At 33.0% G+C, this 144179-nt stretch overlaps 7 protein-coding genes, 2 long non-coding RNA genes and 1 pseudogene across 26 annotated transcripts; 2 read left to right on the top strand and 8 right to left on the bottom strand.

The window, feature by feature from the left end:
• Positions 1-26390: 26390 nt before the first annotated feature.
• On the bottom strand, positions 26391-32701 carry LOC121114369 (uncharacterized). The gene is made up of 12 exons (XM_071886849.1): positions 32639-32701; positions 32401-32509; positions 32154-32345; positions 31657-31884; positions 31566-31586; positions 31328-31498; positions 31052-31267; positions 30186-30356; positions 28340-28579; positions 28116-28251; positions 28002-28053; positions 26391-26598 (listed from the first exon to the last, which is right to left on the bottom strand). Exons 1-12 carry the CDS (start codon positions 32699-32701, stop codon positions 26569-26571), a joined length of 1629 nt encoding a protein of 542 aa, XP_071742950.1. The 3' UTR covers positions 26391-26568.
• A 1570-nt stretch (positions 32702-34271) lies between these two features.
• LOC121114643 (C-type mannose receptor 2) lies at positions 34272-39866 on the bottom strand. The gene is made up of 5 exons (XM_071887167.1): positions 39602-39866; positions 38899-39072; positions 38630-38830; positions 37535-37675; positions 34272-35188 (listed from the first exon to the last, which is right to left on the bottom strand). The coding sequence occupies exons 1-5, from the start codon at positions 39849-39851 to the stop codon at positions 35130-35132; spliced, it is 825 nt and encodes a 274-aa protein (XP_071743268.1). The 5' UTR covers positions 39852-39866; the 3' UTR covers positions 34272-35129.
• Positions 39867-41287: 1421 nt separating this feature from the next.
• LOC139904941 (uncharacterized) lies at positions 41288-42579 on the bottom strand. The gene is made up of 2 exons (XR_011779282.1): positions 41950-42579; positions 41288-41898 (listed from the first exon to the last, which is right to left on the bottom strand). It is a non-coding gene; the product is annotated as an uncharacterized lncRNA (long non-coding RNA).
• A 34797-nt stretch (positions 42580-77376) lies between these two features.
• LOC139904940 (uncharacterized) lies at positions 77377-78895 on the bottom strand. Its single transcript, XR_011779281.1, has 3 exons — positions 78345-78895; positions 78153-78292; positions 77377-78090 (listed from the first exon to the last, which is right to left on the bottom strand). It is a non-coding gene; the product is annotated as an uncharacterized lncRNA (long non-coding RNA).
• A 3365-nt stretch (positions 78896-82260) lies between these two features.
• LOC121114642 (protein zyg-11 homolog B) lies at positions 82261-87831 on the bottom strand. Of its 10 annotated transcripts, none has more exons than XM_071887164.1 (9): positions 87764-87831; positions 86798-87085; positions 86611-86729; positions 86088-86536; positions 85002-85625; positions 84585-84921; positions 84240-84517; positions 83956-84187; positions 82261-82789 (listed from the first exon to the last, which is right to left on the bottom strand). In XM_071887164.1, the coding sequence occupies exons 2-9, from the start codon at positions 87038-87040 to the stop codon at positions 82729-82731; spliced, it is 2343 nt and encodes a 780-aa protein (XP_071743265.1). In that variant the 5' UTR covers positions 87041-87085; positions 87764-87831; the 3' UTR covers positions 82261-82728. The 10 variants fall into 10 exon arrangements, 9 of the variants coding, with proteins under 9 accessions (XP_071743265.1, XP_040564606.1, XP_040564609.1 ...); XM_040708672.2 differs by lacking the exon at positions 87764-87831 and adding an exon at positions 87569-87750; XM_040708675.2 differs by lacking the exon at positions 87764-87831 and having other exon boundaries at positions 83950-84187; positions 86798-87137.
• Positions 87832-102731: 14900 nt separating this feature from the next.
• LOC121114640 (neprilysin-2) lies at positions 102732-113563 on the bottom strand. 3 transcript variants are annotated; one of them, XR_011779279.1, is made up of 9 exons: positions 113333-113507; positions 107423-107690; positions 106967-107338; positions 106664-106903; positions 106028-106600; positions 104487-104706; positions 104381-104431; positions 103140-103322; positions 102732-103082 (listed from the first exon to the last, which is right to left on the bottom strand). XR_011779279.1 is itself a non-coding variant. In XM_071887163.1 (8 exons), exons 2-8 carry the CDS (start codon positions 107684-107686, stop codon positions 102814-102816), a joined length of 2121 nt encoding a protein of 706 aa, XP_071743264.1. In that variant the 5' UTR covers positions 107687-107690; positions 113329-113563; the 3' UTR covers positions 102732-102813. The 3 variants fall into 3 exon arrangements, 2 of the variants coding, with proteins under 2 accessions (XP_071743264.1, XP_040564604.1); XM_071887163.1 differs by lacking the exon at positions 104381-104431 and having other exon boundaries at positions 113329-113563; XM_040708670.2 differs by lacking the exon at positions 104381-104431 and having other exon boundaries at positions 113333-113563.
• Positions 112214-112898, top strand: LOC121114641 (uncharacterized; annotated as a pseudogene).
• An 11010-nt stretch (positions 113564-124573) lies between the features above and the next one.
• Positions 124574-129620, bottom strand: Arfip (ADP ribosylation factor interacting protein arfaptin). 7 transcript variants are annotated; one of them, XM_040708664.2, is made up of 7 exons: positions 129416-129620; positions 129195-129331; positions 129010-129115; positions 128776-128907; positions 128037-128323; positions 127589-127975; positions 124574-125980 (listed from the first exon to the last, which is right to left on the bottom strand). In XM_040708664.2, the coding sequence occupies exons 2-7, from the start codon at positions 129225-129227 to the stop codon at positions 125828-125830; spliced, it is 1098 nt and encodes a 365-aa protein (XP_040564598.1). In that variant the 5' UTR covers positions 129228-129331; positions 129416-129620; the 3' UTR covers positions 124574-125827. The 7 variants fall into 7 exon arrangements, with proteins under 7 accessions (XP_040564598.1, XP_040564600.1, XP_040564601.1 ...); XM_040708666.2 differs by having other exon boundaries at positions 129401-129436; XM_040708667.2 differs by lacking the exon at positions 129416-129620 and having other exon boundaries at positions 124574-124703; positions 125821-125980; positions 129195-129413.
• A 635-nt stretch (positions 129621-130255) lies between these two features.
• Positions 130256-132912, top strand: LOC121114636 (uncharacterized). The gene is made up of 2 exons (XM_040708663.2): positions 130256-130679; positions 130749-132912. The coding sequence occupies exons 1-2, from the start codon at positions 130433-130435 to the stop codon at positions 132317-132319; spliced, it is 1818 nt and encodes a 605-aa protein (XP_040564597.1). The 5' UTR covers positions 130256-130432; the 3' UTR covers positions 132320-132912.
• A 7851-nt stretch (positions 132913-140763) lies between these two features.
• Positions 140764-141676, bottom strand: LOC121114635 (uncharacterized). Its single transcript, XM_040708662.2, has 3 exons — positions 141545-141676; positions 141130-141470; positions 140764-141073 (listed from the first exon to the last, which is right to left on the bottom strand). The coding sequence occupies exons 2-3, from the start codon at positions 141460-141462 to the stop codon at positions 140849-140851; spliced, it is 558 nt and encodes a 185-aa protein (XP_040564596.1). The 5' UTR covers positions 141463-141470; positions 141545-141676; the 3' UTR covers positions 140764-140848.
• Positions 141677-144179: the final 2503 nt, after the last annotated feature.

The following is a 144179-nucleotide window of genomic DNA, read 5'->3' as shown; positions in this document are numbered from 1 at the left end:
GCTCAACATAACCTTTTTCAAAGAAAAAAGCTAGATACCTGATGTAATGGAGGTATATGGCTAAAAGTTATTATTATACGTTCTACCTATCATTAATTATTTTCTTCATTCTTATACAGGGAGCGGGGATCAAATTCTCGCCAAAATATTTTTCTACAAAAAACAACACAAAATATACATTTTATAACTATTTTATTGAAAATCAAAACTATGAACAGCATATAGGTATAGAGTAGCCATTCATTCGATATAATCATCGTTGGCATCAATACGGCTTCTGAACTGGCCGTAGGCTCTTCTGACCATCTCATTGTCCATGTTGCCGAATACCTCCTTGATGGAGTCCATCAGGCTGGCCTTGGTGCTATGGGGATGTCTGTAAGTATGTCTCTCGACATAGCCCCGGACAAAATATTCCAAAGGATTAAGGTCGGGAGAGTTAGCAGGCCACAAATCCTTGGTTACGACGTCATAACAGTTCTCGGTTAACCACTGCATGGAGATTTTGGACACATGGCAGGGTGCTGAGTCCTGTTGCCACACCCAGGGCCCGTCTCCGGCCCCCTTGGATCCAGGGCAGAACCACCTTCTCCATAACATCATGTAGACCTCTGTACTGACCTTTAGACCCGCTTCAAACATGTGGGGAGGCATAACATGACCTTCATTGCTGACTACCCCGAACACCATGACCATTGCAGGGAACTTGGTCTTCATTACCTTCCTCACATGGCTGGTGCAGGTGGCTATCCACCTGTTCTTCTGGTTGTTGACCTTCTGATCTTGAGAGAAATTATTTTCATCAGAGAAAAACCACAGCATCCCTAGCTGCTTTGGGTGCTTGAGCTTGTTGAGCAATTTTGTTGACTTCATCAGCCTGTTGTCCTTTGCCTTCTGGGTCAAGATCTGGCCCACCTGCATCTTGTAGCTCCTGCACCTTAAATCCTCAGATACACAGTCCCTTATTGTTTTCTCATGGCATTCCGATCCCTCGCCATGGCCTTCATGGACCTGGTAGGGTCATCCTCAACCATCTTCTTCACCTTGTCGACAAAGTCGGTGTCCCTGACATTCCTGTCGGCGCCCTCCTCTTTGGGTGCCCTCTTTATGGCGGCATCAACATCCCAGGTGTCCTCTAGCTTCTTACAGATACGCTGAACAGTCCGTAAATTCACTCATCAGGTTGAAGCAATCGTTGAATTGGAGATTTCACCTCCATTATTAACCAGTGCCATGACTACAGCGGGCCTCGAGAGGCTCCTCGTTCCACTTATAGCTCTTTATCTCCTCATATGATGACGGCATGATGCTAACTGAACTACGTATCGTCAGCTGACGATAATAGCTTTCTTATTTAGTAACCGGTTTTTTATTTGATAATGTCGTCTTCAAGTTATCAAGGTTAAAAGTAGGCGACAATCTGATCCCCGCTCCCTGTATGATTAAATTCTAGCTAGAAGTGAAGAAAATAAAAAGATACTGGGATTGAAAGACAGACTAATCGATCCTAAGGACCATTGAATGGTAAAGAAGACTGATGAGGGGGATACTGATTAGGAAATCAGTTCTAGGACCAGTCCAATCGATGTACAATACATACAGGCCACAATTTTGAAAAAAAACAAACACCTAGAATAACGTCTCACACAGTTAAATGTGTTGTATAAATCATATCTGTACAACTCATAAGTTAAGAGCAGGGGGAAGATATTTTCACAAATTGAAACTGTACAAAATTATTTGAAAACAACTACATTTCGGTCTCCGGTCTGGAACGAAATATCGGTCTAGAAAGAATCACTTAAGACCGAATTGGGAAAGAAAATCGGTCTAGGACCGTGTCTCAACACTACGGCCTATATACATATTTGTAAGGCTTCAAAAATACATGAGTCTAGACAGACGTGAATCTTACTAAAATTTTGTCAAATTTTTGTAAAAGACACCGTTTTTTGTTTAAAAAAAATAATGAATATATGCTGTCAAAATGTGTGCTTTCCTTTTGTCACAATTCGACATTGATAATATTCACCAATGTCAATTATTCCCGTTTTTGATGGGGTCCTTGTTGGAAATTTTAAACGTGAAATAAATTAAAAAAATGTCAAGAAATGTTATATGGGTATGTACATAAATTATTGAAAAAGGGTAAAGAAGGGTATTCTATAATAAAGTACAACATGATTTTTTTTTTTTTCTACAAAAAAAAAGAAGTTATTTGAAAATAAAGGCCAATCAAATCTTAATAAGGAAAGAAAAAAAAGTATTTCGCATATTTATCTTTTCCCTTGGACCCCCCCTCACTCTAAAACCAGTCCTGTGTGTCTGTTTTAAGTTCCTATTTCTCAACAGTAGTATAACTTAATTTTTGTCTCAAGGGGACTGGACTTTTACTACAATTTCACACAGCGTTACCTCACTACCATCAAAATTTATTAACTTTGGTGATAAGTTGAATTTGAATTAGCTTCGGTTAAGCTTGTAAAAAGTTCCTAATAAGTAATGTTAATTAATTGCCTTTTTCCCTATTTCATTTTTGGAGGAAATGATGCAAAAACAATCAATGTAACTAATTAGTTCAAAGGGGGGGGGGGCTCATACTGGGTGCGGTGAAAAAATATTTCCATCTAATCAGCAAGATATAAGACACTTTGTTTATCCAAAAAAACCTTAGACCCAAACTGACTTCCATTTCCCAAACTTTCACTTACTATAAAAAAGATCCAAAGGATTTTCTAGATCTTAAAAACCTTATTACTTAATCCTGGTTATAACAAAGAAAAAATGTTTCTATATCGATCATAAACTTAATAATAAGTAAATAAAGGATAAGTTGCGAGCTACAATTTCGGTAATGACGTGTCTATGTTATTATAATAGTCACTCTAATAATAACACACAATTATACTCAAATTGTAATAGCGTTGGGTTATTCATTGTTTCGGCAATTCGTGACAAGTATCCATGAAATTTTTGTTTCAGATCTGGATCTGAAAGTTCGGGTAACCGAAATTTAAGCAAGTATTTAGGTCTAAAGATTGGAACCGATCCAGATCCGAGAAAATATGGATCCGTCTTATCTGTGATCTTGAGTCGTTCAAAAAGTGAGTAACGGTAAGAGTTGGGTTAGGCGGTTTACCTTGAAAGGATGAATTAACTTTTTCACATAGCATTGCTTTATACATATTTCAATTTTCAATTCCTAAGGTAAGTATATAAAACTCAGATAATAATTTGACAGTTCAAGACCATTTGATCTCATATGAGCCAAAATAGTAAAATAATAGAAAATATCTTATTGTCAGGGTCGCAAGTGTTTCTTTTATATGAATAAGGCAGTTGAAATGGATTAAATGCCCATTTTTTTACTCTTTTTCCTTTTTAGTGTTTTCACAACTTGCTTTTTTGGAATAAATAGTAGAAATTGTCTTCCATTCAATAAACTTCTTTTGACTAGAAACTAAATTAATTTAAAAGACGATCAATAAAAAAGCTCTGAGATAGGGACAATGGATCACTACTTTCCAAAATATTATTTTTTTTTTGCTGGGAAGAGCTTAAAGGAACATTAACATTATACAAATGTTAACATATACCAGTCGGCAAAATACCCCGACAATGTGCAAAATGCCCAGGCAATCTTCAAATTTTCAATAGAGTGGTCAATGGTAATTTTAACTTCATCTACATTGTCAAACGAAATGATTGTGGGTAATTTGATACTTAAACAATTCATTGCAAGCAATTTGATCAATAAGATTTGATTAAGCTACAATTTCATTCACAAGCAATTTGATCATTAAAGATTTGATTTTGATACAATTTCATTGTAAGTAATTTTATTCTCAAGTTTATTTTGATTGAAATTTATTTTGTATTCACACAATCAAACTATTATTGTATAAGAAGTTGTTACAAGAGACTCAATTCTATTTTGCAAAATATACCTCGGACAACAGGTTATGCAGGAGGACAGCTTGACCCTAAGGGGGATCAAAATCTATCACCACTTACATTACAATGAGTATCAAGGACCTGTTTTAATATGTTATTATACACCCTTGACTACGGGATGTGCAAGTGAACCACTGGTCCAAAAAGGTGGAACATTATCGACCACCCTGAGCATTAAGAACCCCTTTGGATATCTTATAATACACCCCACCTACAGGTTACGCAAGTGAACCGCTTGTTCACAAGGAGGATCAAAACCTATCGCCGCCACTATCCTGAGTATCAAGGGCCCCATAAAATATCCTATGATACACTCTCGCCCATGTGTTTTACAAGTGAACCGCTGGTCCAAAAGATGGATCATTACTGAGCGCCACCCCTTCATTGAGTATCAAGAACCTTCGTTATTCTCACAACTCAAGGGATTGAACTTTTTGGAGTATTATATTTAGTGGGCTCTGTAAAAGTATGTGTAATTTTGGTGTTGTTTTATGACCGTCATGTGGATCCTCTGTAACTGGAGGGTTCAATTGTTTTTTAACAATAAAATGTGACCCAAAAAGGTAAGCATTTTGAATGAAGGGGGTAAAATGTGGGTATATCAGGACGCTATTAGAGCAACAAATAAGGATCTAATAAAATTTTACATTAGAATTGTTGATTCTTGTTTTATAATATTTGAGCTACACACTGGAATATATTATCTATATTTTATTAGTTTCTTCAAAATAGATATAAACAAAAAACTTACTTTTCAACATCAAATGTAAAAATTTTAAACATACATACCTAATATTACCTAATTTTTTTACCAATAAATTTTTACTTAATATATGCTAAATTTAAACACATTCTTATCCCTATTATTGCATTTGCTATTACAGAATTGTCTCTTTTTTTGTAGATGGACTTATTTGTTTGGAGTCTTTGTAATTGCTAAAAGCCTAGCCCACTTCCATCAGAGAGAATTGATGCGGTGAGTCGCAATGTAACTTCCATCTCTCTGGGAACATCATGAACAGTGAGGAATGACTCATTGCAAGGCGTAAATTCCTTTCTTACATTGAGATGTTTTAAGACATCAATTCTTGCCCCTAATCTATCATATCTGTTCTCTGTTACATAGATTGCAACAACCAAGACGTAGGGGGGATCTGTTTTTCCATGGTCGATATTTGGTACTTGGACTTTGACGCACTGCTCTACCTCAGTATTCCTAAATACTGCCTTGTGGAGAGTTGCATCATCCTGTTTGCTTGTGATTAGCCCCTCTCTGTTGCACTTGACTGTCCTGAGGAGATTGTGAATATGAGCACTTTGGATATGTCTAATCATCTTCATTTTCCCCCATGGGAACGATCATTTAAGGGCGCGAATGGAACTATTTTGTTCTCCGGATAAAGATTTTTGAGAGAATACCCATTTCTTGTCATCAACCGGACCTCTCCTTATGCCCTCAACTTCGGGCCTTTCCTGGTCTATATTTTCACATACTTCTAATAGATGCTACTTTTTGGATAAATGTAAACCCTCAAGACCAACCTTTATCAGATGGCCATACATTTGTTGGTATGAAGTTTGCCCAGTACCAAAGTGAAAGTAGTGATTCTTGGCATACTGAACAAACCACGGTCCACTAGCCAACTTAATTTTCTTGTTGCCACATCATAAGGATGTCTTGAATGTCGCCATTTGCTCTCTCATATGATTCCAGAGATTGTGAGTGGTAGGAATTTCCGTGCACATGCACAATCCATGGATTGAGGTCTATTATAGACTATTAGAAGGGGTACATAATACTCAGTGAAGCGGTGGTGGTTGTTTATGCCCCATCTTTTGGACCAGTTGTTCACTTTTGCAACCCATTGGGTGGGATGAATTATAAGATAATAAAAGGGGTCCTTGATGCTCAGGGAGGCGGCGGGTCATACTCCACCTTTTGGACCAGTGTTTCACTTGAACAACCTGTGGGGTTGGGTGTATTATAGGGTATTAGAAAGGGCATTTGATACTGATGATAGCAGTGGTGATAGATTTTGGTCACCCTTGTGGACAGGCTGTTTACCAGCGTAAACTGTGGGCTGGGGTGTATTATAATTTAGTGATAGTGGTGGCGATAGGTTTTGATCAATCCTAAGGACCAGTTGACCACTTGCACAACCTGTTTGCTCAGGTATATTTTGCAAAATAAAATGGAGTCTCTATTCACAATTTCTTATCACACTAATGTTTGATTGTCTGAATACTTTATAAATTTCAATGAATATGCACTAGATCAGGGATGCCTGACTTTTTAATATAATGGGCCACATTACCACTTGAAATATTTGAATGGCCCGCAAAACTTATTAAGTTAAATTTCTTGAAAAATGGGTATATAAAACAAAACTATATAATACAATCTTTTTTTAACTTTAGACAAAATCTAATTTTTCAAGGTCAACGGCTTAAACAAGCTAATTTGGCAACCTTTTAAAATCTCAGAAAATATGAAATACCGTGAAATATTTTTTAATGCTGGTACGTATTATGAGCGGTCTACGCCTTTTGATGTTATTGCAATAATATTGTTAAAAAATATTGTAGTTTATATCACGGAATTCAAGACTCATGACTGTGTCTAGAATTCTGCGGTACACTGGGTCCCTTCCTCTTCGTATTTTTATTATTATTTGGTATGTGTTATACAGGGTCGACGCGATATTTTGACATCTTTCAAAAAATTTACAAACCAATGCTTAAAATCTTTAATAATTTATTAAATCAAAAAATTAAAGGTGTGCCTTTTGGCTTCTAATTCTAATCAAAGTAGATACCCTCAGTAGCGATGACCTTCTCCAATCTGGAACTGAATCTGTTACAGGCGCGCTCAACCTGGTCCTTGGGCAACTTGTTCAAAATAACAATGATGCACTTCTTTAACTCGACCACCGTGTCGCAATAGGTTCGGTTGGTGTCCTGTTCAACTGCGCCACAATGGTAGAAGTAACAGGGATGGTAGTAGGGGCTATTGGGATGCCAGATGTTGGGGCTGACGTAGTTGTCGAAGTTCTTTGGCAGCCATATCTGGAGTCATCGGCTAAAAAAAAAGAAGGCAAATGGCCCTGATGGCCTTCACTGTGTTTCTCGCCATACAGGCAGTATAAGGAAATTGTAAAAGTTGCATTTTCTTAATCTTAAAAGGATTTTTTTAATTAAAAGATTTTTCATTCTAATTACCGACTATTAATTGTTATTATCATTCTATTTATATCTATCACAATCATACATTTATCATGTATATTTGATTAATACAACTGTAGGCATTTGAGCGTTATAATGCTCCACATAATACTTATATATTTGAATAATTTGTATTGAAATAGCCAAAAATGACAGCATTCATATACAGATCGTCAATAGAATATTCAAAAAATATATTTAACAAATATTTTTTTAAATCAATTAAAAAAACCTCACAAATCTATTTGTGTAAAATTACTGAATTCTCAAAAGAAACTTATCTGATCTTTTCATTTCAAAGACAAAGATTTTTGAACTGAATATATATGATCGAACTGGGCGTTAGCAGTATTATATTTTGAAGGTGGAAGGGTTCAGAGGTTCTGGAATGACCTTTTTTTAGAAAAGAAATCCGCAGGGGGAGCTACATATATATATATTACCTTTTAAAAATTGTATAATCAAAGTGAAAGTATTAAAAAAAATCAGAAGCTATAAAGCTCATCTTTGAATTCTATAAATTTAAATAGCGTTACAGCATCATTTTAAATAGTGTTTAGCTTATTATAAATTGTTCATAAATATTTACAGGATCTCCAATCATTGGGACTAGTTGGATTATATTAGTTAATTGAAAACTGAAAATTTGAAGGTTCCTATGACAAATGACCTTTTCTGGTGACTTAATCTGCTTCAGTCTTAAATTTTCGTGCTCTTTTGAAGTCAAAATATGAAAACAATACAAATACAGTATGAGTATTCAAAGCAATATTGATATTGTTTGTGGATGGGCGCAAGAAATACAAGATTTCGTTTATAGCTGAACAGTTGAAGCTAGCATTAATGGATTCAAATCATTGTCGATAATTATCTATTATGATATCAGAGTACTTTATTTGCTAAAAAATTTCAAACCCTATATGACATCAGTAAGCTTATGCTGATAGTAATAACTCTTCCACGAAAACCTCAGCGTGATTGATATCGTAATTATATGTTCAGTTGTTGTGATGTGTATATTCTTTAAATATAATGTAAATAAAAAAACTCGTGTCCAATTCATCCTCGAATCAGTAAGGCCCATTCCAAGTAATGGAGCATCATTTCGGTATTTTTCATACTCCTCTCATAAAATCCTTACAAAATGATGGGGATACCCTCCACCACACTAAAAGAAATACATATACTATTTCGGAGAAAATTTTTACATCTTGAATACCATATGGCGACAATGAAGTAGATACTTATCTGCCTCGTAATTTAGGGGCGAACAAGGACTCTTGAAGACTTGCTGTTGTCCAAAAACATACTTCTTTAATTTTTAAGTGTCACAAACATATAATCCCTGACATTATTATAATTCTAAAGCATCACTACATTAATAAACAATTACCCTTGAGTAATTTGAAGAGCCCCTTTGTGAAAAAGACCCGAGACTAGTGAGGATATGATCCGTTAACACACTTAATGAAGTCCTGTAATCTTTCTTTTTTCCTCGCAGCCTCCATAAATTTGTCTGTGTGGTCTTGCCAAGAAATGTTGTCCCTGATAGTCGATGTGGTAACTTTGAAGGGGTCCTCGTCTTTGCTCCTTGATAGATTGAATGAGTATTGTTGGAGTTGATTCTTCAGCATCACCAATAGAGGATCAACCCCTCTAGAATGTTGAGTCCAAGCCCTGCATCGTTCGTTACCCAAATATAAACAACTTCAAGGACACCGTCAACCAGCTCTGGGATCCCATATCTGAGGACTACATCTGCAATGGGTGCAAGGCCTTCCGTGGCCACCTGGAAGTCATCATTGCTACCAAGGGGGGAACATGGATGATTAGGGTAGACAATATTAGTTATTTTTATTTTATATCACATACGCTATCACAACTGATTATTGAAATTCATCTTGATACAGTTCTAGATTGAAAGTGTAAAGATTTTTTCCCTGCACTCGGTGTATATATATATATTTTAATTAAACAGTAATATTGTGAAATGTTCAAGGTACAATATACAAAATAGGGATTTTTTCACAATTATTCAAAATTTGTCAGTCATTGTTTTTTACGCAAAGGCATATTTTAAGTCTATACCACCTAAACATTTCTATAAAAAAGTTATAAATGGAAAAGTCTACTATATAGTGATATTCAAGGGATACCAAAAAAAAAAATCAAAACTGTAATATAGCTATATATAAAATATAAAATGAATATCTTTATTTTATTTTATATATATATTTGAAAAAAGGGGTAAGGCTGAAGCCCTAAAAAAAGGTGCTAGCGACGCTAGTAGAGATCTCTATCAGCAAATATGTCGTATCTCAAAGTAGATATATTTTTTATTTTCGCTGATATATCGACAATTCTCACATTCCTAACATTTACCCATCCATACAATAAAACGTACTTCTTAATACCTCGTCTTGAATCGAGCCAAGATCATCCTTTCCAAAAATATCTTGCATTCAATTACAATATCAATTTTGCGGTTTTAATGTAAAAGAGACCTATTTTTGGATAGTTATATGAATTTCTTGAAAATAAAACTATATAGAATCAATCATTAAGGTTAAATCCTTATGAAGAAACTTGAAAGATTGAACTCACCATTGTACTTTATTTTTGAATCTGGGAAAAGTGGTATCCCGTCGACTTGATGGACATAATTCAATGATAGGACTTGAACTTTCAATCTTTTTCTGAAAAGAATAAAAAAACTTACTTTTTCTTAAGGAAAAGACCCCAGGAAGAATCAAAAGTATCATTGTCAGCTTGAATCTCTGAGGTTTTAACCGGACTGTGCCAACAATTGGGTATAATTAGATATTTCAAAAATTAATTAAAGAATTATATGAAACGTAGAGAGAATTTGATGATTTCAATAGATTGATCCTAATAGACTAGATTAGAGTGATAAATAAATACTTCAACTAACTGTAGGTCGTAGGTATTTAAATTCTATTACGACATATGTTTCTTAAAATCAAGAAACTTATATTATCTATTTATTGCATCATAACTTAGAAGAACTATCTTTATTGAACATTATTTACTCCTTATTCTGTAAGAAATATATATTCACGTCTGATAAGCATTACGGTTGAATGATAAATCTATTAGTGGATAGAATCGTTTGCTAAAGAGTTTGCATTAACTCAAGAAATAATGAAATTTATAATTCATTAGTCAGTAAGAAAAAAAAACACCTACATTTTGACTAACATTCATATAATGTAATTACATAAATGTCTATGTTCGGTAGAGGGCTGTGTATTTTTCTTGAGAATAAATTAGAAATAAAAATATTAATTGCCAGATTTCTTAGTATTTTAATAATAATTATGCTCTAAAAAATTTAAGAAGTAATTTCGAAACAAAAATACATAACATTAATCATCTACAAAATTTTATTCTATCCATACTTTTGATTGAGGTTTCGTGGATCCTAAGAGTGGAAAACCAGGCAAAGTGAAGCCTGCAGACATCACGGAGACCTTTAAGGTCAACACTGCGATGAGTAGGGTTATATCATTAAAATAAAAGACAAAAAGAGTTTTGTTTCAGAAGTGTTTAGAAATTTCAATTCTGCTAGAGGGAAACGTGAACCAAATTTGGTAACATTTTGTATTTGTGTTTTACTTACCTAGCTGCAGTACATAAATTAGTTTCTGCTGATTCTGACAAGTATTTCCAATTTCGGGGCAACTTCATCACCCTAATGTTCAGCCTTTTTAAAGTTTGATGAATCTACTACTGATGTGACAAACTTTGGATAACTTTTTGTGTGTGTTCCTTATTATAAAAATTAAAAAATTTAAGAAGGTTTCTTATTCTGTAAGCCTCTGCTAACTTCAACTACTGCAAATGATATTTATGATGTTATAGCCGTTTTTTTCAAAGAAAATTCTATCGAATGAGCTAAATTGTACGGAGTTTGTACGTAGGGGTTACCTCGAATAATCAACTGTACATATGGCTTCCAATCATTAGTTAAAAAAGTGATTCTAGAAGTAATTGAGAATAACTGCATGATTCATAGACAAGTATTAGTTCCCAAGACAGTACCTGAGCATTTAAAAAAAGTGCTTAATTGAGTGATAGAAGTAGTAAATGTCGTTAAATCAAGGTCACTTGAACAAAGGTACACCAAGCCTTTCAAGAACCTTAATATGGAAGAAGAAGCAATCAACCTGAAAATAATTAACTTGACTACTTGGTCACCACAGGAGTGAGTGGTTTCGTTGGCAATATCCTCAATATATACCAGCAAGTCAAATTTTCTGGTTAGAAGCTATTTTCCATTCATTTTATTTTTATGATCCAGTGAGACTTCTTTCATCTATGGTGGAGGTTATCATTGCATTTTCTAAAAATTGCACATAAAATAATAGCACATTTTTGAAATTAACATAACATTTTGCATATTGATAGGTTTGGCATAAGCCTCAAGGCGTCAGTTTGGCTCATTGCTCTTGCAATGAGAGGAGAAAATGACAAACATAGCAAATACTCTCATGATAATATATGCTTGCAGATCAAATGACTCCTCTTCCTGCAGGTCTAAACACAACAATCGTAAGATATATGGACTCAAAGGACTTGAAAACTATAACATATTTTATATTTTGTTGTATGTAAGGGGATTTTCCCATTTTTTTAACAACTTTTAAATCTTTCATACGTTTTTCAATAACTGGAGAAAACTCAATTTTTTTATTAATTTATTCTTTGTTATATTAAATTTTATGCATTTCGCTGATTATATAATAATAATAATAAAAAAAAATAAAAACGGTGCATCAAAGTTTTGTGTAAAGATTTGGATTCAATGCATGAAACACTATTGTTTCAAACAGCTTTAAGGAGGCTCTCGAAAGGAAAGCCGTTGAAGATATTTTTTGAATTGAGACGAAAGCTGCAAATAAATCTCGCTTATCAAAATGCGAGTGAATAAGAATTATTGTTTACGAATGAAATGACGTTGTAGAAATCGCATACCTGGTCGACATTTTTGAGAAATTGATTTAATATTACAGAATTACAGGGTAAAGAAATTACAATAATATCTTTGTCTAAAAAAACATCGTCTTTCCCAAAACTAGATCACCAAACTAAATTAATTATTTTTTCCTACACTTATCCATTTTTTTTTGAAGAAGTAGCAAATGAATATAACGGCGATGGCTTGATACAAAAACCTTTGGAAAATCTTACTTTAAAAATAAGAAGTTATTTTCCCGATAAAAGTCGTAATTTTTTTAACCTTACAATCACTAATTTCAATACCAATGTATATAAATAACCCTCAAGCAAAAGAAGAAGAGTTCAACAATAAGATATTTTCTTGAAAAAATAAATAAATAAAATTTCATATACTACATTTTTTGAAAAAAAACTCAAAAAATCTAGTTATTCATACAAAATTACATTTTTCGGAAAAAAAATGCAAATATTATATTTTTGTAAAATAATTTAAAATTTTCAATGCTATTCACAAAAAAAATTCGAAAATCAAAAGGTATTCAAAAAAAATTAATATTAAATTTTTGGAAATAAATTTTAAAAATCCGTTGTTGTTGAAAAAAAATAAAAATTTTTGGAAATAAATTTCAAAATCCATAACTTTTGAACCAAAATAAAATTTTTGGAAATAAAAATTGTAAATATTAAATTTTTTCAAATTGTAAATATAAATTTTTTTTCAAATTGTAAATATTAAATTTTTTCAAATTGTAAATATTAAATTTTTTCAAATTATAAATATTAAATTTTTTGGGGAAAATTTCTAAAATAACATTGAATATATTACATTTTTTGCAAAAAAATTTAAAAATCCAACGCTCTTCACAAAAACTTTCAAAAATTAAATTTCATATACTAATATTTTTTAAATAAATTTCAAAAATCCATAGCTATTGGCAAGAAATTAAATATTTTAGAATAAAAATTGCAAATATTAAATTTTTTGACCAAAAAAATCTAGTAAAAAGCAAAAATTTCTTCATTTTGGAAGTGGGTATATAGTTCCTTTAGTCCACCTTCTGCATAAGCACTTGTTTACTCGTCAATTCCTAATTAATAAAAAGTTAAACATTAAAAAATGTAAATAATTTTCTAATTTGTTTAAGTAATTCCTTTATACATCCTCTTAATACGGAATCGTTCACAAAAGAGTATCGGAATCTGAATTGACTGAAATTTTGGTACCAATCCATCCCTACTACTTACTGAACAAATAAATAATTTTCAATTCAACTGTTTGGCAGTTTGTTGTACCAAAAAATTAATATGTTTATAAGACATTTTAAGATTTGGGTAGTTTCCTGATTATAAAACAGTGGTTATATTTGAAAAGTGTGAAAGCACTCATATGGGGACTGAACGTATTATTAAGTTATACAATTAATACTGAGTTATAAATAAAAAATGGAATATAGCCTCAATCAGACACCTGAACATGACGGATTATAAATTGCCTCCTTTGCAAGGTAATTTATTTCCTATAAAAGTAGACTAACACATTAAATAACATTAAGGCTCAATAATAAGTTATTCTTCAAAATACTTGGTCTTGTACTTAAATACATTCATTTTAATTACTTTTAGATTGGACAGTTGTTTAAAATTACAAAAAATATGTTAGTAAAGAATAAAGTTATTTAAAATGCACTATAGAATTAAGAGTCGTCAAAAGAAAACATTACTATGAAATGTAATATAATTTAAAATTCCTGCCAGTCCATATATCTCACGGATTGTTGTGTTGAGACCTGAAGGAAGAGGAGTCATTTTTGATCTGCAAGCATATATTATCATGAGAGTATTTGCTATGTTTGTCATTTTATCCTCTCATCGTAAGAGCAATGAGCCAATCTGACGCCTTGAGGTTCATGCCAAACCTATCAGTAATGATAACCTCCACCATAGATAAAAGAAGTCTCAGTAGATCACAAAAATAAAATGAATTGAACACAGCTTTTAACCAGAAAATTTGACTTGCTGGTATATATCGAGGATGTCGCCAATCTGTACGGAAATCACTGCTGTGTCAACGAAGCAACGGGGTTTGAGTCATGTATTTTCAGGTGGATTGCTTCTTATTCCATATTAAGGTTCTTCCAACACTTTGCCATAAAAAAACTTGCTATTATTTTTTTTTTCCTTTCCACTGAACCAATTCCTATAAAGAAGGGGATTAAATAGTCTTTTTGTAGGATATTATCAGCACGAGTTACATATACTTATTATCTGTAATAACTGGTGTTGTAAATCTTAAGCTCGTTGGGTATGTAAAAAAAGAATACCAAAAAATGACATGGTAACTCTGAGAATTTGAAGAATGCCTTGGAGGTGAGCAAATTAGATGTTATGGCGATTTTTTTAAATTAGCTTTTGAGGAACAGGAAACAAATATAGGCAAGAATTACTCCGCTTTGAATCTTCAATTCTACTGTGTGCTAAATGGGCCTACAGTACACTCATAACTTCTCAAAAAATCCTGTGTGTTAATCTCTTTAATTCATGAACTCATGCACTTTATATTAAATTTGTACATTGCCAGTGTGATACAGTCGTATCTGAGTTCCAAATAGTTAAGGCCTTCTATGGATATGGGAAAGGGGTTTTAGGCACCAGACAGTGTAAATACAAGAAGGAAGGGATGGGGTAGATTATGGATCCATGTCTGCTACTAAGCTTGTCAGTGGCCCACAAAACTTTTTCTCTTTGATATCACTATAAAAAAAAGACGAATTAATATTTATCAATGATTTTTTATTATTTGAAAGCCTCAACATTCCAGTTAATAATGGAACATCACTTTATTCATATGGCTGCTGTAACTAGCCTTACAGTAGCCCATTCTGTCGATCCCAATTTTTCAATACATTTTCCACTGTGTGAGCTTCAATAGTTGCAATGGCGACTCCAATTTCGTGTTTTAAATCGTCAATCGTCTCTAGATGGTTGGCTTAACATTTATCCTTGACAGTTCCCCACAAAAAATAGTCCAACGGAGTCAAATTGCAGCTACGAGGTGGCCAGTTGACGTTGCCGTTTCGGCTTATGATACGGTTGTCGAAGACAGTGTGCAAAAGATCCACTATAACGTTGGCTCTGTGGCACGTAGCGTCATCCTGTTGGAATCCAATGTCGTCGATGTCTTCCTATTCCATTTGGGAAACAAAAAAATCTTCCAACATGTGCTCACCATTGACCGTAGCGGCAGCTCCTTGCTCGTTTTTTTGCACTCGGCAACAGCAGCAATTTTTCTGATTGAGCGCACTGGACGAACACGGGAAGGCATTGTTTTATCTATTAACGAACCAGGTTCGCGCACACGCTTCACAAATTTATCCACAAACTGCCTGGAAGGCGCTTTATTTCGACCGACGTAATTTTCTTGCAGTTTCGTTTGAAGACTCTCCATTTTGGAAATAAGTCTTCAGTATTTCCCAATTTTCTTCGAGCGTAAACTTAATTATTTCGTAGACCAGAGACCTTTTACAAAATATTAGACACAATGAGAATGTTACTACAGCTTTCAGACGTCAAAAAATGGTATGTCAAAATGCAAGCGCTAGATGGGCCACCCGTTATATGATAACTATAATATTTCTGAAGCCGGGGTTTCCCAAACTTCACTATGCAAAGCTCCCCCCCTACACTAATACAAAGAAAACTGAGGCAATACAAGTTATACAAGTTTTCGGCTCCCCTGCTAGTGTACTATACAAAGGTAGCTGAAGCCCTGTAAGTATCGAATATTATTTCCTGGTGCTGAATTTTCTAGCGATGCCCCTTTTTTAAGTGCCTGTTACCAAAATGATCATGTATAAAAAAGAACTGAGAGCGATAAAGATAAACAGAGACTGAAACTGTCGAAATGAAAGAACCGAGATCGGGAACACTAGCAGCGCTGAACTTGAACCGGGCACTACCTTGGTCACAGATAATAATTCCTCCTGAGCACGTTGTCCACTGAGCTACGATTCTCTATATGTATAAATTAATCTTTATAGTTATATTGATTGGTTTTTTGCTCTGATAAGTTGGCAGCTGTAGTTTTTTTTTACTCATTACTTGTCCTTATATGCATTGCCTTGTCTTTGGTATATACGAATATATATATAATGGTTCTGAGAGAATTGCCCATCAGTTACTAAAACATCATTTACTAATAAATTTTGAACTTTAAGATTTAAATAGCTAAAATATATTCTTCTAATTCTTAGCATATCTTATATATTCGAAAAGAAACATAATCCATCTTCCTCCTCTGTTTTTGCTGCCTAGCAACAGTTTTTGGTCTTTTCTAGCTCTATCTACTTTTAAAAATATGAAGTGAAGGAAGATTTTATTAGTCAGTGGGTTTGTCTTGGATGAATTAAATCTGTTCAATAATGTTTTAGGTAGTAATACCGTGGGAGATTGCATTTGCCAGTTAATTCTTCTTGGATTGCTCCAATTCAAATGAACACTTATGAGCATTCTATTGAATAATTGGATATTACGCAGGATACTAATTTATGTTGGAGGTACAGTAATTTTAAAGTTGCTATGTAGTTGCTGCATGTATTAATTGTAGGGGAGGATTAAGGTAGTCATGGGCCCCTATGCAACTTTTTCTCATGTTCTCCCAGAAAAAATTAATTTAACACTCATTTACTATAACAACCTTTATTTGTAATACAAATACTACAGAAAGCCATTTAAAACACATCAGAACATAAAGAACCAAGACACATCTGCTGCTCCAGCAGGAGAGGCCAAATTGCACAAATCAAGCTGTGGGGCAGAGTGATACAATTGCAAGAAAAAACATAACAAGTAAATAGTAAAATAACTAGTAAATCAGTTTTCTAAGAATAACACTCTAAATGCTCATCAAAGACAGGGGATTGAGTATGTTTTGGCCCATGGTGGATCTCAGTATATTCTTCACAAGTCCAAATTTTGAAAAGGAACGCTCCCCAGTGGCATGGGTAACAGCTAAAGTCAAAAAGAGTCTCAGTTCTACATCAACATTCGGAAAACTGACTGTAGTCTCTGTCCTCTTATATGACTCAGCAGTGATCTAGCTGTCTCTGAACTGTCCAATTTCATCCACAAAATCTTCTTCTAAATCACCAGAATGTTTCTACTGGAGATCAGCTGCTCCTGAACAGAGGTTTTGTGTGGAGATAGATGGAATGTTGTTCAGAAATCCACATTTGTGCTGAACGTGTGTCTAAAAGTGATACCTCCGATCCATTTCAGCGAGGAGACGATTTATGGCAGCAATGAACATTATCGCTCTGAACCTGTCATGGCCCGACTGCTAACAGTCCGATTCTGTTGCCTCATCTGCTTGTTTTTTCTTCTTCTGTATCTGTGTGGGTCTGCTGTATATTGCTTGGACACGATCGGAGACATGTTTTTTGCTTCATTCTTAACTCCGACTAAATTAAGTGAGTGTGGAGCGCACGGTACCCATTCCGCCAAAGGGTTAATCTGTTGAATGCGTGACTGAAGTCTACTGTAAGTACCGGAAATTTCGTAGCATTGACCTCTGCAGTTATTTATATCAATACCCATGTACTTTTAATCACCAAGGACAGACCGGCAGAGTGACTCTCCTGAGTGACTTTGAATAGGCAGAAACTAAGCAAAACGCTCCTCAATCCTGCCATCGGGTGACACATATCTCATAATGAATGTCAGCTGATCCATGTGGGTCACATCTGGCGTGGAATAGACACTTATTGAAAAGTTTATTGCCACTTTTATTTGCCTGATTATCTATGCGTGGCCCTGCTCCCCCATCAGCTCAATAAACTCCAAACATGTTGTTGAAGACAAATAGGAAGCTAATCCCTTACGAGCATCGCTATATTTTTCAATATGGACTTTAAGAAATGGGTCAAACTCAGTAATGATTTTCCCAGGAAATTCCCGTTATGAGGTTGACCAAAAATTTCAAAGTGTCCTATGAATGGTAGTCCTCGCTACCCCAAAAACTTAACCACCGCAATCACGCTCTTGAAAACTTTCGTGCAGTTTTCAAACTCACTCTCAAATTGTTTCTTTACTTCAGTATCAATACATACAGCATCATCACAGCGTGTAACATAGGCTACCATAGCCTTTTTGTGGCTCTTCGATCCTTCATTTTCAGCAAGGCGCGCGGTTGCGTTTTTCCAGTCACTATAGCTAGTCGTGAAAGCTGACTGAAAATTACTGTCACTCAATAATTTGCATGCAAACCAAATACACATCCTTTTGAGGGGGAATATGGCAACCATTCCCTTTCCACACTTTCGCTATTTTCCAGTTTTCTTGTAATGAAAGTTTTAGAAAAGTACCTTTTTTGGTGTTTGTGTTGTCTTTCAGATGCAGCCACATCTGCATCTCTATTCTGATATGTTTGAGGTCCCATTTTAGTCCAGTATTTCCTCATATCTTCATCAATTGTCTCCCAGTACACATGGTTCGGACTCCAAGTTACGTTAGCAGGAAATTCTGCCGTCTTGTGTGCTCTCTGCAGCAACTGGTGAAATAATTACGGAGGGATTGGTGGAGGCTAGCACATCATAGACACCTGAAGCACAACACGCTGTGTCTGCCAATTCTGTTCTCGACCCCTTGGTCTTGCACTCGAGCACTGTTGGACACTCCTCATTTGTAAACAAAGACAAGGACGAGGCACGGTGGTTGCAGTCAGCGTCATCTGCCTCCACATCATCTTGACTCTGACAACTACCCGACTTAAAATACCCTGTTACCTTTGGAACCTTCATTAATTGTTGTCCCTTTTTTCTATCTCCCGCTGCTTTTTACGTTTCTGAGTGTCACTGAGTTTCTTGTCGGACATTTTGGCACTGTGAAAATGACAGGTGTTAGGATTAAAGTCTCTCTCAATAAACAAGGATCACAAATATAAAATGGAAAGTAATTGATTACTTACACACTGATGCGCAAACACATGGTTGTTCTTGATTACATTGTATATTTTGAATGAATAAAAAAGGGGGAAACAAAGGAATAATTAAAGTACAACGTGTACTTAAAAACCCTCGTGCGGGAGGTAGGGGAACCCAAAGGTAAAAACTTGTGGCTATGCTTGTAGCCAGATTCCAACAACAGGAGACAGCATTGTGAAGGAAGAATGATAAATCAAATCAATGAGCTGATCAGATAGAAGGGATCCATGTTTGCCGAATCAGTGCTTTTTTGCTTGCTTTTCACTCCATGGAGGAATAAAGATCCATTCTTTTTATACCTTTACATTTCAAAAAAATAGTCTGACCTATTTTAGGGCCCCTTTACGTGTGGGCCCCTAGGCTGCAGCCTAGGAAAGCCTGTGCATTAATCTGCGATTGATTAAGTAATCTTAATCATGGCAAGTTAGGAGTAGGTTAGTTTATTGACATGGTTTAATTTATAAAGGTTATTATAATAAACTTTTTGTTGTGATTAAAAAAACCTCCTGAAAAAATAAAAAAAATTATTAGTCATAAATTTGGCTTATCTACATACTGAGAAGATTGTTACGTAGCCACTGATTTTTGGTATATTTGCCATTTGTTGGGTTTTCTTCAAAGCATGCGTAACTGTGGGAGTATTGTCGTACACAATAACCTATTTAGGAGTAATTCGGACCAACATAACCTTTTTTTATCAAACCCAGGAGGCTACCCAAAAAAATGTTCTTTGGTTTTTAAATTATTGTTCTGGAATAAATACTTTCACATTCGATTCAAATAGTCAAACATAAGTTATGAATAGCATTTGAATTTGAATTTTTAATTCATTTGACCACCACCATTTTGTGTCCAAATGCAGCCCCGCCCCATGCGTCCGTGGAACAGGCAGGCTCACAAAGGGTGATTCAAAACGAGCGGTGTTTGGATTGTAGAAATAAAACACATAAAATATTATATTATGGTCAAAACTTTATTATGATCCGAAAAAACAATCCTTTACAATTATTTCTAGATAAATCCCCTTCATATATTGACCACAACTGGCCTTGAAATGGTTCATTCTTTCACGCCAATTTTCGATGATGCGATCGAGCATTGTGACTGGAATCTCAGAAATAAATCGCTCAATATTTTTTTCCAATGCTTCAATCGTCGCTGGTTTATCCACATAGACTTTTGCTTTTACGTAGCCCCAAAGAAAAAAGTCCAAAGGTGTGATATCACACGATCTTGGCGGTCAATTCACCGGGCCAAAACGTGAAATTAATTGCTCACCAAAATGATGTCCCAATAAGTCCATTGTTACGCGCGCTGTGTGGCAAGTGGCACCGTTTTGTTTGAACTAAATATCGTGGAGACCATGTGCTTCAATTTGTGGTACCAAAAAGTCTGTAACCATGGCGAAAAAACGTTCACCGTTGACGGTAACGTATTGGCCGGCTGCTTCTACGCTGCAGGCTCTACCTGGCCTACCAGACGACGGGACATCCCAGCATGTTGCTGCCCCTTCAAGTTTTTCAATTCTTCTGCGAATTGTGGATTCTGAAGGTCACTGATTTTCATAGTACAATTGAACAATTTGTACACGTTGTTGTGGCGTATATCTTTCCATGAAGAATTGTAAAACATTGCTGAGTAAAAATGACGTATGAATTTGACACAACTCGCGCACGCCTGTCAAAAAATCCCTACTGCAAAAAACCGCCCGTTTTGAATCACCCTCTACTAGTAATTTATTTTTAAATATTGTTTATGGTACTTATATACTAAAAATGAGGCTTTTATAAGAAAATAATACCTTTATGTAATAAGTAGGTACATAAAGTTTAATAATCGATCAAATAGAATAAATCAAATTAGTAAAAGCAATAGGTATATTTCCGAAATAGAGGAAAAACAAATTTGTAAAAACGTAATCGAATTTAAGGAAAATTTGAGGTTTATTCGAATTACCTTCAAAAGTACAGTTAGACGGTCTTCAAATTTACCACAAAAGCAAATATAATAATGGATTCTAGTTTAGATGAATTATAATTATTCAACTTGAAATGTTTAGTAAATGACGAGCAAATTTTCCCGAAAAGGGATTTGTCCAATATAAGCAATTTTTTGTGCACGGTATGAAATAATAAGTACGTATATATTAGTAATGGGACGATTATTTGTAAATCGGAAAATTGGCTGTTCTTCAAGGAAACAGCATCAGGAAAATAATGTTTAATTTGTGATTCCAATTCTTATTTATTACTGGTATTGAACTATTTTTTCTTTTCTAAGCTATAAAAAAAATTTCTAAAAAATTTAATTTTTTGTTAGTAAATGTGCATTTTTTAAACTTTTCTCCAAAAAATTTAATATTTGATTTATTTTTTTTCCAAAATCTTCTATTCGAAATTTAATTTTTGGAATTTTTTTCTAAAAAAAATAATATATTAGTTATGAACAGCTGTGGATTTTTGATTTTTTTTTTGGAAAAATTTATTTTTTGTGAATAGTTGTGGATTTTGAATTTTTTTCCAAAAAATTAAACTTTCAAAACAGCAGTGGATTTTTGAATTTTTTTGAGAATAGCAACAAGATTTTTAATTCCTTTTTAAAAAAATTTAAGTTCTTATGAATTTATGAATAAAAATTTAAACATCAAATTGTAGAATTGAAAAATTTTAAATATCAAATTGCATATGTGAAATTTTTTTCCAAAATATTAAACTTTTCAGATTTAAAAATTAAATTTTCACATTTATTTTCCAAAATTCTACCCTATTTTTCCTATAAATTGTTTTAAAAATAATTTATAAATATGACTTGAAATATAATTTTTTCCTTTTCTTTTCAATAATTCTATTTTACATATGAAAAACCTAAAAATGTTTTATCTAATATATTTTTCAATTTAAAAAACTCTCTTTGCAATAAAATTACAGAAGATTAGCTAATTATATTTATAGGGAATTTTCATAATACGTATATATTTAATATTATGGATTAGGAATGTGCTTTTGGGGGTTACGTATGCATTTTGTAAATTGCACATACTCATAGTATGTATCTGCATATACACATATTAAACTAATTTAATTGTTATATAATTAATATATGTATTTATTTCATTTAATTTAATTTCTTCTAATTAATATTATTAAGAACAATTGTATTACGAATAGATAGATTAGTATTATTCACAATACATTTGCTGCAAAGGGTATTAATCCTTTCATTTAGATATAATAATATTGAAATTAAGGCAAGATTTGAAGCCTTTTTAGCTCCCCACGCACTTTTCTTCATTTGTTTTCTTAGAAAGGAGGGCCAAGGAAATCAATAGTGCAGTAATGATGTCATTTAAGAGCTGAAACTTTAAGCCTTTGATATAAGTGTCGTTTGCTTCATATACCTCGAGATAAAGAATCGGGATCTCTCAGGAGGGATGATTTGGATGTGATAATCACCGGAACGATGGATGAAGGCAAAAGTATATAAGGGTTCTGTATGAAAGTCTCTTACCCTCGGTAAATAAACTTATCCAAATGGAGGATATATTTTTTAGCTGAACCATGTTTTTGACAAAGAGTATTGTACACCATCATTCCCAAATTTGAATCCCTTCGATTACTACTTTTGGCAAATATTCGAGAAGAAGGCTTGTCAAGTCCACCATCCCAAGATTTACACATTCGATGATTCCATTGAGCATGAATGCGGATTAACTATTCGAGAAAAAATTTGTGGAGGTTGCTCGAGATTAGAAAAAGGAGTGGTTGTCTGAGATTCAAATTTTGAGTAATTACTCCTCATTAATACATGTAAACAACATCTTAATAAAAGAGTACGATATTTTCATTTAATATCCTATTTATACAAGTGGGTCACTCTGTAAGATGTAGGATTTTTGCTAAAGTTCCTTCCCTCACAAAACACAAAATCCCGAGCTTTCAACTGAGCAGGAATATCAGAGTCTTAAGGCACCGACTACTGTAGCTAAAGACTACATTCCTACTCAGTTGAAAGCGTGTGACTTTGTGGGGACAAGTTTGGCTGTCAAAAATACAATCAGAAACTTTGTTGGGCTTATAGAAGACAATAAAGATGAAATGGAGAACGGAATCCATGAACGGAAAAAAGGGGAACGGGTCCACGTCTGCCTGAAATAATTATTCTTTATAAATAAACTATCATCTTTATCTGTATGTAGTTTGATTGGATAAAATATTATACGTAGATGAACACTTTTTAAAACTACAGAGGGAAAAAAAGCTGCTGGAGGTTATTATTATTATTATTTTTTTTTGGTACACTCAATTTGTCCAACACATCAAAATCAACCCAATTACCGGTTTTTTCATCCTCATATTGATCTTTCAGAAATACTTTGAAGAAATATCAAGTCCTTTTGCTATAAAACTCTGAGTGATTTTCCTTCGCAGTTGTCATTATTTTTTTAAATTCCTGAGTAGTAAACATCATTTCCTAAATAGATTCAATTATAGTCAAAACGTAATTGAACATTCGTGTGTGCTCATACAAGATGGAGTGTAAGACTGAGGATTTGTTGCAGAGTTAAAATTGTAAGCCCTTGTTGGACTCAGGGTAGAATTGAGGATTAGTATCGGTATTTATTCTAGCAAATGTCCTTGTGTATAACCTTTTCTCCTTCCTTCTTTGTTGAATGAAAAGTCATGAGCATAATTCTTTCAAATTTTAAGGGTTATCATGTTGATTCTTGATTTCTTTTCTTTAACATGCCCATTTGAACCTGGAGGTTCATCACTGAATATGTTTTATATTTCAAATAACAATAGGGGTGAGTAATATAAAATTAGTTGAATTTTTTTTAAGCCATTTCCCTAATAATATTAATGATATTACAAAAAGATAGGCGGCAAACGATAGATTCTTTGTTAGAGAGAGATGTGATCACAACAATGATTTGATAAAGAATAAATAAATAAGAAAAAAGAGCACACGCAACAACCTTTTTTCCTTTCCATATTTTTTAAACAGTTATTTATCCATACTCCTTCCTCAGTTTTTGTCATAGTGGCAAGATGAGCCGAGCTCATTTGCCTAATAAACGTGAACCATATCTTATAAAAGGGAATGGAATTATAAAGAAGCATATTGAGAAAGTGGGAGTAAAACTTATTGTATTACTGAATTGGATAATAGGTAACATCAGCTGATAGTTATATGATTTTGGGGTTAGGAAATGAAATACTGCTATTAAAGAGGATAAATTCCTATACTTTACATAGTATTAGTAGACTGGAAATATTATAATTATATTTAAATACATATGTATCTATTTCTTTGTTGCTTGGATATTTACTTTACTTGAATTGTCTATCTTGATACTATACATACATATCAACAAGGTCTTTCGAAATCAACGTTTCCCTTGCACCTATATCTGAGAATGCTCTCGTAAAGAATGGTCGACCTACTTTAGGATTTACTTGTATCGTAAGACGGGGAGTGGAATGCTTAATAGATGACAGACTATTAGTAATGATGAAAGCCGTTTCTATAAAGTCAGTTGAGATTAGTATCTTGAATGACCATTCCGGCCATCTACACAAACTAAAGAAATACAGCCTGTTCTTGAACATTTTGTATAGGTGCTGTTTTGGAATTTGCCCACGGAACAATGATGATTGTATCTTCCGCAACTAAAAAAATCGATCATGTTAGTCCCTTCCTGCCATCAAATGTATTCGAAGACCGGGTGCAGACTCCCATGCAGTGGCTACATTTACAAGAATATATTTCTGTTTTCCTTTATCGTGGTTTGAGTATCATTCTCCCACGGTGTACATGAACTTTATAGCTGGATCGACAGAGTTGAGGCTTCTATATTACTCACTGTTTTTTCAAGTTCTCAACTAGATTATTTGCATCTCTAAGACATTGGTGCATACTAAGGTACTAAGGATGAGTCACAGTTCCCCGGTTTTTCTAGCCACAATTGGCAAATGTCGATATTTCTCTTTACGGCCATATTTGAAACCCCGATTTGAATTTTTTGTTGGCATAGACATTTTGAGAAATGTAAATAGGTTAGAATGGAATCGAATGGCAGTCGAAAAACTATGGAATATATATGTTTTATTCAATTCCGACTGCCGACTGCCCCTTGCAAAGTTCTTACGAGGACTTTGTGTTTGTAACTAACTTCATTCATGTGCAATACATATAAAATGATATTATAATAATAATTCTATTCCGCAAAAAGGACTATACTACTTCTAACATAAGTTACTAATGAACATACAGATACAAATCATTAAATTTCTAATACCTGCATTCCATTTAATAATATTCTTTTGACCAAAAACTGCATTAATTTAAGACAACAATAAAAAAGAAAGCCCTATAAAAGTGACAATGGGTAATTAATTTCCAAAACTATTTTTGCTGGGAATGAGATACTTTGACATATTCTATTTTCATGATGTGGCACCATAAAAACCTTTTTTTATAATGTGGGGCAATCAGGCTGAAGAAGTAGTTGCAGGGTGGCCGTGGTTTTATTCTCAAGGCAAGATTCTAAAGTTTTCTTGTGTATACTATCAATTAATAGCTTTCGTGCGTTGAAGTAGTGAGAAACGTGTGTTTACCGTTAAAAATAAATATTGTCAAAAGCTGGTCTGACAGAATACTTTATGATATAAAACGAATATTTATTTAGCATCTGAGTTTTTATTGGTACTATTAATGAAATCAGTTCATCTTTACAATTTCTAATGCACAAAAACAATTTTTCAGATAATTTCCATGATTTGAAATTCTGCAAAATTCTTTGAATGTGAATAACTTCACAGGTAATAATTTAAAAATTGTTGCTATCTGATTTGGCGTCATGCAAGAATTTTAAATTAGTGAAATTTGACCAAATTGGGTAATTGGAATTGTATTTATTCCAGAAAAAGAAACATTTTTAATACCTTTGTACAATCCGCAATACCTAATTGTTTAAGCAATAATTCATCCTCAACTATTTAATAAAATATATTGTTTATTAAAGTTTGCACGGTTTACATATTATAATTGTTCCTCTAAAACCTGTCAATAAAAAGTAAAAATGAAAAATCAACTTGTATTCATATACCCAAGTTCGGTGTATGGACAATCTGTGTCGTCAACACAACACTCTGATATGATTTTTAAAACTATATAAAACAAAAAATTTAATGTATACTATCAAAATCTAACAAAAATAAAACTTGTACTAATTGATAAAACTTGTTTTATAAACCGTTATTAAAAAGAAAGCTTTATTACCACAAAAATTATTAACAGGTTAAAAAAATTTCATGAGTGATGGCTTGATCTTATCAAATTTATAATACAACAAATTTAGCTTCCACAAAATTCTATTTGAATATTGAACATGCAAATAAAAATGTCGCAACTAAATCCATCCAACAATAGCCCTCTAATGACCCAATGTAAGGTTGGAAGTATCCTATATTAAGTAAAAGAAACATAATAATTATCATGGACTTCAATGCACATTAGAGGTCTCGTCTTTGGGCAAAAACATTTTCTGACTGCACTAAGCTCTTTACTCCTAAAGGGCCTCAATAAAACGCCAGAGCTTTAAAATTATAATTAAAGCTATATATAAAGATAATAAGAAATACTAAATATTTGTACGTTTAAAATAATAATATCAGTTGGCAACCTGATTATTCTAGACAAGGTGAATGTTGTTCTATTTTTCTTATTTGTGTTAATGTTATATTAACTACTTGATAGGTTAAAGTTTGTCTGTGGAGGACACATTTTAACAAAGGACCGTGTGTTGCTAAAGCTCAGGGTGGCAAACTAAAAAAAAAGGAGAGATCCTATCCATAATATTAATTCAAAGTTGTCTGTCTATTTGTCAAGTTTAACGACACCTAATAATTTTGAGCATTGTTGGGTATCTCGCTAGATAACATATAAGTGCATTCAGCGTGTAGAAATTTTTCATATTCAAAGTATAAAAAGTTTAAAGCATTTTTATGGTTTGGGAAGGCTTAGACCCAAAAAATTTCAACAGTGTTATATAATCTATCTAGATATATTTAATAGAGTTTGTGTATGTGTCCACACCGTTGGACCTAGGAGGTTGAAACATTGCATGGGCCCCTCTTTTGAACCTAGTAAGACTTTTTCCATACCCATAATACAAATATGTTTTTTTTGAAGGTCAAGAAGACTAAATGGGGTGTTAACTTATAAATATAAAAAAACCTGGTGTCTCAATAAACAACTATACGAACAACTATGTTTTTATTAATTTATTCTAACTCAAAAAGTGATGGGGAAAAAAAAAAAAAAAATCGGCGAAAATAAATGAACTTTCTAGAAATTTGTCTGGAGACTCATTTGCATATAAATTTGAGACGCAAAAAAATGATGTTTAAATGAAATATATATAATTTGTCTGAATCATTTTTCATCGAACGTTTTTTTTAAGAAGAAATGCTACAAAATGTTGTATTTTGGACATATTTGACCATTTTAACAAATACTTTTTACAATATTAGCAGCAAAAATCAACCAGTTATACGGGTGGGTCTTTTTGCTTTAGGAAATTATTCTTCTTAACATTTTTGTTTTTTGCAAGTACGGCAAAAATCATCTTTGAAAGCTTGTGCTCCTCCTTGCAACTTCAATAAATGCTATTAACTACTTTTTTAGCTACCCCCCCCAGGAGCTTGCAACGCGCCACTGAGCAGCACCATGTCGAAAATGGCATTAATAAAAGGCAATTTTCCAAATAACGTATATCTTCTATACGAATAGAGTAAACTGCAGTTAAAAAGCTTTATCCAAAAATAGGAAACTCTAACGGCATATGCGATTGTATATAATATTCACAAAGGTGACTCCGATGTGTACATCCGGTGTTGTTCCCAATGGAGGTTCTGGTCTAAATGAAAAGTTGATTTTATTTGGGAATACATATCATATGTAAGTGGTCGGAATACTTACGTGAACTCATCATTGTAGTAAACACTACAATAAAGTATTTTTGATTTAACATATAAACTTATGAGAATACACCTGCATTTTACATACTCATCTTTGTAATGAAGCTCTGGAGGACTTGGTGGAAGCTGTGGATAATCTAAATATTCAAAAAATATATAAAAAACAGTATCAAATAAGTAAGTAAGAGTAATGTGAACAGATTCTGTTTATACCCAGGTACTCACTTGGTGCTACCTGACAAAAAAATTGGAGCTTTGCTTCACATTTCCAAGGTTCGTATGCGTAGGTAAGGCGGCCATTCCATGAGTTCACTCCAAAACATTTTTTAATATCATCATGAAAACCTGACTTAACCAGAACTGGTGTACTCAATTCAGGGTCATACTCATCTCCGTTATCCCACTGTAATATGGACTTATCCCCTTTGGTAAGACCAATATAAAAGTCTTCTGGGTGGGCCATGTCTAATGAGAATCATTAATGTTCAATTTAAACGTGGGCCAATATATCGGAAAAATATGAAACATCTGCATCGTATCAAATTCGGTCAAAAATCCTTAATATTTACTCCAATATTATGCAATCAGTCAAAATATAAGGTTGATATATTATTAAGATTTCTCAAGTGTTTTTGCTATTTAATTATTATTTTGTCTTTTGTCATGGAAGAGCTGCAAATGCTGGGAAACAAAACAAGCCATGTGTGACATTTAAATGCATTTATAATACCATAGGGAGTATTTAGATTTTGTATGTAATTATTTGAAAAAAAATAGGCAAATGCTGTAACCGAAAAAATGTTGAATGGTACTTCATATTTTAGTAGTAAAAAATAAGGATGATCTTTTGACAAAAAATAAAATCGGCCTTACTAAAAAAAAATATTTTAAAAATAGAAAGAAATATTACTCACATTCTGGATAAAAATGTCATTTGAAATATAAGTCGGAAAAAACAGGATGTCAATCAGAAAGTTTATACAAAATTAAAATAAAAAAACCTTTCAAAAAATCTTACCAACAATGCAATTAGATGCAGGGGGCATCTAACCATTTGCAAAATATCAGGAAATAATTTTTAAATAAATCAGATTGGACAATAATTGGTTGGGCGGAGAAAAAATCTTTACACTTCTTTTTTGCTATATAAATCAAGGTTTCTGTGAATGCAGTAAAATTGTTCTGGTAAAATACTATAAAAAAACTAGATTCTCCTAAGTAGTGTTGTGTAGCTCCTTATTTAGGACCAATGTCCGGTTTAGTCTCATTCAGTCCAGTCCCACTTGTCAGTCCTTAAAGAAGGTTAAATCGATCCCTTGGGACGTCAATGACAGTGGTTTTCCTCCTACAAATATCTTATTTTGCTCATTAAATCATTGATATTTTATGAAAAAAATTCAATGATCGATAGTTAAGGACCGGTCCCAAGGACAAATGGTCCTAAGACTAGACTGGACTCTACGGAATATATAAGGATCGACACAACACTAATCCTAAGTATCTTAGAAGCCAATAAAATGTGATCTGAACGTGACCAACGAATTTAGGTCTGTGCACTTTTGGACGCTGGTAAGAAACCAACAGAGGAGAAGTTGTTACCATGGCTCATAGAAGTGGCGTTCCAGCAGGATGGTGGGCCTTCACACACGTCCAAAATGGCCCAGAAGAAGTTGTATCTCTTGCCAAAGAAATGTGCCCCCCCCCCTACTCACCAGATACAAACCCATTGAACTTCACTTTTTGTGTGTATGTTGAATCCAAAGCCTGCACCGTCCGTCACCCAAACAACCTCAAGGACACGGTCATCCAGCCATAGCATGCCCTGTGTCCTTCTGTGACCGCCTGGAAGGCCATCATTGATGCTAAGGTGGCTACATCGATTATTAGGGTAGCCAACATTTCATATTAGTTTTTATTTTATTTATTGACATACATTATTAATACTGGTTGCTGAAATGCATCTTGATAAAGTTGTAGATTGAAAGTGTAAAGGTTTTTTCGCCGCACCCGGTATTGTCTTTATCTAATTCTATTATCATTCATATCATGGATATTGTGTCACACTACTCACCAAATAGGAGAAAGTTCATTCTCTTATCTGTTACTACTACCATGTGGGATCCCTTTTTTGGGCTCATGGATCTGCATCGATTTTTGGCATGGTAGAAATCCAGTTTCTCTTTTGAATAAAATAGACAAGTGTCCGTTGCCTCAAAATAGAAAAAGCCAAAGGGACAGTATGCTACAGTAAAAGAGATTAAACAAAGGATTATCATGTCAAAAAGAGCCTTGACTCTATCTGTTTATTTATTGATTACGGGAGTACTCAATATTGCTAGGAGTTATTAGGGGTCGACAGCCAGACAAACTTTGCTCTATTAATATATAAAATATACAATCCCCTTTCTTCTATTTTTTTTTCCATCTATGGCCTCCACTCATATAAAGCATTATTATTTTTTTTTCTTGGGAGGGGGGTTGAAATATTCACATAAAATTAAATTTTTAAATTTTTTGAAAAATTAAAGTTTTCAAAAAAAATTCAAAAAACAAAATTAAATTTTAACATGAAACTTTTTAAAAAAAATTAATATGCAGAAAAATTAAATTTTTAGAAAAAAAAATTTGATAAATAAAATTTTTTCGGAAAAAATTTCTAAAATCCATATCTATTCACAGAAAATTAATTTTTTGGGGAAAAAAAATTATAAAAACCTTGTTATTCATATAAATTAAATTTGTGAAAAATATTTGAAAAATGAATTTTTTTGCAAAGAAATTTATGAAAACTTAGTTAAATTTCAATTATTGAAAAAAAAATTAAAATATTAAATTTTCTAGTAAAAACCAAAGTTCCTTGTATTTTTTTTTTGGGGGGCTAAAGACCCTTTATCCCTCTCCCTGCGGACGCCCCGATATAATTATGCATTTCAGTACCTGGTATGGTCTCACATAGAAATAACTTGCTTTCTTTACAATCCCCACGAACTCGGTTCAGATTTTTTGATGCAAGTACACAATCTGGATCCTGATTATTTTCGTCTGAGATCCTGTAGGCCAAATCCTCATAATCTTTTCCGTTCTCCCATACATACTCACCCCTAGTCTTCAGGTCCGAAAGTCCAATAAAAAACTCCTTCGACCCCAACTTATCTAGACTCAAAAGCTTTCATTTACTAACAAATCCTAACAAGATCTGGGAGTATGCCTCACTGGAAACTATTTTGATGAGATCCTCCTTGTTGACGGAGGCGAGTGAGGAGCCGCGGATTGGGTTTCTACTTTTACAATATTTTCTAGCTTCTTCATATGTTCTGTTTTGTTCTGAGATATGGTAGCAGGTATTTGACTCTTGGAAATACAAGTAATCAGGCAAGCAAAAATCTGGGGAAAAAACCTTTTTTTGTCTTTCTTTGTATAATAAATACAAAGAGTTTAAGAAATAGTTTACCTTGATGTTCCACAATTAATGCTGTTTTCAAGAAAAGAGGAGTGGAAAAACAATAATTAGTTGGGGTTTTTTTCATGAACAAGGGACTCACATGGTTCAGTTTCACAGCCATAATACTTTGTTTCTTTGCACTGATCTAATCCATAATTTTTGACATTGTAGAAGACACAATCATAGTTATCATTCCAATGCGAAACTTGATTCTTGTCATATGGATCTCCAAGGTCCCACTCTGGGTAGCCCTCATGAGACAAGTCATTGAGTCCAAAATATCTAGGACTTGGATATTGGTCTGAAAAAGAAAAGAAGAAATACCCTTTTTATCGAGTGACGTCAGTCTTGTGGCTTAACTTAACCCTCTATAAGAGCCTGAACAGAGGTATCTGTAATAGAGGCTAAACGGGAATTAAATTTGGAGGGTGCTGTATATGGACAGGAATTTCTTGCATCTGTATAATTCAAATAATCCTTGGAGAAATAGAAGCAAGAGCTGACATTTGGAAATTTGATATAATTAGCCGGACAAATGATCTCTGTGGATGATATTTTTTATTTTACAGAATCCTGGGAAAAATGTAAAAGAATTACTTGGTTCGTATTCACAAACATAGGCGTGATTGTCATCACATTTGGTCACGTCATGCCCATTATTGCCATAAATTCCACAATCCAGGTCGTTTTCCCATTGGAGCCCATCAGTATGTCCGTCACTCTCCCAAACAAATTCATCTCTCTTAACCAAATCATTACCACCCACAAAAACAGGGTAGTCCACTGATCCTATTGAATAAAAGTGTTACTACACTTACCACACATGAGTATGCTCAATATTCACTTTCAATGTAGGATTTTACATTCCCATTTGCCACATTGACCAATGCAGAACTTGCATGGGGGACATTACTTGCACAATCGTCTCGAGCTTCAAAATATGTTCTCAAGTCCTTCGAGAAGAAGTAGCAAATATCTAATGCCGTATTGAGACTATAATTCCTCGGGCAGTGCTCTGAAAAATCCCTCCCCAAAAATGTATCATGTAATGGATATAAAAGGCGGTTTTACAAGGGGCTTACGTGGCTTTTGTTCACAACTGTAGGCATGTCTTTCATTACAATCTCTAAGCTCAAACTGCCCATTCTGATGGACTGTGCAATTTTGATCATTGTATATGACCCATTCATTCAAAAATGTTACATCAACGTGTTCTAATCATAATAATATAAAACAGTTAATTAAAAGAATGAACAATATTGAAACTTTTTTTGTGTTCTTGGATCCTGTTTGCTTTCACCTCGAAAAATATGAAAATGTCTTTGATAAATCAAAAATTTCTAGGTTTGTGGCCTACAGAGTGTATTTTTGAAGTATTTCCTTTGCAACATTTACTTGATTAAATGAAGCCATAAATTTATTTTATAGATACATGCTTCCACATTTAAAAAAAATAACAACTTATTAGTATTTCTGTATCTCTTTTTAATTGGGAGAAAATGCTGGTTGAGCTTAAAAAAATGACAAAAAATTGACTCTTTCTTTAAGAGTCTAATAAATTCTTCATTTTTGATCACAATGTAAAATTCATATTTTATCGTAAAATTAAACTTCATAGTAAAGAAGATCAATTAGCAGATTTCATGCTTGAAAAAATGTGTCGATATATTTATTAAGCTATTATTGTTTATTCATAGTAAATGAAACATTTCGGTAATAAATGTCATTTTCATGGCTATTGTGGTAACGGGAATCAGCAACAAAATATTTCAAACCCAGGGCAAACAATTTGTCGACTAATATTATCAACTTCGTTTATAATTCGGATTATCATTTCATTTTGATGTTCTACTAATATTCATCCAATACATTAATTATTACCGTACGCGGACAACTGCCTGTGGAAAAATTGCCCTCGAGAAAATTACCGTGAAGGAAGATTGCCTGTATTTTACTCAAACTTCATGATGAATAACAACGCCCTATAAATTCACTTAATAGTATTTAGGACAAATATCTAAACATATATGATTGATCCATACTTCAGGAGAGTACTTTCAAATTGAGGTAATATTATCGCAGTTTATGAGGGATAAATTGCTCAAGGCCCCTTAAAATATGTTTGAATACTCTCCGCCTTCGGATTAGCCAGTGTCCCGGGGGTAGTGTGAGATTGTTAAAAACCCCTGGCAATTCATCCAATACATCCAAGGAATCCAAGGGCTTGGAAAACTATTTTTTGGTATTCTTGGATGTCTTGGATGAAGTGGTGGTGGTTTTTAGCAAGCAATCCCACACTATCCTGTAGCCAACCCGAGGATGGAGGGGATTCAACCATATTTTAAGAGAGTCTAAGCTATTTATCCCATCTCCCCCTTCCTTACCACTCTTCTTTATCACCTTTTTTTTAAAAATTGGAATGAATTCAAATAATTGCAAGGTAAATTATATTGCAAGTATATTACTCACACTTGAAGGTACTCCCATGGAGAATGGAACAAACAAATATATTTAGATATTCGTTATAAATAACATTAAGCCAATTTATAATGTCTTATTATTCATCTTGAAGTTTGAACAAAACACGGGCAATTTTCTCTAATTTTTCTACATAGCAATTTTCTCCAGGGCAATCTTCCCGAGTGTAGTTTTCCAAGTACTATTATTACCTATAAAAGAACCATAGATCCCATATTATAAAACGCCCTCTACATAGCAACATAACAAAATATATTTAATGAAAGTATCTACATACATCAGTTTACCAATTGAATTCATTTAGTAAAACCTTAAGTACTTTTAAAGTTCTATTCTTAATTAAGTTTTAATTATAGACTTTATCATTCTCATCATGTTGAGATTTTTATCCACTCACTCACAACAAAAATGAAGAAAAAATACTCATAGTATCTAGCCTATTTTTGTTGCCAGGTGTTAATTATTGTTTGAATATTATAAAGATTGGATTGATAATTTTATCAATGTTGAGTATTAAATGACACAAAGGTCCTTGATTTATATAAATTGACACAAAAATTATTTAGTTCATAGTACGTTAAGTCAGCTGTTTTTAATCAAAAGGGTCAACTCTTGAACCCTGTTGAATTGAAATAGTTGAGATGGAGTCAAATGGGTGCACCAAAGAACACTCATTTTTCAGTTCATATCCCTTGAGTTTTGTTCCCCAATATATGTTTTAAAAATATTAATGGGAAAAATAAATTCAAATTAAAGTTCCTGAGACGTCAGAAAGATGAAGAAAAGAGATAGAAACAAAGAATGAGAAAAAAAAAAGGAGATATATTATACAATTTGTTATAACATTAAACCTGATGTCTCAACCTGTATAAATAAATTATTTCAAGCTCCATGGACACAAGTTGACTCGTTGCATACCCGTAGATAGTGAGGTATTCCAAAAGACGTATATTCAAGGAAGTCCTCGGAGCAAATCCGTTTTCTTTTTCTCTCTCTTTGTGTCTATCTCTTTTATTCTTCTCTCTCTTTGTTTCTATCTCTTTTATTCTTCTCTTTCTTTGTTTCTATCTCTTTTATCCTTCTCTCTCTTTGTGTCTATCTCTTCTTGCTGTGGCATACCAATAAATATGGACTTTTATTATCAATTGAGATCTCTGAGAGAAAAAATTGGTCAATTTTAGAATCAGGGGATTAAATTGAATTAAGGTGAGTATATGCTGTTCTAGTACATATAAAAAAGTTTGATTTTGTTGGATAGTTTTATGAGTGAAAATATATTGAATAGTAGAAAATCCAGGCTGAATGTAATCTTTATATCACAAGAAAATTAGTCTTGCTACGAAATAGCTACAATGAAGATTCATTTGGAAAAAGGTATTTAATGATGGACTTTTTTTATATATTGAGAAATCGAGAGAGCTCTAAGAGACACAACGTTTATAAAATTTGCAAATGCTGTTGATTGGTTCCCTTCTTTTAAATGGGAATAAATGAATGTGTCTATGAAATTAGTAAAACAAATTTTTTTTATAAATTCTTATATTAATTTAATTTATTATTTTTGAAATTTCTTTAGTTTTTATTCAAAGATTGGTAACTAAAGAACTGACGGAAGAATATGAGTGAAGGAAATGGTTTACAATATTTCCAATATAACCCAAACTTTCTCACTTTCAAATTGAAAAATAAATTGGTGTTAAAAGAAGTTTAATAGAACTGCAATGAGGCTTTCCTTTTTGTTGAAGATCTCGGATCTGGCCAAGTTATAGAAGAGAATCCATTGAAAAACACTTGTATTTTTTAGAGTTGTACCAATGCATTAGAATTGGCAAGAATCCGTATTTTTTGAAGTATCGGAATAGGTTCAATAATACCGATTACACCGATACGATTGATATGGATAATATGACTTTTTTTTAAGCTCATTTTTAGAGACAGAATTACGGTTACAAATTCAAAAAAAAATGGGGGACAAAGTACAGAGAAAAATTATACAAATTTGCAGGTCTGTCCAGGAAATTTCCTAGAAAGTAACAATTTAGAAATAACCACATTTTTAGTGCCTCATATATTTGAATTGTATCAGTAGTCGTTCAAGAATTTCATAACGGAGTTGGGTTGAGCAGTTTACTCTGGAATCATTAAGATACTTTTTTACTAAATATTTCTTCTTTGTATGCTTATTGAACAATATTGTTTATAGCAGAACTGAAGTCGAGTCTGGCTAAGATAAGTGTGCTGATTTTTTATTTTTTTTAGGAGGATAGTTCTATATTCAAACCACAAAAACTATTTTTTGTAAATCATTTCTTTTCATCAAACGTTAATTTTCAATTGTTAAGAAGAAACGCAACAAAGCGATCCATTTTTGGCATAACATTTTAGACTCAGACAGCACAATATTGTATTTTAAAGTCCGAAACATTTTATTTCATAATTTAAAATATGAATCAATTATCTATGGTTATTTTTTCGACAAAATTATATACTATATTTTTTTTGTTTTTGCAAGTATATATAATGTCAATAAATACTATTTATTTTTGCAAAAATAGTGCAAACCATTTTTTTAGAATTTTCTTCACCAATTTTCGATTAGGTAAATTGTCGACTGAAATAAAATATGGACTTCTCATCTGGACAAATTTTTTCATGGATGTATGTTTGCATGTTATTTGAAGTTTAAAAGACATTATTATTTTGTAAATTCATAACAATAAATTTTATATAAATATCTGAGCATTCTATTATAATGCTTTCCTGCAATGAAGGGTGGGTCTAAGAATTAAGAAGAAATTTCAATTTTCAAGATTTCAAGTCCCTCCTTGGCCTGAAAAACAGGCCAAGTAATCCTTTGCTAGAGTAAGAACATTCAATGTAATTGATTCATCTTAATTTTGAGTTTCAACTTGAACATTCTATTTATAGATCGTTTATTCCCTGAACACAGTATGTAATATTATGAGGGTTGTCTGAAAGATCTCTGACCTAAAGTGAAGACGGCAGCACTTGTAAATAAAAGCTAATCACATATATTTAGCATATATTGACAGTTACTAAGTAACAGTCGTTTGAGTGAGTTGATTTGATTGTTTTTGTGAAAATGAACAAAGTCGAGTATTGAAGCTTAGCCCAATCAATTCGAGTTAATTGCGGATTAATTACTGTTGTATATGAAACTTACATAGAGCATTATACGCCTTAAACAAAAATACAGTCCAAACAATGAACTGCAATATGGGAACCGGCTTCAAAAAATGCCGGAAAAATTGTTGGCTGGAAAAGTGATTGTACTATTTGGACGAGGTAAGAGATTGGAGAATCTCTGGGAGAAATGTGTAAAGTAACAAGGAGACTATGTTGAAAAATTAAATTAAAAAATCCAAAAAAATGTCTTGTACCTTTGTTAGGTAAGACAAATTTTCAGACCACCCTCGTAGATACCAGTATATACTTGTACAAAATATCACTTTAGTTAAAGTAAGTAAATAAACATATACTTCCAATGAAGACAAAGGATGCAAGGTGCCCACCATGATCTTGACAGTCCTTAATTGCATTGAAATAATCATAAGTACCATTTGAGACTCGATAGCATGTATCCGGAGATTTGTGATACGTAAATCCCGAGGAGCAGTAAACTGTGAATCAAGAGTTTACAAAATACAGAAATGATACCGGGCCGTGCAAAATTATTTACCGATGATGTGAATATACTTTTTAAGAGGTTTTGTGGCAACCAATCTGATTGTTTCGTATTTTTACTGTTAAAATAAACAAAAATCCTTACTGTGAGAGCATAACAACTTCCACACGTGAGACCATGTCCAATCAGGAAAAAAAGAGGATCGAAATTACAGCCCTCCTCCGAGTGGGAGTGCCTCATAACAACATTAAGGAACAGGTTGGGGGCGCGTTGAAGACAATTTACAACGTTTCCAAGCGCTTGGAGGCTGGGGGTGATCTCAAGCATTCCCCTGGGGATGGCAGGAAGCCCACTGTCTCAACAAGGCAAGTAAAGGCAGTATTCAAGAGGATTCCCAACAGGTCCATTGCCAGAATGGTCAGAAAGATGGGAACGTCGAGATCAACTGTTTCAAGGGCATTGAAAAGGGCTGGAGGAAAGTCTCTGAGGCGTACTGAACGCCCTCTGCTAACTGAACGTCAGCAAGAAGTCAGACTTGAGCGTGCCAAGAAAATCCAAGGACTACTGGCCCCTCACAGCCCAGATGTGAACCCACTAGACTTCTCTATCTAGGCGCACGTGGAGACCAAGGCCTTCAAAAAACGATACAAGAACATAAATGCCTTAAAGGCTGCTATCAACAAGGCTTGGGGCTCCATGGACGCCGATTACATCCAGCAAGTCTGTGGCAGCTGCAGACGTCGCCTGACCAGTGTCATTGAGTCAAATGGTGGCTATATTGATTAAATTTGATTACAAACTATTTTATTATTCTAAAAATGTATGAATAAATTGTTTCTCAACTCATTCGAAATGTCATTATTGTCTGTGATATGTTCTGAACAAAAATCGGTAAATAATTCTGCACGGCCCGGTATATACATAATATATTTGTTAAAAAGTGTCTTACACTTTTCCTCTCGAAGAGACTGACAAATGTATCTCATCTCTTTATTACAATTGACTCTATCCCACCCATGTGGGTAGTAATAGCTCTTACAACGCCTGTCCTCATACCAGGGAGGATGTGGATACCCCTCATCATTTGTGTCAACAAAGTGGCCTTCCCTCTCTCGATCACTGATGCCCACAAAGAAGGGATCCGAGTGCTCTAAGTGTAATACGTTTTGAGAGTTTTCCATTTCCTATTCATACTTAGGAAAAGTACAACATACGTACCTAATATGTGTTGAAGGAGAGTAGGGTCGCTAATTGTTGCAGCTCGAGTATCATGCTCTGAAATATCGTTTTTACAATTGTCCAGTGCAGCGGAATAGGAAACTGAGATATTTGATATCTTGTAGCATCTACTAGTTTTGTCATAGTAGAAATAATCCCCATCACAATGTACTGCTGTTTAGTATATGTTACGTAATAAAAATAAGACTATTCTAAAAACAGAGTGGTCGAGAATTAGTGTCCCATTCACTTTAAGGTCATGAAACTAAAAATAGTCCGTGTAAAGATTTCGATATACACAAATAATTCATAAATATTAGAAAAAAATATTACAAATAGAGTGCAAGAATGATGAAAAGATAATTTTGAGTACACTTCACGTGATCATTACTTTACAACTTAGATTATGTTCGAGGGGAGACCCCCGTAGTTTTCAGACCTAGCAATGACTCCTTGATGGCCCCCATGGAGAAAATCCTGACACACGTTGTGCGTAATAGCTACAAATCAGTGACAAGTTGTGACCGCCAAACAAGGGCAAAAACAATGGATGAATCATTAGTCAATTGTTTAACAATATTGAACCTGTGAAAATAGTATTAATACATATTCCAATAATCTAAATCTGTGAAACATTTTTTTTTTTTTTTTGATGGGACTCTAATTCAAAACCACTCAGTAGATCATTAGATAAAGTTTTTACTTGATTTTGTCTGACAAACGTAGGGGTTTCTAATATCGCATATGAAAAGACCCCATCCTGTACTGGGGCTATAATATCCGCAGTCAAGGATATCATCCCAAGGATAATGCCCCTCAAATACTTTGCCATTTTCCCAAACAAAATGTCCTTCCTGTTTGATATCATTTATTCCGAGAAAGAACTGCCTATTTTCTATGAAAATTATAATCAATATATATATGAATATATATACTACATACCCAACAAACATTTCGTTGGCTTAGAGCGAACTATATGCAATTAGAGAGCAAAATAGTATTTGCTATGCATTGGTATATTTACACAGCGTTTTACAGATATATACCAGCGGTGTTTAGCCATAAGACGTAAAGGATGTGTTTGAAATTATTCTGACTCACAGTTTAGTGCGGTAAATTGCCCTCATATTGCGTTTTTATATGTTATAATAATTAATTATATAAGACTATATATATAGGTAAACCAGAATATTTGTAGTGGTCGTGGGGTTTGTTCATACTTCATATTATAAAAGTGTATAATTTTGCATAAGGGGGGAGTGTGCCGTATGATTAGATACCTAGACTTAAAAGTTTTCCTTATTATTTAACATAAAAAAACTTTCATTTAAAAAAATTCTGAATAAAAATTGTTTAAATACCGATTATTTCAATTTTAAAGTATTGAAATAACTGGATTAAAAATCCAGTTAATACTCGATTAAGATTAAATTTTAAAATTATGTTACAAACTTTTCTTGTTTGGCATATATTATTTTAAATTATAAAGTATTGTAAATAAGATATTTTTATTCTCCTAATCATACTAAAAATCAAGGAAAATATATAAAAAGTAGACTTTGAATAACAATTTCTCCTATTTGACGTGTTTTAGTAATAAAAAGTTCCCGTACAACGCGGATCTCACATAACACAAATTTTTTGCTCCTATTAAAAGACTATCAAGGCCTCTTTATACAAATCAAGAGCGTCGGTAGGGGCTTAGGGTTATTTTATAATATATTTTTTAATCATAAAAGCAAAAATGTAATTTATTTCTATAATTAAAGGTAAAATCACTTATTTTAAGGGTAGCTTGTTTTCTGAAGAATATGTAATTTTTAGAGCTGGGGGGGTATGGGGGGCTAGCTGGGGGGGTATGGGGGGGGCTATTACAAGAAATTCAAATGGTCTACTGCCTTAAATGATTATGTCCCCCGGAAAAGTTATATCTGCACCCATGACACAATTACTTCCTACTGGTAGTAGTTTTTTACTCAGCATTTAAAAAATAGCATATAGTTACTTTTTTTGTACTTAGTCTTTTAACACTTACTAGTATATATCAATAAACTAACTTTCAAAGGTTTGGTAAATATACGATACGCTAGATATATGCCAGAGTTGAGCATTGAAATGTTTGTTGGGTATATTTATAATGAAAAGAGCTGTGAAAATTGTCGAAATCTTCGCCAACGTAAATTTAAAAAAAAGTATTTGATGGTAAGCTGTAAAATGTAAGTGCTTTTATTAATTACTTATCCATATTTGAAAGGTTCAAAAGTGAAAAGTGAGTAAGGACCACTACTGGGTGGGGATTTTAAATCCGAAAAATTTAAGGATAATGTATATATCAATTTTTTTGCAAAAAATTAATTAAGCAATTTACAAATCTTTAGCACTTACATACCGAGGTTCAGAGTGGAGTCAATCACTAAACCAACCACCTCCACCATCAACTTTACCACCCAACATAGCTCAGAATCTGTTACAGGCCTTGATGTGGACCTCTTTGCCTATCTTGACCACTGCTTCGAGAATGGAAGCCTGTAATGAGTCGAAAGTGTTAATTGCATGTTTATTGGACTTTCTCTTCAACACATAGTAGTCCAAGGGGTTCAGATCTGGCAGGCCACATTTATTTTGCCCAAAACATAAGGTCTTTAAATGTTGGGTTTTCAGTGGGTTTTCAGGGATACATCCGGTTCCAATTAACCGATTTAAGCAAACTGCCCCAATTGAAAATTCTTGCATGTCAACAAATCTGTTTACATCAATTTAAGCACTCTATCATCCTTATCCCGGGAGTTATTTGCGTATTTGGACATGCGTCCGGCATGTGTGGCAAACAACAATAGCCACACAGCGTTCGTATTCTGAGGACATCTCATGGATTTTGTGTTTTTTATATACAGATTTGTTAGCTAAATTTGAGGAACATACTGTCATGAGATATATAATATATCTCATGATTGCCAAGATATTGAGCTCTAAACTTGTTCCAGATTTAAAATCCCCACCCTATATATAGTAATGATCTTTTTCAGCAAGTATGTCTTATTTCAAATATACCATATTTTTTATTTCGACAACTTTCACATCCTTAATTATAACTCATACCAAAAAACGTTCTTCTTAATGTCTCGTCTTGAATCGAGGCAAGAACGATACCTCTCATGTTTCCAAACATTCTTCCACAAATTTCTTTTGCATACACATAACTGTGTGGAAATGGGGATTTATAGTAACAGAGGCCCGTTTTAGGATAGTAAAAGAAATTTATTGGACATACACCTATGACAGATCAATAATTAATTATGATTATTATTTAAAGTTAAATCTATATCAAGCAGGAAGGATTGAACTCACCATTGTACTTAATATTTGAATCCGGAAAAAGAGGGATTCCTTCGACTTGATAATCATAATTGAATGATAAGACTGGACCTTAAAAAGATTTAAAAAAAACTTACTTGATGTAAAGAAAAAGACGCAAGGAAGAATAAAAAGGATCATTGTCGACGACTTGAATCTCTAAGGGTCTATCAAGACTATGCAAACAATTCAGTCGTTATTTACATGTTATAAACGTACATTGTACTTTCTTATATATAGACCGATGAACGGCACTCTTTACAGATCATATTTGTTATCAATACGTCATGTGTGCATTCAATGATATAGTATCAAGTTTCACCTTTATTAAATCCTCAGTACTCTTCCAAAATACAAAAAAAAAAAAAGAAAAAAAGATAGACACTCTTTTGTAGAAGGGTCCAATATTTTAGATGAGACAAATGGGATCTAGGAAAACGTAAAATTTGAATAGAGAAAGTGTGTACTGGGAAAACTTACACTGGGAAAATTCGGGGTATGTTTACTAAAATCCACCATCACCACTTTTTCTTCCTAATTATTCTTCCTTTATTATTTTTTCTCTCTCTCTTTCCAAGAACCAAGAACTTTTTTCCCTACACTCAACTAGATTCTACAGCAACCTAATATATTAAAATGCATCAATCAATACATAAATACATCACCATGATAATTTTTTACATGATGATCTGGATCGTTCAAAGTAGACCAACGGTCATTATTATACTCATAATTCCTCATAGCCCCATTCTATTCGTGAATTTAGTAGAGGAAACATACGTGCAGATATCTTCAATGCACCTGCATCCGATGAAGCTACAATTGGGTGGCTTTAAGCCCGAGGACTCCTTCCATCGTTTGTGATTTGTTCGTGCGGCAGGAAGTGTAAGGAAGTATGGCGTGCAGGCATCCCCTGTTATAGGTGTTCTCGAACATCTTTTTGGAAAATATGTTCAATTAAAAGGAAAACACTTTTTTCGAAAAAAGTCACATTAGTTTAGGGAAAAAAAGTTGGACATTGGAGGTATGAATTCCCAGTTCTAGCACCAAGGAGTCAAGTCCCTTAATTTGACTACGTATAACAGACTGCTTCCTACTCTTCAAATGAGAAAGAAGATTAATGAAGAAACAAAGCACATTGTTCTCATCTCTCTATTTCAATTCTAGGTTGCTTTAAATGTACTGAGCTCTACATTTTTCCTCCCGTACATATCTCATTTCTTCGTGCTCTCATACCATCCAAACTTTGAGCGTTTACTCGACTCCTCTTTGTGATTTGCCTCAACACATCCAACCACCTCTTCTACTGATAGATCCTGGCTTATAACGAAGAGGAAATCACTGCTCTTGTCTTGTTCGTCCATTCATGAATCTTTTCTAATCTGAATAAAGCATTATATCTAAAGTATAACGATAATTAAGTGAATTACACTTCTTTCATTCGAGTTACTGTCATGTTTGTTTATAATACGTCTCTGATATTTATTAATATTACTTATTTTGTCTCTGGTTCGAACACATTAGTAATTACATAAGTGAGATTATTATTTATATTATATAAAGGATGCGAATCTTCCACCCCCCTCCCCAGTGAGTTTTATCCCATACAAATATTCCCAGTGCGAGTTATCCCAGTACAAACTTTCCCTCTACAAATTTTCCGTAAGCAACCTCTCCTGACACCAGATAAATGTACTTCCTCATAGAGAGGGAGTACAAGTCATACCGATTATTTAAATTTCACAGTAAATGAAAAATGGAAAAATGAATTAGAAAGAGAAATGTTCCTAAATAGGAACACAACTTCTGAAATTAATATCCCTGCTCCTAACTCTGGATAGAGTTGTAAATTATAAGTAATTTTGATCAAAGATAGTACATATTTATATTTTCTCAGATCCGGGCCGGTTCGAAACAGTCAACGCAAATATTTGGGTAAATTTCAGGTAAATAGTTTAACTTTCGCATCCAAGACTAAAATTAGATCGATACTTGAATCAAATTGTATGAACATTTTACCCTAAGTTCGGACCTTAATATGATTGATCCGGATCACTGTTACATTTTTTATGAGTCTGAAACAGTCAATACCCAATAATGTTGCAAGTAGAACATAATAATAATTATTATTCTTAGTATAACATTGGGAACGTCTTTAGAAATACTGTATCTTGCAAACTTTCCTCTGAAAAGCAATAGAAAAGAAGCTCAAAATCGGTTTCTATTTACGTAATTCTTCCAACTATGGAATTATTATTTAATAATAGTTGAAAATTATTCAATGCTCTATGGAATAACCATTTCTTTTTTCTTAATCAGTGTTAAGAACGTTGATTGGTTGAATTAGAATTGTCTAACTACCAACTGATTTATGGCTTTTTTTTTCTATTTCTTTTCGAAGGAAAGGCCGTGTGATACAATAAAGGTAAAAACGTTCACAATATCACTGTTTATGTAAATGTCACTCCAAGTACTAATCAAGGTTATTAGAAATGATACGTTCAATATGGATAATAAAAAAAATTTAAATTAGGATTAAAAAATATTATAAGCTTTTCAAGATTCGAAAAATCTGTAGAATCTTTGTTTAAGATCCGTAAAAAGTTCGAGTACCCAAACCAGTATGGTTCTCGGATCTTTTCGGATAATACAAGTTTACTTATACTGTACCTCGTTACTGTACATCTGGGTCTGCAACCTGTCATATCTCCACTTCTGATATGAAAAAAAAAAACGTCATTGTAATCCTGACCACTCAAGGATTTGTTCGGTAATGGCGGCTAAGCCAAGTATTTGCTAAAAAAATTAATGGATATGGAAGGACGTACAAAAACAGTATATAATCCAGATATTACAATGAGTATTTCTGTCTCTGGGGGAAGAACGGAGGGTTAATATTCCTTTTCCCAACAGCTAGAGCTGATTCAAATCTAGTCAGTGACTTGAATATCTAGGCTTTAAAAGTTGGGGACCGTGGATTAATTACCTATTCAGATTACGCGATGTAATTTTTATTCAATCTTTCTTTGGAAGAAAAAAAACAGTTTGTAGTACTTAACTAAGCCCTCCCAACTATTGGCATCCTCCCTTGGCCTCAAGCATGAGCTCGATCCTGGGGCGGACGACCAAGCAAGTTGTCTTCAGAAAGTCCTCGCTCATGTGCTTCCACTCCTTGCCCACTGCAGCCTTCAAGGACTCCACATTGTGTTGAGAGGTCGCACAAGCCTTCATCTCAATGGTGCCCCACACACCATAGTCCAGGGGATTCGGGTCCGGGCTTGAAGTTGGTCAAAAGTCCTTTGACCAGAATCCCTTCAGGGGCTTCTGTAGGATATTAATTTGCGGGGGCTTGGTTTTTGGATTTATTTTTTTATTTATTTCAAAAATTGGCTATCTTTCTCATGTTTTTCATCGGGGGTCTATCTATCTTCCCCTTCACCGAGTCCAAAAAGGCTGGAGACCAAATTTTGTTGGGATTAACACTTCCAGGACTCAGGCCATCCTTTTTCAGGTTCATCCCAAAGAAAACGAGCCTCTCCAAGTAGCCAACGATCCTAAAAAAATTCCCATCTTGACATGGGCGTCGAGCAAGTCCTTTTTCTTTGAACCTCCATCATCGCTCTAGATTGTAATACGAATGTTGTTTTAAAAAAACAAATGTTCTAATTTGATCATAGAATTAGCTAATGTAACGTAAAATAGTTTAAAATAATGAGTACGAGCTCTCAACAAGTTTAAATCCTACTGCATGATTCGTTGCCACACTCTGCATATGTTACACGCAGGCAAATACTTCATAGACATATTTGAGTCAATTAAAAGTTTTGTATTCAAATTGGATGGACCAATTAAGATACCTTCATAATTTTAGCTGTAATTTAGAACCTTTATTTGATTTAGAATACTTATATTAGACCCATTATGTCCCATTTAAAATATAATATATCTATTAATCCTTTTTTTTTTTCATTGTGATTATCAATTTTGGATAATTTTGTGCAATTTATAGGTCGTATAAATTGTTATGAAAAATAATTTATTGATATAAATTGACGATTATTTGTCAAAGAATATAAATTCATACTTAACATATAAAACAATCATTCTAGCTGGCTTTTGTTTTGACGGTCACAAAATATAAATTTGTATGTATGTAAAAATAGAACCGATTATATTTAATAATAATAAAAAATATATATTATGATGTTTGTGGCTACCGGATCTCTTGATGGTTCTCAAGTATATAAGATCTTTTTATAGCAATTAACCAATCATTATGACAGCTTCATTTAGCCTTAACAGAAAAAACTTATCATTACTAAAGATAATGTTTGTATCCATGCCCGGCTTCAACAGACTAAGGATTTTCGTGCATAGGTTAACTCTTTTTTTATGATTTTGACTTAAAAGAGCTGCCTCTTCAGATGGAGGTAAGGGAACATCTTTAGGTCATTCTTCACAAGTTTGTTCATTGCTGTGTTTTCTATGCAAAGCTCCATGGCCATTTTTTGGAGGCTGCTCTTTGGATTTCGCCGAATCCTCTCTCGTATGATTATAATATTCTTTATAATCCCTTCTGATCGTGGTGGACAACGTTGAGGACAATGTTTGACAATGTATCTATCAACGGTGTGTTTTATGAAGGTTATAATCTTCATGCCTTTTAGGGCCTTCAAAATCTCTGGATTGCTCTTTCCCAAGCAGTGAAGCATCACGTTTGCCCTCTCTGTTCGTGAATGAAGGATCACAAAAAATAATTGTAATAAACTTTATTGTCAATCAATCACTTATTTACGAGCGAAATTTTTACAATGATATCTCAAAACCTCTATGAGTTATATAAGTTTTAACATATGTTCCAGTATTTAGGCTCCATGTCGTATATGTCCCTGGTGACCATTTTTGTAAAACTTACGGTCTGCAAAAGTTTTATATACTCTCTTACTCTAACGAATATTGTCTCACGTCATGTGTTGTCGATGGTAGTAAATAAAATGAAAATGTACTGTTATCTTGTCATTTTGAATAAACGGTTGCTCGCCTCTGACATAGACAGATAAGTTGTTTTAGTGATTTGTTTCACTTATTAAATGTATTAATCTTGTATATTGCCTCATTCTCATTGTTAAAAGTATATCAAATTAGTTTTGAAATAGTCGATGAATAAGTCTTGTTTTGAAAATTTACTCAAAATCTGATATGTAATCGTCTTTTACCTATCTACAACTTACATAATGATTAATTTCATAGAAGCCCTTGTACCAATCTGACCATAAAAGCTTTATCGTGTAAGTGGAATACTAGTTATGTAGTGTACATTTTGATAGACATTACAATAAATAATAATCTAATTGAATAGGAATACAGTCAATTTCCCTTTCTAACGAGAACGAAGGAGATCTATTATTTCCATTTAGTAACGACCAAAATTGTCATTTAACACGGCCTTACTCCAAGCACATAGAATTGTACATTATGTGTTGTCATTATCCGTCGATCTTTCAACTTCTTTCCCCGTTCTAGATGTTAAATATGAGCTATCTCTTGTTAAGGACTGACCCTACAAAATATATTCTGTTTCTTTTTGAAGGAAATTAAAAGGAACAGCAAATACAAAAAATAACATATTAACATTCATCTAGATAATAGAATAGCAGGTTGCTAAATTATATTAGTATTTTTTTACACCCATTATTTACAGCTCGAAGCAAGACCAATCTGAATGTGTTTCAACTTATTTTGATTCAACAAATATATATATATTTTTTTTTTCAAAATTTAAGCCATCACATCGTTGCTTTCATTATTGTTTCTTGCAAACTTTCCTCCAAAAAGAAAAATAGTATAAAATTCTGGAAATCCCTGCGAGCGTAAAAAACATGCCTGAGAAAATGTCATAACAATATGTTAACATTGAGAGACGAAGTCCTATCTGCTTCCAGAGATTGAATCACTTTTAAAAACCATTGAGCATATTCAAATAATTCCTATAAACAAAAATGATAAAAGTTAAGTCTACATTGGTTTGATCATCAAAATAAGACTTATTGCCTGCTGTTTGGGGCTTAAATTGGATTCCTGACGGGATTCTTTTATCCAATCTAAGTACAAAAATCAAATAGTAACAGATATTGACTGTATTGTGGCTAATAATCCTTGTGATAAAAAAATTAGTGTTTCTCACTAGATCAATTTTTGCTTTACCTTATCAATATGTGAAACTACACCAAATCAATTGATCTCCATTTCATTTTCAACCCCAATGAAATAACTCCTTCTTCAAGTCAGCTTGGAAGTTACACCACTCATTTTCCTTAAAAAAGATCGTGTCCCATTTTAAAAAATTTGAATTAAAAAAAAATCCTGATCGGAAAGTTTGCAAAATACATTTCTTTGTTAATTTGAACGACAATGTCACCTCTAAACTTTTGCAGTAGAATCAAGTTAGAATATTACTCCTCGGTCAAAATGTAATCGAATACGACCAACATTTTTTTTAAATGCTCTTAAAGGGTTCGTTTGATGGGAAGTCACCTATATGTATTGTACATCATTACTAGGGGTGTGAATCTTAAGTACTTTCTCTATGTTAAAAAAAATAAATAAAAAAAAACATACACCACGAAAATTGATTAGGTAATTCTGACAATTTGAAGAATGTTTTGGAGGAGGAGAGGTAATCTCTCATGACGTTTCATTAAATTAGCTGTGATAGGAAGGAAATAAATACAAGTTTCACTCAGCATCAAGCAAGAACATTGGTCGTAATTACTCCGTTTTTGATCCAACAAGGACTTAAAGTAGACCCAAAACTCCCCCCAACAAATCATCAGTGTTACTCTTCGTCATACATAGACAAGACTACTTTAAACATAAATGTTCCCTCCTCAAGAATAAAAAAAAAAATTATAGTAAGAGCTACTGAAAATTAAAATAAAAAAAAACAATGCTCAGATATCCTAATAGAAAAAATATTGTGCGCATGCTATTGCTTAGAATTTGCAACTCTATACAAGGATCACGTCAGGCCTCAAAATAAACCTTGCTTTATTAATATTGGATTCAAATTTCCCAATCCAACTCGGAGTTACAATTGAGCCAAAAACGAAAAGTATTGCAACTAATCTTCGTCTTTATTTTTTTATCATCCATAAACACTATTTTTGCCTCTATTCTAATTTTATGATATATAGGATAATGCAGGAGCTCTTATATTCATAAATAAAAAGATATGTTTAAATTATCTATGAATTTATATATTGATTATCGATATTTGGAATATAATATGTATTATGGATATATAAACATAAGGTTCTTGGAATTTTAAAAAAAGTACTTATTTATGAGAGAGAAGACTTTTCTTCAATAAGTTTATTCCTTAAATTATGTACATATCTTATCAAAAAATACATCTCTTATTCAAAGGAACATTATGATAGTAGGTTTATATATGTATATTAGGACTGGGACGGTACCCTAAACTCTCGGTTCGGAACGAACTGCAGTACTCCTTTCACGGTACGCGGTTTGGTATAAGTTTATTTTTTTACGGTATAGGGGAAATCTTCATGGTAAGTTTTGAATTTTACTGATCTTTGTTGAGATCAAGAGGCATGTTATATGAGGTATCTTTGTTTCCATCACACCAGGCAGACTTAATGTAAGGAAGATAGATTTAATTATCTTCATCCCTCTGATGAGTGTGAGTGATAAATCTTTGGAAATAAATGTGGACCTTCTCTTTTAGAGCCATGGAATTATAGATATCTGGAATAAAAAGGGAATTTTTTAATTAAAAATTCTCCAAACCTATTGTCCCATGGTAAAAGTAAGATCTGATGGAGTGTATAGCCCGCCTCTATTGACCAAATCAAGAAAATTAGATCTTCTTTTGCTCAATTTATCATTAGTTGAACTTTCAGTTAATGTAATAGGAGCATCCTTCGAAGAAACTAGCATCGAACAACAGATATCACATTTCAATTTTTTAGAAAGAGATCTAGATAAATAGCCAGATATATATTAAAAATGAGTCCTTCATCACTATCTTCTTTTTCTGTACTGACTTCACAGTTTTGAAGAAAATTAAGGATACTATCTAGATCCAAATACTTCCGATGTTAGCCCCCCCATCTTGTGATATTTGCTTTCAATTTTCCATTGATTTAACCACGCCAAAAAATTCTTTAAAAACTCATAATTCTCCTGCTTTAAAGTTAATGGTTCCTTAGAAAAATCACGTTTACGTCCGTCAGCACTTGGTGTCCTGCAATTTACAAAATAATTCAGTAATTTCTAATTAAAGTTAAGAAGTTTTTAGTGTCTAACCATTTAGGATTATTTAACGAGTAATAATTCAATGCTCCAATAGTACTTTCGTGAAATATAGAATCCGCAAGTAGTTGTTTTTTCAATGGTTGAGCCATGGACTTCTAGAGAGCTAAAACCATCACCCAATTTTTAGTTCCAGATTGTAATTTATGAAATGACTGCTTCAATTTCAAATATACAAAAAACAATTTTTACAATTCCTTTAAATAACTAGAAATTTGCAAAATTCTTTGATCAAGAATAACTCCATGGGTAATATTACTAGAGAGCTAAAAATAATGTCATCATATTCTAAATTGGTATATTTTGTTCAAATTGAGAAATTGTAACTGGATTTAAAACGGAAAAACAAAAAAATTTGAGACCTTTGCAGAATCCTCAATGTCTAAATACTAAATCAACTAATAAACAACAACTTTAAAAGTAAGATATAGGGAAATAAATTTTGCATCTTATTGTTTAAAAAATCACTATTTTTATAAAAACTTCCTTTTTGAAAAATTATTTAAAAATAAACCAAAACTATTCATTTTATGGATAAGAAGAGACGTTGCCTATCTGATATGATTTTCAAAACTGTCTAAAAACAAAACTTTATACATAAACTATCATTAATTTGATTATTAATTTTTTTTCTGATTTATATAACTTTTTTTATTTACTTTTGGAAAAAGAGATTATTTCATGAAAATTGTGCATGTTTTGAGCATGTTAAAAAAACAACAACTGAAAATCAACAAATTAACCTTCGAAATTTTAAGAATGTTTTGCTTGACATGGGGTATAATTAGTTCAGCTAATATCATCTGTGACAAGGGAGAGAAAGAAATAAACAATTGGCAAGAATTTACTCCAAAGTCTATTCTCAATTCTAATTTGAGTCGCACAAGGACTTTCTTTTTTAACTCTGCAACAAATCTTCAGGGTTACTCTCTGTCTTTTATGAGCACACAGGAATGTTCAATGAGGTTTTAATTATAATTGAATTTAATAGAAAAATAATTTCAATGAATTTCCTCCAACAACAGCTGACAGTAAATGATGGATTAACAGTTCTCACAAGTAAAATGTTGTACATATTATCTATATGTACAACATTACAAGCTGATAGGCATGCATATTTATTAATAAATTGTACCATGTAATAAAAGCCATCTTAATTTTTTTTATTCTTGTAGAAAAAAAACAAAAATAATAGGTATGCAAATGAAGTCTACGGAGCTAAGATACGAATGATATATTGCTATTTTTTTTTCTTTATACCTATGTTGTATATAAGTAGGAACCATTTCTTCAATTTTTAATAAATGATATAAGCCTCTATGTTTTTTAAAAAAAGAAAAAAAAGCATATGGTGCTTCAAATTTGACAAAAAAAAATAATAAATAGGGAAAAATTTGTCTTTTCTTTGAAGCTTAGAGAAAAAATGGCTACTTATCCTTACCGTACAACCAATAAAGTATTGGCAGTAGGGACTGTACATGGCACAATAACCTACCCTAAAATTTAAAAACATTTTCGTAATAAATATTATGAAGTTTGAACCTACGAATGCTTCTCTCAACCATTCATTAAAAAAGTGAAAGACAATGACCATTTGTCATTCTAAGAAACTCAACTTGAACTTAAGTACATATTTTGAAGACTTGCAGCTCCAATTAAATACTAGCAACTTGAGCAGGACTCAAAAGTAATTTTAATTCTTTCACAGAATATAAAGTATTCTTTCAAGTATTTTTGTTTTTCCAAGGAGTTAAATTGGACTCGATGGAAATATTCAAGGGCTTGATTTGACCTGGACTTATTAGGGAAGACTTGAGAACTTTATTTCCCACCTCTGATTATTAGAGCTGTAAATCATATGTCTTGTCGCTATACTAAAAAAACCCCTGAAAAATGATATGATAACCATACAACTTTTAAGAATTTTTTTACTCCATAAAAAGTACAAATTTAAAATAAAATTTGATTAAACTCCGCCAAAATAGTGTATGAATAAATAAAAATCCTTTATACTTTTTTCAATACTACTTTATACTTTTGATAACAGTGGTATATATAAATTAAATAGAACTACAGAAAATACCTATGAAATGTTTTGATTTGTAAAAATCTTATTTTTAGGATCAATAAGGGAGATGAACTATTATAATAATTAATTTTTATCTACAATACGGAAATAAGATTGTATAACTATCGAATAACAAATTTTTAATTCCTTTGTATGGTGTAAGATACCTGGTGTAGAAAAGGAACTGAGACCTGCCACTAAATAGTCATCAAAATACTCCTAATTGATCAGGATGATGTTGTACATGGAAAATTTTATTTTTTCATACTCTTTACTATAACAATACACATTTTTATTATGAATCTACCAAACCCTGGCCTGCATGACAGCCTCCAACCACCTCCGGAACCCCTTGCACACATTGGTAACGTAGTCCTATTTCATGATCTTCCACTACTGGTTAATGGATGTCCTCAGGGCATCAAAATTTGCAGACCTTCTTCTTAATTTTTAAACCCAAATGGATAAATCCAGTGGATTCAGATCTTGTTTCTGAGGGGGCCAAAGGTTCTTACATCAGAAGTTCATATTGCTACCCATCCACACTTGTACCGGAGCACCGTCCTGCTGAAATATGTATGTTGCCTTGTTAGACTTCTTCATGGTGTTGGTGATCTATGGTCCACATTTTCCTACAATACCATCAAGTAGTCGGCCGCAGGTAATCGATATTCAACAAAAACCAAATTTTTTCTCCAATTGATGCCACAACCCCCAACATCATCACAGAGGCCGGATGTTTGGTCTTTGTGACTATCCTGATGCTGTTGTTAGCCTTCCCAAGGCATACCACCCAATCATTTTGCTTGTTGTAGACGTAGTCAACGGTAAAGGTACTTTCATCAGAGAAAAAATTAACCGGTTGCTGTTGTGCTTCAGATCATTCAAGAGTTGTTGGCATCCCTGAAGACGGAGTTCTTTTTGACATTGTGGTAGGAGTGACCTCTCCATTCTTTTAAGTGACCTTCCTCCAACCTTTCAGGATGACCTTGCCCATAGTAGACCGGTGCACCTTCTTCTTCTTGACTTACTCAGACATCTTCATCGTTGGGTTGACCTTAAAGACCTCCATGATCTCTTCAGGCTTTACTTTGGTGGGTCTTCCATTCTTGAGTTTGTACTTAAGTTTGTCCCCAACGCCTAAATAGTCTATGACACGACAGACTGTTGGCTTGCTGACGTTTAAGGCCTTCATGGTGTCCCAGATGGTCTCCTTGCGCTGATTAAACTACCTATGATGGCTGTTCTTGCCTCCATCACGAAATTTACAGAATTTTTGTTTACAATATGTATTTCAATCAAAGGCTTAGAATTTAAGCTATTCAAAAATAATTGGAACTTTAAGATTTAATCCACGGTGCCTATTCAAAACTGTATTTTTAGAAGGTATCATTAATTTTTTGTACACCCGGTACACAAATAACAAGGCATTAGAAAGCGATAGTTTTGATAGACAGTAAAGTTTAAGCCATTTTATTTGTTTTTTCCATTTTGACATCCCATAGTCCACTATCTTCCTTAATATTAATGAAAAAATAAGTTTAATTGTTAACAAACTTGGTTGTTTAGGACCCCAAAATGGCCAACATAAACAATACTGACGTCAGTTGAATGCTTTCTATAACTCCCCGATAAATCCTTAGACTTTATCTTCATCATTCATGAGTACACTGTCACGTAGTTAATTTAGACTAAGATGTTATCTCCTCAAAATTAAAAAAAATAACTAGCAAAGGGTTACCCGGCGTAGCTCAGGCCAAGGAGGGAGCGGGAAATCCTATTTACAATGGTCAGCATAATTTCTTTTTAATGTTTAGACCCCTTCGGTGGGGGAAAGTTTTCCAAATAGGCATTAACAAATGTCTAGATGTTTAGATGAGAATTCCATCTTTTATTTTGTCAAAAAGTTTCCAAATAGAAATTTGTGAAGAAAATGGTAAAAAACTATTTTACTCTAAAAAAAAAAAGAAGTTAATATCAGTTACTGGCATTGTAAATAGGAACAAAATTCATAGTTGCAAAATCAAAAAAGTTATAGAGAATAATGGGATAAAAAAAATAACCATCGATAACTGGTTCCTTTTTTGCAAATATTTCAAAAATGATTTAATACAATGTTACAGAAATTGAAAATACTACGCTGTACGTGTGAAGGTTTAAAATTTTATAAATTTTAATGACAGCTATTTCAGTTAAAAACTAATTTATATGGGTCAAATTTATATTCAAACGAATTTCCAGGTAAATTTCTACAAACTTTATTTTATCTACAAATTTAATATTCCATTGGAAATTTATTTTTTAACACCTGAAAAAAAAAACACGTGAACAACCGTGAACAGCAGAGACGTCCCTAGGGTCATGAAGACCAAGTTTCCGGCCACTGTCATGGTATTTGGGGTCATGTCAAGTGAGGGTCATGTCATGCCGCCCCACATCTTCGAGACAGGCCTCAGGGTGAACACGGACATCTACCTCCAGGTCCTGAAGGACGTTGTGTGGCCGTGGACCAAGTTTGTTGTCAGTGACAGGCTGTGGGCGTGGCAGTAGGACTCGGCTCCGGCCCAAAAAGCTAAGCGGACGCAAGAATGGCTGAAAAGCAATGCTTTGCGTTCGTACCATTCTCCTCTTGGCCTCCCTCATCACCGGATTTGAACCCGTTGGACTACTTTGTATGTGGAGAACATGTTTAACCGATAAAGCTGTCTCTCATCACCTGCATCAAGGAGTAATTCAGTGAGATAGAAGCAGCGCAGATCCAAAAGGCCTGTTCTCGGTTTCATAGCCAAATTGAGCGGGTTTTGGCCGCAGACGGCGGCTACTTTTATAGATATCTGCTATATATCCGAATAAAGATATTCGTTTTTATTTTATCAATAAATATTATAAAATATGCTTATAGTTGTTGTTTTTTGAATCGGCAGATTTTTCCCACGCACCCTGTATTAGGGTGTACCGAAATGACAACAGTTGGGACTATGGTATAGCGGGTTATTTTTTTCTGGGGTGGGGGATTTTATTCTGGATATTAATGATCGAAGTAGCATCCCAATTGAGATTTGATGAACAGTATGGTCCTACACTGATATCTCCCAAATCACTTCAATCTCTTATTTTTTATATTTCAAATTGTCTGTCTTCTTGCTTAGAGCTTTATCCTAAAGATTGTGGAACATCTTTAAAGTGAGTATTCCACACATCTTTCCACACAAATTATATGGGGATGTTTTTAACTTTTTTTGAAAAATTAATTTCATTTAATGTAGCGTATGTGATGGACAAGTTTAAATATTTGAATCTACTTACAAACCACATATGGAAGTAAAAGTTCACAATAAAATCGACTATAATTGGCAACTTTTTTGCATTATCTCTTTTGCCATTTCGGCAGAGTCTAATATATATACAGATGATCATAGTTTGGAGAATAAATAAGAAAGCACAGATTATCCAACACATAAAAATTTACACACGATGAAGTTTGTATTTTTTTATCTATCTTCCAAAATATTGAACTATTTTTTTATAGTAAATTTTATACAGTGTCTACTGCTTCGTAAGATTTAATTCGATTCCAGTCGATCATAATTTAAAACACAAACAAAAACAAAAGTGAAAGCTGATCGTAGATATAAAAACATACGGTCATTTTATCATTATTGACAATTATTGAAAATATAGGTCCTTTTCGGAAATAGATGTTTTGACAAGGAAATATTTGCAATTAACAAAGGATAGAAATATTAGAAATGAATCAGTCATCCACATTTAGGTCCAAAATTATGTTTAGTAATTGTTATTTGTATAAATTTTGGTCCTTTATTTACGTATTTTTTTGTCAATATTCATTCAAGGAAGTAGCCATTTAGGAGGGAAACCTATAACTTTTTTGTATATAGAAAAACTATTAGACATATAATTTTTTGGTTTTTGTTGAATTAGTTTTCCAATAATTGTTTTAGAAAATAAAATTATGTCCCTAGGATTGTTTCAAAATTTTACAACGCAGTCACTTACACGTTAACTCTCTCAAACTTTGAGAGAGTTTTACAAAAAGAAAAAGTCCTCAAATTATGTCACAATTATTTCAAACTGTGGGGCTATTCTTAATTTAATTTAAAATTAATATATATCTGTTAATTTATATCAAGTGTGATCCCCCAAAATGTTGTCTCCTTTCATTTTGATGTAATTTTGTGGCGTCATTGAATATGTACTACTATAAATGCAAAGATAATTATTTATCCATATTAGCTATTAGAAAAGGTGAATCAGCATATTTCTTCTTAAAGATAAGGGAGTTTCCCATAAAACGTATTTCAATTTCAAATGATTTCTTACGAATTATAAAAAAACTCAATTCAATTAATGACACGGTAATTAATTTTTGTTTTCTCTCTCTCTCTAATTTATTTTAGACTTATTGTTATCCTAATGATTCGATTTATTATTCTCAAAGGTAACATTTGTTCCCCAATTTATTTTCTATAAAACTATGTTAGATTAAATATATTTTTAATCGTATTTTATATGAAAGAAAAATCATTAATTTGTTCGAGCATTTTTTTAGCTTATTTTCAATCATTCAGTTACAAGTAAAACTATTGTCTGTGAAGTATTTAAACCTTTTTGTAGCTTTGTGAGGCTTGTGAGGCACACATATAAATGGATCTGGCTTCCAAAAAAATTATACGTATCTTATTTTTAAATTTAAAATATAAAGGAGTGCACCTCAACAAAATTATAAAAGTCAATTCCCTATATATTTTAATGTTATTGCATTTAGGACTAGAGCTATAAAAATTATAACGACTCTGACCTTTAATTTGATCTTGTAAATGAAAAATCATGTTGGGCAAGTGGGATTCATTTTTAACTTTGAATTATATTTACATAAAGACTGTGGAATTGTAAAAAAATATAACCTTAGACAAGTGCAATACTTTTAGAGATAGAAATGGAAAATTGCTATTTTAATTTTTTTAAACTAATACAAAAATCAGAGGCGTCCGCAGGATTATACATAAATATATATTTACTATTAGTATTTTTTTTGGGGGGGGGGGGAGGGTCAATTGAAAAGTTAAATTTCAAATATGAAATTTTTTGAAAAAAAATTATAATTATCAAATATCAATTTTTTTGGATAAATTTCCAAAAATTCAAGGCTATTCACAAAAAAATAATTTTTTAGAAAAAAAAAATCAAGAATCCACAGGAATACACTTAAAATTTCAAGGTATTGATTTTTTGAGAAAAAAATTTATAGTATTAATATTTTTTGGAAAAAAGTTATAAAATCCAAAGCTATTGTCAAAAAATTATTGTTATTTCTTTTTTAATTTCAAAAATCCACGACTGTTAACTAAAAAATAAATTTTTTAGAAAAAAATTTAAAAATTATATTTAAAAAAAAAATTCAAGTATAAATTTTTTGAAAAAAATTTCAAAAACACACAGTTATTCGCGAAAAATTTAATTTCGTGTACAAAAAAAATTAAAAATCCACAGTTATTTACAAACAAGTATCAAATTTTCGGCAAAAAAAATTTCAATTATTACAATTTTTTTTAAAATCTGTAGCTATTCTCAATTTTTTTTTTTTTTTTTCACAAAACCACGACTACTAACAAATATTAAATATTTTGGAAAAAAAAATCAAAACTGAACAGAAAATTATCTTGTAAAAAGCAAAAGTTTCTTTTTTTTGTGTGGGGGGGGGGGTCTACAGCCCTACCTGAACACCTTTTGGGGACGCCCCCGGTTTTCTTTTATTATTGAAGAGAGAACATATTAGTTTAAAATAATCGTTACTGCGTGAAAGATGAAGAGAAAGACGGATAAATTTTTGGTGAGTTTTAAGTGAAAGTTCTTGATGGACTTAGAGTAGAATTGAAGATCGAATACGGAGTCCTTCTTCCCAATGTCCTTGCAAGATATGGTCTAGGATTTGTGTTAATCTCCTTCATATTCTTGTCGCTTGCAGATAATCTAATGAAACTTCAAAACAGCCAAACTGCTCTCCTCCAAATGAGTAAATGCACTCGTGGTTACTTTATATCTAAATGTCCTTTCTTTATATAATCACAAATTTGCAAATTAAAGACATTGTTGAAAATTTCCAATTAGAAAAAATCTTGCATGGATTTTAAGTCATATTTTTACAACTTTATTTAGAGGTGCCGCGTGTATTTCTCTTTGGAGAGAATGGGAGTGGGTTAAATTCCTTATTCCATAATACACTGATCTACTCTGCAACCAAATTACTTCTATAGAGAAAGCATTTTTTGTGTTTTGAACCAGGGATCCAATGATATTTTCTATCTTAACTTAAATTTTTTGTGTTTTTACACAAAGGTTAGAAAGATTTTATTTTGATTTATGAACTTTTATAAAGATATTTCAATATAGTCTATTTAATAGAGAGAACAGATAAATCCATGCAAAACTTTTGTATCTGCGTACACATGTTGGTTGAGTTTGTAGCTCTAAACTATGAGCTTTAGTTTTTATTATAAATTATAAATGTGTAAGCACATCTTCATGTAATTAGAGGATCCAAGTTTTTTTAAAGCTTGTTTTATAAAATTATGAGTTTATTTCAAGAAAAAATAAATGAAAAAAAACTTGTCTCTATGTTTCGGGCTTTTTAAAAATAAGACTCCTATTACAAGCCATTAAAAGCATGACAAAGTTTAAAAGTTACAAATTTATTATTTTGCCTAATAAACTTTTCAAGGTTAAGTATGAATTGTGATCTGGAGGTATTATTTTACAAACTTTACAAAAAGTAAATAAAGTAGAAAGTAACTTTATAATTGTTCAATCAGGTTTTGAGTATAATTTTATCCTTTTTGGGAACGGATGTTCACTACTTTGGAATTAAATAATAATAACAAATGCTAAGGAAAAGAAAGTTGATGATTTAGATTTACAATTCCAATCAAACGCACCAGCTTAAAATCCTTCGGAGTTGTCATTATTATTTAATTCCTGAGTAGTGAACATTCTTTCTCCAATAGATAAAATTATATTCAAAACCGGATCGAACATTCGAGGTCGCTCATCCAAGACGTAGTGTATCCCTGAGGATTTGTTGCAGAGTTATAATTGTAAATCCTTGTTGGACTCAGAGTAGAATTTGGGGATCGATAATCGGTGTATTTCTAGTAAATGCCATTGTTTATTTCCTTCTCTCCTTCCTCCCTTGTGACAGAGGATTGTAGCTGATCTCTACCAAAACATTCCTCAAATTGTCAGGGTTACCTTGTTGATTTTTTGGTTTTTTTTTAACAGGCCCAATATACACAGGAATTTCATCACTATTGATTTCTATCAGCAGATCAAAGCTACAAATTAAAATAGCAAAACGAATACAACATGATTTATATTTGGTCAAATATGCAACTACTTTTATTGATGTTAGGGGTGTATAATATACTTGAATATTAAATTAACTAGTTAAGGAACTAGGGCAATTATGAGTGCATGCTAACAAAAAAAGATCAAGTGATCAAACCATACTTGAGATAAAGGCATTAATATATGTTCACTTTGAGATTAGCTATGATGTTTTTGGCTAGGAAATACGTCTGATTTTTTTAAAAATCGAGAGAAGTAATTAATGTGAACATTCATATCTTGCTGTTACTAACATGTATATATATATATATATCTTTTAATTTACGCTCACTACAGTTTAGCCAATACAGCTTACAGCGTGGATATATATAAAATTTTATTTGCTATTTATTTTAGATGTAAAAGGTTTTCCTATTTATTCCAATAATACATTTTATCTGCAATAATCTTTCCCCTTCTCTAAAATCAGTTCTAGGACACTTTGCCGAATGTTATTTTTCCTTTGGATACTTGGGCGAATGATCACATTGCCGAACAAAAATAATGTATATATATATATTTGATTATGACTCAAGCTGCAAAAATTATCTACAAGACTACTCCAATGGCAATCACACCTTAATAGTTATTGACTCAGAAACAGACCTAAGGGGGAGAAAAGTATCGATCAAGACATGACTAGGTACATAGGAGCTCCAACCCATTGGATCTAAATGATTGATGTATTTGCATTGCCCATTGATAATAAATCATTTTTTAAACATATTTTTTCTTTCTAATTTATTTATTGAAGGGTTGTCAAGCCTTTTGTTACAGCTATTATAATAGTCGTAATTTGTGGCAAATGATTAAATATTTTATCTTTTTTAAAATTGATGTAACATGAATGGGAATCATAGTTATAATGCAATTGCAGTAAGAATCATCTTCAAATATATTTATTATTTTTTTCGGCAAGGTGTCTATTCGCCAAAGTGGATTTAGGTCACTCGCCCGAGTGCGCCAAAAATCCTGTAACAGGCCTAAGATGTTAACATGGATCTTAATTCAGTAGTACCATATGCAAGGTTGTGTCGGGTTCTGGTTCAGTGATTTCATCGGTCTCGGTTCAGCTTTATCGGTTCCAGTTCTTGTTTATACATGCCCAGTTTGGTACCAGGCACATAAAACAAGGGGTGCAGCTGGAAAATTCAGTCCCACGAAATGATATTTGATACAAATAGGGCCGCAGCTACCACCTTATACACAGAGTGCTTACTGTCCCAAATTTCCCTCAGGGCTCGCTCCAAAAACCGTGTGGGGAGTTTATGGGGGAAGGAAGGGGGGTTTCAGGAGCTCAGATACAAATGCATCGCCCCTGTGACGTAAAAAAATCATTGGAAAACTTTGAATGTGCAAATAACAAACTCATAAAATTGACTTGTTGATTAAAGCTAATTTATTTTATATAATGTAAATTTTATTTACTTAATGTTATCAATACAGGAACAAAAGCACACGAACCGAGGCCGATAAAGGTACAACCTTGACCATATGTGTTGCTTTACCTCGAAAACTCAGAAATTTCCAGTCCCATTAATAAGACAAGGAATCACCTCAAATTTCTCCTAAATTTGAAATGTCCTCTGAGACGTGCTTTTTACTCTCAATTAAATTTAGACAACATTCCTTCACTATTTATCTAAATATCGTATTGAAAAAATGGAATTATAGAAAAGTTTACAATACTCTTTGTATCGTGTGCGGAGAGTTGTTGATTGTACTCAATTCACCGTGAGGAAAACTAATATTTGTAAAGAAAAATTACAAGACTATATTTATGAATCGGTCTTATTTTATTGATTTATTTCTAAAATATATTATTCTCTAAACAAAATAATTTACATTGAATGACTGAAATTTTAAAGGAAAATAGAAGATTGCAATTCATAAATTAGATTGTTGACAATATTTAAGTAATCATCAATTTCAATTTCATGTTTAAACAGCTTATTTCTAATCAAAGGTAATATATTATATACAAGGAAGATTAATTATTCTGTATTTACAATTGCATTATAACAACTTTAGTCATTTGATATAAAGTATACCTTTACTTACTATAATAATAATTAATTATCTTAGTATGTGGCGCATCAATATAACAACAATCTTGAATTAAAGTAAAGATAAGAAAAAATTCCCAATAATTTTTTTCATCCATACATACAGCTCAATATTTCATAGACATATTTAGGTCAATAATAGGCATTATATTCTAATTTCTGGGATTAGTTAAGCTAGTCAAGAATTTGAACTATAGTTTAAAACCTTTATTTTATTTAAGAAACTTATATTGGGCCGGATATGGATTTTTAAATAAAGTCTATCAATATATTCTTCTTTTGTTATAACGATCAATTTTGCCTACTTTTTTGTGTGCAATTTGCGACACATTCCAGTAACGCCAGAACCAAAAGGCCCATAGTCCTCCCCACATTTTCAGAACTTTATAGTTATCGTAATAAAAAAATATTTCTCTTGTCTAAAAATAATTTCCCTTTTTTTTTAAATAAAATTATTCGTTCAAATTTAGTTTCTTCTGAAATTATTTGTCAAACTTTGCAACAAACCTCCCTCATCATTATAGAACTTGGTCCCTCATATGAAAATATATTCCGGGGCTGGGGATAAATCCAAAGGATTCATATGAATTATTTGTTCATAGAAATTGAGGAGTATTCGTTAAAGCGTACAAATGATATCCAGTCAATTTTGAGAAAAATCCTTCTAGCTAGCTTTTGTCTTCTGTATAATATGAGTCAAGAAACCTTAGAAAAAGTCAAATAATATTGGAAAAACTTAGAAATTTTTGGAGAATATACAGAGTGTTCTTGAACTACAGGCCCATCAAAAAGTCAGAGATTATAGCTTGCATTGAAATATGGATTTATTAGATTGGCTAATTTCTCTAATAATGGTTCTTGAGAGAGATCCCAAGAAAGGAAAATAATTAAATTACGAAATCCCAGAATAGATAAATAAATACACTAATTTTTTTTTTATTCATATTTTTTGTAGAATAACCTAATTTTTGAGTAATTTCCCCCATTTGTTCTAAAACTCCAATTTACAAATATAGTGCTCAGGTTTGTTTTTTAGAGTCAACGAGGCCCACTATTTGGAATTCCTGACCTTGACTCCCTCCACAATAAAAAAAGCAAAGGTTAATAGTTAAAAGAGTTAATTTTGGGGGAGCTGTGTAATTGTGAAGTACACACACCGACCTTCGGGCTAAAGCTCAACTTGATATGCCTCATAGTTAAATATTTATTACTGCTTGTCAAAGATACATGAAATAAAATTGTGCAAATATAAGGCAACGAACACAACCAGACAACGGGGTATTTGTGCTGGTACAGCAGATTCTAAAAACTAGTTTACAGCAAAATTTTGTTTAATAATATTTTTATCTTTTTACATTTCATAAATTTAATAATACGAATGTCTTTGTTTTCTTAATTCATTGCTTGATGCCTCTCGTAAGATAGAGCGGGGCATCTATTGATGAGATTGTCTGCACTTTGCATTTCTGCCATACAGACATTGCACGTTGAGCCTATGTCTTTCCACTTGCTTAAGTGGGCTAGAATAGGGCCATGTTTAGTGTAGGTTTGTACAATGAGTCTCAATTGTTCTCTTCCGAGCTTGATATCCTTCGACTTCGGCTTGCCCTAATAACAAACAGGTTTCTCATCGGAACCATCCTTTCCTTCAATGCTCCCATCACATTCCAACTATTTTCCCCGTTATAGACAGTCTTTCTGGAGAATCCAATAAGCCTTCAAATTTCCGTTGAGATATAACCCGTGCGAATTAACGTTGAGAACTTAAACCTTGTTTCCCACTCTGATGACATTTTTTTATCAATGAAAAAAAATGTATATTTTCATACAGCTAATATTTCAAAGAAACAATATATTCTCAAAGCATTTGAAGTCAGTCACTTAAAATCAACCCTGAATTTTGAGTTAAATTTCAGGTTTCCAACTGGTATATGACTATTCACCTTAATGTATTTTGGCCCACCCTGAATTACAGAAATAGTTATATTCTATAACTTTCAATCCAATGATTTAAGTGCTTTAAACATATGTTAGTAACATATAATTAATCATTCATTCATTTTAATGGATATATATATATTAAATATTTACTATTATGATTTTTTTTTGTCTGATACTTACTTCAATTAGTAAATCCCATGATAATTCACATTAAATAGATATAATTTTCTTTTTTAATATACAACCCCTTCAAATACAACCTGGTTAAGCTCCTCATATACCTCAGGGATTATAAACTAGTTTGAGGGAGCACGATTATGTGTAGCAGAGCGCCAGTCAGATGTAAAATTTTTTTTGCTTTGTTTTGCAAAGTAAACAGGTAAAAACATCAAGGAGGTAAGATAGCATCAGCTGCAAACCCAAAAACTATCCACAGTTGACGCTATTTTGAACAGGAGAAATGATCACTTCTTGGCTGAATCAAGAGCTCATGTGGAGGGAACCTTCAGGTCTAAACATCCAGCTCAGATCATGGTCCTCGGTGTCATGGCGTCCGACGGTAGTACAAGAGACTCTAGCGACGTCATTGGGAAAACAGCTGCAACAAAAGCGAGAGAACGACATTTCCAGGGCTTAAAAAAGAATGAACAAATTATTTTAAAATTATGTCAAACTGTATAAAAATAATCTACTCATATTTTTAATTTATTTGTCCACTTCCAATCAATATTTTGAATTTCTTTAGGTCCGTTTTCTTTTGTCAGTCTATTTAAATTATAAAATAAGTTTAAGATATAGACACGTACGTAAACCCCTGCATATTTAGAGCATGTTCCCAAAGTTTCATATTCATAAGAGTTTGGTTTTTTTTTATGATTATAAGACATTTAATATTCTACTTTTGACTTCATATTCTAACACTTCAAAATAGTTAAGTACCAAACTTTAAGAGGTAAGCACTTTTGGATCAAAAAGAATCGAAGAAAAAGTTGCGTCCAGTAATAAAACTCTTTAGTAACGTTGAAAATGTTGGTCCAAAAAGCCAAATGTATATATATCTCATAAACGACTCAAAATGATGTGCTGAAATTGGGTGCACTTAATTTACTTATAAATTTGAGCTTTTGTGTCAAAAATCATCCAAATATGAGAGGGTCGGGTTACATGTCCCGATTACTTTGATTTAGTACTCTCTATTGATCTAAAAACATTGTACAAGTATATTTCGAACAACAAAAAACATAAAATTACTCAAGATAATGTCCACGAAAAAAATTATTTGTAACTGTTACTCTAATAGAAAATATATTCAATTATATTATGTCATGTGGGTAATTAGTAAATGTATTAATTTGATGAAATCCTTCTTAATGACCCTTAGAAAATCTAAAAAGGTTTTACTTGGTTTTGTTTTCTAACAAATACAACAGAATCTGTTTGTTTACCAAATAGAATTTGAGCAACTTTTTCAAGCTTTACTTCACCTGGTTTTTCTTTATCGTACAGTCTTAAATTTTGAAGTGACATGTTTTGCCCTGGATCTTAACCATAATGTGATACATAATTACTATTAGAGAAGATAAACGTACTTGTCAGACTTGTACACTGACCATCAAATAAATAAAAAATAATAATAGCCTTATATTACACGTAGATAAGAACCAGCTTGGGGTATTCAAACTTTTACAGATGTTAAAAAAAACCAAGAATTTTCGGAGATTTAAAAGCTTATCATATTGCATAAAGGCAAAAGTTAATAGATGCTTACATAAGAATTATGTAATTATATAGACTCTTATGTAATAAGTTTTTTCATCGGAATATTATTGTAATCTATATTCACGCAACTTAACCAGCTTATTATATTTAAATTTTTTAATAAATATTATAAACTTAATTGACCATAAATCAATCAAAATCGACTTTTTTTAAAGGTAATTTTTTTTAAATTCAAATATAAGGTATATTCTATAAGTTGAACTATGATATAAAGCATTTGAAGAAAAAATAAAAAGATATTAGAATCTAAATAGAGTACTTAATTTTACTCGACTTTTTGGTGGTTATATAGATCTTTTCTTAAATGTAATCAACATAACGTAATAAATAGTTCATTTTTTCAATGCTGAAATGTTTTTATCAATTTATTATTTACTTTGATTTTCATATATATCGTTTTTTCATGTCGAAATATGGTACTGAATCTTAGTTATACCCTAAAAACTTGATTTAAAAAAAAAGGCTTTAAAGGCCAAACTTTCATGGATTGAATGTTTTAATAGTCATATTCGTGTTCTACGACTAAAATAGTATTATTACATGTGGGTTTCAGTCTGTGGGTGTTCCAAGAGGTTCATTTGTTGCATGTTGCAATATATACCCAGCTCACTCATAAAAAATATTATCAAGAATAGGCTTAGGAAGAATATAAATTTGGAAATCTGAATTTTCAACATACCAATCTTAGGTTCTAATATTAATGGGGGGGAAATCAACAAAATCATACAATGAACTACACACAAAGGTATTATTGGGTTAAATTACTGCTAAGGATATATAAGGGTATAAAAAATGTAAACCTTTGTCCATATGTGTACAAATGTGATAGGAAGGCTGATATCTGATCAATTAATATCATTTACCACAACCTAACACGATTCAAAACCTTCCACAAATATGTTAAAGTAATAAATTATTACTTTTATTTTAGTAGTGTAATAATATCCCCTTATATATTTAATGATTTTACGAAATTCCTAAATCAAAAATTGTTTTCACAAATTCACAATTTATTGAAACAATATATTCAATACATATTATATTATCTCATTTTTAGTTAATATTTTTTACCCTGCATTAAAACCTTTTTTACCAAAGGACAATGGATTTTTCTTTTCCTTAGCAGTTGTCATTATTATTATTTAATTCCTGAGTAGTGAACATCCTTTCCTAAATAGATTCAATGATATTCAAAGCCTGATTGAACATTTGTGTGCGCTCCTAAAAGACGATGCGTAACCCTAAGGATTTGTTGCGGAGTTATAATTGTAAGGTCTTGTTGGACTCTGAGTATAATTGGGATCGACATTGGAGTAATTTTTGGGACATATCCTTGTTTATTTCATTTTCTCCTTCCTCCCTTGTCACAGCTGATTGTAGCTGATCTAATGAAACGTCAAGGGCATTATACTTTCTCTCCTCCAAGACATTCTTCTAATTGTCAGGGTCACCATATTGATTTTTGTCTTCTTTTTTTTTAACATGTCCATTGTACACTGGATTTTCATGAAATAAAAGGAAATATTGCATGCCTTTGGAATGTAGCATTGAGTATAAGTAATTTCAAAAAAGGAAAGGGAGCATACGTAGTCATAGAATTATAAAAACATGGAATAATCACTCATGCAGATTTTATCCCTTTCGAAGGAATGCTGTAAAAATGGGTACAGGACACTTAACTATTTTTACACCGTAGTATTTCACTCCCTGAACGCTTAACTCCCATCCTTTCTGTCATTATTACTGAGAAGCACAGCTAGTAAACGATAGAGGCCCAAAGTCATAAATGAATGTTAGTATTGTTAGGAACGGTTGATGGACAGTACTACTTTGGAGTAGTTCGAATCAGAACGTAATTACTAATTAGAAAACGCAGAAATGATCAAAAAAGCATTTTCAAGTAAAGGCAAAATCATTTGTCTCTGAGAGACCCCCTTCGTTAGAGAGGCTCAGGCAAATTATATAATGTAGCTTGAGTCTTAGGGAATGACTTTTCTATTAAATTCTTTGCAAAGATAGGTAGTAGACATTTCTACTTCATCAAGACATCCACAGCCAAGGTTTAAGGTCAAATCTTCACTGTCTCATTAGTGGTTATTTATTAAAAAATGAGACAATATGTAAGCTTTATCTAAATCTTTAGATAGCCTACACTTTCCCAGTTACAGTTGCCTCCACAGATGGGAGTTTTTCCGGCCTTAAATAAGTTAAAACAAGAATAAGAAAAATTTGCTCGTAGCATGAATTGGATTCCAGGAATTCTTGATTCTAGATAAATTCAATTAGCAATAATGTAAAAATAATTTGTATAGACAATTGAGGACGTAAAATGAAGTCAAAAACAACACTAATACTTACGTCATTAAGTTAAATTAATAATTACGTTTGTATGGTTATTAAAAGATAAAACGTTTGGTTGTATGGTTGCTATTTATTGTAATGTAGAATGTTAGGAAGGGGGGAGGGGGGATGACTCGGGGAGTGAAATCCTAGGGTGTGGAAATAAAAACCATACATGATTATTCCAGGTCTCTAGAGTTCCCTGAGGTAGTATAGGAACTTTATATAAAAATAAATGAACTCTTGCAGGCTTTCTTTTAAAATTAATTTAAAAAGAAACATACAGAACAAAAAAAAAAATTGGCGCCATCTTACAATTGGTACTTATAAAAAAGGAAATATCCTCATGGGAATTCTTTATTCCAATTTATTTTCATCAGAGTTGAAGTTGATAAAGGGAAGAAAAAGTTGACTCTATTTGGATTTTTTACTGCATTTTTCTTCTATGCGAAGCTTTTTACAGAGTACTGTTTTACAATTAATAATTTATTTTACAGGTTTTTTTGGGAATCCGTAGTTGTACAGCTTTAAAAACCAGTTTATCAGATTGAACAGACAATTTTGTATAATTTCTGTTTACAGAGCGTTAAAAATGTCCTCCGAGTACGACCGTAGTGTACCGATCATTGTCGCCCTCCATGCAGTCGTGCGCCCAAAGAGATCATCGACTTTCTCAAGTTGTCCTCTGCCACCGTGTGCAAAGTCGTACAGGAGTTTTGCAGGTTGCAGCCGGAAGACCATATCTCTACCAGCAAGATGGTGCATTCGCTCGTACCAGCCATCTGGCATAAATTGGCTTTTGGAAAATTTGGGGATGTTCTGGTCTAAGGAAATGTGGCCCCGTAGCTCTCCAGACAGCAATCCTTTGGACTATTTCGTGTGGGGCGTTTTGGAGAGGGAGTCCAAGAAGCGTGCTCACAACAATTTGGCTTCTCTGAGAGCCTCCATTATTGAGGCTGTGAACAATATGAATAAAGATCACCTGATCAAGGGTGCAGCAGGTTCCACGCCAGGTTGGAGGGCGTGGTTGAGGCTGAGGGGGGTTGGATTGAATTATTAGGTTCATGGGGGTACTTACGTTTATATATAAATGAAATTCTAAATAGCTCTACTAATTTACGAAATGAAAAGGTTGATGTCCCAGTCTCGAAAATTCTTAATTATAAAACCACACCCTGTATATAGTAACAAATTCCTATCTGAGGGAATGTTGACTACAAGCGTATTTTTCCTATATCCGGATTTGACTGTATATATATCTATTTTATTATGTTTTGTTTCTTGCATATTACACTAAAAGTAAGTGGGAATTCTTATTTCAGAGAGAGAGATGTTAGCACTACCAGAATCTATTAAAGAATAAGAAAAAGAAAAAAAACACAATCACGTTCTTCTTTTTTTAATCGTTAACTGTTTTTTTCCCCTACATAAATCCCATCCCTCCTCCTATGTAATTATTGTATTAAGGAATGACAATAACTAAGTATATATTTTCGTATTTTAATGAAAGAAATCCCTTTTGTAACTTTTTTATGTATCTTAATTTATAATTGAATAGCTTGCTAGTATCATTCTATTGCAAGACGTTTGTTGATAAACTAAAATACAGATTTACTAGAGGTGCAAAATATATTTTATTTATTGCTAATTCAATTATTGCACCAAAAATAGCAAGTAATTTTTTAGTATTTGTATTACCTTCTCCTATAAAATTAGTTGTTCAATATAAAACAGTGAGAGTTTCTTTAGAAAGTAAAAAAGTATATCCTTTTTTTTAATCTCATGACGCTATTTAACATTCGACCTTGATTTACATAATTTATAATGCTGTAAATGAAGTCATAATTTTGTTATGTTTTTTAGCTGTCAAGTAAGTACTATAAAAATGGAGATATTATTGTTCCCTAGCGTGTCAAAGTACATGGCATTTGAAATAGTCCAAATTTAAAGATGAAGACAAAATTTCTTTTCTATAATACTCCATCTATAAAAAGCTCAAACATTTCAAAATTGCAGCAATATACAATTAAGCTGTTTGGTCAAATGCTGACGATAAATAAGCTATAGACAGGATTGCCATATGTAAGTATTTTTGGGGAGTACATAGATGAAGGAAAATGTTCAAGTGCTTGGGGTATGAAAAACAATCAACTACAAGCGGATAAGTGAATGTTCAGAAGTTAAACTCTTTATATATTTGAAATTTGTAGAGCAAGAGTGAAGAATTGATGGAAAAATATGCTTAGAGACGTGGAAATTATGTAAGTCCACAAGGGAATACATATAAAAAAAGGAGGACATTGAATTTAGATGTGTTTATAATTGTCTACTACTTTATTTTCATCTTTTGACATCAGTTATTCTTAGGGATGGGATTTATGTAGAGAAAACTACGTAGTGAATTGTTGCCACTTAAATTATTTGTCTGCTTTTTTTCATCTAATCAACGTCCTGAACGCTAAAAGGTTAATCTGCTTTCAGTGCGAGTGTGCCGCCCCAGCGTTGTACCACTTAGAGCAGGAAAATACCAACATGAAAAAACTATGGACCCACCGCAAAAAATGTGTATCCTCTGTGTTAAAGTACAAATATTTAGTTGCTTGGTAAAAATGTGTTCCACCAAATCAATACAGCCCATTCCTGTTATTTGTGACGTTACACTCTGCACTGGCTGCAGGTGATCAGGCCACATTACTAAGCTTTGATATCTGTGCCGCAGGATACTTGCTGCGAAAACGATATGAGAGTTGCACTTGACAAGGTGAAGCCGTGCATTTCTGAACTTGTGTCTGAAAGCCAACAGCAAAACACAGATGCATTTGCAGCAAATATTCATTGAGTTATGTTTTTGTGTGAAATTCATGTTTTGTTGCTTTTGTCCTTTGAACACAGTGGTTCATTTTGTGCAATAATAAAGTCTATACCTATATTCTAAAGAAGTAATATTTGATTTTTCCAATAACGAAGGGGTTCCGTAAATGCACTGAGGAAGTTTGCAGGGTTCAGTACCTCTAAAAAGGTCAAATACCACTTTTCTACATTTTAAAAGCAAAGTTTGTATATTCGTCGACGCCTAATAACTTCTGGCAATGCCAGCCACTAATGCCAGAAATGTTCATTTCCTTCTCTAGGAGCAACCGTGAATCAAACCTACGCACATCAAGAGAAATATTTTTCTCAAGGGATTGTCCATTGAGCCACGTCGCTCCATAGGTTAAGCATCTCCTATCGTACATTTAGTTTGGTCATAATGATGGTACATAGGTAGAGATCTTGATATTTTCTCTAGAGTTTAAGAACCACTCAATTCTTCCCAGCTTTGGAACAATACTGCGTTTTTCTGAATAATGGTAGATAATTGTTCAGAGCGTAACAAGAGCTGATTCGAATTCAAGAAATTAATGTTAAGAACATTGATCACGGCGTTACCTTACAAATACAAAAATGTACAGGGTAGTTGGTTGTCAGGTCTGGAGGTTTCTACTTCTTTTCTCCTCGTCGGTGTGCTGAACTTTGGTTGGTTGAATTTCGAATTACCTCTTGTAATCAACTCATTTTGAATCTTACTTTGTGTGTTTCTTATCGGAAGGGAAATTGCATTATGCAACAATATCTTCTCTTTTCTGTCCTTGAATTATCTTTAGTTGTAACTGAAGCGTTAAACCAAGTAGGGCATTGAGCAGCACAGTTAGCCTGAGGAAATCAATATTTGTCATAATATTTTTACAAGATGTATCTCTTCTATGACGTCACTCCTGTATTTATTCTACGTACTACTTAGTATTAAAGCTTTAAACCAAGTAGCAAAATGAGGGCCACGTCATCAATAGCTGAAAAATGTATTGGTGGACAGAAACTTTTTCTCTTCGCTAGAAGTACTGCTCAGTTATTATTTGGAGATATAAGTATGATGTTATCTAATATGCTTTACTTATTAAAAGAAGCTCATTCAAAGTCCAGCAGACGGAATTAGGTTAACTCGAGAAGACTTTTATAATATGGAGTTTTATTAATTTGTTTCCTCTAGTTCAAAGATGATGATGTTTATTCTGCGTTCTTTTTTATTATATATATAATGCAAAAATATATTTTTTATGTTAAACTATGGAGTTCAAGTTCCCACTTCTTATAATAATTGACCATTGTATCTTAAATCATACATATATTATTATAATAACAATCAATAAATCATAAATGTATAATTGAAAACTCTTTGAGGGGAAGTTCAAAAAAGGAAATATCAAAGAATATAATAATCTCTTTTTCCCCACAGCAATTTTAGAGTGTGAGCCAGGCGTGCTTCATTCATTGCTCTCTTTATTAGATCTCTGCCTACATCGGTAGTAAGAAAAATGACAGAGTGACATCATATAAAAAGCGACATCTTGCGAGAAAGTGTTATAGTGCACCATTGTATCACCTCAGGCTAGCGGTCTCGTTTCGCTACTTGGTTTAAAGCTTTACGTCGTAGTAAAAGAAGTTTGAATAAGTAACAATACGTATATAATTTATTCTTGTCTTAAATATTTGCATATTATTATAACATAAATTTGAAACAAATTACTCCAAAAACATGTGTCATTCCAGTGACCGAGGATGCAAAAATAGAACCCAGTCAAATTTCCAAAAGCATCAAGGAAATGTATGTAAAAGGAATGTAAGTCAAGGAAATATATTTATTTATTTTTCGCTAATAATGACGTTAGCTTTCGATGCGCTCCTTGTTTTAATGCTTTAGTTGTAACTAAAGGACTCAAGAAAACATTGGACAGACGAATCACTCAACAACGGTATAAAGAGTGAACGAAATATGTTCCATATCTTTCATGATTTCAAAGGGTTATTTTCTTAATGAAATAGTTGCTAATATTTTGTGTTATAAGGTGTATTTAAGAATTCAATTAAAAAGTTAAAATTAAAGAATTCATTCTAAGTTCAAAAAGAACAAAATTTATTCGTTAAAATATTTAAGGGAACTCTTTCAAATCACAATATTATAATAAATTGCGCCTCTAAGGATAGTGGTAATTTATTTTTTTCTTATTAAGAAATATATTAGTAAATAGTAATTATAAGGTATTAATATAATTAATTATAATGAAATGAGATGAATAATTAAGTTGGTTCGAGTCTATTTTGTACCGTTGATGGATTATTAAGCTTTATTTTTGTCTTTCGAGGGGCTAAACATTTCATGAGCCTGGAGACTTTTTATCCGTAAGTGATTTATCTTTATAGTACATTGCACTACACATTAAATTTAGTGTTACAGGGTTGCCGAGCTGATTACATCATTTAAAAAAAAATATATATATATATTTTATATTATACATAAAATAAAAATAGTGATCGTGAATTTCGATCAGGCTTAGCAACGAGCGTGTGTAGCTACGGCTGATTGCATCATATTAAAAAATAAAATGGGAGTACATATCCATATTTAGTCAGGCAGAGCGGTTGTATTTTTTAGGTCGCCCATTATTTTGGGCTTGGTAAACTGAAAAGTAAATTTTCTTTTCCACAGCTGTTGCCGTTATTATTTAATGCGTGAGGAGGGAACTACCTTTTCTACTACAAATAATGCCGGGTACTCCCGACTAGTATAAAATATATGTATGTATAGTTATATACACATCCAGCAATTTTATTATATGTGTTATATTAAATTGACAGATTTTCATTAGAGATTATTCCATGTTGATACATAATAATGATCAATCAGAATCACATTTGTACATATTTTTAATATTATCAATACAAACTTTTTTTGTCAGTTGAGCTTTTCTCTTGATTATTTTTTCTTCAGTGATACTTTATCTCCCTTTATTACATATGTTTATTATCAAAGATGAATATAATATGTACTGGAAGATAGGACTGAGTTTTTTCTAGTTGGCAATCAGAACGAGCTTTTTTTTATTTTCAAAAACTACTGTCATTACTAATTCATTCTTGAAGACAGGACATCTAAGTATAGTGCGTGTTTGAGAAACCCAGGCTTAAGACAATTTATTGTTATCATATTATAGGGCCCTGACAAGCTTATTAGCGGACCTTGATCAATATTCTACCCCACCCTTTCCTTCTTTTACTTACACCGTTTGGTGCCTAAAACCACTCTTACATATCTATAAGAAGCCCTTAGCTATTTGGATCTCAGATACAACTGTATCACCCTGGCGACGTACAAAAATCATTGGCAAACCTCTAAAATTAGAAAAATAAAGCCTCTTATCCATATCCAAAACACTTACAAGCCATACCTGCTCAAAATATAATCCCTTAATAATCATTTGTGTACCTGCCAGTATATCTGTGTCCCCCTTTTCAATTGCAGCTATAATTTACCATAACTACACTTTCCTTGGGTTGTATCTAGATCCATTAGTCTAAATAGGAACAAGAGCACAAGAACCAAGACCGATAAACAATATTTTGCAGTCTCGATTATAATTTCTCGGTTCCGGTTCTAGTGGTTCAAGAGCCGCAAGCCCGCACAGGGCACAACTTTGGTGGTTATATGAGTGAGTTCTTGTTGGACTCAGAGTAGAATTGAGGATCAACACGAGAAACATTCCTCCCTATATATCCTTGCTTTATACGGAGTAGGGATTTTACAGCTCATTTAATCAAACATGATAACAGCTAAGATGCTCTTCTCCCAAACAGGATTACCACTTTAATTGTTTGTTTCTTTTATTTTTACATACTGCAGGACATGTTTTATGCATTACTTACTGCTTATAACCAGTCTTGTAAATCCTCTGAATTTTTTAGCCCGCCCATTTTTTTTTGTTTTTGTTTTTTTGAATTGGTAATCTGAAGAATGAGTTTTCTTTTCCTAAGCAGTTTTGATTATTATTATTTAATTCCCGAGTAGTGAACATCCTTTCCTAAATAGATTCAATTGTATTCAAAACCTGATTGAATATTCGTATGAGCTCATAAAAGACGATGCGTAACCCTAAGGATTTGTTGCGGAGTTATAATTGTAAGGTCTTGTTGGACTCTGAGTATAATTGGGATCGACATTGGAGTAATTTTGGGACATATCCTTGTTTATTTCCTTCTCTCCTTTCTCCTTCGTCATAGAATATTGCAGCTGATCTAATGAAACGCCAGGAGCATTATTATTTCGCTCCTCTGAAACATTCTTCAAATTGTCAGGGCTACCATGTTGATTTTCGGTTTCTTTTTTCTAACATGCCCATTGCACACTTAATTTTCATCAATACATATAAGATACGTATTGGACGAAAGAAAATATATGAGAGAGGAACAAAACATGAGCGCTAGAATGGAGATAATGTGTTTGGTAATATTTTTAAACCATTAGTAAGACTACTCATGCAATACTTTAATAATTGTTAACATGATTCAGAAGGTTTGATTTCCACGAAACACTGCATTTCGACAGTGGCCCTCAATTTTTCAGTGACCTCTTCAACTCCAAGTTCTAAAAAACAGAGTGTGTAAATTAAACATTATTTTTATTAATATTATAGTAAATTGACTTAGTTCATCAATTGAATAAGTTTAGTAAAAATTTAAGAAAAACTTCCATGCACAAAAGTAGTTTGCCATTTCTTCTGATTGAAGTATCAATCATTTTTATAAAAAAATGTGGAATATTAATATATGATGACAACGTCACTGGCTGATATAAATAATTATTTTATGGGGCAGCATTTCGGATAAGATTTAGGACTGGACGAGACAGACCTTTAAAATGCTGGGACCAATACATCTCTAGTTATAACTGATCTCTGTAAGCGTATACAGGGTGTCCACGATAAATTGGAACTATCTTAAAATTCAACCTGCTTGATAAAAATGAAATTTGGAGTGTATTTGTTAATATGAAAAAGTTAGACAATATATTAAACAATAAATTTATTCAACATGTCCTCCCTGAGCAGCCACCATCTTCTCCATCCTGCCCCTAAAGGATTTTCATGCCCTGATGACTTCCACGGAATCGACAGCATTCCACTCCCGCGTAATGGAGCCCTTCAGGGCCGCTATGCTCTTGTGGCTGACCTTTCACACCTCCCTCTCCAACTTCCCCTACCAGTAGTAATCACACGGTTGAGGTCGGGTGAGTTGGAGGGCCAGGTGTTGCGATCCCAGAAAGTGATGTCGTGGGAGTTGAAGAGGTTAGTGGGCCTCATGGCGATGTGTGCGGACGCTGAGTCTTGTTGGAATATGAACTCCCTCCCAGCGGCCGTATCCTTCCTCCAGGGGATGACGAACTACTCCATGACTTCGCAGTACCTTATCGCGTTAACCCTTTCCTTGGGTTTGAAGAAGAAAGGAGGGATCACCTCACCGGTGCTGCAGATGACACCCAGGGTCATCACGGAGACCGGGAACTTTGTGGTGAAGACTGCAGGGGCCTCTACTCTCTCCTTGGCAAGCCACCTGTCATTCTGGACGTTGTAGCTTCTGTCAACAGTCCAGTTCTTCTCGTCAGAGAATAAGATGATTCTTCCTCCATGGCTCTTCAGGTCATTGAGGAGACGCTTACCGTTGGTGAGCCTGGTGGTCTTCATGGATGCCGTGAGGATGTGTTGTTTGGCCATTCGGTATGACCTGTACCCGAGGACATCATTCACAGCCTTGGAGACCAGCTGCTTGCTCACTCCACGGTTCTTGGCCAACCTGGACAAGGAAGTCCCCGGCGAAGCCTTGATGGACTTCCGGAGGCCTTCAAGGAAGCAAGGAGTGTGGATTCGGTCACTTTTCATGTTGTGGGCCTTGCAGCAGACCTTCCCCTCAACCTCCCAGGCATTGAACCCAGTATTACGTGGTCTTGGGGTAGTTAAGAAGCTTGTAGATAGCAGAGGGCTTGTGTCCCGCCCGAGCCAATTCGAGGATGGCGTCTCTCCTTGCTTGTTCCATGATGACTATAGTTGATAATATTGTAGAGAAAAACGCGTGCGAGGAGGAGGGGGGGAAAAAGACATACGGTATCATTGTTTAAAATACTGATGTGATTATCATCTGCCTGCTTTATTATGATTTTTGAGAGTATAACTAATGTATTTATTAGCAAAATGTTTAATGAAGATATACTACGTATATTGACTTCGACGTTTTTTATCCGTTACAGTAGATTTTAAAACGTCACACTCCATGAAATTGTAATTCATTATGAACCTTATTCTCAGAATAATAGCTAATGAAACGACAAAGTAGAGTATTTGAAATATATTTGAAGCTCAAAGTTTAAAAAAGAAGGCTTAAATTAAATATAATCTACATACTAAAAAATAAACCATCATACATTTATGTTAAATATACAAAATTAAACAATTGGAATCATATAACTAATAATAACAATAAATTATAAATACAGAATATTGAAATAATAGATTGATCCAAATAATATTTTCTTGTTCTGACATCGGAATTCAGTTAAATATGTCATAACTTTAGGTTGCAATACACAAGCGAGACGTGGAGTTTAATCAAAAAGATAATCACCCCTCTTCTTCATGTGGAAGTTGCTATATACAATTGTGCACAGGATAGATATATCTCTACCGATGAGATCTAACTAATTATTAATAATAAAGTAAATGTCAAAATCATAAAATTAGACAATAAATATACTAATAAAAATTTTTTATAAATAAATTCATCGTAAAGATTTAGAGCAAAAGCTAATTATGTAGTAATGTCCGGCGATATTACTCCCTATTAAGAGCATCAAAAAAGATTTTTCCCCGTTATTTAGGTATGCTTATATAACAACATACTATTATTATGATGGATATACACAATTGTTAATTATAATGCAACACCCAATGTAACTACCCTCGTTGTTGTGACCATTTAAACAGTTGTTTTTGCCTTTTATGAATTTTCTGAACACCATTTCTTGGAGCCCATCAACCATAGCTAAGCCTTTAGTGATAAAAAAGTAATATTTATTGACTATGTAATATTGGAAAACCTAATTATCATACCCAAGTCTTAAAGCGAAGTAAGTAGTCTCAGACAAACTAGTTGCAAACCATCCAAAGCTACTACCCCCGTTGTTGTGACCATTTAAGCAGTTGTTTTTGCCCTTTACTGAGTTGTGTATCATAATTCTTGATATGTTTAGCTAAAATAAAATCATATTTTATGGTTAGATTTAAAAAAAAATGAATACTTACTGTGAGATAGTACAAAATTCAGAGTTCCATTTCGATATTCGTAAATACTTTTTACTGATAACATGATCATCATTTGGTGTGGATGACTCAAAACATTTTTATATGTATTTCTATATATGACATCAGTACCAACATCCTCCATTAATTTAATGATGGTTCCTCGGGAAGGGATATGTTTACCCTTGTATTTCTCCATAAATTTTTTGAACGTAGATGATTAGCAATGGATAAGGTTATATTACATGCAATAAGCATCGTTGTGAGATCAAAGTTAAAGTCTGACTTGATGTATTCATCGTCAAATTGATTTTATAGATGAATATCCATACTCTTGTTATGAGATGAGGATAATGAGTGGCGTGTAATTCTAGGCAGGGGACTAAAGGGACATTTATATCGACAAATCCGACAAACGATCTGTTTCTCATCCGGTAAGTATTTTCCAAATTCCTGGGCCACCATTTTCATAAATCCAGACAGAAGGCGACGTCATTTTTGGGATTTTATTCAGTTCTCTATCGACTATCACCATCTCATATTATATTAATATTGAATAATAAAGGAGGGAATTATAACGTTCATGATTGATAGAAGAGGATGTATATTATTTAATCAATGATGCCATAAGTAATTCTTCTTTTCTCCTCGCACGCTTTTGTATTCTTACCAAAATTATCACCCTTAATGATGACTATTGTTTGTTGTCAAACCAATTGTGATGGAAGTTATATTGTATTTTTCACGCAACCTTTTATATTAGTATGATTTAACCCCTAATATCCACATTATGGATCTGGATGAAGTTTAAAGTAGTTCCAATTTATCGTGGACACCCTTTATATCATCTCTCAAAGTTAAGATCATTTTAATGAGATTCACTCAAGTGTGATTTTTACACACACCGGGATTTTCATCCCTTCATATTTCTTTAATCATTTATAGGGTTGCAAGAAATGTTAAGAAAAAGTTGAAGTTAGAGAAAGAAAGAAAAAGAGATGTTAGAAAATAAAAGTAACTAGTAACCGCGAGAAGAGAAAACTTGACAGAGAAAATCGCAGTTTTCACCCAAAATGGGAAGAAGTGTACCTCTTTACCAATTTCAAACAAAGGGAACCCAATGTGTTTAATGTGCTGGGAGACATTATCAGCCCTAAAAGATTACAACTTAAGTTGCTATTACAACACCTTGCCAGAGCCGCTGTAGTAGCAGACCTCAAATCTTCAGTAAGCCAACAGCAGGACTTTTTCACAAAAGCTACTAGTTAGCCCTAACAGTATCTTATGATGTGGCACTCGAACTTGCTAAGGCAAAGAAGCCACTGTCGGATGGAGAATTGGTCAAGACATGCAAGTGAAAATGGACAAAACATTTGGTGACGACAGCATGGCTAAAAATTTTGAACCTGGGTCTTTGTCCAGACGCACAGTAAATGATAGGATTTTTGAAATCCACAATAATGTCGAGGTAAACCAGAAACAATTCATGCAGGACTGCAAGTACTCCTTATTAGCTATAGATGAGAGTATAGATGTGACAGATGTTAGCCAACTATTGGTTTTGCAATAACGATTGACAATGCATTTGATGTGCAAGAGGAGTTATTGAAATTGCCATCTTTGCACGACACCATTAAAGGCAGCGATATATTCAACGCCGTTACATGTGCTGTGAGCGAATATAGTGATATTGAAAAGCTGTCGACTATTGTTACCGATGGCGCACCAACGATGCAGGGAAGACACAGGGGTTTCGTGAGGCTAGTCAGGCAAAGCGGAATAAACTGCCCTATACTGCACTGCATCATCAATCAGGTGAGTAGCGTCATATTAATTGTGAGATGTACTGTAGGCTGGTGTGCCCTGGTTACAAAATATAGAGAGACACACAGACATTATATTTTCTAACCACAACTATTTTTTCTTATCTTTCCAGGAAGCCCTCTGCACAAAGACGTTGAACATTGGCCATGTCATGGATTTTGCGACAAAAGTCACTAATATCATCCAAGAAGGGAACATATATTTATGTAAGTGGAGGTTCATCACGTTTCTGGATGAAGTGGATGCCGAGTATGTGGACTTATAACTGCATACGCATATGGATGAGTCGAGGAAAGTATCTAGAACGGTTTTTTGCACTGCGCTTGGAAATACCAGTGTTATTGAAGAACAGTATTAATGGTGATACAAGTGCATAGTGCGGAAAGCTCAAAGATAAAAAGTTTCTTTGTGATATGGCCCTTCTGACAGACATCACCCGCATCTCAATAACCTCAACACACTTTTGCAGGGGGGAGATCAAACGGTTTGGTATCTCTATTCTCGCCTGATCACATTTCAGCGCAAACTCAGCCTTCCCATCCCTTCGTGCTAATTTGGCACATTTCCCTGTCTGACATTCGAAAAGTGATATCCAATTACAAAAAAAAAAATCCAGAAATACAGAGCAAACGTCGACAAAATTGCAGGAACAATTAAACGATGGTTTCCAATATTTCCACGAGATAGAACCACGAATTCTGCTATTCATAGACCCCCTCTCGGTTTTGGTCAGCGCACAACCATCAGAGCTGCAGGAACACCCGTTTTTTCAAGCAAAGTGCAACGAGAGGGGAATTTAATTTTGGAGACTTATTTCTAAGGCACGTCTCAGAGATTTTACCCTCTGAATGTCCAGCATGTTTGGAAGCACTTACATTTGCGGGAGCAATTTTTAAACCACAAAGCAAAATATCCAAAGAGAGAAACAGACTCACCAATGACACTCTGTTTCATTTGATGTACATTGGGACTACAAAAATTAACATTGACATCCAATCCATAGTGAGCCAGCAGGTCAAACCATATGTATCTCATTACGTTCAATTAATCTTGCCATTATTGAAAGTGAGCTATTTGTGCTTAGTTGTTTTAAGCAATTTTTTTAATATGAAGGTGTAAAAATTCTTGCACTTTTTTAAGCTCTGCATAAACATGCATGTATATGCAGAGAATACTTGTATGTTGGTGCAATAAACATACAGATATCAATACATATATTATGTGTTCTTACGGAGAGTCATATGTATCGTCCGTCCGATCCAGTTATTTGAAGTGCATGGTCATGTGGTCCTCCTATGATATTACTGTGGGGAAAAATTGGGCCTCTTGATCATGGAAGTTGCACCTCCTGAATTAGATTTTCTTAATAATAATTAGTGAGGGATTCAAGTATCACTTGAACTTGGAAAAAATTGAATTTACTATCAATGCAGGACAATTTTCTGAAAATTAATCAAATCCCTTGTTCATACGAAATCCACTTTGCAATCATTCACAAAAATGTAAATGGTATTAGTATTCAAGTATATAAATGAAACTTACCTCATTGCGCACAATAACCTTTATTTCGGAGAAGGCTTCCCCGGTGTGCACCTGTGATGTCTAATCTACAGCATATGTGGAATATTCATCATATTAATGAAATAACATATTCCTAGGAATAAATTCGAGTATTACTTCAAAGTCCACAATTTTCTGAACATAGATATTAAGGTACAGAGCTAAAATGGGTTTCATTATGTAGGTTTAATAAAAATGATTCATAGGGCGAAAAATCCAAGAGCCTATTTGAGTTAATCTTGTATTTAAAGAAAAGAAACCACATTACATATTATGTGGAAATTCCCAAAAACTCAAAAATGGGGATGGTCAAACCTGTATTAAGGGGTCTTGCAAGAGTAAATAAAATAGGGACCCCTTGAACCATGTTTTCTACTTTGTAACAATTTCTAAATTTGAAAACTAGATATAGATACTTAGTGTAGTGACAGACTTAGGCTTAGTTTGATTGTATTATTATCCGAACACGTTCTCGACGCAGAACTCAAAAACTCAAATAAATTGACTCGAATCCAACAATAATGAATAATAATAATTAATTGAATCATAACGTTTATTCTAAATAAAAAATAGAGTTATCTATAAAATAATGATTATAACATAATATGTACGAAACAAAGGGGGATTGGGGCTGGTAAAGGATATCATATTATACAGTTAGAGCTACACCGATTTTCATTGTTAATGACAAAAAATTAACTAAATAAACATATGATATTTAGTTGTGTTATTTTAGACAATATTTAACAGACATAAAAATGATTATATCATACTAAATGTATATTATAAGTATATTGTTATTATATGTATAAAGTCCGAATAAGAATAATAATTGTTTCTATATATATTTATTTATAAATGGTCTCTCCTTTCAGAACGAAAACGAAATAAACAAACAAAGAACAAATTAGAAGTAAGTAACAAAAGATCTTATATATAAATATATATATGTAATTTGTGAAATGAAGTCCCAATATTGTTATTGTTGCTTTCATCATAATCATCATGACATAACGAAAATAGTAATTATAATAAGTAAGGTTGGTTGTCTGACTAGGTGCTGGCTCAAAAAATAAGAAGAAAAGAATTATATATATATATATATAAATGATTTGAATACGTTATGATAACTTATTAACAAAAAAAATTTATTAAATATTGTATATATATATATATAGCAAAAGAGAGTCCTTTCAGAGTCTGACTACAAGAGGGCAAAATAAGGAAAAGGGGCAATTGGTGTGTACAAAATTATGTAATGGGGGAGAGGAAATCAATTTCAAATTATAATAAATGTTCTGTATTTTTCTATTGTGCATCTTTTTACATAAGAAATGATTGAGGTATATATATATACATATACAACAAATTAAAGAATATTATATTATTAAACATTCAACACGTGCCGTGTGCGTATGTGAATTTTCTTCATTTTCATATTAGAGTTAGATAAGATCATTATCCAGATATATATATACATAAATTTTTTACTAAATAATAATAAAACTCTCTTTAATTAAAAATAATATTAATATTAGACTATTTTCTAGTAATTGATTTGTTTGCTTTAGATTGTAAATTTTTGGATCTGCCTTTCTTTCATGAAACCCTAATAATAATTATTATTATTATAATCATAAAATAATGATCAGAGCCATAATAATTATAATAAAAACTAATTGTAATTAAATGCCTAAAGAAATTAGGAGAATTAGAAGACACGAATTCTTATTGTAGCTTATATTGACGGTATTGATTTGATAGTTTATTTTCAACTATTGTCTTACTTTTTTTTTTTTTCGTTAAAAATAAATAAAGAACTCGTATAATTAGTGAATATGTGTGTGTCTGTTAGAACAAACATATCACATAAAGAGGAAGAGAGAGTGAGATAGAGAGATTTAGCAAAATGATGAGGATTGAATTAGTAAATTTAGAATTTGATGAAAATTAAAAGTTGCAAGCACATGGAGTGTTTCTTAGAATGTTGGTGGATATTCGGGGAGGAAGAAAAAGGAAAGTAGCTTGTATTAATGATGATTACTTTAAAAATATAACGTTAATATCAAGAAAGAGAATAGAAAAAATAGGAAGGGAAGAACGAAGAAATTAGGGGAAGGCGGCAATGGAAAAAGAAAAGATCACAATCAATTAAGAAAATGAAGTACATACATAGATATATATGATAATAATAATAATTAATATATATATAAATGTAAATCACTTTTACTAAGACTGTAACTCCATATAGACGGAGGAAGAGGCATCATCATCCTCATTTAACGATGACGAAGATGCAGGAAAAGGAGAGTCGGGGCAAAGACCTTCCTTGTACATGACCTCCATGACACTTTCACACAACTTTCTCACAGCTGAATGGGGCCTATCCTTATCGGCGTTGAGTAACTTTAGGATTGCAACGTCTCCTCCCTGCCGTTTTAACATGGTGCAATAGCGAGGAGCTATAAATAATAAAACGAAGGATAAGGGTTTTTTCGTGAGTAAAATTCATACCTTTTTTAATGCAGACATGATGAATTGCCCAAATGGCCCATAGCTGTACAGCATGTTTTTGATCCACAGCCATTAGAGGAAGAAAGGGTCTAAATGATCTGTAGGCGACCATTTCTTCTTTAGGTATCTTCCAACTCATGACGACTTTCCATAAATCATCCGTCATTTCATCAACTCGGAGTTCACTAAACCAACATATGGGAGCTGTACTTGCCAAGTGTGCGACGATGCCAGCAGCAAAATAACTTACATCAATATTCGAGGCATGAAGAAGTTTTCTGTGAAAAAAATAAGTTTAAGTATGTACAAAGAAGCTTGAATACAAGTCCGATTGTATTTACATACCTCAGTATGATTAAAAATGAATCATTCATGAGATAACTTCTTAAATGATGCACTTCTGCAATATTATTCAATAAACCTAGAATCTTTGTTTCAATGGAAGCCTCTCCAGGGAATGTTTCAAGTAAATCAACAAAGAGAGGCATTCCATCATGAATTAAAAACATCTTGGATGTTTCAGGACTTTCGTCGGTTAAATTCCATAGAGCAGACAGAGTGAATTTTAAAGTGATGTCGATGGTTCTCTCCTCCATACGATTGCTGACAATTGAAAGTAATTTTTTCATGTAATTGGGTTGAGATCCAAGCTCAGATGTTTGAGTAGTCGTTATTTTTGCAGCTATTAAGAAAGAGAAAAAGAATATTGATGAGTGATGATAATTATATTTTGTTGAGAGAATATTATTATTGAGCGTTTACCTAAGATTGAGCATATGGCTACACTCATCCTATTCATAGAGGTATCATCCCACTCACACAAACAGTCCATGGCTAATCTTGCACACCTATATTTATCAAAGTTGACTTCTGTTAGAATACGATCGCAGCAAATGGTTAAAAGCACATTTTTCTGCAATTGCTTGTGCTGAGGAAACGCTTCCATTGCATCTAAATCCACGCGAACAATCTCACTCAATATTCGAGGATGTAGCTTAAGACTCAATCCATATTTACAGAGATTGAATAAACAAGCTGTAGCCGCCATTTGAATAGAAAATGTTCTTTGATACTTTCTAGCTGCCTGAAGAACAAGTTCTATTATATCCGTTCGAGACGTAGTTGTTTCCTGCGTAATGCGAAATAAATGGTACAGCGACTTTTGCACATACTGGGGTCGGTTTGCGTAGCGCCGCAGAGATTCTAATATTTGATCCTCATTCTCACTCCCAGCGATCACCATTCCTGAGTTCTCCTTATCCTTTCCTTCTATACAATTATAAGAGTGCGGCCTTCCGAATTGAGTCAATAATAATCCTAGAAATTTTAACTTGGGACGACGAGATATAAAACTCAGTAATTTGTTCATCGTAACCTCATCTTTGCCTGATTAAAAAGAAAAAGAAATAATAATTGGATTAATAAAATAAATCCCTATATTTTTTGACGATTGTTGGCATAATAAAAACAAAAAAATATTGATTATTATGCAACAAGGAATATACGACAAATTTTATCCAGTCAACTAATATTCATAAATTTAAATTTCACGTAATAATAGTTTCAATACATCCATATTTTTAATAAAATATAGATGTAAATGGTAAACAACAATGAAAAATTAATCATTGAATTGTTAATCATATCAAACATATTTTCGTACTATATGCACGTACATAAAAGTTGTATAAATAATTATTTAATATACATTGTTCTTAAATTGACAAGGGGAATTATTTTTAAGAAGGAAACAAATATTTTCCTAGCCCCTACTACTATGTAAATTAAAAGGTTATTCAATAATTTAATAAGCATAATATTTATAGAGAAAGTGAGATATTGACTTACCAGATATATCTAAAGACACAATGTTTGGAAGAGCCTCTGGATCCTCGAGAAGCCTTTCTATGTGAAGTCCACTCAAATTAGGAAATATATCAAAGGGATGCTCATCCCTTTCTTCTGAAATATCCAAATGAACAAGACCTTTGAGCTCAATCAGCGTATCTACGACATTCTCAGAGACATCAGCATGAAATTTAAGACCGTACATGGATAGACTCTGAAGTTTGTCTCCATAGGCTTTTAATGGACTTATATCTGATACTTTGGTAGAAGAAATGTCGAGATATTTGAGGGTAGGAATGTCACTCGCAACTAATTCAAGAGAGAATTTCTTGAACTCTGTGCCTGACACGTTGAGATAGACGAGGGATTTGAGGCGATCAAAGGGAAGGGGTTCGACGATTCCTTTACCAGTGGGATAGGAGAATGCGGATTGACTAACATCCAATAGTCTAGAAAGAGAGGAGAAACGGATACGTGTTAATTACGCAAATATATCAATGGATTGATTTCCTGGAAATAGTACCTCAGGTTTTGATGTGTTTTTGGATGTAGAGAGGCAAGAAGATCCTTCACCGTAGCTTCCACGAGTCCTTGCATTCGAATAACTATGAGATCCGGATGATTTCGAAGAGTTTCTAACCCCTGGAATCATGGGATAAAAAAATGTCAAATAAGTAAATGTGGATCAAATCCCATGGGTCAATACACACCTTTACGGTCAAATTAGCTGCACAAGGGACTTTCAGGTAGCGGAGACCTGTAGGAGGAAAAATGGAAGAGCTGATGACATTATCCTGGAACTTTCCAGCCTCTGAAAAGGCTGTTATAAGAATTTCTGCTGCAGGAACATGAAGAGAAACGCTCTCTGGGGCTAACTCCAGAAATTTGTCGACAATGGAGTCCAAGGACAAGTCCGAGAGTCGACGTGGTGTGTCTAAGCAGGATTCCTCCATCCCTATTGTTTCATTATTCCGTGTCAACAAAAAGACCCCGTCTCACTAAAAAAAATAGTGATATCATGTATAATATTTACAAAAAAGAAGGAGAAAGAAAAAAAGAGAAAGAGAGAGAGAGAAAGAAAGAGATGGAAGGTTGCGTGGAAATATCCCCTTATTTTATTATTCTAATATTTTACATACATTTCATTTCATGGAACAAGCCTTTTTTGCAGGCTAAACAGGTAGACCAGAAACAAAAGAAAAAGGATCATTATTGCAATACTTTAAATATTTTTTTTTTTTAAACTTGAAAATCATAATGATTAAACATGAATTAAAATTGGAAGGGATTGACTCCTAGTAATGGACTAATGAGTCTTGGATCTGTATATACAGGTGGGCTATTTGAATTCATAGCCACAACAACCACTGATTATTTTTTCTTCATGTGGTAGTCATTATTTTTGTCTGTCAGAATGAGTGATGTAAGCGTGAGGAAAAAAAAAACGTTTTGAAATAGTAATATAATTAAATATCTTTTACCTTTTGCTACTAGGCTGTACTGTAAATACAACTGTTGTTTCTTTTTACTTCAACGTAAAGTCAGTTTAAATCATTTAAAAACACGAAGAAGAGGAATCTGGTGTGTTAAATTATTCTTAATACAGACAGAATAAGATTCACTTACACTTTTTTTAGACTCCTCCCTTGTTACAGGAGTAATCTATTAATAAATACCTTCTTATTTCGTCTTTATTTTTTTCTTATTTTTTTGCTAGAAGAAACAGAATTGACTCAGTAGTAATTGTCCGACTCATTTTTTGAACTGCTTTATTATGAAACTAGTCAGTATAATAACTGGTTTTTAAATGGTAGCCATTTATTATATTACTATTTAACTAATAAACTATAAATCCACAATTACCATGTCAAACTCAATTTGTATCAAAGTTATATTTAAATGAGTAGTATATTATGCATGTCCAGCCTTAATGGAAGTTTCTCGAATAACTCCTAAGAAGACACTCGAAAACTATTATTATTGAATCATATGACGCGCCTTTGAATTTGGAATTTTTCCTAGGAACTAAGGCATTGAAATCATGTACTCATAAACAGTAGTTTAATGAACTCATTTGGATATAAATAAGTATACTTTTAATGTATAGATCTGATCAATCCCTACATACAATCTTATATAAAAATACTGGATCATATAATTTAGATAAGGCATCATTTTCTTGCATGGCTCAATGATAGAGGAAAAAATACCAGAGATATTTAGATAATTAAATTGTTTAATAACTTATTAGGAGGGTAATATTATTATTAACAACAGTCTGAACAAAATGGATGGAGGATGTTAAAAAGCCGGAAATGCCAATTGGAAATTAGAAGTAAATGAATACTACTCAACTGAAATACCTACGACTGAGTACACTACCTATACACATGTTACTTTTAAGGGAAGATCAATATTCATTTATAATAGTAATAAGAGTCGATTTGGACTTGCATACTTCACTTCCTTTCCAAGCAAAAAAGCATATTTATCAACATAAATGACACATCTGTTAGTGTTGAGTATGAGATCCTCACTACTATCCAGGTGCAAGCACAGGCCATCATCCAGCTTTCAAACATTCTTATATTATTTAATGTATGTATCTCTTGTAGATAGATAATTATGTACTACATCACTCTATTTTGTGGTCAGCTGTTGATTCCTTCGTCTTAAACCTTCATGGATACATAATTGCATAATATGCTCTAAATTATTGTTGGTACCTATGGAATGAAGTACTCATTCTTAGTTTCTTAAAGAGCAGGAATACAATTTATTGTTGATCCTTTGTCAAATATAAAGAGACTCTACGGAAACCAGAGGCGACTAACCATGGAACACAACATTACATCGCTATAACACAAATATATGTGTGATTTTCTTGTCAATGTTCTTCCCTTTTTTAATCCTAATCAGTGCTCTGAACGTTGATTGGTTGAATTATAAAATAATTGATGAATAGTTCCATAGTTGGGAAGAATTGGCTAACACCCAAATGATTTCGGGCTTTTCCCCTGTTTCTTTTCGGATGAAAAGTGGGGTGATAAAATAAAGGTAAGGACGTGTCAGCAGAAGGAAATCATGTTTTTAGTTCCTTTTCCGTTCCTGATAGGCTCACAAATTTATTCATCAGATTATAAATAGAGTTGATGTCTTTGTAAGGAAAAAAAGAGTCCCTGAGGGGAAAAGGGGAGAGCGAGACATATGGTACAACTGAATTAAGACCTTGATAATATCAGCTACCTGTTATATGATTCTGATAAGGGGGGAGATGAATTACTGTTTTAAAAGGAGAATCTTCAACATGTAAACAAACACTATTGCAGGAAAAATATTATAAATGTATTTAAATTCATATGCATTCATTTTATGATACATTTTTAAATCAATTTATACCAAGGATAGGCGAGAATTCTGTTTTAGAGGGAGGTGCTAGCAAGGCACGACTAAAGAACTCTAGGCAAAGAGGGAGTGGATACTCAAGGCAAGGAAAGTAGTTATCAATTCTGATCGGCTTAAAATTGGAAACTGCTATATGTTCCTCCAGCTAGGTGTGTGTGTGGGGGGGGAGAAGTGAGGAGTTAGCCCCCCTCATGAAAGGAGAAGAATAAGGGTAACTAAGTTAGGAGCATAGTCTTCCTTGTTTTTCGATTGAATTGCTTATTTTTCCCTGACCGCTCTTTTCCTAGAGTCCTTTCGGCACAAGGACCTATTAAATAATGAACAAAAAAAGAAGAAACAGAACACACAAAAATCGTTTTACCTTTTCTAATGTTTTAAGGTAGTTTTTTCATTAGGAACAACACAACTCTAGTCATAAACAAATAAATGGTTAATAAAAATACAATGCTAGACCATCATGTAATCGGACGTGCTAGAAATTTCAATTAGATGTATCATACAGACTGTGGGGCAAGACTGGCAGATTTTGACAAAACACGCAACCACTCATAGTTTATGGCGTCACTATTGCTAGAATTTTCAATTTAATGTGTCGCACCGACTGCTGGGCAAGAAAAACATATTTTGACAAAACACACAACCACTCATCCACTATGACGTATATTACTATGCCAATATTAAAAGCGTGGTAGAACTTAACCTTGTGTTTAATGATGCCAGAGTCCTTGAAGTGCTTAAAACATATCCTTGACCATTTGGTTTGTTTCCAATCTTAGCGACAGCTTAAGAAGCACTGGATTTTTAGGACATCTGAAAATAGATGGTTATAATATATATAGAATATTAAATTAAGTAACAACTAACAAGGATGTCAAAACATTTGATTCTTGTATAAAGTTATGAAAATACATATGGAAAAAAGCTTATTTTTACTTAATTCTGGTTAAGTTCACATTTCTTTCACAATTTAATAGCAAGATTGTGCTCTAGGGATCTAGAAAAAGTACAATTGAATGCAATGCAAGCAGGGATTGAACTCTACGAATAAAAAGATAAGAATGAATCAAGTTCCACTACGATAAACTTAGCTAATATCAAACTCCTTTTGTAAAAATTAGAAGGTTATTCCATCACTAATTATTAATTTATTCAGATTTTAAGAAATATTATTGATTACTGAAAGGCTAATGTTGACATAATAACTGAACGATTTGATCCTTATGTTTCTGTATTGTTCATCAGCTGTACACTTCAATAAATTGTCCCCGTCATTCTAATGAGTAAGGAGTCTATACTTAATATTTATATGGGTTATAGACATAAATCATGATTGGAGATGGGATTTGTGTATGAAGAAGAAGAAATGCGACAGGGAGACATATAGTATTCCTAAAATTTATATGTTTATGTTAATATATATTTTTAAATCAATTAACACCCAAGATAGCGAAGAATTCTTCTTTTCATGGGAAATGTTAACACATCCACGACTGATTAAATATTTCACAATAAAGGAAGAAAGAAAACGTTGAATTCCAGCAACGTATCGTTTTGAGGATTCATCTTAACGAGAGAAATGGAGTTAAATAGAGGGGTGAACCGATTCCCTATAATATCTAGAATTGCACTTAGGAATACAACATTTGTTGGGTATGATGAGTGATTCGCTTGCTCTCAATTATCGTGCTTCAACTTGTAGTTATGTAATAATTTACTCCAATACATTTCCTAGATCCCGGGATATACTTACAATTAAAGACTTTATTTCAAGTATTTCAACTACTAAGTTGATAATTGTGGGTGGTAATATCAATAATAATTATAACTATATTAACTAAAAATGATACACTTTATGTCTCTCAGATATGAAAATCAAATTTCAAATTAGGAATAAGCTCTTTCTTCTTCTCTAGGCATAAGTAGCCGAAACTTCCTGAATTGTTTTTCATCCTTTTTTGGATTGTAAAATAAAAAATAGAATATAAAATGGATACATTCGACAAGAGTTCCTTGCATGACAGTCCAATGATTGAGATTACTCTAGGCTGTGATGAAAGCGAAAAAAATAGCTTTATGGAAAGTTAGGATCTAATTCAATTTTTATTGAGGAATTATAGAATCTTCAAAACTCTTTCCCACTCTTAATTTATATTTATGATAAATTACAAAGGCAACATCAACTTTTTTCAAAACATTGTCTTCTTACAATTTATAGATTTTTAAAAAATACATTTCAAATAGTTATTATTGATTTTAAAAATTTTTAGAACTAAATTCATTGTTACAAAAATGTTGTATAATACTCTACTAAGGCCCTCTGACGGTTAAAAAGACTCACTGAGTGGTCCATTAAAATCTGAAAACTTTGAATTTTAAACTTCAACAAGATATTATTTATTAATTAACATAAGAATTTCAACAAAATTCATACTATTAATAGATGTGTTTCTGAGCAATCTTAATCATGAGTATTTTTAATGAGGTCAAAAGAACTCATTAAAAAGAGTCTTACTACTGAGGATATGGGTTTCTTTCAGTGGTGGTGTCAAAAGTGACCTCTCTTCCCTTTTTTTTTTTTTTTTTTTTTTTTATAATGTTCATTTAATTGGTTAGATGGAGTTGCACTGATTAAGTATAAGTAAACATTATAAAGGTTGACTCAAAACAAGCGGTTTTGGGATTGTAGAAATAAAACAGATAAACTATTATATTATAGTCAAAATTTTATTATGAACCGAAAAAACAATCCTTTACAATTATTTCTAGAAAATAATCCCCTTCATATGTTGGCCGCAACTGGCCTTTAAATGGTCCATTCTTTCGTAACAATTTTCGATGACACGTCCGAGCACTGTGACCGGAATCTCACGAATAACTCGTTCGATATTTGCTTCCAATGCTTCAATCGTCGCTGGTTTATCCACGTAGACTTTTGCTTTTACGTAAGCCCAAAGCAAAAGGCCAAATGTGTGATATCACACGATCTTGGTGGCCAATTCACCGGGCCAAAACGTTAAATTAATTTTCTCACCAAAATGATGTCCCAATAAGTCCATTTTTACGCGCGCTGTGTGGCAAGTGGCACCGTTTTGTTAGAACCAAATATCGTGGAGACCATGTGCTTCAATTTGAGGTACCAAAAAGTATGTTACCATGGCGGAATAACGTTCGCTGTTGACGGTAACGTGTTCTTCATGATCTTCGGCTACACTCTCGGCTACGGCCGCGATATTTTCTACGCGGCGAGCTGTACGTGGCCTACCAGACGACGGGACATCCCAGCAAGTTTCTTCCCCTTCAAATTTTTCGATTATTTTGCGAATTGTGGATTCTGAAGGTCGATAATGTGGACCATAAGTTGGCCGTAATTTGCAAAAAACTTCTTTTTACAGAACGCTGATTTTCATAGTACAATTGAACAATTTGTACACGTTGTTGTGGCCAATATCTTTCCATGAAGAATTGTAAAACAATACTGAGTAAAAATGACGTATTAATTTGACAGAACTCGCGTGCGCCTGTCAAAAAATCCCTGCTGGAAAAAAACCGCTTGTTTTGAATCACCCTTTAGTATTACTATTACTCCCACTAACCCAAGAAACTTGGATGAATTCCATATACTTTAAGTATATTTATTTTTCTAGGAATTACCTGGGGGGAGAACCTACGCACATTGAGTTCTAGTAAATAATTTCTCCCGAGCACGTTGTCCGTGAACTACGGTGATTCCATCTGTTTTCTCCTCAGGGTACTGTTTGACTTTTTGACAGATCCCTTCTTCCTCTCTAAAGTTTCGCATTTGCTATGGACATAGACTGTGGTCCTAGAGAACCACAAATGATTGTACTGTACGAATGGAAATTCGTCGATCACGTTCAAGTGTAATTTTCTCTACGTGAACGTGAGATAGAGAGCTCAGGTTTGTTTTAATTTGTACTTAATTGTTAATGCTTTAGTATATCGAAATATGAACGAATTTTAATAACTCAACCTTCTTCAATTATTGAATTAGTAAGTTTTCATATTTCAATAGTCCAAAGTCCAAAAAGCCATCAAGGCATCACTACTATAAATGACTCTTTATTTAAAAATGTTACATTTTTACGTATTAAAATTTAAATAAAATTTTAATCCCTCAAAGGAATCATTTGTATTATTTAATTAAAGGAAATAGTTTTTGATTATTTAAAATAGTTACTAGGATAATTATGAGTTCTGAATTAGAGTAACTATTGTTTGACAGTTTCTTTTGACCACGAGTCTTTTTTGTGTTTGAAGTTTTGATTACGAATCCGAGTCTCAACCTCTTTCAGTTTTAGAAGAAATTTAATTTTTGAACGACCATGTCACAATAAATTGTTATCTCTACTTAAAGTAAATTAGCTATTTATATAGTAATTGATACTTGGGAACCACGAGGCCCTTATAAAATATACCAATGCCTTAATATCTTTTACCCTTCCACCCTAATATAAAAATTATTTTTACACCACTGAAAATAATTTTTAATCTAGAAAGTAATTACAATAATAAAATTGTTAAATCAAGGTGGCAGAAATTGTCAGGATCATCGGCTGCTCGGAGAGGCTCGTCTTCAAGTTAAGAAGCTGTAAAAGGATGGCTTGAGCCTCGCAAGGAGTCCTAGCGGTAGTCTTACGAAAATTCGGTCTCCAGCCTTTTTGGACTCGGTGAAGAAGAAGATAGACAGGATCCCGATGAAGAGCATGACAGAGGTGCCCAATTTTTTAATATTTGAAAAATAAATTGAATATTTGGAATTTTATTTGCAAAAAAAAATAATATTCTGAAAATACCTATGAATTGAAACTATAAAAAATCTAAAAAAATTGAATATTTGAAATATCATTTTAATAGTTGAACTTTTTGATTTTTTCAAAAAAAAAATGCAAAAACCACCACCATTATAAAGTTTTCCATTGGTTTTATTAAACCGTTAAGCATGAAGATGTCAAACGGATTTGAAAAACCTGTGGATCTGGGGTGTATTACAGCATATTAGAAGGGTTATTTGTTGCTTGGAAACAAAGAAGCCGATGAGTTTAAACTTCCTTCGGGCCCAGAAATTCACCTGTAAAACCTGAGGGTTGGGAAGTATTAGGGGATATTAGAAGGGTTCTTTGATGCTCAGGGAAGCAGTGGAGGATAAATTTAACTTGACTCGGAGCCCAGCAGTTCACCTACACAACCCTTGGGCCAGGGTGTATTATAGCATATAAGAAAGGTTCTATCCTATTATGTGTCTTCATCGTTCAATAGCTTTATCACCCGAATAGAATATAAATTGCAATTAAATTGCGCATGATAATATTGTCTTGCACGGAAATTACTCACTAACATATTGCTTACAATAATTTGGTAGCACCATGATATTACCCACTATGTGTTTGTCTCACAATGATAATGTACACAACCCCAACGTTTTTGTCCACAACGTTTTTACCATAATCATTTTACAGTGAGCCAGTAACGCCGTGTTCTATAATGGAATATTTCTAATTTTGAATTACGCGCGCTTACAATTCATTCTTTATTTTGAATAACCTTTGAGCTTGGCACTTGGGATATATAGTCGACTTTATCTTTTCATTAAAAAATAACTTAGTTTGATACTGAAGAGATAAAGAATAATTGGTGTGATTGACTTATTTATCTAACTAGGTAATATTCACTACTGTTTGATTTTGAGCCTTCTCCCCCCCCCCTCTTTTTGAGGAAAGGTTGCGAGATACAATAAAAGTAACGACGTGTGATACTAATAAAACTTTAAGTGGTAACTAAGGGCTGAACGATAATTAATCAAATCCATGTTACGATATTACATAACTGCAATGATTCATCTACATGACAAAAAAGGACTCTAAATTAAACCAAATATGGAGTATGCTATATTGTTTTTTATCATTCTTTTTGAGCCCTAGATCGAAAAACAAATACACTCATTATAATTTATGATTATTTCACAGAACAGGATTCAATTAAGATTCCATTTCTAAACCAGATATTATGATTTTGATGGTTTTGAGGGACAAAGATAGTGGTTGAGGTGTAGGACAATACATCTTAACAGGGAGAGAGGAGGGAGATCGGGGTATGGCATATTAGCGAGGTATACCTAAATTTGTACAAAAATCTGACCTGCCTGTATGTAAAAAAATAACACATGAAACCTTATCTGGTAACTTTCTGTGGATGTGACTTTACAGACGCATTGCTCGATTTTTGAGTAAAGATTCCGTCTTGAAATTTTTTCTCTATGTAATCAAATGATTGAAAATGGAGGCTCTTCACACAAAAATCGCAGATCAGATCGGGGCAGATGATAATCTCATGGGCATCGCTGAGAGATACATCATGTAAAGACAGTGTACAATGTAAAGGATATGTTGAGAAAGGGAGACACGAGTTTCCGAGATACAAGAATAACAAGAAGACCAACCAAGATCGAGGGGATCTGACTCTGATTGAAGCCAACCCTTCAACGTCGACCAGGAGGCTCTCCAGAGAATTGGAAGTTCCTATAAATACAGTGAAGGAAGTGCTGAAGGATGACTTAGGCATGAAGAACCTTGGGAAGTCCAGGCTTCTTACAGCTCAAAAGCGCGAGTAACGTCTCCATTTGAGCAGAATCATCAATTTCTTTTTAAGATTTGAACGGCTGTGCCATGGTTTTGAACGATGAGAAGACCTTATTTGTGGAGAAACACGTGAATAGGTGTAATAAAATAAACATTATCACCTCTGCCAAGGATACTGCCCCCTCTGTCAGGTTCGTGCCCAAGTTCAAGTACCCCCAGTTCACCATGATGCTTGGCAAAGTGTTCCCTCCATCTAATTCGAAGGGACCGTGAATGCCATCCTGAGGAAGGTTATCCTGATTCTAGAGGCCACTTAAGCGACGAATGGGCATATCGGGATCCAAGAGAAGGCTCCAACCCACACCAACAGGGGCATTCAAAAATACCTTGAGTGGAAGTACAAACTAAAGTGGGGGGTTCTGGTCAAAGGATATTTGGCCTCCCTCATCGTCGAACCTGAACCCCCTGGATTTTCTCCCTCAGGAAGCACGTGGAGACCAAGGCCTTTGCTGTCTTCTACAGCAATATTGATGATCTGAAAGCTGCTGTTTGCGAAGTGTGAATAACCAAGAAGACCTTCTCCGCCTTTAAGAAGCGTGTGTGCATGAGTATAGCTGCTGAGGGGTTAATTTTAAAAATAAGATATAAAATAAATATATTTTTTTTATTATTCGTGGCATTTAAAGCTGCTTTAACCAGAACAGCCACTATTTAGTTTCCTGAAAAACACATCTGAAGCATTTCCTCGAACCCCAAAGATGTTCCCTTCTCAAAAACTAAAAATATATATATATATAGTTTTGGAATATAGAAAATAACTGATGAGGTAGCAAGTTTCAACTACAAAAAGTTCACTCTCGTCTAAGATCATATTCCCTACAACTTCAACCATTCAAAAATAACTTTACGGAAAGGTTACACATATATGTATATAGTGATAAACTTTTCTTTATTAATATAGAACACTCTGGATTTGATCAATGGGAAATTTGTTTGGTTTTTAATTAGATATCTTCATATTTCATAACGTGATATCAGACATTTTCTTTTGAAATGAGTCATTTTTCAGCAAATGTGTCGTGAAGAGAGCTCAAAATACAAGTAATTTTTTGTTTATTCTTCACAAAAACTCAAAAAATGATATGAGTCATCTTACTAAAAGGGTGACGAAATTATTTTTTGATATATTCCTTTAACGCTATCTCAAAAAAAAACCACAGTAATGCCGGATATTACTCTTTAAGTATGTACCATGTCCTTTCATGGTAAATTTACAATTCTTTTATTATTATCATCTCACTTGAATGAAATATAGTATGTCAAATAACCCATTAGTGGGAAACCCAAAAAAGAAATGAAAGATTTGTAACTCAATCCAACTCTGAGTTCTAAGCTTTTTTTCATGATGAATTAGATCAAAAATCGTCTTGAAGATCCGTGTGTTTTGAATTGTAAATACTTTGTAAACCACTCATCTAATGGATTCAAGTAATTCATTGATTTATGCAACAAAATACTTTCGTCATTTTGTTGTTATGTTATAAAAATTATACTTGACCTTCTCCATATTTTTTTTACCTTAAATATCTGTAATATCATATTTTTTGGTTTTAATTAAACTTTTTTCATAATACGATAAATTCAATATCTCACTTTAGAAAAAAAAAATAGGAAGTAGGTTTAATTTGTTCATATATATAAAAACAAGATAATAAAGTTTTGCATTGAATGGTTTGAGTAGGGTAGTGCTTATAACTTGGTGATTTAAAACCAATTCACGTTTAATATTCTTTGTCATAAATGTTACTGTTGAAGGTTATTAGAAATACAAGGTTATACAATAAGGTGTGTACGACTAATGTTTGACTTCCACCAACATTTTAATAGTGACATCATAGACTATGAGTGGTTGAGTGTTTTGTCAAAATCTGTCTGTCTTGCCCAGCAGTCGGTACAATACATTAAATTGAAAGTTCTAGCAAGCCCGATTACATGATCGATTAACATTGTATTTCTATTAACCTTGGTGCTCTTATAATTAATTTCTCAACCAAAGCTAACACTATAGTTAAGCTTTTATAAATGGTATAACCCCCATATATAATGAAAATATACTACCATTTCAATTACTAACAATTCAGGCAATTTGAAGATTGACGATACTATATTTGTATTGCTTCTCTAGAAAACATTATATGCAGAGAAAAAAATATGCAAACAGATTAAACCTCACATATGGAGAACCTTCAATCTTCAAATTATTCTGCATTCATTGCTAAGTTATTAAATTAGTTGTATTGTTTATTTATTTTTATTAATAACATATATATTAATGGTTTTGGGTAAGAAATCAATTCTAAGTATAACCATTTATGGAAATGAACATAACAAGTGAATAGCTCAGAACATATATGTGGATTGACTTACAGAACTAAAATTTCATGTTTTAAATTTTCTAAAATTAGTTTATTTGACATCAAATTTTATTCAAATCGAATGAAAAAATAAAAACAAAAAGGGTTCTTCGGAAAAAGCGACTCTTATTCACAATTGTGGAATGAGTGTGGATATAATTCGTAACCCTGTGTCTTTGGAATGGGAGGCACTCACAAAAAATCAGCTAACAATACATGATACTGGTATTCACTCTGTTGTTTTTTTTTACAGAGAAGTTTAAATTTCCTCTCATTAGACATGCCAAGCTACACAATGTGCCCGTTCCATAGCATTTGAAAAGGAATTTTTCTAAATCAGAAGAGGTCTTTGCGTCGTGAAGGTGTGATGGATGGATTAGGATAACTAAATATATCTCGTAATTGGATGCATAAGATTATGTCTTCGACTACCCGAATTGCTGATGGAAGAAAATTCACAGCTCAATCTCAGATAACCACAGGAATTTTTTTTTCAACACACCATGTAAAAATTGTGGTAAACTATTCAATACCATTAGGCACGCTTTTTCGGAGTGTCCACAATTACATATTCTGAGATCATTTATTAGTTTAAACCTGAAGGATCTTGAGGACAATAAAGTTAATATAATAACGGCCATAGTTTTGTTCGGCATGTCATCAAAAAAAGAAAAAAAATACACCTAAAGCTAGGTCGATAAGGAATGCTTTATTGAATGTAAAGAGTTACCTAGCTAAGAATAAAACTATAGGAGAACCCGTGGTTGCGGAGGATATTCCTGCTATTTTAATTTTGGCGGTAGCAAGAATTGGAGTGTTCGAGTTGAAGATACCTAGGGCGATCGGGGGTACTTGGGCCTGGGCCTATGATATCATTCATCAAACGCATCAGGACATTTTTGGACTTTCCAGAAGACACTGAAACTTTTTAGAAGGAGCAAAAAAAACCAAAAATAACACGAAATATTTGTTTTTGTTTCAAAGCAAATTTGCTATTAATATTTTATTTTTGTATTTTATTGATTTTAGATGCTAATGTTTTAAATTTAGATATATGAATGTTTTATGTTTACAAGGCCTTAATCTAGTAAAAAAAATTTAAACTATAATGTTTAATGATATTTTTATAAATGCATCTTCACCAGAAAATTTTAGATAATTTGCATTTTTTAGAAATTATTTTCTGTCTAAATAAAGGTTTAATATATACATATATAACTTGGTCTTATGCAAAACAGAATGTGCGAGACCTGAATCCCAGTGTAGGTAGGTATGAGGATAATTAAAAATTTTATTAAAAAAAATATTTTTACTTTTCTATTAAATAAAAAGATTTCTTTTTTTCCAATAATCATTTTTGGAAAATAAATTTCTAGTTTATTTTGTTAATCAAGTGCAAGATCGCTTGAAAGTGCCTCAAAGGCCTAAAAAACATATAAAAACTGCAATTATATGACCTTCATCAATTATTAAACCCATCCCTAGCAGAATCATCCACAAGGGGGGCTGGAGGGCCTGCTGTGTCATCAAAATTAAGGAATTTTTCATTTTTACTTATTTCGTCATTTGGGCAAATTATGCAGCAGAGCAAAAAATTTAATCCTTGAATTTTTTGTTAATAATTATGGATTTCTGATTTTTTTTTTCCACAAAAAAATTAATTTTCGAATTAATTTTTCCAAAAAAAGTTATATTTGAAGCTTTTCTCCAAAGATTTAATATTTGAATTTTTTTTCCTAAAAAGTACTTTTTTGAATTGCCATGGATTTTTGAATTGTTTTTTGGGTTTTTTTTGCAAAAAACTTTCATTTTTGGTTGTTTTTTTCGCAAAATATTCAATTTTGAAATTTGTTTTCCAAAAAAATTAATTTTCGAAATTACTTTTCCAAAAAATTTAATATTTGAGTCTTTTTTCTAAAATTTAATATTTGAAATTTTTTTCCAAAAAAAAATACTTTTTATAGAATAAACATGGATTTTCAAATGTTTTTTTCTAATAAACTTGAATTTTTTTTTTTCCACAAAATATTTAATTTTGAAATTTTTTTCCCAAAAAAATTACTTTACCACCAAATTGTAATATTTGAAGCTTTTTTCTAACAATTTAATATTTGAACTTTTATTTGTATAGCCATGGATTTTTAATTTTTTTTGGGGTTTTTTTTCAAAAAAACTTTAATTTTTTTTTTTTAAACCAATATGAAGCTATAATGAGTGTATTTGTTATTCGATCTAGGTCTAAAAAGAATGATAAACAACAATAATATCCTGCACATCTTGTTTAATTTATACTCCGTATCTAGCAAGGACATAGGCAGGAAATCCTTCAATACTGATCCTCATTATTACTCCGAGTCCAACTAAAACTTACGCATATAACTCCTCAACAAATCACCGAATTTACAAATATTGCCGAATTTATCTTCAACATAATCTTCTCAAGAATGAAAGAACAGAGAAAACAGTTCAGGTTTTAACCATTCCAAAGGTGATAATGATTTTGACTTGCCCACTTGAATTAGTTGAACAGACAGATAATAAACATTCTAATAATGTTTAGCTCCTAGATACACCCCCATCACACTGGAACTCAATCCGGTATCAGCCTGTAGAGGTTCATCCATGAGTTTCTAACTAGATTATTACTAAAATTAAAATTACATGACATTAAAAATCCTTAATAGTTGCTCTTCCATTGATCTTTTCTTTTCCACAGACTCCATAGAAGGTTCAGTCATTTCCGGCATGCTATCAATATTTAAGACATTTGACTCACTAGGGAAGTAGTCCTTCAAATCTTTTGCGGATTTTTTTATTTATTTCATATGAGTTAATTAATTTATTTCTTTGGACTGATTAGAAGTTCAACAACCTCGTTCAATACACCATGTTTGTTCTATTGGACTTCCTTTGCTTGGAATTTTCTTTTGTCTTTTCCTGATTAATGTTACTCAAACTAAGTAACATTTCCTTCCTCTTCCTTGTGACGTTGCTCTCTTTTAACATTGTTGTTGTGTCCCCCTCAGTTATAGAGTCCTTGCCAACTTGATAAGTTTATTACAACTCTTGTCTTTTGTCTACTTCTAAATATTATGTTAAAGTCTGGATGAAAAAAATTCAGCCTATTAAATTCATGGTTGTTCAGTTAAAATACTATACTCAAAATATACCAAAGTTAAATGGTGAAGGCAATCAATCACTGCCTTACCTCACCAACACAAGAATTTACAGTGTATTTTGTTTTCAACTATTTATTCTTCTTTCCCTCTAATCACTAATCTAAATGTTGATAGGTTGAAATAAAATTAGATCTGATTAATCTGCGAACAATTATTGAGCAATAGTTCCATAGATGGGAAGAATGGGATAATTAGCAGCTGATTTTGAGCTTCTCCCTCAGTTTCTTTTCCCATGAACGTTTGTGTGATACAATAAAGATAACGACGCGTGGTTGCAACTACAAAAAGCCTAACACTCGTATCAGATAATACTTTCTACAACTCTACGCACGCAGTCATGTGGTTTTTATGTTCACAGGAGTTTTGACAATTTTCACATCTCACCAAGGTCTAAGGAAAAAAGTGACAAAGTGGAAAAAATGGGAAAATTCTTTTAAACTGCTATAATATATTTAGATAAAAAAACACATGACAGCGGTTCGAATGGAAGAAGTGATTGTCTGTGTAAGTTACATTTTCAAGAGTGTCAAAAGAAAGTCCAGGTTTGATTATATTTACATAAAATGGACAGAAGCAACAAAAAATATTGATAATATGAGGTTTTACAATAGAAATTTACCTATTATATAATTATATTTTATAGTAAATCGTTTTAGTTTAAAATTTTTAACATAAATAGGCTATTTTTCAATGACTATCTTTAAGATATCGTGTTTGTACTAGTGAATAATTAATCCATAATATCTAATGATGATAAATTGTGTAAAAAGTAATTTCGTATTTCCAACTTTTTTTTAAGACTAAGTATATCTTAATTTGGTCACATCGGATCATATGATAATGTGTTGTAAAGGTGTGAATGTTTACTATAACCGCCTTTTTTATAGTATTGCGCTTGGCTGGTTCATTTGTAAATACTCGTGCTTGAGTTACGTTTTTTTTTTTTTGGTTTTTTTCCCCCCAAAGGTGTTATTATTATCATTTAAGAGGGAACAACGAATTTGTAATTGAAAGTACATATAAAGTAATCCCTTAAAGTAAAGACAGAAATTTAAATGATTACAAATATTTTATTTAAAAAAGTACGTAGTATAAAATATCAGAGATATTGAAGTATCCTCTGTATAATTTACTACCAGACCTCACATTTAATCTTGGGATTCATGGGTGATCCTATTGGACATTGGAAATCCTCCGCAAACTTAACCATATTTGAGAATGCCCCCAAAACACGAAACATAGCTGGTGTATGTACATCCCTTCTTATTTTCTGTTCCAATGTCTTGGCTCTAATTTTTGTGCACCAAAGATTGGCATTACTGATCCAAAAGAGTTGTTTCTCTGTAAAATTTAAACCTGGAAGAAGGGGCTCCGGAAAAGATGTTTGATTGAGCCAGGAAGCTATTTCATATTTATTATAAGATGTAGAAATGTATATGTGTTTATCTATAATCGTACCGTAGGCCCTATATGCTACTTTTAAGCCCCCGTTATCCGCAATATTTTCTCCTAGGGTGTTCACACCGTTCACTGTCGTATTGAGCTTTGGGTATGCAAAATCTCCATACTCCTCTATAATACATTTAGTTTTATTGATAAACTTTAACTTTGTTGAAGGATTCCACCAGTCAAATAAATCCCCTGCAAAACGGGAATGTTGTATCAGAATATCAAGGGGAAAAGTCATGGAGTGGTAGATTGTAGGTCGCAGTCAACTTAGGAAAATGCCTTGAGTATGGCTGGGTAAGGGTAATTAGGATTTCTATTCATTTGCGCTACCTGTTTTTACTCGAGTATTTGAAATATATATCATTGTATTAGTATGGTAATTTTAAATCTTTCCCCTATTGTATGAGTAGTTAATACTCTTGTAAAATATAAATGGTTTTGGTGACGTCATCATCTGTCTTGAAAACTCAAGAAGGTTATGTCACATATAATTATAATAGGTTAGGTTCCTGCTCTCTCACTCATCACTTAAGGGGGCTCTAGAACACGTTGCTGAATACCATTTTGTCAAATGACCCCTTAGCCGAACGGACACTTTGCCAAAAAAAATAAAAGATAAATACCGCAACACCGTAACTATATCTCTCTCATTTTACTCCAACGTTAAAAGATTAAAATATTTCTATTTGTGCAAATTCAATTGATTCATTGTTCATTAATTAATTACCGTCTTTGACTCTATAATTATCAACATGGAATTGTCATTATTTCATAAGTCGCGAGGGTGTTATCATCTTCCTCTAAAAGAAGAATTGTCGCCTCTCTTTAGTGCAGGGAAAATATGTTTAATTGTAGATCAATTCATAAATATTTACGTATTTTTAAATCAATTTACAGCAAAGATTGGCGATAATCCTTCTTTTAGAGGGAGATATGAAGACAATGACGACCTATTAAAGAATAACAAAAAAAGAAAAATGAGTGCACGCACCAACCGTTTTTTTCCTTTTCTAGTAGCTAAACTGTGATTTTTCTCCAAATACTCAGTACTCATCACCTGGGGCACTGGAACCAAATTAAAAGTGTTTTGTCTTTTTATAAAATCCCCCATCCACCCCCTCTAGCGCCTATGAGGCATCGATCATAGTTGCAAGAGTGCATTATTCTTTTTTACTTTTTAAAGTTATTTGTTGTTAAGGCCATATAACTACAAACGACTCATAGGAATTTAAAAAAATCCTGATAAATACCTAGTCCAAAGCTCAATTACCAGTTCCTTTTTAAAGTACACGAGACCCATCCTTAATTTTGAGTAAAAATGAAACTAGTCGACTTACAATTTATATTTTTTCATACCCTCAAAATTAAATTGGCGCCCTGTATCATCAAAGCCATGCGTGATTTCATGTCCAATTGCCATTCCAATGGCTCCAAAGTTTAAATAATTGGGTCGATGTAGTGAAAAAAAATTGCCTTGCAAAATCCCTGCCGGGATATTGATTGAATTGGTCAATGGATTATAAAACGCGTTCACAACAGTTGGTGTTACCAAATCTGTCCAATCATATGACTTTATCTAGGGTATGAAGATGACGTATTATTAAAACATAATTTGGTAGTATTTAATACATTCTGATACGATTACCATTGCACGTGAATAAGACCAAATCTAAGCTACGTAACGTATTCATTATTATGACGTCGTATATATTATATGGTCTACTGGTCTATTTCGAGGCCTACAAAATGGAGTTAGGTACTCCCATTCGAAACATGATGATCTATAAAAAATTGATCTATCCGTCCCAAATTGTGTAAATATATATTCCCTAGTATATACATAAGTATATTTAAAAAAAATCAAAGTATCATTTACTCTGCCAGGCACTCCATTTTGTAACTAAACACCATAAATAAAGCTACAAACATCAATTTTAAAAGTAATTGATATCTAAAGAAGAATAAAATACGATTGTATTCTATATTATCATAAATAATGATGAAAATTTTGTGTATATTGGGCGTGTTATAAAACCGAAAATCAACATGGTGAACCCAACAATTTAAATAATGTTTTGAAGGAGAGTAGATTAGGAGTCATGCCGTTTTATTTGATCAGCTACAGTCAGCTGTCACAAAGGAAAAGAGGTGAAAGGAAATCAAATAGGACTTTGGCAAGAATTACTCCAATGTCGATCCTAAATTATAATCTGAGTCCAACAAGGATTTACAATTATAACTCCGCAACAAATTATCTGGCTTTTATGAGCACAAAGAAATGTTCAATCAGCTTTTGAATATACTTGAATGTTTTAGAAAAGGAAGTTCACTCCTCCGGAGTTAGACAACAGCTGAAGAAAAGAAAATGATTCCTTCAGATTACCAATTTCAAACAAACGGACCACCTATAAATATACCTGATTATCATCACTACTTCAGATTTTGAGCAAACTGTGATGAAATCCTCTTTTGTATAAGATATGGAAATTTGCACCATTTCAGAGTGAAATTTTAAGTTCTTTGTTGCCTCATTATTTCAAAAGGTATAAACTTTAAACTAGAACAATTATCCAATCCTTATAACTTTTGATGCACGCAAAATTTCAGGCTGAAATCTCACAAATTTGCATACATTGTATAAAGGAACATCTCATCAAAATTTGGTTACAATATGAGTTCATGGGTAGCATGGATGTCCCATATTTATTTGGAATCATTCTATAGTCTCTTGAGCCAGGCTTGTATTAATTATTTTGTATAGTTATAAAAATATTTTAGCCCAATTGAACTTAATAAGTAATCAATTGTACGATACTTATTCAATTATAAAAATGTCTATTGCTAAGTTTACGTGCAATAGTTATCTTTCAAGATAGTTTTAAAGGGAAGAAAAATACCTCATTTTCGATTTTAAAAAATACATAATCCATTGTCCATTTGAATAAACTATGCACATTTTCGAAATAAGTGGATTCCCCAAGATCCAGCCCTTCATAGAGAATATCAATTACTGTATTATTAAGAATTTCATTCGGATATCCAATATTCTCATGCATTGCCTTTACTTTTTTCAAGGCTTTAGCTTTTGTTTCCTCATCTGACCATTTATTTTGTCTAAGTAGCTTCTCAAATTCTTTTTTAATATAGGATACAATGCTTTGAGCTGCAGTTTTCGCCTTTTCCGGGAAATATTGTCGAACGTACATGGATCCAATATGGATTCCTAAGCGACTCTTTGTTTCTCCAACACATGTCTTCCATCTTTCCGACATTGTCTTAGCTCCAGTTAGTTTTTGAATGTATTTAAATTGAATATGTCTTGCTTCTTCATTCAGGTAGCTCATAGATGAAGAAATCACACTCCAAATCAAAAAATTGGCTTGGACTCGGATTGGTGTTTTGCGGATCAACATTGCAAAGTCCTTGAAATAAGATGGGGAGTACACAATGATCTCCTGAGTCACGTTTACCTTGAATAAATATTAATACAAATCAATTGCTCAAATAAGTTCAAATAAGATCTTTCTTTATACCTTAGTTACTCTAAGAATGTTATTGATGCAATCCAGCCAAGGAGTCGAGGGGTCCATCTGAGATAATTCCTCAATTGTCATCACATGATACATTTTCGAAAGGTTCCGTCTCTGCTCATTTGGAATAGTAATATTTGCAAGTTTATTTTCAAACTTTAACACCTCGAACATTTCATCCATGGACGCGTTAAACTTCCCTCCAAACAAAAGAGCTATTTCCACCATATAGTTAAAATAAGCCTAATTATATACTCAGTGTCAATGATATATTATCCTTTATTACTACATAACACTCAAACAAACTTTAACTCCTTCATCAGCGTCTCCTTTCTTTAAATATGCACTATGAAGATTAAATCCTGGCTGATCCAAACTAATCCTTAATCTCGTATGGTTTTTTAAATCCGATCCCACATTGAGTGAAAAGAATTGATTTATCGGAAGGCCTTTTCCTCTCAATATCCGAAGTTTGTCATACCAAAGGTAGGAACTTTCATTCCATGATTTCCCCTGTCGAAGAGGCCATCCACCCAAATCTTTAATTACTTTTTCCATTGGCTTCAAACCCAAAGACTCAATAGCTGATTTGTTCATACAAGCTTTATAATAATTTCTTGCTAGATAGAATGACTTTGGTTCATTTTCTATCGAATCTAATTCCAATATGTCTTTAATCTGGGTAAAATCAATACGATCAGAGGAAAACACATGTCATTAAAATGTCCAAATGTTTAAAAATTCAAAGGTTTAAATACTTACAAGTTCAAACAACTTATCATGAACCAGGCTGAATGAGGATATCTCATTTTTATTATCCGGGATTTGAACTCTTTTTACAAATCCACCGCAAGAAAATTCATAAAAATCCTCGCAAGGGCTTACAGATGCATTCATATTCAATAAAATACGTTTGGCTGCTGTTAAACATTCTTCAGTTCTACAAATTCTTTCCTCCACAGTACCAAGAACAATGAGTTGTCTTTGTATGAGGAAAAAAAACAGCATCAAAATGCTGTGTTCCATATACCTTCAAATCAGAAATCAAATAATTAAAATAGCACAGTATATCTATATTAATCAATCAAGATTTGTCCATATATTTGTTTATTTATCATGGGAAGGACTTGTTTTTAACAACGAGATGGTGTAGCTAAAGCTCAGAGGCACATATTAAAAAAAAAAAAAAAAAGAACATACCTATGCTTAGGGTAGTAAATCCTAAGCATTTTTTAGCGTGCGAGTTTGTTTTTGTAGGCAAGCCGAAAAATGTATTTTTATTAAGTTGTTATAATTATTCATGAGAAGAGAACATCTAAGAATTGAGTAACTATGGTTGAGTGTACTCATGAAAAACACTAAGGATTTATTCGGGAGTTATCTTCTATATTAATAAAGCAAATCTAAATCATTCGAGTAAAGTTTGTCATAATACCCTGTACTCCTTCAGGTTTACCTATAAAGTAAACCTGAGATATTATGTTAAGTACAGTGGGCAAGGCCACCTTAGCCTAATGATAGGCCCCTGGACTGATGATATTTGTAGACCTTGACAGTAAGATTAAAAATACAAATTTTAGCTCATTACTGTACCCCAGATGATCCCTTGTCTTAAAACAGCCTTGAGGGTAGGGTGGACCATAAAATGGGTGTACTTCCGTTTTCGACTCATAACTCCTCATATTCGAAAAATTCTACAATTAACACTAAATTACTATGGGCTATCAATCCATACACGCTTCATCTACCTACTTGGAGTGATTATAAGCTTAGAAACAACATGTATTTAAATTTTGGCGATATTTTTCGTTAATATGTTATTATTCAATATTCTGAACCACACATAGAAAAAAATAAGTAGATCTTTTTACTGGGATTCGTTCTATATCCCTGTTATTAAATAAAATTTACACTTCTTAGTATTAATGTATAATGAACTCAACTCTTGCTTCCTTCAATTTAAAAGGATTTTCCATTTATGAAAATTAGGGCATTTCATTATAAGACCATGAGATACAATTTGAGTATTCAGAAATTTGATGCAATTGGACTGAATTGAGTTAAACATCTAGGTTTGTTTTTTTTGCAAAAAAAAAAAAAAAAAAATGAAGCTAACCATCTTGCAAAAAGTATATAATAAGTAACATTGATTCATAATAAGACCCATCTTGCGAGTAAAACATAATTTATGAATGTATGACCACACGTCACTGGGTGCACGGTATATTGTGGTCCCTGATTCATATAATCAATACTATATAAAGAAAAGAAAAAAGGTAGTATAATATACAATGAACACTTTATAAAATAGATGAAATCTCGCAAGTGTGTAGTTCAACTCACAATTAAAGAATATTTAAGTATTGAGTGAGTAGTAACGTGTGAGTGAGCGGATGAAAAACAAAAGGTAACACCAAGGATTTGTTGGGGTGTTATCTTCTATATCAGGGATTCTCAACCTTTTTCTAGTGATGTACCACTTGCAAAATATTTAGTTAACCCAAGTCAAGCACAAAGCATTTTTAGCTTCAATGACAGGCGCGCCCGTATATTGGAAAAAAAGTTTCAGTTTTTGGAATAATTATACAAAGAAATCCAAAAATTAAAATTGTTAAAAAAATTCAAAATATTATATTATTTTGAGAAAAAGAAACCAAAACTCCACAGCTACTCAGAAAAAATTACAAAATCCTTTGTTATTCACAAAAAATTAATTTTTTTTTTTTTAATTTCAAAAATCCATATTTATTGTCAAAAATTAAGTTTTTTTAGAAATCCAAAATCCACTACTGTCAATTAAAAATTTCATTTATAAAATTTTTTGGAGAAAAATTTTCAAATATTAAATATTTTAGAAAAAAAAAACGACATAATACATTTTTTAGTGAAAAATCAAAAATTCCTTAATTTGAGGGTGGGGCTACATCCCCTCTCCAGCGCTTTCCCTACGGACGCCCCTAAGTTATGTACCACTTGTAACATATTCTTTCAACATCTCAAGTACCCCTTGAAGTGCCTCCAAGTACCCCAAGGAGTACGCGTACCCCCATTTGAGAACGAATGTTCTATATTATTTGCACATTTTTGTATATAACTCCAAGCAATGCTGGGAAATTCTGCAAATAGTAAGTATTATACTATAAATTTCTTATTGTGATGGGCCAGAACTTTGCAGTTTGGGGTGTCTTGGAGAAGAAAGTGTGCTACGACTTCATCCAAATTTGGATTCGCTCAGAGCCTGCATCATGACAATGAGGTAATTCTTGGGCACACCCTTCATCGTGAATAGCAGACAATCTGTTTGCCGGCGTGTCGTGGCTGTTATTGCTTGCGAAGGAAAACATATTAAATAAAAAGTTTAGCCAAATGTACTATTAAAACACATTACCAACTGGTTTTAAGTTATATTTCGTGGATTCTATAAAAATCACGTTTTTTTGTAATTCAGTTATGTTATTGCAAGTTCGTTTATTTATATTTTTTTATTACTTTTTTTTTTTCAACTCTTATCACTGTAGATAAGACAGTCAAATACAAAAAGATTGTACTTTTAAGTTCAATGGATGACTTCTCACTCAAGCATTACTAATGATTAATCATAAGTGATTTTACTATACACTAGGGATGTTAGGATATCGAAAAGTTTAGCATAGTGTTGGGTTACCAACATTATTGATATCGATATTTCAATACTTTTCGATACTTTTTCAACTAAAAATATTAAAAAAAATGATTACTATCTTTCAATCAAGGATAATTTTAATATATTTTTTTGGGAGGGATACTTGCTTTGAAATTTGAAACTTAAGTCACTGGTGCTGCGGTCCAATATTTTTATGACGTTATTACGTCATAAATACGACCAGTTCCAATGCTGACTAAGTATGCTAGCGTTTTAAAAACAAAACGACGATACCCCGGTACAACTATATTAGAACATATGTTTATAATCCATGATAATAAGAAATTATCTTTTATTTAAGGTGGAAATTAGGAGAGAAATAAAAGGATTTATATTTCATTGATCCAAAGTTGAATATTTATAATTGATAAATAAGTACAAAAAATCAGAAAAAAAGTTGATTTTTTTTCAAATACAACAGATGTATAAATTTTAGAATGAACGGTTAAAAAGTGTATCATTATTTTTTCTGACAAGTATACTTTATAGTAAAACTTTATTCAAACTAAAAATTGAATACCAATTATCAAATTGTTTCTACTATTTGATACAATACATTTATGAGTTATGAAATTAGTATTTTAGTGAAAGAGAATTTAGTAGGCTGATATCTAATTAATTCGAAATTAATGTCATAATTATTAAATAGAAATTGTTATTATTTATTTCAGAAAACATATATAGAATACTCAGAGAATGGTTGAATAGATTGAAAATCAATTTTGTGACGTATATCCCTACTCCTGAAAAAAACAATTCAAAGTTGTATACATTTTTGAACACTTCTTAAGGTTTTTGTTCTTTCAAATAATAATTAAGTTAATTTTTTAAGTCTGAAATCCCTGAGGCCGAAAGGGGAACTTCCTTTTGTAGTGTGCTGAATAAATTACTACATTCAATATCGATATTCGGATATCAAAGTTCGTCCCTACTATTTACACATAGGTAGAGTTGAATAGTTTGTAATGAAAAAGGAGAGCAAGAAGAAAGGTAAGAGCGAGACGAATGGCACAATTTAGACCTATTCAAAAAAACACAATTTTTTAAGTTTTATTAGGTTTCCGTATTTTTCCCCATGCTTTGATATGTGAGAAGAAAGAAAATCATTATTTTGGGGTTCTGAATACACCTTGCGCTTTTTGCTTAAAGTTTGGAAAATTGTTGTTTTTTTTCGAAAAATAGTACTTTTTCATCAATTATTGGAAAAGTGGTTAGCAGCACAGGTTTTTATATTTAAAACTTTTTAAAGACAAGACAATTTATATTTAAATCTATTTATGTACTGTTGCGAAAAAATTATAGTAAGTGCTATTTTTTTGGGAAGGTATTAGCTAATTTGTTGAAAGCTCAAAATATCATCCATTTTTATTGTGGCTCTTAAATCTACAAAAAAGAAGAAATCACGGGGTTTAGGATTTTAAACACTGTATCATTAAAGTAAATATTAACCAAGAGGACATCCCCAGCTTATAGTTAATTGACATAATCAAGGCAACAAATACATTTCCATCCCAAAATCATCTGTCCAAAGCATTATGACCAAATTCAAAAGAACTGGCCATGTTAAGATGCCAAGAAACACTCCACTCCTCAAGAGCAGGCACATAAATGCTAGGATGAAGTATTTCGATGACCACAAAGACATTTAGGAACAGAAGGGCCAAGCCTTTAACCTCAAAAACAACACTCCCACAGTATAACACGATGGTGGAAGCATCAATATTTGGGCTTACTTTGCTGTCAATGGAATTGGAGAACTTCACAAAATTAGATAGATGGATTTGAAATTTAAACACAAACAATATTTAAATACAAAAAAATATATTATTTTCTCCAAAAACTTCATAAAACTAATTATAGATATAATTCTCTTTTCCATCTCCTGCCTAGTCTAGACCTATCCTTAAATCTACAGCATGAACGCTACAACGGCACACAGCAACAACTAAGTTAGTGATGAATATATCTGGATCGTGACTCTGGATTAGGACACTAAGGAATGTATCGGTAGAGACTAGAAAGAGGATGGCAAGGAGAAGTCCAAGTAGGGTGAGGATGACCAAGAGAGTGCTGAATACGATGAGGATGTTCATCCTGCGAGGATGCTTTCAGTGAAGAATGACTTTCTATCTCTGGAGGCCAAGGACGAACAAGTGTACGTTGTCAACATTGAAACCTTGTTATACAAGGTTTAAAGTACTCCTTGGTGGTTATGAAGCTATGCACTGACTACCAACGTCTTGTTGATCAAGAATTATCATCCAAAGTAAATTGACCTTAATGCACAGAAAAAGGGTTGTCGGCAGGAGAATAGTGACGCTGCAAGAAGAACTGCGTGGGTAAGAAGCTGTAGAAGGGGAAACCTCTCTTAAAAAAGAAAGGATAATATCTTCTTCCAAGAAGGCTAATATTACTTCCAAAATTTACATATATATTTTTAATAACTTCTCCTCTTTTATTAATGAGATTAACAAAGGATCTTATCTCAATTTAATGTGTAAAATATATTTTTTACATTAAGAGAATATAAAACATTGTACAATAAAAAAATAGAGAGAGATAATTAATTAAAAAAGGGCCTTAAAAAACGACATTTGTTAGCAATAAATTTAATAAAAAGACCACCAAAAAAAAAAAAAAATCAAGAGAACACAACAAATATCTTCTTCTAAACTTTAGCTGTTAACAAATAGGAATTTTTAGTAGAGAACTAAAGATGTTACTAAGAACATTTACATAATATAAATTTGAATTTTTATAACAAAGAGCTTCATAAGAGTAATAACTGAATTTGACCCCAATATCCGACAATCAAAATTGATTTCATATTTTCAATAAAATGTTTACATATTATGGAATGTGTATTCAAAAGCAATTATTTGTCTTACGAATCCTTTCTGAATATTTGACCGCTTTACAGCTCTCATTTTGAAGAACATTCTTCTCACAGAAATTATTATTTAAAAAAAAAATCCATTTTGTTCACTTGCATGCTTTTCCTGAGACGATAATACTCCTTTAATGGCGGGTTTCAATGCCTACGCTCAAAAATGGGTTCGAGTTGACTGACACAACTTATTTTGTAGAACTCAATACTCCTATTTGTAGACATCATATTGAAACATAGCATCTGTTAATAATATTTAACCTTAACGTTAAGCACAAGCCAAAAAAGAGTCTATCAACAAAGACATCAATCCCGAGAGAATGATTATTCAGACAGCTTTTGAAAAATGATTAAGGGTCTATTCTACAACATGACCCGTTCGCCCGCTAGTAACCCTCCTTTTCTCATTAACTTTCTCTCTTTTTACAGGTGTATTTAATGAATAATGATATGTGTACGATAGCTCATTAAGTGACATACTTTTAACTTTTTTTTAATGGTTAAAGAGGATTTGCATGATGTGAGGCATGAGATTTTCAGAGAGCCGGTGACTTGGACTCGACACATGTGACTTAAATTGACCTCACAGTTAAAGACTCGCGACTTGACTTGGAATCCATAGCTAAGACTCACAACTCAACTTGGACTCGAAGGCAATTTTATGCTGAACTCAAGAAAAGCCATAGCAGTATCCTATAACTAATTTGTGATGTAACTCGTGTGATTCTTTTAGCTGGCCCGGTTGTTTTTTTTAGAGCTGGCAATCTGAAGAATGAATTTTCTTTTCCTTAGACGTTGTCATTATTATTTCAATCCTGAGTAGTAAACACTCTTTCCTAAATAGATGCAAGGATATTCAAACCCTGATTGAACATTCGTGTAACCCTTTGGATTTGTTGCAAAGTCATGATTGTAAGCCCTTGTTAAACTCAGAGTAGAATTGGGGATCGACATCAGTACTTTTTCTAGCAAATATCCTTGTTTATAGCCTTTTCTCCTTTCTTCCTCATCGCAGCTGATTGTAGCTGATCTAATGAGCATTATTATTTCTCTACTCCGAAATATTCTTCAAATTGTCAGGGTTACCATGTTGATTTTCGATATTTTTTAGCCCATTTCCCTAACAATATACCGTGAGGATTTGTTGGAGAGTTATAATTGTAAGTCCTTGTTGGACTCAGAGTAGCTTTGGAGATCGACATCGGAGTAATTACAGCAAATATCTTTCATTTATTCTTTTTTCCTTCTTTCCTTGTTTGTTTTTTTAAATTTATTCTACAGTGGATTTTGATTATTACATATAATACTATAAATATGATAGCAAAGCCTCATGCGTGCACACTAAAAATGGGTAAGAACGGAGATATTACAACAATGACATAGCCTAAGTTCAAAAGAGCATTTCTTGACACTTTGTCATATTTTTATGAAGAAAAAAAACACCCCTGTATTAGATTCAAATAGTCAAATCTATACTTAAAAGAGAGACCTGTGCAAGGTCAGATATTGGATTTAAATAATTTCATGCAAGCTGCAATTTATGAATTTCACAGATTTGACTTTTTTATATAGGTATACATTCAACCATTTGAATCTAATAATTGGGTGCTTTTGTCATAAAAATATGACAAATGGCCTTTATACCTTACATCATATCATTGTTGTAAATTTCAGTTCTTCAACCCCATTTGTAGCGGGCGTGCTTGAGCCTTCGGTCACAGGTTTTTATTTAGTATAATATAATTTATGTATACTTCCTTCTCTAAGGGCGACCAGGTACCAAATCTACGCATATTGTGATCAAAAGAATTGGAATAAATGAAAATATTTAAGGACTAAGTCTTGAGACACATATTGAACTCGCAGTATAAGGAATTTTCCCCACCTTTGACTGTTTATACAAAAGTAACTTTGTAATCATTTCTAGAATGTCAAACTTATTACTATTCAAGTATATAAATGAAAATTACTTTATAAAGGCAGGATATTTATCGCAATTCATAATAATAGATTGTGTACATTAACCTTTATTTAGGATCAGGCTTCCTCCGTGTACACCTGTGAACTCTAATCTACAACATCACATGCAACATATTTGTGTGGATCCTTCATCAAATAAATATATATATTTCTAGTGTTGGATCGAATATTACTCAAACTCGAAAAAAAAACAAAAAACAAGCTTTTTCTCAAGCCAACAATTTTCTGAAAAATACTCGAAATGGTCCGATATATATTTTGTAAAATTCAACTTAACTTGAACTCAAATTATAATCAAAATTCAATTACATTCGAGTAAGGAATAGTTAAATTTCTCTTATCCCAAATGACGATTTTTTTGTGTTGATCAAGAAAAAATAAGGGAAAACCGATTTTTAAAGGATTTATTTTTAAAAAAAAGGATCATTTGATCAAATTCAAACCCAGAGCAAAAATTTCAACTTTGAAATAAAATAAAAACTGTAAGCAACAATAACAATATATAAATAATCCTGCAGGCGCACCTGCAGTACCCTTTTTCATGAGCAGACTCACGCATAGTAACTCAATACATGGATAATAAATGTTCTCTCCTCAAGAATATCAGCTTTATAAAAATAAAATAAAATAATATGACGTTATAAGTTATTACTGATGAACCAGGGATTAATTGAGTCTCTTGAGACGACTGAGACTTGAGACTGAAACTGTCTATCATGGTGACATAATAAAATGTCCTAATTCCCTTAACGGAACATCCTTTTAGTTTGAGGAAAGTAAAAGTTAGTTGGTGTCATTATATATAGTCAAGAATTAAGCTTTGTTTTAATAATCTCATGAGTGACTATTGTAAGAAAAAGTAAAAAAAAAAAAACTTATTGCATAATATGAGGAAATTTCCAAAATCTCGTTCGCAATTGAACCTAAGATATTGGTATTTTGCCTTATTGATAAAGAAAAAATTTGAGCGAGAGCGCGCTCGCCATTTTAGACGAACAAAAAATTGCTCCAACTTTCGTTCATTTATATAAATTTGTATTACTCTTTCCGTTTCTGTATTTTATGAGATAACATCAAAAAAAAAAAAGAGAGTTAAGGAATAATTTTAAGGATTGCAAGAAAAGACGGTCGAAATTATATCTCCATTTTTTTATTCTTCTTTAATATATCTGTGACTCTCTGCTGCCTTCAGTTGATGAGTTTGCCTCTCATTTAGTTGACTACCCAAAGAAAACTCAGACATCAGTTCCCTCAGATACACACCGTCAGCTCTTTCTACTGAGAAGATCACGTTGGAAGAGAAATCTTTCTTTTTGTGCTCGTAGTAAATTGACATAAGATCTCAAAATCTCATGCAAACATAAGTTCAAAAACATGAGAACTCAGTATTCAAGCTCAAGCTAATTATCAGGCTTAATTAGATGATATTGCACGAAATCTCATAAATATGTGCTCCCTAAGACAGTGGTTCCCAAACATTATGTACTCAAGGCACACCAAAAGACAAAATTTCTTAACATACCTATTTCAATTTAACATATTATTTGGATTATTATAAACTATTGGTAATAAAGTATGGCTGTCACAAATCTTAGGACACACTTGAACTAGTCTCAAGACACACTGTTTGGGAGCCACTTAATAGGATCTTATTTGCATGTGGTGAAGAGGGAATCCTATCAATTTAATCATTGTTAGTCAAAGATATTGGAATATTTGGCAGAATTGCAGTTAGATCTAATAAAGTACGAATACTACCTTCTGATCGATACATTACTGTCCTTAGCTACCGTTGAGAGTGATCTATTTTCTTTAGGTGGTCTACTATTTAGGGATAGATGTCAGAGTTTAAAAGTTAAAAACTTTGAAAAAAAAAAAAAAAAACTTTTGTCAATTAATCAAATATTCGATAGTTAAAACATTGGATTAATCATTTTATGGATTTTTTTAATTTTAAATATAATTTCCCTTCATTTTGTTGAATAAATAATATATATATAAATTTAAGGAAATTAATTGAAGTCATAAAGAGTTGTCAAATTCAAATACTCCTAGACGAGCGAAAAAATGAGCACCACTCATTTGTAATTGAGTGGGAGCGCGCTCATACCTAAATTGACTTAACGTTATTGATCATCCTGTTTGGGGGTTTATTGCAGGCTGCCTTTATATTATGTCACCTTCGGCTTCGGCCAAAGGAAGTAAGTCTGAACTTGGACTTTTGTCCCGATTTCGGATGACCTGTCTTCGGCCTTTCTCTAATTATGTCAAACCATTTTTTGCTAATATTTGTTTTCGACGGGAAACGCACGTATCTCACTAGTCCAACACATGATAGTTGCTGATTGTATTTTTGAGGAAAATTTAGAGTATCTATAATGAAATCACGCCACCCAGCTACTGCATCTAAAGTCTAATTTCTACCCATTATAAAAAAGGAGGTTATGAAGCCGCACTCTGTATTAATTGTGATGGTATTTCAAGGAGTCCTCAAAATAAAAACTGTTCGAATGCAGTGGAATAAAGATTTGCAATTAGTACATTGTAAAGACATTGATTAATTAATTATCTTATACTCGTTCGAAGGAGAGGGATTTTGAAACTTCTTGTTACTTGTTTCGAACAATCGCAAAGTTTGCAAAAAGTTCTCACACAATTCTAAGTCGAGTCTTTAGTCTTGTTCACAAGCCCAAGTGATATTCAACACTGGAAAATTTTCCTCCGAGTCCTCAAATTTCATTTGAATTCATTTCAAGGGCATAATTATTATATTTATATTAGTTTTTTTTCTCATGAAAGATAATTGAATGCAGTGTTTCTTACACTTTTTACTTGTACTATCCAATTTAAGAATATCAATAAAGCCATTCCCACTGATTAACTTATAATTAGGGATTAGACTTTGTAAAGGAGGAGGGGGGAGCGAGACTTATTGTATTAGTGAATTGAGACCTCCCACCTCCTCAATAACATGTTGCTGTTATATGATTTTGGGAGGATAAAAAATAATTACCCCTATAAAAAGGAGAACGTTCTACATTTAAAGTTAGCATTAGTACAGGAAAAATATCATAATTAGATTTAAATACATATACTAGTAGGTGCATAAATACACGGACTAATTTTTAAACGCTTATAGTTCGAGGTTCCGTCACCGGAAATAAAAAATTCCACCACAAGTAACTCGGTAAATCTTTTGGCTTTGTTTTTGTTTTTCTTAATCGCATCAAACAAAGTCGTTTACGATGAATGACGAGGCACAACGTCATATGGTTGCCACTCTCCTCCGTGCTGGTAGGTCTGTCAAGGAGATAATCAAGGACACTGGACTATCCAGGACTACTGTGTTCAAGGTCCAGAAGCTTGTCAAGGACGTAAAAGATCTGAAGGAGGGTGTTCGGACCAGCAGACCACAGAAAATCAATGTGGATGAGGTGAAGGAGGCCTTCACAAAAACATCTGGCCACCTCAACCACCTGATTTGAATCCCCTTGACTACAGTGTGTGGTGGTAAATTGAGAAGAAGGCCTGTGCTACCCGCCACCCGAATTTGGACTCATTGAAGGCCAGCGTCATTGAGCAATGGGCAGCCATGAAAGACCATTACATATTCAATGTGTGCAAGGCCTTCTGCGGGAGCTTGGAGGGTGTCATAGGAGCTGATAGCGGTTATATTAAGTAATTATATTAAATTTTATACCAGGATAAATTCTCTATTATATCATTCTCAAAAAAAATACGTCATACGAATTTTATTACACATTTAATTATTTGCCACAAATAGTCTGCGTATTTATGCAACTACCGGTATATTTATTTTTTAATGTTTTTTTAAAAACAGTTTACACCAAGGATAGGCGAGAGTTCTTCTTTCAGAGGGAGATAAACACTATGACGATCTAAAGGACTCAAATCCTCTATGAGGATCTATTAAAACAGCGTTTCCCAAAGTGGGCGATACCACCTCCCTTGGGACGGTGCTTTGATGTAGATGGACATTGAAGCGAAAAGGGGCGATTGGGGGGGGGGAAGGGAGCAGTAGACCAAAAAATCTGTGATTACATATTATTACATAAAACAAACAAATTGATCTACAAAATTTAAAAAATGTGATTACAAGGTAGCCGCAACGAATATATTGAATATTTTCCGGTTAAAAGGATAGAAGTGCGTTATATTGAGATCGTATTATTGTACATCATTATTGGTGCCTTTATATTTTACCCTATACTCAGTATACATGACTTTCTAATGAAACATAGAACAAATATTTATACTTTAGTTAAAAACGTCGGATTACAAAAAAGTAAGATCTATAAACTAAAACACAAATTGTGTACCCTAAAACTTCAAGCAAATACTTACAGAAACCTCCAGTAATTATAAAACTGTATTAAGATATTTTTTGCATAAAGAATCCTTTATTTCTTTATCTATTTAAACCAAAAGTGTTCTGAGAGTTATGAAACCTATTTTTCTGCTCCTTCCAGAAAAGTTCAAGGCACGAAAAACTATTGGAAATATGTTTTTAATCAGTTCACAACAATCCACTAACGTTTACCGTGCTTTCTACAATATATCCTTGCTGATTGCTAGATCTGGTAAGGCTTGCACGATTGTGTAGTAAGAAAGATTAAGCACACAGTTGGTCATAAGTCCCCAAACCAAATTATGAAGTTAATACTTTTCACTTATGACTCAGTTCAAGGAAGAATAGATTAAATGCCTGAACACATGGAAGATAAATTATGAAGCATTCTTATTTCATAATTTTACTCAGAAATGACTTGCTTCTAGCTTTTGTTTGTTTTCGCCAAAGAGGAAACGTTGGCTTAAGAAATGATATTTATAAGAAATCTTTTAATAAATACTAAAACAGAGTTGGTATTTGATGCAATTGATATTTTTTTCCAAGAGAAAAGCATCCCACTTGCTCCATCAGTTTCTTGAAAAGCCGTATTTCAAACTTGTACTTGATGTGCTTTGAGCAATCCACTGGCAGTATCTGGTAGAATAAAATCTTAGCGGTCGACTTCACAAATCAATTAATACTTTTATCAAAGTACTAAATAAGATCCAGGCACATTCCCTCAATTCCAGGCTGTTTCGACAGTTTGGCATTGATAACGATGAAGAGTTTTAACGTGTATTCCTACACACAGAAGTTACATGGTTATCAAAAGGAAAACTTTTTATTCTCTTTTATCTCTAAAACTGGGCTTTGTAATTAAATAAAAAACATAATAATTGGACAATTAGCAATTTGGGGGATCATGAAAGTAAATCGAAGGTCACATTATGTGGAAGAGACTATCCGTGGACTAAGAGATGAGGCTGCAGTAGATCACATCTAATTAAGTCAAGCACTAGAACTTTTTCTAGTATCTACAATGAACCATTACAGTATAATTACAGGATGAATGTAATTGGGATCATGATGAAGAATTTCTATGTCATCAAATCCAATAATGACGTCTCACAGAAAATGAATATAAACATACATAAATAGAAACATACATTAAAAACTCTATTGATTCTCTAACCCTACGTGGAAACTTAGTCGAGGAATTATGATTTATGATCAATTGAGTCAAGGAAGTCTATAGCTAAGAGGAAGGGACATGTTCATTATTCGTTTTTTCCTTTCAATCCCAATGGAGGTGAAAGATTGGAGTGCTATTAATGCGTGTAGTATGTTTTATACATAAAGGAGGGAGTGAATATATCAGTAGAACACTAAATGTTTTTTGGTTTTATTGATTCTTCAGATCACTGAATGGAATCAATAGGGGAAAAATGAAAAGCTCACAAAGATGACTGGAACAGCATTGGTTCGCACCGTTAAAGGACTGATTAACCTTTGTCATTTTTTATTTGATGTTTGTGACCTGGGTTATATATTACTTGGTAAAATAAACTCTGATCCTGAGGAAAAAAGGTTTGGATTGTACAGACAGCTAAATGGTGCCTATTTCTATTCGTTTCCATTCGTCAATTCTTCGAGTCAGGAGGGGGGGGGGACTACGGTTAAAATCTATCATAAGATTTCACAATATGGAAGTAAAAGAAAAAAAATTAATGCAAGACAAAGTGTGAAGGATTTAAATAATGTTAATCAAATCATTGAAAAAGAAAAGTCACTCCTAATGGCGTGCATCCCTTCGTAGGAAGATGATGATTTCTTACATTTTTATGATTTAGAAGAAATGGAGAACTTTATTTTTTACTGTGGAGGGAATATTTATATTTTAAAACAAGATAAGGTATTGAGTTCGCTGAAGAAATAGATTATTTTAATTATTTTACAGATTTAAAAGATAGAGGAGGACTGATTTATCTATCAGCAGGGGAGGATTAAGGTAGTCATGGGCCTCCACGCTATTTTTTCTCTGGATCATGTATGCATCATGTTTTCCCAGAAAAAAGTAATTTAACACTCATTTACTATAACAGCCTTTATTTGTAACAAAAATACTACAAAAAGCTATTTAAAGTACATCATCAAGCTTAACTAACATTAAGTTTTTTGAACCAAGAAACATCTGCTGCTGCAGCAGAGCAGACCAAATTGCACAAATCAAGCAGTGGGGCAGAGTAATACAATTTCAAGAAAAAACATAACACAGCAGCAGAAAACCTGTGTATGTAGCAGCAATGTAACAGAACTGCAGCCCAGTTAATACAAACAACTTATTCCCCCAGGGATATCTTTCTTGTTTTCCTGGATGAGAAGTCTTTGATGAGGCTAGTAAATCCAGTTTTCTAAAAATATCACTCTCAATGTTCATCAAAGACAGGTGATTGAGTATGTTTTGGCCCATTGTAGATCTCAGTTTATTCTTCACAAGTCCAAATTTTGAAAATGAACGCTCCCCAGTGACATTGGTAACAGGTAAAGTCAAAAAGAGTCTCAGTGATATATCAACACTCGGAAACACTGACTGTAGTCTCCGTCCTCTTACATGACTCAGCAGTTACTTAGCTGAGGGGTCATCCTGCCCCTTAATCAATTCTCTCAACTGTCCAATTTCATGCCCAAAATCTTCTTCTAGATCACCTGAATGTTTCCTCTGGAGATCAGCTGCTCCTCAACAGAGGTATTGTGTGGAGATAGATGGAATGTTGTTCAGAAATCCAAATTTGTGCTAGACGTGTGTCTAAAAGTGATACCTCCGATCCATTCTAGCAAAGGGACGATTTATGGCAGCAATGAACACTGTCGCTCTGAACCTGTCACGACCCGACTTCTCACAGCCCGGTTCAGTTGCTTGTTTTTTTTTCTTCTTGTGTATCTCTGTGTGTTCCTGTGTATTGCTTGGACACTGTCGGAGATATGGTTTTCGCTTCGCTCTCAAATTTGTCAAAATTATCGCGTAGATTGGACACATAATCCCTCAACGAGCTGATCAAGATGACAGCATTAAATAAATTCAGTTCCACAGTTTGTAGTGCAGTACTAGTGTTATGGAAACGTTGCAGTAATATGTTCCACATATTGCACAGGAATGCATTCTCTATCTTTTCCATTTTACTGTAGAGTGGCCTTGCTTCATATCGAGTTATAAGATTTTTGCTGGAGTCATCACTTAACATCAGCAAGGACTCTTGGATCCTCACATAGTTCTGGTTCAGTGCTTTTTTCACTTGTGCGTGAGCTGACCATCTCGGATCAGACATACTTTTTAAAGTTTCTAGTATCATTGGGATGTAAACCCGCTGTAATAACCTACCAACAGGAAATAGATTTGGAGGAAAAATTAAAAAGTGTCTGTATGAAGTTAAAAAATTCCTCCGTCTCAAGGCAGCAGTTAACACTCTTAACCCCGACTAAATTAAGTGTGTGCAGCGCACGGTACCCATTCAGCCAAAGGGTTAATCTGTTTAATACGTGACTGAAGGCAACTGTAAGTACCAGACATATTGGCGGGATGATCGTAGCAAGACCCATGCCCTGCAAAACACCAAGTACAGACCGGCAGAATTACTCTTCTGAGTGACTTTGAATAGGCAGAAACTAAACAAAACGCTCCTCAATCCTGCCATCGGGTGACACATATCTCATAATGAATGTCAGCTGATCTATGTGGGTCATATTTGTCGTGGAATCGACACTTATTGAAAAGTACTTTGCCACTTTTATTTGCCTGATTATCTCTGCACGGACCTGCTCCCCCATCAGCTCAATAAACTCCAAACATGTTATTGAAGAAAAATAGGAAGGTGTTCCCTTACCAACATTGCTCATGGATCAAACTCAGCAATGATTTCCAGAACTCCCATGAAATTCCCGTTATCAGCTTGTCCAAAAATTTCACTGCATTTACTTAATGGTAGTCCTCGCTCCAGCATCAACACAGCGTGTAACATTGGCTACCAATGCCTTTTTTGTGGATCTTCGATCCTTCATGTTCAGCGAGGTGCGCGGTTGCGTTCTTCCAGTTGTCAAAGCTGACTGAAAATTACTGTCACTGAATAATTTGCATGCGAAACAAAATACAGATTCTTTTGAGGGAGAATACAGCAACCATTCTCTTTCCCCACTTTCGCTATTAGGCAGTTTTTTTGTAAACAAAGCTTTAGAAAAGTATCTTTTTTGGTGCTTGTGGTGTCTTTCAGATGCAGCCACATCTACAGTCTGAAATCCAATAAAGTATAATCTCTCAACTTTGGAGCCCAAATCATACATCGAGTGCAAGTCCCTACCTTGTCGCGGGTGATATATCGGATCAAAATCGGAAAACCGATGTATCTGCGAAACATCTTAGAAATTTGGATATTTTCTCCGATTATATTAGGAAAAATAACATAGAAATGCTTGATAAATAAATGCATCCGTTATGACTTATGTACTTTTTAAAAAGATTGCAGCATAAAAAATGACTCTCTGTTCATTAGATTAGGTAAAAATCCAAGATAAGATTTATTCATCACATTAACTTGTCAAGTTGTTCTTCAATTAAAATCGATGTTATTTTTTAAACGTTCATCTCGCTAACATTACAGCGTCAGGATCAATTTGGTGTATCCGTAAGGTATAACTAAAAAAAATTGTCTCTCAAGAGTGATCTTTTTTAATCAAGTAAATTGTAAAGTAATAAGGACTAAAAAAAGATGATTGAGGAATTCGTTCATTTATTATTAGAGGGTATAATAACCGCCTTCTCACTGAAATGCAGCTAATAAATATTTAGATTTAATTTTTTTAAGAAGATTGTATCCCTTGGCAAGCGAAACAAGCCACAATAAATTATTTTATGAATACGGATGCACCTAATCATTTTTAAAATATGGGATCGGAAAATATTTTGACATCAGTCGATGTCTAGTTCATTTCTTAATACATAACAATTAAAACTCAATATGGTTAATGTCTATAAACGGATACAACGCTTTTTATAGGTTTTATTATAAGAGATTCTTTGGATCATTTCCAAATTTTCACAAATAAATATCAATCCGTTTCATATAAAGTAAGTGTGTGACTAGTTACATAACTTTAACAAAACAATAATAATAAAAGATAATAATAATTATAATTAATAATAGTATAGAATGAGGAAAAAGATTATTATCATCATTTGAAAGGAATATCCCTCCCTTAGAATAAAGATGTCCTAAAATATAAGGTTTTGCTCTGAAAGATGTGTTAAAATTAAAATAAATAAAAAAGTTGCAAGAATGAACATTATTACATTGGTAAAAGCTCCAAATAGATAGAGTAATGAAAATAGGGCCGCTACCAAGATAATTGTAGAAAAAGACAAAAAACCATTTTGAGGAAAATTTTGACAAACAACATTTTTTAGAAAGTACAAAATTTTGAATATAGAATATTGTTAATTTCATATGTGTGATAATTTCTTTTGAAAGAAATTTAAGAATATTTTAGTCGGGGATTGGAACCTGACTTTGTCAGGCTCCTGAATGAAGAAAATAATCTTCAGTATAATCTGAACATGAACAGAGTATTAAGCATAACTCAATTTTTGAAATTTCATCAGATAGGTAATTTTTAAACTAAAGCAGCAGTCTGTAAGTATCTTCTATATGGACACTGTAGAATTATAAGGGCGTGTTGGAAACAACAAAGGACTCTTTTGGTAAACAAATAAAATAAAAAATAAGATGATACGTCAATTATGTGATGTACTTTATGCACATGACATAATCACGTTAAAGAAACATAAGAAAATATATATGTATGTGTTAACAAATTGCCCATCAAAAGCTATGTTAAATGCAATATACAGATAAATATTTAAGTACATAAAAATAAAATCCCAAAATAAAGAAATGAGATAAACATTGAAGAAAAAAAAAAGATTCAAATTGACTAATAATACCACAATTGATATAAAATGAAGTGAAATGGCATCATAATGATAATAATTAACGATGAACATATTCGTCCATTTGTGGGGATGGGTGGGACTAGATGGTGATTCGATTGTTATTTCAATCAAAAACTGTTCTCTGTCTAAATAATGAATTCATTTAAAAAGAGATACACTTGTAGTAAAAGCGTTTGTCAGGGTTAAGAAATAAAATAAAACAAGAACAAATATAAGTAAAAATAATAATAATCTCTTGCGCTTTTCTTTTTCAAACAACGTATTAATTATTTTTCCATCCAAGAAGGAGATGTGATCTCAGGTCCTTTAGCTTTTATAGAGAATTGCTTAAGAGTTGCTTCTAGAGCATTTTGATTTCCCGTGAAGTAGGCAGTGATCGCGTTGTGAAAGAGAGTCAACTGTTTATGCATCACTTTGACCTGAAAATAATGAGAGGAAAAGATTGATTAATGATTATATTAAAATCTTAGTTTCAGGATCAATAAAATAAATTGAAAGAGAGATTCAAATCTCTTCATCCAAGTATTAACAAAGACTTGTTAAAAAGAATATAGGACTACAATTCCTTTACTAAAATAAAACTGAGCTTCTTAAACGAAGAAATGAGGCAATAAAGGAGCAACTCCAGCGGAAACGCGATTCTGTTTAGAAAACATTGGAAACAATCTTTGTTGGAATGAGGGAGGCTATAAATTAAAAAAAGTTTGAGAAGGATTTAAATAAGGGCAGAATTAATGACTAATCTAAACAATAGTTCTAATCTATTACAAAAAAAAAATAAAAAAAATGACTGTCTATTTTTTATAAAAAAAAATCAATTCGTCTATTCTAAAAAACAAGGTTAGTCGGTTAAATTTTGTGTCTTCTAAAAAAATGTTACTGTAAAAAGTTTTTGCCAGATTTGGCATTAATAAAAATAAAAAAAACCTCTGTCAAAAAACAATTCTAGGAGCGCCTTTGAATCGGAAAGTGGAGGAATGGACAAAATGACATTTTAAATATTGTAAATGACGACACAGGTACGTCGTTTGAACAATACATTTATAATGTTCAATATATTACCGGGAATAAAACTAATTATGATAGACTTTTTTAAATGTTTTCTTTAAAGGCTTGGCAAATTGCAATTCCAAAGTTCCTTCAATAATTATAACTATTCCGCACTTTTTTTTTTCAGCATTCAAAAACAATGTTTTCAAATATCTTTACACAGAGTCGAGATGTCAAACAAAGTATGCAATCAAATCTCAGGCATGCTGCGCGCCCATCCCAAAATGTGCCAAATTTGTACGGAATTAAACGTATTCCAGCCAAATGTACATTCATCGAATAAAACATGTCTTATGAGAGAAGAGGATCTTACTTCTGTAAATACTCCTAAAATCATCCAAAAAAAAATTAGTATTTGAATTCTTTTTATTGGGCGAAGCACTTTTAGCAATATCCTATCCTGACCTCAACCCCCCTCATTACAACATATGGGCGCATATTGAGGCCATGGTCTGTACTAAACGTGTATCAAATTGAAGTGTATTATGTCAGGCTATGTTATACCAGTCGTCACTTCAAGCCCGGTTGAAGCGGTGTTATTGAGGCCAAAGCGATTTCATAAATCACATTGTAGTATAAAATATGAGCTTTATATTATTTGTACGATATGTAAAAATATCAAGTGTCTAGTAATGAATGCTTAAGAGATAATTACAAAGTATGGCATAATTAAATTTACACCCAGTATATATATACATCAATAACATCTTAGTATTTAACATTTGCATATATATATGTATCCCTAAAATATGGAAACAAAACTTGATAATACTAATTACCAGACAACTTTTTACGCTCATCATTTGGAGTCCTACATTTACGTGTGTACATGAATGTGTATATAGATTACAATTCCCCCCTTCTCCACTAGAAGGGAATTGGTGTTCTTAATATTAATTTGCATTTAGAATAGGGAGATGTAATTGAAATAGTAAATCAAAATAAAAACAATAAACCAATAAAATCCTGCAACTTACTCTATTCTCATTCAGAAATTTAAGTTTGATTTGAACATCAGATCTCAATTTCTCAAAGTCAACACGCGCTTTATTAAAAATACCCTCCATTTCAATCAGTTTAACAGCATTTGATTCCGTTTTTGGAGCAGATGAAAAAAACTCAAGGTCTGATCTGTAGGCATCATATTCGATCCTAGCGGATTCGTAATGCTTCACTGTGGTGATTGTGTCTTCCATAGTCTTATTACAAAGTGTATTCACGGAGGAAACGAAGAAGTTCAATGCCGATAATAAGGCTTCGCCATTTTTACGGAGTTTTTTCTGGGTATCTGCATTCTGTTTAAACTCTTTTTGAAGTTCAGGTGAACGATTCGATAGGTCATTAAAGCATTCGCCCAAGGAGCTCTGAAAATAGTATATTATACATATAAACCGTACCATTGAATCTCAGAAGAATAGCCCTTACCTGAGTTTGAACAACATTGCCAAAATGACTCGACAATGCTCTGGCAAGCCTCAGTATATTACCGTATTTACGTTGAGTGTCTCGAAGAGCTTCAATTTGACCCTCCATTTCGGAATCAATGGTTCGTGAGCTCTTACCCAATTTCTCATAGATTGTTTGTCGAGAGCATTTATATGTAGAGATGGTCCAATTCTTTAAGTACTCTAAGCGGTTGGAACCTCTGGTAGGAGTACCGTTGGCACTCAATGAGCAGGGACTCGGTGAGTTGAGCGGTATATTTGTCGTCGCTGAAAAAAAAGAATGATATATGTATACTGATATCATGGACTTTGCAATGAAAATTCAAAAGGTTTAAGTAATCATGCAAATAGTGCGATTTATTAGGTTAAGTATTATATATTAGTATTTAGTAAATGCGTGTGTGTCATTAAGACAAAGTGAGGTAATTAATAAATAGAACAAATGTTAGTTCTGATTATGAAATATATAATAAGAGTTGGGGATTCAGAAATAAAAAAAGAAACCTTTAGTGTCTAAACCAGTGGTTATGTGTTGATGCATGAGTAATATATGTATTTAATTATCAACTATTCACTATGATATGCTATAGGTAGGTATATCTGTGATCTATGACACCAAAATCTGATGATGGATGTACCCAAAGAATCTTAGTACCAACATCAAGAAAAGGAATTGGCATATCATGTATTTAGGATGGATTATGAGGGTCAAAACGCACCTGCGGCAATGTCTCCAGCGGCCGATTTTAACACGGTGGTACATCCAATAGACATTCCACCGCTCCAACTTGTGGATGAACCGCAAGAGTCGGAATTATTAAGAAAAGTCACGGCTATGCCTTTTTCGTCCCCTATATAATTTGTAATATAATATACATTATATTATTATGTTAAAAAATCAAGTGGAAAGAAATTAAATGAAGAATGAGTGAGTGAGGGAAAAACTGGGATACCTGGAGGCACAACCGGTAGTGAATTTGGAGGTGTAGCACGACGCCCAGAATTCACTGAGCTGGACAAGGGATTGATTTCCTCGCAATCCTCATCCTTCAATATCTCCTATAAATAAAAAAATAAATAAAAATGCTCAATGGATTAATATTTCAATATTATTATTATTATAGTTTAAAAAATGAACCTGAATAGGATTGGAAGCGCTCATATTCGCCATGACGGGGCCCGAAATGATGAAAAGGTAAGAATATCAGGATACAAGAGACGACTACACGGAACTTGAGCAATGATTATAGAGATACTTTACCAATGATGATGGACCTGTATATTAATTAAAATAAATATAGTCATAGATATGGAAATAAGTATCTTGTGATGACGACAACAAACCCTTCAGCAGCTCACCGAATCATTGAAATACACTCTATTAATTCGAGCTGCTGCCAAAACATAATAATTTATACATTAGAACATAAATTCTGAGCTTCTTTCTTCTTCTTTCTCTCTCTCTCTCTCTCCCTCTCCTTTTTATTATTGTTATTATAACACAATTGACAGCTTCTGCTGAGGATGAGGGAAAAATTGACAGTTCTTCAACAGCTTCTTATATATATTCGATATTTTATTCACTGGCGTTCTCTAGTAGTCTGTATAGTAATCCTTTCACACCTCCACCACTCATTTGGCTTTCCATTTTCTACTACTCCTATCGACTGCACATTGTTATAGCAATAATTATATTAAACTCATCATATTATGGACAAGTGTTATTACATTTTTTATTCGTCAAAAAGTAGAGTCCGTCCAAAAGACAATATATATAATAAAAATCCAACTCATAAGTTGGTTACTTATTTTTTTCATGCAATGAATCTGACAAGACTACTGAATACGTCATATTAATTACATTGATGAAATTGAGGTCAATCATTTGATGCTAATTAAGTCATGCTCATATAGTAGAAATGATCAAATATTGATGGATTCGAGTAGGTATAGACAACGGCATTATAAGTACTACTATAGGGAGGCCTCCCCAAAATAATTATTCCTATAATATATCAAACTATACTACTCCAATTAGAATATTAATGTATGATCATAAATTAATTATCTCATTGGGAAGCGTCTTTAAAACCTAGAGTATATATACATATGCATTAATGTTTGTTGTATAAATTATATGAGACCCAATCTTATTCTTGTCACGGTTAATTGATCAATTCATAAGTGCTCCGTGATCATTCTAAAAATACAGAATTAATAGTTAAATGTATAATTGAGAGTCGCATATCTGCTACCGATGAAACGGCCTCCTTTTATTATTCTTCAAAATGTCAACACTCATCAGCATAACAACATCACAACACATAACAAACTCAAAGCAGAATAGCTTAACTTCATTGCATTAGACATTTGTGGATGATGGACTCGTCATTCCTCCCTCGGGATGTTCAGCAAAGTCTACAGTGTGGAAAAAATGCTCAGGGAGAAGGAAATACTTTGAAGGCTATTCGATTCTATCAAAAAGGACTTATCTCCCTTTTAAAGTGGAAAAATAGCCAAAATTGTTCTTCTGATATCAGTCACTCTACGGAAATCAAAAGACAATCTCAAGCCTTCATTCAGTCTCTTAATGATTGCATCCTTGACCATGCGTCTCTCTTGGGTAAATAGGGCTATTTTATATGTAATTACTATATTATAATTAATTATATCCGCTTAATTTAATTAATAGGTAATGCCGATGGTAATGACAAATCCTCCTCCCAAGACCTTATCTCTCTGTCCCAAACCCAAGATTGCTTTCCTTGTGGAGATCATTGTAATCAAATCTTTAAAAATCAATTACATCGTGCAAATCATCTCATTCGTGTTCAAAAGACAATCGATGCTCTCAGATTAACTCAACAAATTCCTTCTGAAAAGAAATCTCATTCTCCATTAGAGAGAGAACAACGTTCTTTTATTCGAAAAAAACCACTCAAAATCAAGACCCCTCTTTGTAACATGTCTCATGAGCACATCTTTTTCTCAGAAACATTTAAAACGATAGAAGCTGCACATCAGTTTATGATAGACTCTGGACTAAGAACACTCTATCGTACTCGAAGCTCTAATTCGGTTGGAGCAATCTATGTTTGCAAGCATAGTAACAAGGACTATGAGTGTAAAAAGAAGAAAAAAGACAAAGACTGTAGTGTTTCCATAAAAATATCCACCAAGTTAATATCTCGCTCCCAGGGTGATCGTTTCTTTATCGTTAATGGCTGCCTCAATCATGATCATGATATTAAAGACTCACGACTTAGTCCTTCTATCTTAAAGCTAATGAACTGCAAAGTGGTATCACCTTCAAGAGTAAGTCCAGTTGAAACAAATAATGATGAAAGTGCTATTGAGTCAATTTATGTGGATGATTCACGGGGATTAGAACATAACAATCATGTGATTGTAGAGTATGAAAGCGATGAAGGGGGTAAGCGTACAGAGATTTATGTGCCTTTTATTTCAAATGAAATTGAGGGAGATAACATTATGTCAGAGGCTCCTCATTATGTCCAAGAAATTACCCTAGAAGAAAGTAGTATAAAGGAACATTCTCTCCTTAAAAATAGTCCTCAAGAAGAGACACTCATAGGAAATGAATGGGTCAATCAAGTGTTACCCTGCAATCAGTGTTCCAAAGTGTTTTTTAATGAGTCTTCCCTACTGGATCACAAATGTTTCAATTCAAGTAATGACAAAGAACTTTTTTGCCTTATAGAAGAAGGGCAAAATAACCATATTCATCAGTTCATTGATCGGAGCTTTGATTCCATGGACGCTGCTCTAGAATACCTGAAATCCCAAGAGCTCCATGCTTACTTCCTAGAACAATTTAAAAGAAAAGACTTTATCGTATATCAGTGCTCCAAGGGAGTACATCCGGATCGAACCTCCCTCAAAAACAATGAATGCCCAGCAACTTTTACCATTAAAGCATCACCCTCCTCCAAATATGTTCTTCAAGGATGTTTAACTCACAACCATGAAACTCAGCCACAACTCCTTAAATATCTAACCAAGTCCTTTAAAAGAAATCACTATGGAAGCCATTCCCTTTCCTTTACAAATGAAATTGAAGAATTTGATGATAAGAAAGAATATGCTACCAATCTACTCATTGGAACTATTCAGTATATTAAAGGCCTTAAATATTCCACATCTGAGGATAAAACTGTAAATGCTATTATAAAAGGAACTGCTAATGCTGTCAACCCCCGCTTGATCCTTGGAGATCTCATCAAAAAGAAAAAAGAGAGTTGAAGATGATCATTGAGAAGGCATCCCTCTTAATTAACATCATTTAGACAGTTACAATATTCTAAATATTTCAATAAACTTTTAGTTTCAAGTTTAAAATATTATTGATTCCATTTGACCGTCCCATAATTGTGTTTATCGTCAATTGAAACTCTCTACCAGGACATTCATTTTCTCATCTTATACATCAAGTTAATGCCCTTTCAATGTAGATTTCAAATAGTACGATTGACGTAAAATAGCAAATTGTGTACCACCTCTAATACATAAAAGTTCAAGTAAAAAACGGGTTGTAATTCGAATCACAATAGACATTGAAAAAGTCGGTATTGGCTTACAAATAATATGTGTCACCTTAGATTTGGGGCTCAACTATAGCTAAAAATATGTTTTCTGTAAATGTTGATATAAAAAAATTCAGACATATTTATGTACATATAAAATGCTCCGTAGTTTAAATAAATTGTCCTATAACTTTAAAAAACCTCAAAGGTTAATCATAAAAAGTATTATGTATTACTATGAGTTTTTACAGTTATCTATCGTCTTTAGCTCCTTAAATGAATTTCGGAATACAAATATATCCATTAATTATAGATGTGGATATTTATTTCTTCAAAAAATGGTTGGCCTTAGCCTATTGCAACTTATATTGCTACAGTGGGCCCACACTTCCATAGGTATCAGTTATTTGGCCCCATATAATCTATTTCGAAGGGGCCTGCTTTCAAATGAATGGATTTAAGCTCAAGTGTCGACACAAATTGAAAATAAGAACTAATGATTTGTGATGAAAATTGGGTGCATTATTTAGTTGGCCCGTTTTATTAAAATTGATAGTCTGAAGAATGATTTTTTTCCCCCTTAGCAATTGTCATTATTATTTAATTCCTGAGTAGTTAACATATTTTCTAAATAGATTCAAGTATATTCAAAACATGATTGAACATTTCTTTGTGTTCATAAAAGACGGAGATTAACCCTGATGATTTGTTGTGGAATTATAATTGTAAGTCCTTGTTGGACTCAGAATATAATTAAGTATCGACATCGGAGTATTTCTTGCCAATATCCTTGATTATTCCTTCTCTCCCCCTCGTCACAGATGGGTGTAGCTTATCAAATAATACGCCATGACAGCTAAGCTGCCCTCCTCCAAAACATTATTCAAATTGTCAAGGTTGCCATGTTCATTTTAGGTTCTTTTAACATGCAATAATGCTCCCAATTTGTATATCTGGTTATTATCAGTAATTATGGTTATTAGATCCTTGATACTCTAGTTATCAGTCAGATAATAAGTTTTCTGGAATACAATTTTTATTGTTTATAAATATCATGAAATGCTGTTTTGTATCACTAATCAACTAAATAAAATACAAACATAAAAATTAAATTCATAATAAAATGTTGCCAAATTTCAAAAGAGTTCTGTGTATGGATTGGGAGTTCCAAAAAGGAACCCTATTTTTGTTGTGAACTGTAGTTTTTACATTATCTTTTTATGTTGATTTGAAAATAGATACTAAGATAGAAAATTAAGAAGTTCTATATCCAGAAAATAATGTCTTTAAAAATACCTTTTGGTTAGAATAATTAAAGATCTAAAACGTGAAGTTTTTGAAAGTCTATTTAAATGCGCTTGATCAACTCATTAATGAATTCAATGGAATATATTCGTCGAAAGTACTCAATTTTGGAAAGTAATGGAAGCATTACCACTCGATTTTTAAAAAAAATCTACATTTCATTACCTTAAGCCTTAAATGTTTGATATTATGATAAATTTACATACTAAAAGTTTGGAATATTTAAAAAAACTAATCTATATTTTAGACAACGGAAAATGATCATCGAAAAAGCTAAGCTGTTTATGCTCATATAATTGAGGGTGGTTGTTTATAATCGAAACTGTTAGTAAATTTAGAAGCTGATTGACCTGGCATTGATTGTTACCCTTCGGTGCGCCTCCTAAGCTTTTTGATCTGGCTATTGGACTGTTGCAACCCAAAGTTATAAACCAAGTGTTGTAACGAAGACCACTTGATCAATATTTGCCCAAATATAGTTGGCTGGCTCGTTTTTTTGGATTTGGTAATCTAAAAAATGAATTTTCTTTTCCTTAGCAATTGTCATTATAATTTAATTCCAGAGTAGTGAACATCTTTTCCAAAATAGAATAAATTATATTCAAAACCTAATTGAACATTCGTGTGTGATCATCAAAGACGGAGTGGAGTGTAACTGTGGTGTTTATAAACCAATAATAGGATATACTTGAGACTCTCCGGCCGAGAGGATATAATACAAGGAGTTAGGAAACCATACTCGTTATAGAAAGGAATAAGGAAGAGGTAGGAGAACAGTGTTTATTGAACAAAATCACGGTATAACGTGTAATTGAGACAGAAAAGGAATTACATGCAATAACAAGGAATAATGATGAAAATACATAAGATCACCCCCTATCAACCATCCGATGCGTTCGGAATTGATTGATGTGACGTGTTTTAATATGCCCGTTAATAATTACGCTCCATATAGTTGTTCCCATTTTCTCGATCGCAGTGCGACGGACCCACTTAGGCATACGAGAGTTATAACTCTTGCACCATACATAATAGGCTCCTTAATAGGCTGTTGAGGTATAGGTATGGAGGTATCCATCCAGACAGGTGCACATTGCTCTTGAAAATAGGAGTTGTGCATGTGAGTATCCGCACGACAGAGGAGTAGAGCGGTGAGTGAAGATGAGTTCATCCAGTGATGTTCCAGGATTCTTCTGTATGATATCTTTGACGATCATCACTACTCTTTCGGCCTTCCCTTTAGATTCGGGATGGTAGGGAGGAGAGAAGGAGACCTTCACCCCCCTTGTGACAATTTTTCCCCAAAGAGTGAGCTCCAGAATTGGGGACCATTGTCGGAATCTCTTTGTAGCTGAAATCCCCATCTAGTGAACCAGTGAAAAAGCTGAGCGAGGGTGCTTTTGGTTGAGGTGCAGGACGGGGTGGCCTCAATCCATTTTGAGCTCGCAACTATGGCTGAGAATGTCCCGTTTCCCGGCTTTCATATAATCAAAATGAAGGGGTACCAAAGGGTTTAAAGGTGGAAATGAGGTGAATTTAGAATGATGAAATAGGGTGTGTCTTTGACATGTTTTACAAACCACTACGAAGTTACTAATATCATTATCTATATTAGGCCACCATAGCTTACATCGTGCAACAGAATTCATCTTGCTTCGGAGAGAAGAGGGTATGGTTAGGAGGATTCCCTAAAATAGAAATTCATTTTTCAATGAGAATGCATGACGTTTCTTTTTGTATGAATCTTCTGTTACTTTGTACCGGTCACCCGTTCTTGCTGCTTCAATGTCAAGGCGAAGAGATGCATCCTCTTTCACAGTTGCTAGGAGCTCATTGTCGCTTGAACTAGTAGAAGATATGACCAGGTACATTAACTAATGAGTAGCGTCAGGAGTTATGTGTGGGTCAGGTCGTCTAGAGGACCCTGGGAAAGAGCAACTGAGTGTAGGTTGTGAATCATTTTGACGTGAGTGATTTTATAATCGAACTTAGAACTACTCGAACCAGAGTAGGAAGGTCTTTCTGAGGGTTAAAAATAAACTGGAGAGGCCCTTGGTCTGTTTTTATGGAGAAGGTTTGACCGAGGAGGTAGTCAATATTTAAATTATACTTTTGATATAAAATTTTCTAAAGCAAAATGAAGAGAAGTTAGGTACAAAAATAAATATAACTTAAAGATCTAAAATTTTATTTAAAATTAAAAATATATATATAGAATAATTTATCCAATGTCTTAACTATTAAATATTTGATTAATTGACAAAAGTGTTTTTTTTTTCTTTTTTTCAAAATTTTCATCTTTTAATGTCTGACATCTATCCCTAAATAGTAGACCACCTAAAGAAGATACTCTCTATCAACGGTAACTAAGGACAGTAATATATCGATCAGAAGGTAGTATTCATACTTTATTAGATCTAACTGCAATTTTGCTAAATATTCCAATATCTTTGAATAACAATTATTAAATTGATAGGATTCCCTTTACCACATGCAAATAAGATCCTATTAAGTGGTTCCCAAACTTTGTGTCTTGAGACCAGTTTAAGTGTGCCCTAATATTTGTGACAACCATACATTATTACCAATAGTTTATAATAATCCAAATAATATGTTAAATTGAAATAGGTGTGTCAAGAATCTGCATTGGGAACAACAAGTTTAGGAACCACTGTCTTAGGGGGCATATATTTACAAGGTTTCGTGCACTATCACCCAGTCGAACCTGATAATTAGTTTGAGGTTGAACACAAAGTTATCAAGTTTTTGAACTTATGCTCAAAGATTTATATTCCAACATAATCTCCACACTCAAAGGACCTGGTGGTGTCTCTCAGAGAGCAGATGCCTGAGTCCTTCTTAAAGTAGCCAGCTACATGAGATCCAAACTCATCAACTGAAGACATCCACAGATATTGCATAGAAAAAAAAAGGATTGTACCTTATTTTGAGACATAACTCCAACCATCTTTTCTTACAATCTTTACAATTATTCTTTAACTCTCAAATTTTTTTAATGTTATCTAATAAGATGCAGAGACGGAAAAAGTAATATAAATTTATATAAATGATCGAAATTCCCTCGATTTTATCGCTCTTCTAAAATGGCGAGCGCGCTCCCGCTCTCGTTTGTTATTCAAAACAATGAAGGCGCTCTCGCTCAAGAATTTTGAGTGGCTCTCAATTGACCGCCACTCAATAATACTTTGTTCATTTATGTCAAACTATGTATTTTCTAAATTTGAAGGCACTTACCACTATATAGTGCACCCTGGATGGATGTAACCAGAAAAGACAAAAAGATTTCTTTAATTCCCGCCGAATAATATGACTGATTTGGTTCAAACTTGTGAGTAAATCATACTAATTCGAACATTAAGCCGTTAAAACTGTTCCAATTTCATATGCACCTTGTTCCTCAAGGTGCTACCTCGCTAACACAAAAATACTCAATGTATTTGGCTGTCAGCTGCCGATAACCTCCTCTGACTTAATACATCATGGCTATTTTATAATTTATTCTTTATTCTTTTATATGTTACGGACAATGTGCTAAATTTCCAATAGAGTAATCAATTTACTTTTATTTACATTGTCAAGTAAAATAATTTTGGAAAATTTGATTTTTAAACTATTCATTGGAGGCAATTTGATCATTAAGGATCCAATTTCATTGGAAGCAATTTGATAGTGGTATGCATTTTCATTGAAATTTATACTGTATTCGGACAAAATAAAACTCATTTACAATCAAAAGGTAAGTTATTACTCACCGCCAATGCTTCCCTGAGCATCAAAGACCCTTTAAAAATCACATTTTCTAAAATATTCCTAACAATAAACCAAAAAAAAAAAGAAGTTCAATATGACGCAAAAGAATGATATGATTGAAAACTCTTTCTACGTATTTTTTTAAATATTTCTAGGACTGTATATATGTTTAAACAATGGGTTACTCTTGAGTCTTTTTTATTTCTTTGTCGTTCAATACTTTGACCATGCACCAAAAACCCCACCGCCGTCTCTTCCCTGACCATCAAGGACCCTAGTGAGTCTAAATTACTCACTGGCTCAACTATTTTTCTATTATACTTAGAGGGCTCTGTTAAAGTATGGGAAACTTAAGTTGTGCTTAATGGCCCTCTGGCAGCTTCTTCACAACCGGAAGGTTCCGTTCTTTTTAAATAATATAATATATGCCAAACAGGTAGGCAATTTGGTTGAACGTTGAGAAGGCGGGAGTGGGTCTTAAGGTACTACTGAATTAAGACCCTTGTTAACAACACAGCTGCCTTTGATAGGATTTTCTGGGGAGAAAATGTATTGCTCTTATAGAAAAGAAAACATCTCTCAGTGAAGTAACAGACAGAAGGGTTTGCAAAGATGGGAGCATCACTTTGAGAAGTGTGAAGAGTTATAAGAATAGAAAAATAAAAATTCAGAATTTTTTTTGACAAACGTACTCATATCCACTCACTCAAATGTATGCTACATAAAAACTACGCCTTTAAAAGAGCTGAAACTCTAGTGAGTAACTGATAACAGATGCTAAATAGATGTGACTAAAGTAAATCCATGTCAAATCAACAAGGGCTGTGAACTAAGGTTCTCCGATTTTCTTCATTTTCAGATATTTTCTAGGGAACTATGCACTGATAACTCAGCTAAATTTAGAGTTCATTTACATCAACATATCTAGAGATATTGACGTTTTTGTTGTTAAGATCCGGTTTCCAATATTATGGTCTGACTACAACGTACGACGAAAACTAAAAGTGGCATTATTATGTCAAAGAATAGTCATAAAGAAATAAAAATAAGCATGTCTCATCAGTTTTTGATGCAGATTTCGAAAAAACCCTCACTATTACCCCTATAAAGGAAAGGAAGTTATCGATAATTACAGATTTAGGATTTATTGACCGCACCCCCTTTTGCGGCCATTATCCCAATCACTCCAAAAAAAGTTTCAGTTTTTTTAATGCAATTTGTATCTTTAAAGGCAAAAGTAACTGTCTCGTAAATATTATGAAGGAGAAATGTGTAGTTATTGCATAATTCAAGATTGAAGCTGAGACCTAAATTATGTATCTGCCATGCACTAAATTGAAAACTTGTTATAGGATATACATTTATTAAATTATTTATTTTAATGTTTATATTATGCCTAGTAAATAGCTTTTAGCTTTCACGTTGAGGCCGAAAACTTTTCAAACCACACTCGTATTATACTTGTGTATCATTGATTTGCTTTATAATATATCAATGATCAAATATTCATCAAAAATATCATTTTGATGAATACTAAACTTGAGTAAAATCTGTTTCCTCATCAAAATTTCTCGTGAAATGATCTAAATATACAAAAAATTCCACTCAGGATCAACAATAAGTGCGTCAGTGCGTAATGTTCGAATAAAAACTGTTTCCGGTCAGTCTATTTTAATTGATCTTGAACAGCGTTCCATATTTTAGAGTGTTCTATTTTCGAAAATAGTGTGGCATTATTCTTAATTTAGGCCTATCGGGCATGTGTAGTATATTATCTGCAAGGTGGGCTAACAGTATGTAGTTGTTGTAAAATTCAATTTTGAATGTTAATTTACAAATAATCTCTATAATATTATATTATAGTTGTATGTATGTCTGCTAGGAAAAACGCATAACCAGAGTATTTATTTATCTATATATTTATTTAGTTATAACTTGTTTACAAATTACCACATATCAGCTCTTGTCATTATATTATTAATTATCTCTTTGGTGTAAAATAGATGGGAGCTTCAAATGTCTCAGACTTGATTATTTTCTAAGATGTACTCAATTGTCTATGATTTTCTTTTATATATTTGATCCCCTTTTTCATCTCCTGCATAAAAATATTTCACAAATTTTTGATACAATAAAGATCACATCAATTCCAAGACCATTTTCTGTTGTTCGAAATATGTAAATTCGAGCATCACTTTTGACATATTTTCAATATTTTTCTGCAAACAAACTGGGTCTGTAGAGTATTTTTTTTTCTCACGCGCCCTTAAAATATATGCTTCTTCTTTAAGTAATATGTAATAAGGTATTTATTTGAAAAACAGAGACAGATACAGCAGGCCTTAATCATAAGATAAAAGTTGCTCAGAATTCTGACTTATTTACTTATGTTTCATTCTAGTGAGACCAGATTCCTGGCCTCTGGAGAGTAAGTTTTTTTCTGATATGTTGATTTTTTTCATAAACAAGATCGATTCCCCGTGTCTCAAACTTTTTTTAGATTCGTAAATGTACCAAAAAAAAAGAAGTTAAAAACCAAAAAAACGAATTATTTGACTAATGGAAAAATGGAGAATGTATTACGAATAAAAAAAAGGAATTAGGAAGAGGTTTAGCGAGTTTGTTTTATTATGTATCTTCCTTATGGTTGAAAGTGGAACATAATTATAATTATTATGTAGTCTATTGACTAGTTTTTACTCAATTTTGGGGTTATTTAAAGTATTAATAAAATAATTTGAAATAAAATGTATAATACATGCACGTCTTGGTAAAAATATTAAATAATTTTATCATTCAGGTAGTTGAATCATTTTATCGCAAGATGGCGTCACTCCTCATCCTTTTGGTAACAAACGAATATAAATATACAACTCAGAAAAAATTGTAAAATGAAACAACATTTGCGTCTGATACCTTCTGTTTTGCACGTTGCAGTGCAAAGAAATTCACATTTCTGATCTTTTTGGAATGACTTGAAAATGTTAGCCTAGTTACCAAAATACAAAGTTAAGATGGGGTTGACATCATGAGAAGCTCTAGCCATAAGTATCCATCCTTAATATTAAAAAAATCAGTTCAATAATCTGCTGAAGGTACATATTTTTATTAAATTAATTTAGAGAGTCCATCCTCAAACATATGAAGAAAAAAAAAATCCATGTCCATCGATTTATCGTTTCAAAATTCCCAATTTTTGAGCTTGAATGATTTGTTGTTGTTGCTGAATTTGGATTTGTTGAGCAGCAGCAAGTTGAGCCAATTGTTGTTGCTGAGAAATTTGAAGGTGGTTTTCATGAGCCCGGGTTTGGGAAGGTACAGTGTTAAGGCCAGGAGCAACAGCCTCATTGTTAATAATGGGTACAGGGAAATCGGCCGGAGACTTGACAACTTGTGCCTATACATTTGATGCATTAGGGATAAGCTAAATACTTGGGGCTAACAAATACTTACTTGTTGAAAGAAAGCAGTTTGATCGGGGAGAGTGTTCAAGACTGGAGCAACGGGCTGTCCGTTGATGATTGGAACAGGGAAGTCTGCTGGGGATTTGACGAGTTGAGCCTGTTGAAAGAAAGCGGTTTGATCTGGGACGGTGTTCAAGATAGGTGCGACGGGTTGTCCATTTACAATAGGAGTTGGAAGATCCGCAATTGGAGCAGTTGGAGAGGGTCCGCAGAAGGGATAGTTAGGACATACATTGGGATCAAGATTGGCGGGATATACTGGAACTGTTGAGCTATGGACAGTACTGAGAAGGGCGATAACAATGGAGGCAGCTAAAATCATCTTGGGGCCTAGTTATGGATAAAAAGGAAGAATAAATTGAAGGATGGTTCGTAATGAATATCTATCCATTGTTATAACATACAGTGATAGAGTCTTCCAGCCAACGAATGCTAACCAAACAATGTTTTGTTAGATGATTATTTGCTAGTTTATATATCTAGATATACCTACATATATAGAGAGAGCCATATGTACCTTCATATTCGCTCTTTTCTATAGGTTATACAAAAGAAAACAATGCCCACTCTAGGGCATTAAACACTTTATGTAGTGCCTACAATAAATGCTGACCTTGAGTTACCAGTATGGGTGTTGACCAAAAAAAAAAGAAGATTTTAACTGTTTTGAATGGGTTGAGATGTATTTAGAATGAAGGGATTTTCTTTTTACCCATTCTTGTCTTTTTCAATGCACTCAGAATGAATACATTTACAGGATACCTTTTTCCAAAAGGTAATAAAACAGGTTTTATAATTAGAAAAATTTTTTAAATTGAATTGACAACATATATTTTCATATAATGGTGGACGAATAATTGATTAAGTAATTCGTGAATGGCGTTTGGGAAAAGGTCTTAAAAATATTGGGGTTTCCAAAATAAATCGGGTTACAACTGCTTGATTTACAGACAACAATTTAGAATCTTCGTATGATAATGAATCTCATGGCAACAATTTTAGCATCGCTATCCATGGAATTATTTGTTTTCAAAGAATTGTTGTATATCTCAAATTACGAAATTCAATTGAAAAAATATTTTATTGTTTACTAGAAATTGGTGTGCAATTAACTGATTTTCATAAATCGCAACAATAAAAACTCTGAGGCTAAATTGAAATTATTTTAATTTTATAAAATATTCTGCCCAACCATTTTGTGGCAATATATATTTTCCAAAGGAAACCCACGTTCCTCACAACTCTAACATAGGATAGCAACTTACTGTATTTCCAAAAAAAAGTTTAGTATATCTCTATAGAACATTGTTCTGGGAACAATGGTAAATTACCCCAAATGGGGTAATTTAGATAATTTTTTGGGTAATGGGAGTGCTACTTTCTAGTATCTGCAGGGTTAGGGCAGGGGCTGCTAGAGCCCCCCCCCCCAAAAAAAAAAAAAAAAAAAAAAAGTTATGGATTTTTTGCTTTTTACTATAAATTTTTTTAGTCAGGATGAAAAAATTTTATGCGAATTTAGGGGTAAGAATATTTAGTGAATAGCTGTGGATTTTTCAAATATTTTTATATATTATATTATAATTATATTTAATTTGTCAATTTTTTTTTCAAAAAAAAATTGATGATTTCAAAAATATTCTTATGTGAATACTTTTGGGTTAGCTTTTCGCAGAGACTTGTAATCATTGTGTAGTATAAGTTTGACCCTACTCCAATCACAAAAATCTGGAGAATTATAGAGTCAGAGACGACTTCGGTATAGAAGTGTGTTGATCTGAACTTGATCAGGTATATAGGAGCTTCAACGCATTTAATCCAATTCGCATTGTCCATTAAATCTCAATTGGCAATCATTGGTTGAAACTCTTCTTTAAACATTTTTTATCTTTCTAATTTATTTATTGGGAGACTGTTATTGCTTTTTTTCTAGAGTTTCGAGATAACTTTTAAAATATCCTCATTGCTAAATTAATCAATTATTAATCAATCAAGACTTAATTACTGCAATTTGTGGCAATTGAAAATCATAGTTACATAGTATTGGAGCATGAATCATCATCAAATTTATTGTTTTTTTTTTTTTTTTTTTGGCAAAGTGGTCGTTCCTCAATGTATTCGTTCGGCAATGAAGTCATTTGGCAAAGTGGCTTTCGGCAACATGTCCTAGAACCACAAAAAATACTGAGGCACATGGAAATCGAGCCCCTCTCCAACGGAAATATAAATACAAGCAAAATTAAAATTTTATACAACTAAAACTCCAGAATTGTGATCACATCCTTGATAAATGTACTTAATATTCCTATATTTATAAATGTGCCCCAGACCTCTGCCTATTTATTTATTTATTTCGACCAGTGGCGATCAAAAAGCCTACAAAGTCGACTTATGTTTAATGCTTATAAAATATAAAAATTATCATTCTTTTTATATTATCAAAAGTGACATTGGAAAGGAAAAAAAACATAATAAAGTAAACTTTAAATGTAAAGAACATATATATATATATATACGTGTCACACACAAAAAAGAATTTACTAAAAAGATATATAGGTCAGTCTCACTTCTCTGGGGAAAGCAAAGATATTGTATTCCAAAGACTTGTCGATCTGTAAAAGAAACTATGCTTAAAGATGTAAATCTTTGGTTTTGCTTGGTAAATGGTAATGAGAGTTGAGAGTCTCGTTTTGCAGAAGAGATAGCCTTTATTGAGTATCCAGGTTGGGGGAGATAGGTTTATCTTTTTGTTTAAAATTTGGTGGAGCGTAATTATATCTTTAATAACACGTCTATGAGACAAAGTGATAAAGGGTACTCTTTTGATTTTGCATTCATAGATCTCATACTCACCAAATGACAGAAAAAAAGGAACAAACCTGGCTTGCACCTTTTCTAAGAACTTACTCGGGTAGTTTTTTGAAGGATTCTAGATCTCAGATCCATACATTAAAATCAGGAGTACATAAAGTTGATAAAGTTTTACCATAAACAAAGGGTATCGAGATTTGAAGCTTCTTTTAATAATTCCCAAGTTTCGAT

Source organism: Lepeophtheirus salmonis, chromosome 3, assembly GCF_016086655.4.
Source record: "Lepeophtheirus salmonis chromosome 3, UVic_Lsal_1.4, whole genome shotgun sequence".
Taxonomy (NCBI): Eukaryota; Metazoa; Arthropoda; class Copepoda; order Siphonostomatoida; family Caligidae; genus Lepeophtheirus; species Lepeophtheirus salmonis.
Note: the sequence above shows the minus strand (reverse complement) of the source record. Positions and strands in the feature narration are given on the sequence as shown.

Excerpts from the sequence above, each read along its gene's own strand:
- LOC121114369 (XM_071886849.1), bottom strand. The coding sequence starts at position 32,701 with ATGGGCAGTTTGAGCTTAGAGATTGTAATGAAAGACATGCCTACAGTT. Across the intron at positions 31,885-32,153 it reads TGTTTGTGAATACGAACCAA|AAGGGTATTTCTTCTTTTCT; the intron begins GTAATTCTTTTA and ends TCACTCGATAAA. Across the intron at positions 26,599-28,001 it reads TACACATCGGAGTCACCTTT|GATACTTCCAACCTTACATT; the intron begins GTGAATATTATA and ends TACTTAATATAG.
- LOC121114643 (XM_071887167.1), bottom strand. The coding sequence starts at position 39,851 with ATGTTTGTTGGGTATGTAGTATATATATTCATATATATATTGATTATA. Across the intron at positions 37,676-38,629 it reads GTCTCTTCGAGAGGAAAAGT|TTTACTGCTCCTCGGGATTT; the intron begins GTAAGACACTTT and ends CTTGATTCACAG. Across the intron at positions 35,189-37,534 it reads ATCCTTTGTCTTCATTGGAA|AGATCTCAATTGATAATAAA; the intron begins GTATATGTTTAT and ends TTTTTCTCTCAG.
- LOC121114642 (XM_071887164.1), bottom strand. The coding sequence starts at position 87,040 with ATGGAGGAATCCTGCTTAGACACACCACGTCGACTCTCGGACTTGTCC. Across the intron at positions 84,922-85,001 it reads AGCCATATGCTCAATCTTAG|CTGCAAAAATAACGACTACT; the intron begins GTAAACGCTCAA and ends CTTTCTTAATAG. Across the intron at positions 84,188-84,239 it reads TCATGTCTGCATTAAAAAAG|CTCCTCGCTATTGCACCATG; the intron begins GTATGAATTTTA and ends TATTATTTATAG.
- LOC121114640 (XM_040708670.2), bottom strand. Across the intron at positions 106,601-106,663 it reads ACATTCTTAGAGTAACTAAG|GTAAACGTGACTCAGGAGAT; the intron begins GTATAAAGAAAG and ends TATTTATTCAAG. Across the intron at positions 103,083-103,139 it reads AGTAGCATATAGGGCCTACG|CTTCCTGGCTCAATCAAACA; the intron begins GTACGATTATAG and ends AATATGAAATAG.
- Arfip (XM_040708664.2), bottom strand. The coding sequence starts at position 129,227 with ATGGCGAATATGAGCGCTTCCAATCCTATTCAG. Across the intron at positions 128,908-129,009 it reads ACTACCGGTTGTGCCTCCAG|GGGACGAAAAAGGCATAGCC; the intron begins GTATCCCAGTTT and ends CAAATTATATAG. Across the intron at positions 128,324-128,775 it reads CGCTGGAGACATTGCCGCAG|CGACGACAAATATACCGCTC; the intron begins GTGCGTTTTGAC and ends CTTTTTTTTCAG.
- LOC121114636 (XM_040708663.2), top strand. The coding sequence starts at position 130,433 with ATGATGGACTCGTCATTCCTCCCTCGGGATGTTCAGCAAAGTCTACAG. Across the intron at positions 130,680-130,748 it reads TGACCATGCGTCTCTCTTGG|GTAATGCCGATGGTAATGAC; the intron begins GTAAATAGGGCT and ends TTTAATTAATAG.
- LOC121114635 (XM_040708662.2), bottom strand. The coding sequence starts at position 141,462 with ATGATTTTAGCTGCCTCCATTGTTATCGCCCTTCTCAGTACTGTCCAT. Across the intron at positions 141,074-141,129 it reads AAACTGCTTTCTTTCAACAA|GCACAAGTTGTCAAGTCTCC; the intron begins GTAAGTATTTGT and ends TCAAATGTATAG.